At 49.7% G+C, this 140,451-nt stretch overlaps 4 protein-coding genes across 25 annotated transcripts; 1 reads left to right on the top strand and 3 right to left on the bottom strand.

Moving 5' to 3' along the window:
- Positions 1 to 44,742: 44,742 nt before the first annotated feature.
- SMUG1 (single-strand-selective monofunctional uracil-DNA glycosylase 1) lies at positions 44,743 to 57,782 on the bottom strand. Of its 9 annotated transcripts, XM_073881891.1 has the most exons (5): positions 50,970 to 51,526; positions 50,017 to 50,085; positions 49,269 to 49,526; positions 47,372 to 47,673; positions 44,743 to 46,325 (listed from the first exon to the last, which is right to left on the bottom strand). In XM_073881891.1, the coding sequence occupies exons 4-5, from the start codon at positions 47,603 to 47,605 to the stop codon at positions 45,798 to 45,800; spliced, it is 762 nt and encodes a 253-aa protein (XP_073737992.1). In that variant the 5' UTR covers positions 47,606 to 47,673; positions 49,269 to 49,526; positions 50,017 to 50,085; positions 50,970 to 51,526; the 3' UTR covers positions 44,743 to 45,797. The 9 variants fall into 9 exon arrangements, with proteins under 9 accessions (XP_073737992.1, XP_073737994.1, XP_073737993.1 ...); XM_073881893.1 differs by lacking the exons at positions 49,269 to 49,526; positions 50,017 to 50,085; positions 50,970 to 51,526 and adding exons at positions 55,141 to 55,324; positions 57,649 to 57,782; XM_073881892.1 differs by lacking the exons at positions 50,017 to 50,085; positions 50,970 to 51,526 and adding an exon at positions 57,649 to 57,734.
- Positions 57,783 to 86,252: 28,470 nt separating this feature from the next.
- Positions 86,253 to 123,206, bottom strand: CBX5 (chromobox 5). Of its 6 annotated transcripts, XM_073881885.1 has the most exons (6): positions 123,051 to 123,206; positions 118,224 to 118,326; positions 105,128 to 105,305; positions 100,043 to 100,229; positions 96,313 to 96,413; positions 86,253 to 94,676 (listed from the first exon to the last, which is right to left on the bottom strand). In XM_073881885.1, exons 3-6 carry the CDS (start codon positions 105,262 to 105,264, stop codon positions 94,526 to 94,528), a joined length of 576 nt encoding a protein of 191 aa, XP_073737986.1. In that variant the 5' UTR covers positions 105,265 to 105,305; positions 118,224 to 118,326; positions 123,051 to 123,206; the 3' UTR covers positions 86,253 to 94,525. The 6 variants fall into 6 exon arrangements, with proteins under 6 accessions (XP_073737986.1, XP_025738689.1, XP_025738691.1 ...); XM_025882904.2 differs by lacking the exon at positions 118,224 to 118,326 and having other exon boundaries at positions 123,051 to 123,205; XM_025882906.2 differs by lacking the exons at positions 118,224 to 118,326; positions 123,051 to 123,206 and adding an exon at positions 122,513 to 122,744.
- A 519-nt stretch (positions 123,207 to 123,725) lies between these two features.
- LOC112832296 (heterogeneous nuclear ribonucleoprotein A1) lies at positions 123,726 to 130,278 on the top strand. 7 transcript variants are annotated; one of them, XR_012375063.1, is made up of 12 exons: positions 123,726 to 123,868; positions 124,420 to 124,536; positions 124,815 to 124,961; positions 125,108 to 125,318; positions 125,410 to 125,502; positions 125,584 to 125,676; positions 125,953 to 126,027; positions 126,212 to 126,370; positions 126,963 to 127,118; positions 127,389 to 127,454; positions 129,833 to 129,935; positions 130,143 to 130,278. XR_012375063.1 is itself a non-coding variant. In XM_073881883.1 (11 exons), the coding sequence occupies exons 1-10, from the start codon at positions 123,854 to 123,856 to the stop codon at positions 127,442 to 127,444; spliced, it is 1,122 nt and encodes a 373-aa protein (XP_073737984.1). In that variant the 5' UTR covers positions 123,726 to 123,853; the 3' UTR covers positions 127,445 to 127,454; positions 130,143 to 130,278. The 7 variants fall into 7 exon arrangements, 3 of the variants coding, with proteins under 3 accessions (XP_073737984.1, XP_073737983.1, XP_073737982.1); XR_012375062.1 differs by having other exon boundaries at positions 127,685 to 129,935; XR_012375065.1 differs by lacking the exon at positions 126,212 to 126,370 and having other exon boundaries at positions 127,685 to 129,935.
- A 2,153-nt stretch (positions 130,279 to 132,431) lies between these two features.
- On the bottom strand, positions 132,432 to 139,447 carry NFE2 (nuclear factor, erythroid 2). Of its 3 annotated transcripts, none has more exons than XM_025882901.2 (3): positions 139,189 to 139,447; positions 134,903 to 135,071; positions 132,432 to 133,705 (listed from the first exon to the last, which is right to left on the bottom strand). In XM_025882901.2, the coding sequence occupies exons 2-3, from the start codon at positions 135,014 to 135,016 to the stop codon at positions 132,698 to 132,700; spliced, it is 1,122 nt and encodes a 373-aa protein (XP_025738686.1). In that variant the 5' UTR covers positions 135,017 to 135,071; positions 139,189 to 139,447; the 3' UTR covers positions 132,432 to 132,697. The 3 variants fall into 3 exon arrangements, with proteins under 3 accessions (XP_025738686.1, XP_025738687.1, XP_025738688.1); XM_025882902.2 differs by lacking the exon at positions 139,189 to 139,447 and adding an exon at positions 135,320 to 136,365; XM_025882903.2 differs by lacking the exon at positions 139,189 to 139,447 and adding an exon at positions 135,367 to 136,365.
- Positions 139,448 to 140,451: the final 1,004 nt, after the last annotated feature.

Below are 140,451 nucleotides of genomic sequence, written 5' to 3'. Positions count from 1 at the left end.
ATCCCAGAAAATCTTTTCCCACCTCATCCACCTGCTGGCCTGCCCCTGGCCGTGGGGGCAGTTGCTGGCGCCCCCAAGGTCATTCTCTCCCAGGTGAGCGAGGGCCTACAGGAGCCCCCCTTGCCTCAGTGGGGTGGGGGTGCTGGGGCAGGGGGAGGCCAGTGATGCCAGGTCAAAGCCTCCTTCTAGGAAAGAAGCAAAGCCTGTCTCCCTGTTCCTGATGCATTTCGGGGCCCTCTTTCCCTTGGAAGGAGAGGCTGGTCGGCTCTTGGCTCTCGGCTGCCTCTCCTAGGATTCCGCCTGACCAGCCGGGCCCACAGCCCTCCACATCTGCTCAGCAAAGAAGGGAGATGTCTCCTTCCAGGCCTCAGTGACAGGGATGCAGACTACGTGCCCAAAGCAGCTGCCTTGCCTCCACTGGCCCCTCAGGGAAGGAGGGAACCAACTTCACTTCACAGGATCCGGACTCTCAGCTGGCAGAGCTGACAGCTGCAGCCGCATCTGGAGCCTGACACCGAAAGAAAGAAGCCACTGGGTTCTCCTTGCTACCTCGGCCCCTGCTCATTCCTCTGTGTTGTGGTTTTCTACCTCATTCCCGGGGTGGGGGGGGGGGAGGGAAATAAAATTTCTGTCCCCTTCCCCCTAGTCCTTCCCCGTGCCCCCACCAAGCCTTAAAGCTGCCGATAGTAATCAACGGCAGCTCCCAGCCCGGCTCACAAGTGACTCACAGTGAATTCAGATTCTCTTCTGGGCGGGAGGGAGGACAGGTGCTCCTTCCTCAGTCCTCCCTTGCTCATTGATCCATTTTGAAGTCCACTGGGGGTCAAAGTTGAGACCAGATTGCTTCAGTTGGTATAAAATTAGCATTTTTAAAAATCATACCAAAGGCCCAGATTTCTCACATCAAGGAATAGGAGGTCTCGGGGCGCCGGGCTGGCTCAGTCGGTAGAGCATGTGACTCTTGATCTCAGGGTCATGAGTTCGAGCCCGCATTGGACATAGAACTTAATTAAAAAAAAAAAAAAAAGGAATAGGAAGTCTTTACCCAGACCCACACCTCTTCTCTGGCCTTTCAAGCCAGTGATGATATAAAGGCTTATTGAGGTGAAGGAATAGAAGGGAAATGAGCAGTTTCCTCCATCTACAAGTCAGCAGCCTCAGCGGTTCATTCCACTAATGTTTATTTAGAACCTACTATGTGTGAAGCATCATCTCTATCTCAGTTTGTCATGACTGTCAAGAGCAATTCCTGCCACTTTGAGGCTTCGGTGTGTGTGGATAGATATACAAATAAATCAATGGAAAAGAAAGTCTGGATTCAGCTGGTTTTGACTGCAGCCTTCCAGGTGCCTGGTCTCAGAGCCCCTGTCCGCCCGGCCCCAGCTACCCAGACCCAGTTGGTTGAAAAACAGGACTGCCCTGGGTCTCATTGGTTTCCCCCACTGGAAGAATATCAGAATGGGGGTGAGAAACGTGCCCTGGGATTGGCAGACCTGAAATAAAGAGTTTGGGATGGTCGGCAAAGGGGCCCTCCAAAAGAGATGTGCACTGTCACTGCGTGGGATGACGTGTTTCTCTGGGTTGCTGAGCAGGGTTTGCCTCGGTGTAATCCCGTGCCTGAAGGTGACAGCAAGGGTGTGCAGAGGCGAGTGAGCTGCGGGGGGTGTACAAGTGTTCCTGCACCAGGCTTGCGTGCACTGGAGCAGGTGCGCGTGCACGTGTGCGTGCGGGGCTGGCCGCACACAGATCTGAACGTATCTCTGCACACATGACCCTCTGCGTATGCAAGAGTGTGTGTACCCGCTGAATTATTATAAAATTACCCTGACCCTTACAGAAAATCCATACCATCCTTGGCCTTTCTCCCCCGACCTCTCGACCTCTGGGGTGCCTGAGGAAAGAGCTGACCCGGTCACTGCCTCCCCCAGTCAATGAGCCTCTCTCCATTAGCATAAAACATGAATCTGCTGGCAGCTTGACAAATTATAACTAGCAGCCAGAGTTTTGCCAACTGGCTGGCTTGGGCGCTGTCTATTTATCATTGAAAATGGTAAATCATAAGAATCCAGATGACTTAATTATTCAAATCCACCCAGGACCCAGAGAAGCTGCAGTCCCGTCAGTCTCTGCCCTGGGCTCGGGGAAAGGGCAAGAGGACGGACTGTGCTGGAAGCTCGGGGGCTGGGAGACACAGGGCCCATGGCCACCCCTCTCCTCTGCCTGGCAAGCCCGAGTTTCTCTGCAGCCCCTCCCCTCCCTGCCTGCCCGCCACTGTCCCCAGCAGAAGCCAAGCCGATTGCTTTGGCTCCTGACCCTCCCGAGGCACCCCCTTCCCGGCCTCTGGCTGCCTGCCACTGGTCCCCTAGCTCACACGGGCGGTTCTCGGCCTCTCTTTGTGTGGGTCTCTGTTAGCTTGCTCTCTCGTTCTCTTTCAGTGCCTTCATTTTCTTTCTCCTCTTTCTCATATTCTTTTCGCCCCAGCTCTCTTTCTCTCCTCGCTCCTACAGATGGATCCTGACCTCCCCCCATAACTTCTCGGATGGAGGTTTGCCTGCGCTCCTGACCCCTTTGCACGGTCCCAGAGGTGCCCACTCAGGAGCCCCATGCACCCACACTGCACCGCCCCTGCCCCAGCACCTGAGTCCCGGGAGGTTTGTATTCTCCCCTCCTTGGAGCCACATGGAAGCACAAGTGTCATGGATGACCTTGGCCTGCTCGGCCCTTCACCCCCACCCCCACACACCTAACCTTCCTTCTGTGGGTTTCTGAGCACCATTCTGCACAGCTTGGGAGCTAGGGACAGGCTAGCACAGATATGCCCCAGCAGGAGGCAGGACTGGGTCCCAAGAAGGCCCACCGCGGCGCTGTGCCCCGGCTCCCAACATGGAACCACCTCACACCTGAGCAGAGGGATGGCTCAACGTGAGTTTCCCCAGAAAAAGAAAATCTGTTTGCAGAACAAATTCTACATCCAGAGGTCTTTACGCTGAGCTTCTGGGGTCCCTTTGATTTCTGGGTCCTTTCATCTTTGTGTCCTCACAATCCAGTGCAAATATGCGCTATTATTTCTTCCAGTGCCGCACCCCGAGGGAGGTGGGTGTTCTTTCTCCCCAGCTCCGCCCCCCCCCCCGTGAGGGGTGGTGCTGGGCCCACACCTTCACCGATCACGCTGGAGGAGAATGTGGGCAGAGAGGGGGGATCCCTACAGCCCCTCTCCTTGCGTGGCATCCTGACTTATTCTTGGGGGGGGGGCTTGCTCCCTCTGTGAGGGCCCCAGAGCCCTGGCCCCAGACGCGCCCCAGAGCCCACTTCTGTGTCTGCAGAGGCTTGTCAGTTTGGTTCCGAGCGGCTGTGTTGGCCTCTTTGTGTTTGCGTACTTTCAGGAGTCCTTATGCTGGAACAGCAAGTGACAATGTCCCCACCCACAGGACACCTGAGGAAATAGTCCTCTCACTTCCCACAATTCCATTTTAAGGCCTCCAAGCAACGTTGCTCGCAAAATATCCGACGTTGCCGAATCATCAAACTCTAAAGAGGGAGCTATTCGTTTCTGCTACTGAAAGTGCGTAAGTTCTTCCTTGAGTCTAACCTTCTTTTCCTTTCAGGGTGGAGTATGGGGATGGTCAGGAATCCAGAGGGGACTCCCCCTTCCTCCTCCGAGAGAACATCTACGGCATATAGGGGACCTTTCCACCCCCAGGCTCGTTCACACCGCTAAAACCCACATCCCTTCCCTCTTTCCTCCCTCCCAACCCTTCTGAGCCAGTTTCCTATTTGACCACAAGGCCAGTGGCGAGGGGTAAAGCAGGAGTGGAGAGGATCAAGATTCAAAAGCAGGCCAGCAACTGGACGCCCGGGAGATCAATAAGGCAGATAGATTGGAGACAGGTTTCTCCCACTTCTTTTTTTTTCTGCTGGCTCAGCACCCCCGCCCCAGCTCCTACAAGCAGGTGGGGGACAGAGCCCAGCCCTGGCCTCTCTCTGCCCTTCTAACTCAAACAGGTTCCTAATCCCTGGGTAGAGGGTAAACAGCCTCCAGCACCACCCGGATTAACCACAGAAATGCTGCTAATGTATTTTGGGCACTGTTCCCCCACCACCCCGTGTTACTAATTAGCCCAACAGCTTGGGAGAAGCTTGGGAGGAGCAGCTAAGAATGCCTTTGTGCAGACCCTGCAAGCCCAGGTCTGAGCTCTGGATAGTGTCTGGAGCTAGACCTGCTGACGGTGGCAGAGATTCCGGCCCCCTCCCCACTCACTGACTCCTAAATCAGCTCAAAGGGAGACAGAGGCTTTTTTTCTCTGCACCCCTCCCCGAATCCCCCTGCCTCCCCTTGGCTGTTCACAGCTGGGAGGCAGGTGGGGGATAAGAGGGAGAGTGGAATCGGCTCCGGAAATCAAACGACCCAATAAAAAATTAATTGTCTAATTAAAACCATGAGGAAGCCCCTTGCCAGAGTTTGGCTCTGAGTCGTCAGGGCTATAAAGGGTGGGAAAATGAGTCTCAGCTCCTAATAAATTCCTGATTTGCAACTTGGTCTATCAGCCAAAGAGCGCTGAGCGTTCTGCCTGGCTAGAGCTCCTGGAGGTCATTCCATCCTCCCTCTGCCCCCAGCCCAGGTGATAACACCCACTGCCACCTTCGCTCACCCAACGCAAGCCCAGAGAAAGGGGTCTCTCCGAATGGACAGAAAAGCCTGCTCAGGGAGGGCAAGCATTCCTGAGACTGGTGCTCAGGCCCCCTGATCTGGTGCTCCCCCACTTCTTCCCGGACTTTCTCCAGCAATGGAAACTTCCGGAAACTTCTCCAGCTAGAGAGGTCTTCGTTTAAGTTAACTAATAACTGTTATAAACAGGCTTGTTGTGTAGACTTATTTTGACCTCACCCCCTCCATTTTTGTGAAAAATATATTTTTACCTAATTCACAACCCAGCAGGTTCCCTCCCTTAGACCTCAGTGTTGATTTTTGCAGGTGAGTGACAGGCAACCGAGCTAAGAAATTTTATCTTCCCCACACTAAAGGGATAAGCACACTCTGCTTAGTTGGCCAAATATTCTGGAAGAACGAACACAGAGCTAGTCCAGAGAGGGGTGTAGAGCTAGGCCACTTTCGGGTATAGATGGGGACCCAAACCTTCTCCCTGAATAATTGTACCAAATCCTCCCTTGGGTCTGCCCGATGCCTTTATTCCTGCCCTTCCTTGGCCAAAGCCAATGCATTATACATCGTCAGAGGCATTAATTTGCAATAGCAGGAGGAGGAAGTGGTTAGCATACAGCCTTTCAACATCATAACACGTTGTTTTATTATATAGACTACAATACGGGATATATATCTGTGATTCGCTTTTTAAACAAACCCAGGAGAACAAACAAGGGTTGTTCTCAGAAGGACATATACTTATCCCATATGTATCTCTATTAATTAAAACACTTCTGCAAAGTCTCCTTTTAAGATGGACTTTATAGCTATTCTACAAAATATTCAAGACAACCCTTGTTAACTGTGAATTATTTTTTGACTGATCCGCCAAAAGCAAAGGCTAAAGATCTGTCACCAATAAGGACATTCAAGAAACTGAGTCACACACCCTGAAGACAATTCCAAAGGAGGAGTTAGGAGCACTTGTGTCACTGGTCCTGTTGGCCAGGGCGGTGCAGCGGGGGGGGGGGGCAGCTCTCCCCCAAGGTGACTGTTCAGAGTCCCTGTGCTCCTTTGGAGACCCTTCTCTGTAGCCACATCTGCAGTGTATTATTTATCATTCCTGATGATCCTTCCTCCGTTCATCTGGTTGTTATTTTTCATCCTAAACAGTGAACTAAGCTTTCTTTACGAAGGAGAAAAACAAAAGGAAACAAATTCCGGAGCCCCATCTGGGTGAGGATCCCATTTCCAATTTCAGCAAGGTCCTGCGCACAAATGTCATGGTGGTGGCTAGATCTTCCGCTCCCGAGAGCCCCAAACCTAGAGACTGGAGACAGGCACTGATGCTGACCTGCCTCACACCCACTGGGGGCCAGGCCCCACTGGGTGCTTACATATGGGGGTCCTCTTCAGTATGGGGCTATCAGGCAGTTTCCTTCCCCTGATGGACGGAAGTGGTCATTTCTTGTCCCTGCTACCTGGTCTAAGACAGCACACTCCTCCGTGGTCTTGTTGTTCCGGGAGAACCTCCGGTTTCCTGGTGCCCACTTCTTGTGAGGACTTAACTTGTCCATCTCTGTGTCTCTGGGCCAAGCCTCCCTTGAGTATCTCCAGTCTGAGGACTGAGGGTGGACCAGCTTGAGCGGGTAAACAGAGCCCTGAGCCCAGAAGGGCAGGACAGTGGCCCGCCATCACACAATTTGGGGCGGGCAGGCGTGGGGGAGGGAGTGGCATGAGGGGGGTGCACCGCGCGCACTGAATTCTATGTGAATGGCACCACCTAGAGTTGTGCTCTAGGAGTGCAGGGAATGCTGATTCCCTGCAGCCCAGGGATGCCTGGTGACTTCGGCAGCCTCATGCAGCATTCAAGGGTGAAACACTTACCTTCTGACAACTAATATGTCAACACCTCGGCCCCCAAGAAAGGGCTCCAAGGGGAGAGCCTCCCTGCCTCACTGATGGCGGAGAGATCTAGGCTCAGCACACAGCTCACCAATCTTCTCTCTTCAACTTCAAAGGCAGCTCCAGCCCCAGGGAGGACCTCGAGGGTATGGAGCAAAGCTGGTCTGACCCAAACTTGGCATCGAGCAATGTTGCCTGAACACAGGTGAGGCTGGGCCTAGAAATCACAGGGAGACATAAGATCCCATCTGGCCTACAGTTTGGGGAGGGAGGGGAGTGCAATCCTCAAAGTGCAGAGGAATGTCTACAATTGCCCCAGCCCCTCCTAGACAGAAGAGCTGCCAGGCTCACACATGGGCCCCCGCCCGCAGGCAAAGGTGCTCTAGCCTCCTCACCTCCGTAAGCCTGTCCCGTATGGACACCCTCCCTCCCCCTTTGCCGAGCCCTCCCTCTGTCCTTCCAACCTCTTCCATTCTCTCCTCTCCCAGAGTCTTTCTGAATACAACCTACTGACCTCTATCATTTCCACGACTTCCCCCTCAAGCATTCTCTCCGCCTGCAGGCATCCAGGCCCCCGTGTCCTCCCCTCACTGGGACAGGGGCCCCTTCGTGTGTCCTATTCACCCCATTATGCCAGGACAGCCCCGACTCAGCAGCTCACAGATGCTCCGCTGTCAGAGCCCCAGATGAGCCACCACATCAAAGACTGAGCCAACAGCACTCAGAGGAGAGGGGCGGCCAATCAAGAGCCAACCTGCCTTGACTGAGCTCCGTCTTCATGCTGGCACCGTGGGCTACAAAAAGAGTGAGGGTAAAGAATCAGGTCCCAAAGAGCACTGGGTTGTGTGACCAAAAAAAAAAAAAAAAAAAAGACATGTCCATCCCAGATTTTAAAAAATGAAATAAACCTGACCACGAAGGTAAACTTTATAGACAATAAGTTTCAGAGGTGGGAGAAAAAGTTGTCAACAAGAATCCTCCCAAAAGACTCCCGGAGGAGGTCAGCTGGGAGCTAGGAAGCCTTCAGAGGCCTCCAGGAGGCTGAAGAATCATCACATGGGTTGCCTCTATTTCCCCCAGCACATTGGCCACTGGGGAAGGGGCTCCAGCCGGGAGCTGGAGCAGGGGAAGATCCCTGAGCACCCTGCTCTCTGCCAGGCACTGTGCCAGGCACCAGGAACACAAGAGTGATGGAGTCTGTGCCTTCAAGGCGCCGTCAGCCTAGATGGGGAAAAAAAATCATAAATAGATCTTTTTAAGCAGTGTGGGAAGGACCAGCCCTACAGGTACACCCAGGCATCATCAAAGCACCACAAACCCTCCTAAACCTCTCTGGGGAAAGGGGAGAAGAAAGGGGCTGGGAAGGCATCCTGAAATGAGGAGGCCGGTGTAAACTAAGCACATGGTACCCCTTCTGCTCCCTGCACCCCTCCCAATGGAAGGTCTTCATGAACCAAGGTCACCGTGGGGTGTCCGCATCCCAGCACACTCTCCCACACATCCTCTAGGCAGATTACTCCAATCCGAACTGGGATAGGGGCTCTGGTGTGCCTCCCTAACCCATCTGCCCCTAGGGCCACCCACCCTGCCAGTGCAAAGGCCGGGGGCTCGCTGATTCCCGGGCCTGGAAGAAGGCTGGGCAATAGAGAGGGAAGACCCTGCCGGCTCCTGGAACCACATGGTCTGCCACCTTCCTCCTTCGCGCCTTTGGGGAAGATGGCCCTGCTTCCCCCCTTCTTCTCCGTCTGTGATCCTATGCCCACCTCCCACCGCTGCAGCTGCTTCCTCCTCCCCCCCTTGGAAGAATGCACCTCTCCCTCCAGATCCCCCTCCACAGGGGCTGAGTGGGAGGGAGGCAGTCTCTGGCCCCATTTTCCTTGGCCTAGGCAGGCTTTTTTGGAAATGAGAAACCCCCTTTGCCCTTTCCTCCCCTCTGGGGAGCACCCTCCCTCCCCTCTCCACATTCCCCAAAAGTTCTCAGACTGAGATCCATCCTACGTGCAGTTATGTGGTGAAATCTGCGCTTTCCTGCCCTGCAGGCGCCGATGCTGGGAAGGGAGCCTACACAAACCTTTGATGTAGGCACGTTTTAAAAGGCCCACCTGTCCCCTGTCTCTCCCCAGCCCCCAGCCTGAACTGCTGGAGCCCCTCATCACAGCTTCAAATCCCAGGCTCCCCACCCCCCAACCCAGCCAGGATCGGGTCACACACACTCTCTCCTGCTGGGGGTAATCAAACCCAACCATGCTCACTCAGGGACATCTGTCTCCAGTGAATAAGGAGCAATCCCAAACTTGAGGGGTTCTGTGACACTTAAAAGCTTCAAGCAGGAAGATCTGCAATTTCTCTTGGAGCAGGGCCTGTGGGGAGGGTCGCTGGGAAATCCTCGTTTGATGTTGTGCTTTCATGGCTGTGGTTTAATCCAGATGTTCCCCACTTGTGGGATTTTTCTCCTTGGGAGGGAGGGGCCCTTGGCTGTGAAGACATTTCCATCATGTGCACATTTGGATCCGGGCCGGCTGGCTGGGGGTGCTCTTCTAGCTGATATCACTCTCTGCTCCCACCCACCCTGCCCTTTTCCCCAGGATCACATCCTTTCCCTTCATATTCAAAGAAGAGAAGATGGTATTCCCATCAAGGGGCATTCCTAGCCCCTTATAGGTTTGCTGTGTCACTGTCTAAAAATGGCTCTGCCTCTCTGTTCTTCTGGCTTCATAAGATGAAGCTGAATTTGGTGCCCAAAGATGGTTCATTCCCAGATCATGATAAGAATCGGAGAGCGAGTTCAAGAACCAGATTTCTGGCCGAGGAACAAACAATCATCTAAGACATTGTGAGCAGGATTGCCCTGAGTGTGGATGAGTCAGGGCTCTGGAAAGAGGAAGTGGTCATCCCTCTTTGGGGTCAGTCCTACAAGAGTCGAAGTAAACCTTTCCAGACACACAGACCCCTCTGCTCCCTCGGAGCTTGAACAGGTTAAGACCATCCCTCCCAAAAGCTTCACCAAAACCTGGAAATCTTTCCTTCAGCGTCAAGAGTCTTCAGACGTTCCTCCTGCTGGCCAGCCTGAGGGACTGCTCACTATCCCAGGAGGTGGCCTCCCCCGGGGAAAGCGCGTCAGTCTTAATCAGTGGTCCTCTAAAGCCCCTTGGCATCCTTCTAGACACTTCTGTCTTCTGGAATCAGAAGAAGGGCTGCCAACTCCATCAGAAATCAGGTTGCTCCTCGAGCTGTGCTGGTGGGCACATAAACACTTCCTGAATCCTTGCCCCCATTGTAGAGATCATGGCCTACACTGGACACGTGGATGATGAGTGATAGAGGCCCGGCAGGCAAATGAAACTCCAAGCCTTGCCCGATGAAGGCGCCAGCCTTCAAGTGGATCCTAAAGGACTCGCATCAGCCCCAAGGTTGGGTAAATGGACTATTTTAGGAGGAGGTACTGTGTGGGGAGAGACAAAGTGTGGGAAGCTTCTTGCAGGAAGAGATTTGGGGGAGATGAAAGAGGCAGAGAGCCACTGAGTGGATAAGGGCCCAGTGGTGGGGAGGCCCGAGAGAGACAGGCCAGTGGGAGAAGAGAGTGCTGCTTCCGCCAACAGCCCAGAGGGAAGGGAAGGGAGGGCACAGGGAAGGAAGGTGGAAGATGGCAAAAGCCCCACGGGCTGTCCGGCCTGGAGAGACTGAGCGCCATTCCCAGCTCCCCTTGCTCTGTGTAACATCAGAAAAATGCACATTTGGGGGATCAGCTTTTCCCCTGGAGGCCCTGAGGGTCAGTTCTCAGGCACCCGCTTCCCTCAGACTTTGATGCAGTCAAGCACAGATGGGTCAGGTCACGATGGTGAGGGGGGTGGGTGGCATTGGGTCTCCCTGGCTGGAATTGTTTCTTCTTCTCCTACATCCTCTCTCTCTTAGGCAATAATTTCTCATTTCACTTGGTCTTATGTACCCCATATGTCTCTAGCTCATAGAACTATGAAACACGCCATCATTCTTAAGCTGGGCCTTGCCACCTGCAAGCCCCTCCTCTCCCACACATATGTTCACACAACTGGGGCAAGTGGTAAGCTTCCCCATGGCCCCCTCCAGCCCCTCTCCCCCACTAGCCTTCTCAGCTTTCGGATTAGAATTAGAGCCTTCTCTCTGGCGGGGGGGCGGGGGGATGGTGGTGGCAGGGGCATGGTCAGAGATCCTCACAGCTGGATAGCAGCTGGAAGAGCCCCACCTGTTCTGTGCACTCACAGTGGCTCCCTGCAGGGGACCAGTGACAAGGGGAAGGTGCTGGGAAATTGTGGGCTAGGGGAACTCATGCAGTGGGATTCTGTACGTGGTCTGGTCTGGTCTGGGGCATGGGGGAGGTCGGGTGCTCAACAAGGTCTCCTGGGACTCTCCGAGTGGCTGACGGCATGGGGCGCCAGTCTGCTCCGGGCATCCGCAGACTCTTCTTCCCCACGCCCTCTCCTCTGCCTCTCCCGTTCCTCATTACTGCAGCATCGAAGCGAGGGCACACCTGTCCCAGGTGCTGCCCTCATCCCCCCCTTTGACTTCCACTGCCCTGAACCCTTTCACCCAAATCGTTGCCCTGCAGGCTTGCTAGAGTGTGAACCAAACTCTCTACTCCAGAGACACACCTGTCCCCAACTCCCACTGCTGCTGTGGATGGAGAAACTGACATAGGACCAGAAAAACCACATGCCATCTTTTCTCCTGAAGGGCTAGCAGACCCCAGGCCCTTGCCCAGAGTCACCACTCCCAGGATGACATGAAGAACCCAACAGGGGAGCGGCCCTCATGGGAAGGAATGTCTCCCATTCTCTCACTCACGCATGGAAACACGAGGGCTTCCCCCCAAATGTGAGGGCTCTGCTTCGGTGCTGTGGCAGGATCACCACACCTGCTGCTCATCCTCCTCATCAGCCCCATTACTGCCCAGACAGAGTTGTTTGGGCAAGTCTGATGCCCAGGACTGGGCTAAGAGGTTTGGGCAGGAGGGCAGAAGTGAGAGATACTTCCTCAGTGTTTTCTGCAAACCACTAGGCTAGAGGGCCATGAGCAGATCCCCTGGGTCATAGCGCTGGAAACCTCCCCGGGCTGTACGTGGGGCCATCAGACTCACTGGAGCTGATAAATAAGATCACGGCCAGCAAGCAATTGGCATGGAGCACCCACTATGTGCTTGGTTGGATTTTGCCAGGGGAAGTGAAGTGAGGGAAAGAAGGGCCATTTCCCTGGTCTTACACTCCATATCCCACACTCACCCCCAGAGGTACATATTACAAATCCTGGAGATTCTCATGCTTGTACAAAACCCCAGCATCTCACCGTCACCTCTGTTCAGACACATGATCATATGTGGATCTCAGACACCCAAGCTAGACAGAAGAAAGGACTTCCCTGAGTATGGGTTGGCAATGCTATATAGCAATATCATCGGGCATGGAGGCCTCTCTTCTTGGAAGGCGGTGAAGCAGGAGAGTGCCCATGCTGCGAGCCAAGGGTGAGGCAAGTCTCCTGTCTTCACGAATACAGGGGGGTGGCTGACATGACACCTTAAGACCCTACCCAGGACAAAGCAGATATGTGGAGGTTCTGGTAGAGGGACATGAGGACAAGGGGACACACAGAGGGACAGACAGACGGATGGAGGGATTGGAGGAGCAGGGAGGGGGAGCAGGGTGGGAGAGATGAACGGTCTACGCCGGACTGATGGATGGCAGCTGAGGTTTGTTTACTGGCAGCCCCCAGCCCGCCATCACGGGGGGGTGGGGAGAGAATGGCGGTTGGCACATCAGAGGGCTCTTAGGGAAGCTCGTGGAGATGATTTAGATGGGAATGAATCAGCTCCATATGGATTAAGTGTCCCCGCAAATCCCAGGATCTTACAGATGAGGGGACGGGCAAGGGCACCGAGGGGAGGGGAGGGGAGGGGAGGGGAGGGCAGTGTGGAGCTGATGCAGAGAAACGCAGGCCCGGAGCCAGGTGGAGAGCACCTGGGGAGGGCACTGGCCGGCCAGCCAGGCACAGACGCCATGCCCCCCCCCCGCCCCGGGGTCAGTCTGTACCGTGTCTCTCAGGCTCGGTACCAGACTTTAGGGAAAGAGCCTGTCTGTGGGAGTGCCCTGTCTGGGGAGTTTCTCCCCTTGCCTCTGTCTGTCTCTTTCTCTCTTTCCTGTGCTCTTCCGTCCCTCCTCCTCCCTTCTCTCCGCTCTGTTCTTGTCTCTCTCCTTTCACACTCCACTCCCCTCCCCTCATGCCCCTCTCTCTGCTACCCTGCCCCGTTCACTAGAGGTGTGAATGACAGAGAGCTGCCCGCAGGTCCTGTGCACTCCAGCCCTCTGGTGGGCCCTCCCTCTGGATTCAGGCTCCAGGAGCGCTCAGGCTTGTAGTTGTCTGAGAACCCCGAAGGTGTTCTGGAAGCGATGTCTTGACTACAGAAAGTTCTTTCCCTTCCTCTCTGCCCGCACTGCCCTCAGCCCTCCACTCTCCCAGTGCCAGAGGAAGCTGGGATCGGGGCGCCCACGCTCAGCAGACAAGGGCAGGCTGAGCAGACCAGGCGTTCCCCTGGCCACCGAAGGCAGTGGGTCATCTGCTGGCTGGGGGGCACCTGGAGGCACCGTCTCCCCACTGTTCCTCCCATGCCCCGTGCACAGGGCCCTGGAGCTGACTGCTGTTATGAAGCCGGCTGCCATGTGGACGACCTGGATCAGAGCACGGGGTAGTCATATATGACAGTCGTTTGAAATATCACAGCCGCTCTCCCCCCACCCCCACTGGTGATCTATGGGCTGCGTGCCCTGTAAAAATTATTTATCGGGGCCTCAGAGTGTCCTGATTTAGTGCCGCTGCCTCTGGGGCCGAGGGGCCTGCCTGTCCGCGGAGCCTAAGCGTTAAACGACGCTAAAAAGTTAAACGGCCAACGTTGGGGGCTCACTCGGGGAGGCGCCATAAAGCTGTCGGAGCCGCTTAAATCAGGAGTGAGGATTCCCCGGGACACCTTCTCACCATATGCCGCAAGCCAAGAAGGCTCTCCTCGCCCCTCTGGGCTCACCCAACCCGGCAGCCCACACAGGGCAGGGGGCATAGGGGCCAGGCTGGGGCCAGAGCAGTGAAGGAGGTCAAGGCTGACCCGTCCTACGGGCCTCCCCTCGGCCTCACCAGGCCCGGGGCCCATGAATGGAAGGGAACGCGCCATCCAGCCCTCTGCCCCGACCAGGGCTCTCTCCTCGTTCACACCCAGTTTAAACACTGCCGTCAAAAGGCACCGTTGCTCCCTCTTCCCACGGCCCTGGGAGCAGCACTTTCCTGGCCTCTCACTTCCAGCGCCCTGTCGGCGCAGGGAACCCCCTGTAGCTCGGTGCCTTCCTGCTTGCGTTTGGAGGGGGTGTTCTGTCCAAGCCCGGCTGTGGTGGGACCTTCAGTCTCCTCTGCACCACCACCTCCCCACCACACCCACTTGCAGGGCTCCCTGAAGAACAGGGCCCAGCCCTGGCTCACCCCCAGACACGCCCAGGGGCCCGCACAACACTCAGACGCGGCGGACGGGTTCCCAGGCCGAAGCCCTGTCCATGCGGCCCCCCGCCCGGCCACTGAGCAAGAGGGAGGTGGGTCTCCGCAGGCTGTCTATCACGCCTTCTTTCAGCAGCAGTAAAACTTGCCTCTTAAAACCTCCGCTTGGGTCCCTAATATTTGCCTGGCTATATATCTCCGGTGATATATGGACAGAAATTGCTCGTAAACGGCTATAAAACCTCTTAGTTGAGCTGAGGAGGAGGTGCATGAGTGTGGGCATGGCCCAGGCTGCAGGAGGCTCAGAAGCCAAGCCATTCCACTGAGCACCCCAAACTCAGCCCCAGACCCCAGGGAGGAGGGGCCGGGTGCGGGACCCTCAGGGGAAGAATGGAGGGAGGAGGCCCAGGGGGAGTTCTTAGGAAGTATTATGGGGGCTCTCTCACCTGGTTGCTCCAGCGAGCTGCTGTGTGGCTTTAGGCAAGTCACTCAGAGGCTCTGCACGCTGGTTGCCATCATCCCCGAGGACAAGGACACCCACCCCGCTCCCTCGTTAAGTTGTCATGAAGACCAAATGAGGAAAGGCCTAGAGAAGTCATCACTGCTTCGTAAACAAGAGAGGCTGCATAGATTTGGATGCTGCCCCTAGATGGGCCTGGTGTCCCATGATGGCCTATACATGCTGGATTCTTGACCTAATTGTTGCTAACCCTGACAACACCCTGCCATGTACGTGCTACTGTCACCATGTCACAGACGCAAAACCTGGGGGTCACAGACGTGCACACCGGTCATCAGTGCCAGCGACTGATGCCCGAGCTGGAGCCCTTTCCACACATGAGCATGAAGTCCTGGCCACGGGAGGGATCACAGGTAGGACGCCAGGGGGATTGCCATCAAGGAGGTGGGGGACACTGGGACAGATGGCTTCTCTCCCTTTCCCTCCCCTTCTCCAGAGCATGGGCGTCTCCCTCAGACATTTCTGTTGCAGTCCTGGCAGGGCCCCAAGAGCCAAGGGGTTCCCTCAGCATATTCCCAGCCACTATACCCCCTCGTCCAGAGAAATAGCTCCCCAAGTGGAAAGAGAGAGCTGGGGCTTTGTGGGAGGCCTGTGCCCTCCACCCAGGAGACCAGGAGACACCAGGCTTGGGTGGCCCAGGGGATGAATGGCCTTCAAGGGGGCAATAGACCCCTGACCGCCATAGTCCCGTAGCCCCTGGCCCAACCCCCCGCTATCCCTTCTGGTCACCCCCCCAGCCCTCCTCTTCCCCCACCCTGCGACCTCTCTGGCGACCCCATGCTCTCCCTCTCCCACAGCATTCCCCTGAAAGCTCCTGGCTGGCCCCATCCTCTCCCCCCACCTCCCCAGACAGCGTCCCTCCGGCACCCAGCTGCCTCTTTCCTCCACCAGGAGACCTGCCTCTCTTCCTCTCCAAGTCCCTTCAACCCCTGCTTGTCCCTTGTGGTTACCCACCCTTATCCTCCCTCGTGGTGTCCCCGCAGCTCCTGGGTGCCCCTTCCTTCCATGACCTGCCCACCCTTCCCCTAGTGTCCCCCTGGTCTCTTCCCACCTGCCCTCCAGAACCTTCAGCCACTGTCCCTGCCCTTTGTCCCCCTCCAGTGACAAACCAGGACAACAGTAGGAAGTCCACCCTTCTGCCCCACAACTCCCCTCCCCTGGTGACTCCCACCCCCAACCCCACTTTTCTTTAAGTTTCCAAATCAACCCTCCTCCAATAATAATGATAAAGCAGGAAGCCGGGCCGGAGGACAGTGCAAATTTTTCTTCTTGACACGGAGTTTCCGATTAAAGGCAAAGGGACATAAATCCTCCTGCGTAATTGCTGTGCTCCAGCTCAGAGCCACTTGGAAGGGAGGCTTCCACTCCCTCTGCCCCTGCCCCCGGGAGTCCCACCCCCATCTGGGGCTGGGTCCCCAGAGCCTGAGGCTGGGCTGGGAAGCAGGAAGGGAATGGTGTGGCCCAAACCTGAGCCCAGCTCCCCGCATTTCCCTTCCAGGGGTCCCACCTCAGACAGACTGTGGCCCATGGCCACCCCTGGCAGCCCCTCAACCCTTCACATTGAGAGGGTGCTTTATATTTTGGCAAACCTTCTCAGCATCCATGATCTCAACCGATTCTTAGGAGGACTTTGAAAATGACGAAACAAGTAAGTATCAGATAGAGGGAGGGGGCGTGAGAGGTCAGCCAGAGCAACACCCCTCCCTCCCCTCACAGGCAGGGCAACAGGGCCAGGGCGGGGCTGGGGGTAGAGCTGGGCTGGAGTACTGTCCTTGACCGGTCAGAGCTTGCCCTCTCACATACAAAGGAGGGCTGACACTGCCCAAAGCCGTGAAATCGGGGCCCAAACAGCCTCCTCCCCCCAGTCTTATGACCCAGCGGAGAAGCTTCTGTAAAACTCCAGAAAGCTCGATGTTCTTACGCCCCAAGATTAGGGAAAGAAGACACTAGAAGTGTGTGTGAACTGCTCACGGTAGAGGGCTCAGGGGCAGAGCCTGGAGTTGCCAAACCTCCCAAGTCCTCGTCTACACTCCTGCATTCTCCACACGCTCTGACTTACAGAGAGACCGGCCTCTGGCCGCTCCACGGCTTGACCTCAGCCTGGCCGGGACATCTGCCTCCTCGCCTTCAAAGTAACCCTCAGCCCCCGCGAGAGTCCCCCACTCTGCCCCTCCTTTCTTCTCCAACCCTGCTTCCCACTCTCCCCCTCCACGAGGCCCTCCCGATGTGAAGCCTTTGGTTCTGCTTTCCTCTGTCTCTCCCTACTCTGAACAACCTCCTCCAGCTAGTGCTACGACAGCTCCCGGGAGTCAGTCTCCTCTCTCATACACGAGGGGAACGGGCCTGTGTGCCCTCCCTCTGAGCCGCCGCTGCCCCACCCTCCGGCGCGCTTCCCCTCTCAGACCCAACCACATCTGCCCAGCAGCCGCACGGACGCATGTACAGTCTATGGCTCCCGTGCTTCCGGGAACCCAGCAGTCCCGCCGCCTCTTATTGGGCAGAAAATGCCGCAGAAGCCCTAGGATTTCCACATCAGGGACAAACTACCAGGGCTTCTGGGGTTCCCTGGTGCCCACCCCAGACTTCTTCCCCAGCATCCCAGGTGAGGGAGGCCTTCGGCTAGAACTGAGGGAAAGTCACATCCACAATCGGCTTCCCCATCTCTGTAAAACTGGATCCAAGTGATTCAGGCAGGGCCTCCCAAGGTCTAACCTCTAGCTCTCCTGCTTGAGCTCCTTGGAGACTGTGACAAGGTGGCAGACAACTGGGTCCGTCTAGCAGACCCTGACCGATATCCCCCAAACTCCCCCCAACCCACATCCAGCGCTGCGCACCTGCCCTCCCACAACAAAACTGAGTACGGAGCAAGGTCCATGAGGTCTTTGGAGTCTTCAGGAAGAATGTCCTGTCTGGGTCAGGAAAGAAACAAGGAAGGGGAGGGTGGCAGGGTGGGGACTAGTGAGGCCAGCTTGGGAGCCTCAGGTGCTCCTGCAGAGAGCCTGGGTTGAGGTTCCCGAGCCACGCTTGGGGTGGCTCTGTAGCCCAGCCTCGACCAGGCAGTTCTGGGTGTTACTAGGAGGCTTTCAGGGGTTGTAGATTCTGGATGCTGGTGTAGGGTTTTGGGGATTATTGCAGAGTTGTCCTAGGGATTATGGTGGGGTGTTCTGGGCATCATGGTAGAGTTTCTCTGGGATTTCTATAGGGTCAGTCTAAAAGGCCTGAAGCCTGTGCTTCTACCTGGGCCCAGGGAGGGGAGAGAGCTAAGTCCATAAAAGAAAGCCAAGGGCTGGAGAAGACAGAGGAGGGCCCGGCTCCCAGGGCATTGCCAGGCAGGGAGGTATGTTCCACCCCATGTGGGTATTCCCAAACCCTGACCACCCCATGTGGGTATTCCCAAACCCTGACCAACAGCCCCATTTTTGCAGAGAATGGTCCTTGCTCCCCTGGGAATAACTGCAGGCCAGAGACTATGTATGCCCTTGGCTTTCTGTAGGGAGGAAGGAGCAGAGAGAGGGGCCTAGACAGCAGGATGGTCCTCCTGGGTGTGTGCCCTCAAGAACAACCAGACTCTGACTCTGTGCTCCAACCTCAATCTTAGAGCCCTACCTCGGGGTCGCTTAGGCAGGGGAGAATCTGGAGGGAAAAGACATAGATCCTTCTCTCTGGAGACCCCAGTTTTCCAGGATGACAGACCCTCATCCTAGACCCAGACAAATAAATGGAGAAGTACTCTTGCAGCTTAATCATGGAAAATTTCCTCAGAGATGGCAGTATGGGGCAAGCACTGGGCAGACAGGTGGGACGGGAGGGGTCTCAAGCAGGAACAGGCTAAGGGCCGTTTCAGAGGTGAGCAGGAATGAGGGTGAGTTCCAGCCCCAGGGACTGGGGGCAGGGAAAGAAGGCTCACTCACTCTCACGTTCATCATTCACTCAGCAAATATTTGCAAGGGCAGCCACGTACCAGGCATGGCCCAAGGAGACACAGAGATGAATTAGAGAGGCGGGAACAGCAACTGGAGAGGCTCTCAGAAACTCAGTTCCTCCCCCAAAATATCAGCGTCAGCGTGCAGAGTTTGCCGGGCCCATGCTAACTAAGCTCCGACCTCCAGGCCTCTCTAATCCCCAAAACTCCATTAAACATAATTCTTGCTTCCTGCTTCCCCAGGGTCCCACACCCTGCCCCAGCCCTTGCCCTGGGGCGCCTGCCTCTCAAATATGCCACGCTCTTTCCCTCTGGGCAGACTTGGGAGCACCTTCAGGTCACAGCTACAGCAGGAGGGACTGGGGCTAGACATGCTGAGCGCCTTGCCAGCAGCACGGACAAGGGTACCGAGGGCTCCAGTGGGGGCCAAGGAAGAGAGGTGTGAGCATCCGAGGCCGGGCCTGAGATCCTCAGCCTGACTCTGCATCGTGCTGGCAGAGGCATCACTCATTCGCCCAGGGGTGGAGATGGGGCAGGGGGGAGGGAATGAAAAACACCCGCAGCCCATTAACCTACTTTTGCAACTTCATTAAAACAGAGTCTCCGACATGTCGCCATAAATTGTCTTCTGAGGAGGAAGCCAGATCCAACATCTAGTTGGAGCAGTAAAGCCTCTGAGAAGAGGCTGGAATAACCAGGCTGGAAGGGACATGGTGTGTGGGGGAAGGGGTGCCACTGCGTGGCTTTGCAGGCTGAGCCCGTGCAGCTGCCCACCGCAGGATCTCCTAACTGGGCACGCCACTGGGGGAGGGCAGGGAGGGCCTCTTCCACAATATTGCACAGTTGCTGCCCTGACCAAGAACGCTCGTACTTCCTGGAGTCCCTCATAACAAACCTAAAAGCTCTTCTCGGTCTTTCAAAGCCTCTCTCAAGAAGCCCCACTCTGGCCCAAAGCCCCCTTCTCCGTGTGCTGAGCTGCATGCTCACAGCCCTAAGGACAGGGAACCCCAGCAGCCTCCAGACGGCCTGAGACCCGCATCGCCCTGGCTGAGCAGGCAGCCTGGTCCAGTGGGATGGGCACCGACCCAGGGGTCAGTGGGGCTGGACTCCCACTCCCCAGCTGACCGATCTGGATCCAGTCCTCACACAAGTAGTGACTGAGTGCCCAGGCCCTGGAGAGGGGCTGCCAGGGTTCCAATTGTGCCTTTGTCACCAAAGGACCTCAGTCAACTTATTTAACCTCCCTTGCCTTAGTGTTCTCATGGGAATAATTATCCCTCATAAAGTGATTGAATATTAAATGAGGTGACCCATGGAAAACATGTAGCACTTAAGACCCAGGGGTCAATAACCACAGGCATTGTCATCATTACGTACTTCTTTGTCCAGGTGAGGAAACTCAGGCCCAGAGAGGGGAACTGATTTGGGTCAGAATCTGAGCCCAGATTTCCTTTGACCTAATTCAAAGATCTTCTCCAACACATCCCCTCTGGGCCTCAGGTTCTTCCTTTGTACAATGAAGGGATTAGAGTAGACTGTTAAGGTTTCCATCATCACCATCATCATCATCATCATCGCCTGGAACTTCTTTTCAAAGCAACCTAACTCAGAATCCCAATACACAAAGGTGGACCAGGTCCGGAGAAAAGAGTGCGAGGGCGGGCGGTGGTCTGGAGCCTGGGCAGCAGCCCTGAGGCCTACCACAGAGACTGGGGATGGCCAGAGCCCAGTTCAAGCCCTTGGCCAGGATGATCTCAGGGCTTCCGCCACTGGCACCCTAGGAAGCTGGTGCCCCAGAAAGAGCAAGAACTCTGCAAAGCAAACTGGGAGAGGAGGAAGGGCGTGAAGGAAGACTTTCTGTGGGCAGGATGGTCTTCATACCCTCACTGCACAGAAAAGGGGTGGAGGAGGGAGGCATGCAAGGAGTGAACCAGAAGGCTCCATGGAGAGTGGCTGGTCCGCAGCCCAGGCACAAACCACCCTGAGTGCCTCCACGTTCTGCAGACTTCCCAGCTCTGAGCGGCCCACGCTCCCGCCATAGCTGCAGCCCAAGAAAACATGGCCATAAAACAGACATTTGCTTTAATTTTGACTTGAAGGGGCAATTTAGCACAGGCTGTTTGCAAGCTGTCAGAGTTCTTTACGAGGCTCTATCATGTTTTCCCAAAATGCTCCCCCCAAGCGGATTCCCAGGGTCAAAGTTCACACATAACTATTTAGTGGGAAAAGGGCTTGGAGGGAGCATGGGAGATTGTGGAGAGTGTAGACCATACATACATACGTGTGTGTGTGTGTGTGTGTGTGTGTGTGTTTAATCAGATCAAGAGAGAGCCAGATCAGGACAGCCCCTGGTCAGAGGCAAGTACTGTGTGACTCTGCCCAACCTTCCTCCCCTTCTGGGCCTCCCACAGCAGAGGCCTATCCCAGGCAGAAAAATGAAACTTCGTGACTCAGCCCCAGTCTCAAGGGTGGCATTCACAACCAAACCAATCTTGCTGAGTCCTGACTGGCATTTTCCTTTTTCTTTTTTTAAAAGTTTATTTATCTATTTTTTAATAATCTCTACAGCTAACATAGGGCTCAAACTCATAACCCCAAAATCAAGAGTCCCATGCTCTTCTGACTGAGCCAGCCAGGTGCCCCCTGACTGACATTTTCTGTTATTGGCTCTCTATCTTGCACTTCTAAGTAACTTTAGCCCCCCCACAAACTGCTGACCCTTCTCCATTTCCCCTCTGATCCCCTTGCTTGTTTTCTAGGGTCCTTCTCTCCTAGGAGAAAGTGCTAGATCTTACTAGATCCTCCCAACTGTTCCAAGGAAGGGAAAAGGCACCAACCCACCTCCTTCCAAAGCTAGGCTTGGTTCCTCTCCCTCAGTTTTCCTACGGCCCACCCACCCCCCTTCCCTCAAGAGTCCTGGGCCGAGAGGCATCAGTAGGAGTAAACCCCACACACCATAAACAGAGCAATTGCTTCCAGGTCTGGAGGCACCCAAGCTCCCTGGAGATCACAGAGTGGCGAGGGCATGGGAAGCCAGACCAAGGGTCCCCTGAACATACCCAGGTCCCCTTCAGCTCCCTACAAAAAAGGTTTCCTGCCTTTAAGGTCCTTCAGAGGCTGGGGCATAGGGGTTTGGGGGGTGCATGCTGGGGCCTTCATCCAACCCTCCCCCAAGGTGACATGGGAAGCAAAGGAGAGACAGAGGCCAAAATATAGGACAGGGGTCTCCCCTCACTGAAGACCCCTCCCCCTTCCTCATACTTCTCAGGAATTTTTCTGGCCCCTGTGGACAATTCCAACCTCAGTATTCCCAGGGAAGGGTGATGAGGCAAGGGGGACATGTCTCAGGCTGGAAGAGATCCCAGAGGTCAGGGTCAGATGTGGGCAGGCTGTTCCGGAGGCAGGGGAGTTGGGACTACGGGAATCTGGGGTGAGGGGAAATCTCGTGATTCCTGCAGAGCAGCAAATACGCAGGAGACTCCACCAGAGTAGCTAACGGGAAGTGCACCAAGGTGTTTTGCAGCCCAGATCCTGCCAGCGGGATGCCAGTGGACCAGGGACACCACTAAGGCCTGATGCCAAGCCACTCAGGCTGATTGAAGGAGAGGTGAGTAGGGGTTCTCCCAGGCAATAATCAAGGAGAAAAGAAACAGAGCAGAGCCCACCCAAGGAGAAATGAGAAGGGAAGGGGACCCAGACACAACTCCCCAAATAACTGCATCCCTATCTGTACTGTGCATGAATTAAGCTCCCACCTACTTAATGTTCTCTAATGCCTCAAAGCAGCCTGCTACATTAATTCTATTTTCCATATAGATAAACTAAGGGTGCAAGAGGTAAAGGAAGTGGTCTAAGATCACACTCATCTGTCTAGACCTGACACCAATCTGCTTTCTCCCGGGGAGCGAGAGCTCTCCAGAACCGAGTCTAACTGCCATTGAGCTAGTTACCCCTCCCCACCCCGGCTTCCTACATCTGTGCTGAAAGGGGCCATCGGTGCATCTACCTGAGGATGTTTGTCGCCACACTCACCACCACAAAGCCACAGCATCTTAGACTACGGAGGTCTGAACTCCTCAAAGGACAAGTGGAAAACTGGTGACCAGAGAAGGTAAGCTGCTGGTTCGGGGTCGAACAGCCAGGAAGAGCCAGAGCAGGGATTTGATCCCGTTCAGAGGGATGCTGTTCCCCAGAGCCAGGTTCTCAGCTATTTATATACACAGATGCCAGGCACCGCGTTGGCACATGGGAACTAAAGATCAATACATACAGGCCCTGCCTGGAGAGGCTCAGAAGTCAGGATGGAGGGCCCTCTCATCCCAACCTATAGAAAGACTTCTTCGAACGTCTGAAACCAACCTAATAAGGAAGAAGTTGCTATAAGCTGAGGGAGTCAAAAAGGCCTCCTGGAGGAGGTGAGCCTGACCCAGTAGAGATGTGAATGGGAAGAGGGCACGGCCCCTGGGGAGTCAGGCAGGAGGAGAAATGTAAGTATATATGACCTGGATTTCTTTAGGAAAACACCCCTGGTGGAGGATTATGGGAGGCCAGGCTGAGAGGTCAGGTTAGGACCAGATCAGAGAAGGCTTCAAATGCTAGGCTAGAGAGTCTGAGCCTCACCCCACGGGCACCAGGGAGTCATGAAAAGTTCATCTGGGGTAAGAGGAGAACCCACGCAAAGGGGTTTATTTGGAAATTTACCCTAGAAGCAGCTTCCAGGGCAGACTGCCTGAAAGAAAGCCTGAGACACCAGGAGAGTCGGTGCGAGGATCAGTGTGCTGGCTCTAGGGGTGTGTGTACTGTACGTGGTGTGTGTGTGTGCGCACATGCACGCACATGCCCACATATACACGTAAGCGTGATGCTAAGATCAGGAAAGTCTGGTTTCACAAAACCACCCCGGTCTGCTTGAAGGGGGAGATGGAGAGATGATGGATCACCAGCTCCTGTCCCTTCTGTCTCCCTCTCGTAACCACCCTGAATGGGCAAGAGCGTTGTACCCCAGCGTGCACATGAGAAAAACCCTCCTAGAAGCAGAGACACACACCCAGGAACAGAGTGAGCATCTCCCCACCTGAACATTTCTCCCAAATCTCCTGCCAATAGTGAAGGACACCCAGGGCTGACCATCCAGCAGCCCACGAGCTCAGAAGGACAGTGAGAGTCAGGTGGGGGGCAGGTGTGGGGACACTGCTGATGAGGACAGTTCAACCAACTGAGACCCATGTAAACTCAGAGAGGAGGGGAAAACGCCCTGGAGAGACAGAAGAAGAGATGGGGGAACCATCCAGAAGAGGGATCCCTGGGGGGCATTAGGAGCCGGTGTGCCCCTTGCCTTCCTGCTCACTAACCTCCTCCTTACAGGCACTGACTGACCTAAGGAAGAGACCTGCCTTACTGGGACAGCTGTTTTATTTTGTTCTCCTGTGGGACCTGGGGTGCCAAGGAGCTCAGCCAAGAGGCCTCAAAAATGGGGGCACTGTGACTAATGAATCCTGATGGGGCTGTCCTTACTGTGACCCACAGAATAGTGATTATCAATGATCACAGCCACGCCATCATACCCACTGGAGCTATCACCAGCTCTCTGCTCACCTTCCCTGGTTTCCCTTCTTTTTATTTATTCTTTATTTTTTAAGGCATTGCTTTCTCCTTTTTTTAAAGTTTATTTATTTATTTTAAAGATATTAATTTGAGAGAGAGAGTGCGTGCATGAGTGGGGGGGAGGGGCCGAGGGGGAAGGAGACACAGAATCTCAAGCAGACTCTGCACTGAGCGTGGAGCCCCACGCAGGGCTCCGTCTCACCACCCAGAGATCATGACCTGAGCTGAAACCAAGAGTCGGATGCCTAACCGACTGAGCCACCCAGGCACCCCTATTTATTTATTTTTAAATAATCTCTACACCTAACGTGGGGCTCAAACTCATGACCCCATGATCAAAGGTTGCATGCTCTACCAACTGAGCCAGCCAGGCACCCCATTGGTTTCCCTTCTTAAAACCCATGGAGAGGGGTGCCTGGGTGGTTCAGTTGTTAAGCGTCTGCCTTCGGCTCAGGTCATGATCCCAGGGTCCTGGGATCCTGCCCCGCATCGGGTTCAATGCTTGGTGGGAAGCCTGCTTCTCCCTCTCCCACTCCCCCTGCTTGTGCTCTCTCTCTCGCTGTGTCTCTCTCTGTCAAATAAATAAATAAAATCTTAAAAAAAAAACAAACCACGGAGAATCCTAATTTGGGGGTTCCTAGGATCTCGGAGTCAGAACAAATCTTGTAGGGGTCCCACCATTTGTAACCATCCGTTTGCCCATCTCCAGCCTGGGCACTCAAACCCACCAGCCACCCACTGCCATGGCAAATTGTTGAAGACAAATACCTGCCCCTTAAGTCCTCGGTGTCCCTATGGAGAAAGCTGGAAGAGCTCTGCCATCTTCACTATCCCCAGGTCTTCTCCATTCTTCCCCAAGCAAGCCCAGACATATACAGCCTGCCATGCTGATCTGCCACCACCTCTTTGAACATCCAGTCCAGGGTCACCCACCCCACCCCACCCCCACCCCTGCAAGAAAGAATTCCACATTCTCCCTCAAGCCCTGCTACTGTAACTCCAGCCTACTTCTGCAGTTATTTGCTGAGAGCCTCCCACCAGGCAGGAAAAGGATGGTCTGATTTGCCTGCCTTCTAGGAAGTCCACCAAACCTCTACTTCCGTCTTTCTGTCTTTTGCTCAAGTGTATCTTATCCCAGACTGTCAGGAAGTTCTCCACATTTAACCCGAATCTCGCCCTCAGTGGGAAGGACTCGGAGAAAGGTCATTCATTCCAAGTCCTATCTCAGCTTCCTGGGTCACTGATAGTGTGCTTTCCTTCCCTCCATCAGCCTTCCAGAAGGACTCCCCCGACTCCAAACCCCAGGCTAGGGCCCCAGCACCACATTACCCCAGAGCAGTTCCGGGGAGGCCCGCCTCCAGGCCAGGCTCTAGCTCAGGATGTCAGCCTTGGCCCCAGTGGATCAAGGGGGGGAGCCGTAGTACAGCCCAGCCCCCAACCCCGGCTGGAGAAGGAGGTAATTAGGAGCTGTGCGGTCCCTGTCCCCCAACAGGTACAGCTGAGCAGCTGCATCCATCATCCGGGCAGCTGCAGGGGAGAGGGGGGGTCACGTGGCTGGGCAGGACCAACGGGAGGGCGGGGGGAGGCGGCGGGGCTGGGGATTGGCTGGTCGGCCGCGGAGAGTGGCGGGCTGTAGGGGATAACCTGAGAATGACCTTGTGGGGACTTTAGCCCCCAGTCTCTGCTCCTCCCTAGATGCCCCTAGTTCCTAACCGGCAGCCCACCAGTAGTCCTCATGTTGCCATTCCCTCTCGCCCTTCAATGCCACTTCCCTAGGGTGCAAAGTCCCCTCTGACTCATTTTGTTTAAAGGAAAATGGCCTCTTGTGTGCTTGATAGGTCTGAATGAGCCAGTGGGGGTAGGGAGTTGCGGTCTGGCCTGAATAAGGGCTGGTGACTCCAGGAGCAACACTGTGGGGAGCTTAGGGTTCGAGGAGAGAAAGGAAAGGAGGGAGGGAGGGAGGGAGGGGGCCATGTTTGGATGGAAGAAGTGCTGGTGCAGGTGCGTGTTCTCCTAATTGCCTGCTTTGGTGCCAGGGTGTGAATGTGAACGAGTGCGTGCTGGCAGTCCTCTGCCTGGCGCATCTCGTGGGCGCGCCGCCTGGGACGTGTTCTGCATACTTGCATTGACCTGGGTAAATTGCCACAAGCTGCGGTACACTTGGGCAGAGATGGGCAGGTTGACCTTGACCTTCTTTCTGTGTGTGTGCAGAGGCTCGCACGTGCACACATGCAGTTGGTACCAAGCACACTGACACAATGGGCTCTCACCTGGACTGTTTCTGACCACAGAGGGGAACCCCGCGACTTGCCCGTGCCTGGGGCCCCGCCGTTTGTCTGGCAGCTGAGGGGCAGGAACCCCCCTTCCCCCAACCCCCCCCCCCCAGAACCACAGGTCAGGGTGGCAGCTGGCAGGAGAGAAGAAAGGGAAAAGAGAGGAGGGGCAGCTTCTCCAACACCTGTGAAGGTTCTTCGTTATATATGCAAATGTCCTCATTAGAGATGCCGAGCACTTCCCAGAGCTAATCGGGGCTGCAGCCGAGTCTGTGTGGCAGTGCCGAGCAGAAGGAGACTGCAGGCTGGCGAGGACGGTGGCGGCAGGACCGCTGCCCTCTGGCTGAGTACAGCCAGGGCCCTAGCCACGGCCCTCATGCCCCCAGGGCGGTCCTGGGTTGTCCCGGAGGGGCTGTGGTGAGCCCACGGTCAGAGCGAAGGCCATGGGCAGGCAGGGTGGAATCAGCCGACCACAGCTCTGGCACCTGGCTCTGCCCCGGGGTAGGCGGGCCTGAGGGGGGGGGGGACCCCGGATCAGGCCTCGCCAGCAGGTCCCTGCGGGAGGGCTGCGGCCAAGAGCACACCATGCCCCCGCCCCCACCTCTCCAGGCAACCATGCCCAGGAGGCTGGCAACCTCTGGATCTTGGAGCAGGGACCCTGGCGGACACTACTGGCCCAGCCTGACTCGGACCTGCACACAGCCTGCTTCCCAGGCCTCCGTTCTTCCTCCGGCCGCCTCTCTGGGAAAAAGAGCCTCATTGTAGTCCTTTCTTGTCACCTCAACCATAGAGAGAGGGGCCTGAGTCTAGCCGCTGCTGCCGCTCAGCCCACCGGACATCCATTTATAGAGCAGCCATTCCTTGGGGCTGCCTTGTGCTTTTTCAACCTCGCTGCCACCAGCATGGCACCAGAGACAAACACAAACACGCACGCACAGTCAACTCACACACACCTTCAGAAACACACAAACAATCACTCTCCTCCTCACTGGGGCACACACTGCCCTGTTCATATTAACTTGCCCTTAGACACACACCCACACTTCAACAGTCCTGCCAGTCTCTGCTGTCCTTGAGCACAAACGTCACCGCATTTTGGGGACACAGTCCACAGAGACCTCCCCTGCCCTACCCCCCACCTCTCCTTTCTTCCCTTCTCCCTCCCCTTCCCGCCCTCCTCCCTGGGCACCCGTTTGCCAGGGTTATTTATAGAAGCAAGCGATAAATTCAGTGTGTTTCTCGGCGCGCAAAGCTATAAATAATGGCACAGATCATTAAACCCCGAGAGCAGGCCCAGCCGCCCCACAAACAAGATGAAGTACAAACCACCACGTGAGAGGGAGAGAGGGAGGCGCAAGGCAGAGCCCCAGACCCAGGGCCGGTGGGCTCCAGCCTGCACCCTGCAGCCTAGTCCCAGTGAACTTGGGCCTCCAAGAGACCCAACCTGGGTGGGCGCTCAGGGAGGGGAGAGAGCAGAGCTGGGTCCGGGCTTTTGCGGGCTGCTGGACGGGGCTCACCCCCACCGAACTGCCACACCTTCCACTCCTCCCCTTTCACCCTCTCGACCACCTCCCCGCCCCCTGCTTCTCTTTCCACTTCCCTCACTGGGTTTTCATCTTTCCTATATTTTCTCCTTCCAGGTTGCTCCTCTTTCCACCTCTCCCTTCATCTCTCTATTCTCCCTCTTTCCTTTACCTTCTGCCCTTCACCTCTCCCTCTCCACCTGCTGTTCTCCCCAGCCCTTCCTTCCCCTCACCCCAAGTCCCCAGGAGGGGCCCTGATCCCACCAAGGAGCCCTCAGAGGCAGAAAGTCCCCTGTCAGCAGAACGCTAGAGCTGGCTGCTGATTCAGTGTCTGTAATCTCCCAGGCGGAGGCAGCCGTGGCAGGGGGGCAGGGAGGGGGACAGCGAAGATGGATGAGGAGTAGAAGAACAAAATGGCACAGACACCAGGGACAGGCTCCAGGCTGAGAGGGGTTCCAGGGAGTGGAACCAGAGCCCCAAACCTTCAGCCCAACCCCACCACCGCTGGCTGGTCAGTCAAGTGAAAGAAGTACTTTCTGGGTACAGAGATGGCGCCATGCGAAAGATAAGGCAAATGGGAAAGAGCAGAGGGGACCGGGCAGGGGCAGCAGAGAGAAGATATTGGAGGAATCAGAGAAAGAGGGGTCAGAAGGAAGCCAGGAAAAAAGGGGGGCGTTGATAGAGGGATGACCCTATCCAGTCCCACCCACCCCAGGCCAGTGTGGACCCCTGAGCAGCCATATTGTGCTCCTGAGTCCAGGCCACGTGTGGAAGGTTTGGGGGTCCTGACCATGGCTACCACAACCCTCCCTCCTTCACTTTTAGGAAGTACCTCTACCCTATGGGGTTGACCCAACCCGACTCAAGCCTATTTTGTGGAGGTCTCCCTCAGCCACCACTCAGGTCACCTACAACCTGATGTCTTTCCCCCTTCCCACTGGGAGGTTCTTACCACTGCCTGTTTCAGTTTGAGCCGCTCTCTCGGGAGGGCAGAACCTATGTCCAATATGCACCAAACGGGGGTCCCAGAACACCATGCAATGTTCAACTCTTTGCAGCCTAGTCAACGGCAGGGACGGTAGTCAGTTCTCTCCCGCTTCCACAATGTCAGGCAAACAGACTTCAGATGGGGCAGCGGGGATCAGACTCAACATCAACCACAACCTGCTGGTGCTGAGGGTGGGGAGAGGGCAGGATGGGGCAGTTACATCCTCTGACAGTTAAGGGGGAGCCCCCCACGGGCCTGAGCCAAGGGCAGCCTGGCCTTGCGGCCATGCGTGGACAAGAAAGCCTTGGAGCCTTCCCTGCCGGTCCCTGCCCTCCATACCCCACGGCCAAAGCAGCCATCTGCTCCCACTCGCTCCCCTGTCGGCCGCTTTGATGCAGAGCTTGGTTATTTGCCGGGGAATTTATAGTAGGAGCCAGGACAGCAGCTAAATCCCCCAGCCACCGAGGTAAATCAGCCGCCGCGATGGGCCGGAACGAGGGAGCTGTCAGGCTGGGAGGCGGTACAGCAGGGCTGGAGAGGAAAACACTTGTCCCTGCTCCCTAGGGGCAGCGGCCGATAAATCCCCTCAGGCACCGATTAGGGCCGGCGGCCTGACCAGATCTTGAGGGCTGTCAGTGCTGCCGGCAGCGATTACACCACAGTGCGCAGCGCCGCAGCGCCGGCGGAAACAAGCAGCCGCCCAGGGGTGGGATGGGCAAGAGAGCCTCTCAGAACAGACGTGCTGGTAGCATCGGGTGGGAGGCCAGAGCCTGCCTTCCCAAGAGCTGGGGAAGCAGGGTCCCAGCCGAGGAGGGCCAGTTCTCTGGAGCCGAACGCCTGGGCTCCGATCCCCGCTCTGCCTCAGTTTCCTTGCATGTGAAATGCGGATGAAAGTAGGAGCTGCCTTGCAGTCATCATGGTGAGGCGGCCCTGAGGTGACATGGGCTGTTAGTGGTGCTGTCGCATACAGTACACTCTTGAGGCTAGCTTCGATCTGGTCTGTGCAGAGAAAGGAGAAGGGGCCAAATGACCTTTGGAGGAATCCGGGGGTGCCAAGATGCTGTTTAAAGAAAGAGGGCTCTCATGGGGCACCTGGGTGGCTCAGCCGGGTAAGCGTCAGGCTCTTGATTTTGGCTCAGGTCGTGATCTCAGGGTCCTGGCATGGAGCCCCACCCTGGGCTCCGTGCTCCGCAGGGAGTCTGCTCAAGATTCTCTTCCTCCCCCGCTGCCCTTCCCACCCCCCTCTCTTTTTCTCTAAAATAAATAAATAAATCTTTAAAGAAAGAGGGCTCTCTGAAGCTCACTGGGAGAGAAAGTGAACACAGTCTCCTAGGGCCAGTATTGATTCCTGTGGTTAAGAGCACAGCTCCCATCCCTGCCCCCCCCCCCGCCACCGCCCCGTCAGGTTTGCATTCAAGTTCCAACACTTACCACCTGTGAGACCTTCAGCAAGTTATTTAACTTCTCTGTGCCTGACTGTCCTCATCTGTAAAATGGGGATGATAATAATACCTCACAGGGCTATTGAGAGGATTGCACACAATACATAAATTCATACACAAATTGCCTTGTCCAGTAGTAAGTGCTCAGTACATTTTAGTCTTGTTATTACTATCATTTTAGCAAGTGAATGAGGGCCGCGCAGTGACACCTAAATCCAAGCAGTGAAGCTGACAGGGAGAGAAAGGAGGGGCGGCATGGGGTGAAGGCTGCGGGTGGGGCAGGGGGGTCAATACAGAGAAAGGGAGCCAGGGTATGGAAGAGGCAGATAGAAGCAGGCAGGTGAGATGGGAGACTTGGAGGCAGAAAGAGATAAAAGGGAATGGCACAGAGCTGAGGTTAACAGGAGAGCCGGGTGGGGGGGCGGGTGTTGCAGGGCGGGATTGGGAGGGACAATGAATGGAGCCTCAGAGCAGAAGTCAGGGAAGAGGGAGGAGGCAGAGGGGGCTGTAGGGAGTACTGAGGGGCAAGGGAAGTGAGAAGTGGCTAGGAGAGGCTGGAGAAGAAAGGAGACCAGAGTATTACAGTCGGGGGAGACAAAGGAGGAAGAGCCCCATGTGGAAAAGCAGGGAGCCAGAGCTGGTGCGTCTAGTCACGCAAACATGATTCCAGGTGGCTCCACAGCCCGCTCCCCGCTTTCATTTTCAGCTTGGCTTCCCCCTGGCCCCCCTCTGGCACCCCTCCTGCCAGCCTCTACCTTCTTGCCCCAGGGCAGATGAGGCAGCAGGGAGGGTGAGGGGCTTGGACTCTGCTCACTGGGGGGTGAGAAGGAGAGAGAGGAAACTGTCCCCAAAGCAGAACAGAACCCAGGGGTCCTTCTGGCGGCTCCCCCTCATCAGCGGTGGAAAGAATTGCAAGAGTAGAATCATAATAATCGTAGCTAAAGCATTGGCACGTTGCAGTTTACAGTGTTTTACAAGCCCTGAGTCTCACAACAACCCTTGTGATGTAGGCAATATTGCCCCATTCATTATTATCATTATCATCAAGCAATTATATAATGCTTACTACCTGCTAAGCTCTTCACCTGTGTTAACCCTCTGATTCCTGGCAACAGCCCTATTAGCCCCATTTTACAGATGACAAACTGAGGCCCAGATCCTATGTCCCTCTGCCTTTGCCTCACCTCTGATCTCTCCTCTTTGCTTGACCCTTTTTCTAGTTCTCTCTTCTTCTCTTGTCCTCCCTCGACTCCCCTCTTCCGATCATGCTTCCTCACCAAATTTCAAATTGGATTTCTGCACACTCTTTAGGCATCCCCCACCCCTGCCCTGTGACCAGCGGGACCTGATGTGACTGCATCTGATCAGCAGCCCCTTCACCTGGGGACCTGCCGTAGCAACCAAAAAGAAATCACACAGTGGCTGAAGTGAAATGTGACAATATCTTCAGAGATGCTGTTTCCCCACCCCCCATTCCTGCCCAAAAGATCTGAGATGATCTACCATCTCAGACACAGATATAACAGAACATCAAAACACCCATGAAAGAGTAAGAAAGGAGAAACAAGGGGGGTGGGGGTAAGAAAATGTTCCGGGAAAGGAAACCTAAGGATGGAGACTTACTTGCAGGGGAAACTAAATTTATTTTTTTTAAAGATTTTATTTATTAGAGAGAAAGAATGAGACAGAGAGAGAGAGAGCATGAGAGGGGGGAGGGTCAGAAGGAGAAGCAGACTCCCTGCCAAGCAGGGAGCCCGATGTGGGACTTGATCCCAAGACTCCAGGATCATGACCTGAGCGGAAGGCAGTTGCTAAACCAACGGAACCACCCAGGCGCCCCAGGGGAAACTAAATTTAGCCATCAGTGTCCTAACAGAAAATAAATGAAACCAGGTCATGGCCTAAAACCTCCTCGCCTCCACCAGAAGTTCTTTCACGTGTTCATCGATCGTGTATTGAGCACCTACTGGGTGCCGCGCACCAAAGACGTAATCGACACAAAGGACACAGACCTTTCTCGTCACCCTACAAGGTGGAGATTGGGCCTGCAATGTGCTGGGCACAGCTGCTCTGGGAGAGTTGGCGGGATTCAGCTGAAAGACCTCGAGGGCAGTGGGGAATGTAAAGGTCAGAGGCCATGGGACCCAGGGAGAGTCAGGGCCACACAACATTGTCCCGGAGCTGAGAAACAGCTGAGGTGTGTCCGTGACAGCCCTGGGACAGGTTTCCTGCCCCTTTCCAGCCCTCTCAGCCCTGAGTGGCCTGTTTGGGACGAAGTCCCTGCCTGCCTATCTATCTACCCACCTTCCACGTGATGCTGGCTGCTTCTGCTCGTTAGCACATCAGCATGGGGATCCAAAATAAATCAGATGAAAATAATATCCCATGCTCTCCCGTGGCAACAAAATCTGCCCTCTCTGTTGGCATAATTTCCAGCCTGCGGGAGGAACGAACACAAGTTAGAGAGTGACAGAGGACAGGGACATAACGGAGGAAAAATCTGGATCCCTGTTAAGGAAAACTCCAGATGTGCAGGGGTGGGTCTCCCTCCCACAATCACAAAAATGCTGCCCCTTCCCCAACTGCCAGCAAAAAAGGGCCTGTACCTATCTCTGCCTGTGGGAGAAAAACATACATGTGAAACCTACAAGGTGGTTCTTAGGAAGGCTGACACCTGGCCCGGCCAGTGCTGGAGGTTCCTAAGCAGGAACGCCCCCAAGCATATGGCACTGGGGACATGCCCAGGGGCACCCACTCCAGGCCTCGAAACACTCTGAGGACACTTGGAGTATTTGATGAGACAAGAGACTATAGCACATTCTTGGGCGAGTGGGTGGGTCCAAGCGTTCACCAGCTGGACTGGCCATGCTGTTACCTGCTCAGCTGCCATGAAAAACTGACCTTATCTTTCTCTCCTTCTCCCTTTCCTAAAACAGTTTGTCCTCATGGGGGGCTCCTGCTTAAAAGAACCTGGAGTTAAGGCAGAAGTTCGGAAAACTTCCCACATCACAAAATTAGCTCATCCCCACAGTGGGGGAGGTAAGGACCACCCTCAGCTCTTCCCAAACCCAGGCACCACCCTCTCACCTTCAAACCCTTACTGAGCCTCCAGTGAGTGCAGACAAACAAGACGACACACGGAGATGGGTCCCTCGGTAGGCCAGGGAAACCAATAGAAGGCAAAGCCTTTCGTGGAAGCATGTCTTCCAATACACACATTTCATGGAACTCCCTTCCATGGCTCCCTAATGCACACAGAATAAACCTGCATTCACATCAAAGTACTGATTCCTCAAATTGGCATTTAAAGCCCTCCTTGGTGCAGACCCAGAAGAGGCCCTACAACTACTCCTTCCTCCATCACTCACCCTCTCCCTGCTGCTGCTGGTCCCCCTATGGTTCACGGAACCTGCCCTGAACTGACGTGCTTCCAGCCCTTTGGGCCTGGAGCACCCTCTCCACCCTCTCCACCCTGGGGCTCCCAGTTGTTCATCAGAGTTCTCCCCCATCTTCCTCTAAGGCCAAATTCAAATCAGCTTCTGTTGCTCATGCAAGTTGTCTTCCTCCCCGCTATCTCGGCCTCCTGGCTCTTGTTCACTCGTGTGCCTGGTACTGAGAGGCGGTCTGGGTAAGGTTTGTGGAATCGAACAAAAACGCCAAGCCTGTTCTCTGCCCAGCTTTCTTTTCTGTGACTCATGGGTTCTCAGAAGTAGGGAGACAGTCAGGGACACGGAGGTGGCAGCTGTCCCCAGAACCCCATCCCCCCAAGTCAGGGGCGGGGCCTCCGGGAGACAGAGGCTGTGCAAGAGATGCTGCAGGTTCCTCTGGGCTTCTGGAAACTGTTGGGATGCAGGCTTCTCAGAGGCTGTGGGGGCCATTAAACCAGTGGTGGTGGCCTTCCTTTCTTCCTTTGGCTCCTCTTTCACTATCTCTCAGTCTTTCCCTATCTTTATCATTCTCTTTTTCAATTTTAGATGGGGTGTTCCTTCCATCTGAGAGATACCTCCCCTTAGAGCCTTGTTACTCAAAATGTGATCTGAGAACCAGCAGCATCAGCATCCCTGGAAACGTGCTAGAAATGCAAACTTTCAGGCCCCAGCCTAGATCTGGTCAATCCAATTCTCCAGCTTAACAAGATCCCCAGATGGTTCATGCACACATTAAAGTTTGAAAGCACTAGTTTAAAACACCAGAAAGGCCAGGCCAGGGGCCCAACAGGGAAGCTGAATGCTTAAGGCATCAATTCAATCATTCCTTTATCCTTTCAGTAAATATTTAATAAGCACCCACTGGGTGCAAGGTGCTGTGTTAGGCACTGGGGATAAAGTGGGGAGTGATTCACACCAGGTGCTCAGGCTGGAGAGGATGAGATCAGTGTTTCCCCATCCGGCTGCTCCAGCCCCATTCTCTTGAGTGAGAGGGAGGCCTGGGTCCGGAACAGGGGTGCATTCAACAGGAGAATCTCTCAAGAGCGTGAGGTTCCTGAGGGAGTCTTCTCATCCCCCAATCCAAAGAAAGAGAGTCAGTTGGTGAGACAGAAGGGAAGGAGCTATGAGAATGAGGGAGGATGGTGAACAGGACGAAACAGAGAAGATGGAAATGAGGAAAAGTGGGTCTAAGGCAAACTCCTTGAACGCCCCCGGCCACTTCAGAGACACACGCCATCTTACTTCTTGACCTCTCCATTGAGTGCCCCTCCAGGACAGTGCAACGCCCCTCATCCCAACAGCGGGCAGACGGCCTCCCACAACAGGGGTCCTCATGAATGGAGGACAGCCCCAGCCCCTCTACTGCTCCATCCCAGGAGCTGAGAGGGGAGAAGAGAGGTCACACCGGGCAGAGGGACTGGTTTGAAGGGCACAGGACTGGTAAGCAGCACACAGACTTAGAAGACGGGGTGGGGGCTTCAGGTGAGAGACGGCTGTGTGGAGAATGTGCAGGGGGACAGGCAGGGAGGCCTGTCAGGGAGCTGTTGTGGTCAGCAGTGCAGGTGGGATAAAGCGTGTCCGGCTAGGACTGTTCAAGTGGAGACTGGGAGACATGGTCAGATGTGGGATGTATTTGGTGATAAGGCTGACAGAACTTGCATATGGACAGAGTATGAGAGATGAGGGAAAGAGAGCTAAAGATGCCAGATCCTTAGGTGTGGGGCCTGAGCTACCTGGTGACAGGGTAATCCATGGTGATCTGGGGACACTTCTGGAAGAAAGTTTTGGAGCAGGGGTTGGAGGGAAGGAAAGACCTAAGGCATAAAGTGGGGAAGAAGAGAGTCCAATCTGGGAAGTCATAAGGAATGAAAGTGAAGAGATGGGAAAATTATTCAGGGACCTTAGTTCAAGCTTCTTGAGGACAAAACTTGCATCATCTGTTTCTTCTGGGGCCCTCAGAGTCCTCCGTTGCTATTCTGCACAGAGAGGGGATAATCAGGCACTCAGTAACCATTTGTTGCTTGTTGAGAAGTGGTCCAAAAGGCAGCGCGTGGGGTGATATAGAGAGCTTTCAACTATGTCTCGGGAGCCCTGGCTACCTACTGACACAGGGACCTTAGACGAGACACTGTCTCTCAGGGCCTCAGTTTCTCTACTGGCAAAGCAGTAAAGGCAAACCAAGATCGAGTCCTTTCTCACCCCAGTTCTCTTTCCCTGGCTCTGAGACCAGAATGCTGAGCTTCGGCAGCTCTCATCAGTCCTTGAGCAGGGGTGGCATGAGGTGGCCAGTCTGGTTGGTGTGTGGAGTTTGGAGGGGAATAAAGTCGAGGCCCAGGGAGTGAGTTGGGACTATCTAGATACAGGCCAGTGAGGGGCTGACCACCCCACCACACCCATCCCCAAATCTTTCTTGCTGTGATGTCTCAGCATTTCGGGGGTATTTTTGTTTTGTTTTGTTTGCAACTCCACAACTTCTAAATATTGAAATGCCTGGACTTAGTTACTGGATGTCCTCTATTTCCCACCTGCATTCACTCCTCAGGGCATCTCATTCAGTGTCACTGATGACTCCCAAATTTGTGTCTCCAGCCTGACCTTCCCTATTGAACTCCAGCCCTGGGTATCCACCTGCCCATCAGACACCCCTGCTCGGGATGCTTGCAGGCATCTCAAACCTAACATATCCCACACTGACCCCCTCCCAAAGCCAGCTTCTCCTGAGGTTGTCTCCACGTCAGTTCACGGTGGGGACTCCATGGTTTTAGTCACTCAGGCCAAATCCCTGGTCTCACCCTGACTCCATTCTCTCTCTCACACCCCCCATCTGGCGTATCAGCAAATTCCTTGGCTTTCTCTGCAAAGTATAACCAGGCTATGACTAGTCGTCACCACCTCCACTGCCATGTCGGTGGTCCAGGCCACCATCATCTCTGACCTGGGGTGGCAGGAGGCTCCTAACAGGTCTCCCTGCTCCTCACTTGTTTGCTCAATCTAGTCTCAGCAGAGCAGTAAGAATTTTCTATAGAAATACAAGGTAGATCATGCCACTCCCCCGCTCAGTCCCCTCCAGTGTCTCCCCAACTTACTCGGCGTAAAAGCTGAGTCACAGGCCTCCCTGTGACTCACTGGTCCCTACGCAGTCTGGCTCCCCTTAGCTCTCGGACCCATCACCTAGTTTCTTTTCTTACTCTCTCTGCTCCGGCCGCATCAGCCTCATTGCCGTTCCTCCAACGTGCCACACATGCTCTCGTCGGGGCCTTCGCCCTTGCTGCTCCCTTTGTCAGGAATCCTCTTCCCCCAGAAATCTGCATGGGCACATGGCACCTGGTAAATGGCAGGTTCCATATGCTGAGAGGCCCAAGCCGGGATAAGAAAGAGAGCGGAGAAGGCAGACCAGACGACGGAGTCTGGTTCTGCACAAGAAACAAAATGGCTCATCTTGCTTGCTCTGTCTTCCTCCTTAGAGGGGACTGGCCCTGCTCTGGTTCCTCAGGAAGGACCCCACTCTCCAGCTGACCCTCAGGAGAGCAGCAAGCCTTGATGACATCACCTCCCTCTGGTACTCTGGGGACCCCCTGATACCAAATGTGGCCATCCTCTCTGCCCTGCTCCTCAAGGGTGTAGGGAGGAATGGGTCTCTTCTGGTCATTCACTCATGACCACTTATTTCCACCAGCACCCAGTAGCGCCTGGGCCCATCAAACCCACCACACTCCCCACTTCTTACCCTAGGCTCCCTTTCCCTCCTCTGCCCCTTCTTGCTGCTCCCAGTCATCAACCCCCATTAGCACCCACGTGGAGGCAGGCTGAGGGGTGGAGGCTGGCCTGGCCACAGGCCTCTGAGTCGTGGGGAGGGCAAGTGAGCTGGAGGGGAAGGCTGTGGGAATGGGAGGGTGCAGAGGCCACGGGGGCAAGGAAACCGAAGCTGTGAGGAGCTGGTGATCCCGAGAGAAGCCGAGAGGGCACCGGCCAGGAAAAGAGGGTCACAGAGGCATAAATGGGGAGAGAAGCCAAAGGTGACAGATGGCAGGAGCCGGAGACAGGAGGTGCAACAGAGAGACACCCAGAGAGCGAGAGACAGACTGCGGGCGAGGCAGAGAGGGAGTCGAGTCAGCCCCGCCGAGAGAGCCGGGGAGACAGAGGCCGCCAGCCCAGCCCGGGCGCGCGGGCGGCAGAGACCAGCCAGACAAAGAGAGGCGCGCCGAGCCGAGGGCAGCCGCAGAGGGGAGCGGCGCGCACGGACGGAGCAGAAGGCCGCCGAGCCGGCGAGGGGGGCGCGGAGCCGAGGCGGCGGCGCGGGCGCGGGCGCGGGCGGGCGCAGCGGGGCGGGGCGGGCGCCGGGAGCCGGCTCGTAAAAGCCGCGCCGAGCGGGGAAATTGCCGCCAGAATCGCTGAGCTCCACAAAACGCCGCCCGCGCGGCCCGCCGCCGCGCCCGCTCCAATCTCCAGCCTCATCGCCGCGCGGGCTGGTTATGCATTTAAATGTTATTTAATTGGATTGCGGAGGAGCTGCGGGCCAGAGCGGCCCCCCGCCCCCGCCCCGCACGCTCCGCACGCCCGGGCTGCTCGCCTCCTCCGCAAATCTGTTTTCCGAGTCACAGATTGCAGCGCACCCCATCCCCCGCCGCTCCCCCCCCCCCCCCCCCCCCCCCCCCGACGGCGCCTCTTCGCGTCTGGGCTCCCTCTCCCGTCCCCCCCCCCCAAACGGAGCCAGAGGACACTCAGAAAGACACAAGTCCCCTGAAGAGGCACGGAAGCACAGACACACAAAGACACGACAGCAGCAAAAATGGGTCACACCAAATTACACAAGTGTCCCCTCTGGAAGATTAAAAAAATACGGAGACAAAAAAGACCCCATGGATCACAAAAGTATACAAATGCACGGAATACACCGGAGACCCACACTCCAGAGGGAACACATCACCCTACCCCTTGGAATGGTTCTTACCGAGTGACACTGCCACACAGGAACAAGATTGCGCTAACTCAGTGACCTCCCAGGGTGACACACAGACCCTCCTCAAGGTGAGGTAAGGAGTCAAACACACATTCACTCTCACACTCAGAGCAAAGCCATCACACCTCCATTCGCTTGACTGTGTGTCCTTCCAGGGGTGGAAGGCAAACCCTTCCTCCAGAAACATCTCCTTCTCTCAGGCCACAGCAGAAAGCATCACTAGACGGGGTCCTGAGAGCAACTGCATCAGTCATCAAATCTCTTAAAACTGAACCAAGAAACAAACAAACCTGAGCCAAAGTTATAACAAGTAGGCTTGAGGGTAGACACCAGGAAGGCCTTCCTAAAAACTCAAAAAAGTTTGAGATCCCAAGAGGTGAGGCCCAGCCTGTGTGTGAGGCTGGGCTTCTCTCCTATCCACAGGAGACCCATTTTTGCAGCCTGAACTAGGAGTTAGCACCATCAAGGTAGATGGAAGGACAGAATGACCTGCTGAGCATGTCCTCCACACACTCCCAACCAGCAGACAGGAAATTGCTGGCCTGAAATGATCAGGGTCAAGCTGCTTCAATTAATGAAAATGGAAATGGCAACCCGGCTTGGCACAGGCCACTGTGAAGGACTGTTCTGGGCTCTCAGCCACCCCCTCTGCAAGCTTGGCCTAGAGACTGACATAGGGTGGAGATCCTTGAGCGGGATCTAGGGGCAGAAGAAGGGGCAAGAAGATACACAGGAACATTCTATTGCAGTTGTTTTGTTTTGTATTGTTTTGGACAGAATAAGGGTCAAAAGAGGGAGGGAGAGAAAAAAGGGAGAGAAACTTCCCCCAAATACATTACAATTCAACCTTGACTGGTAAGCTTGGGCTGGGGCCAGGTTGGCATTAAGGCCTCTGAAGGAGAAAGCAATTCAGCTTCCCCTAAAGCAATTTATTTCTGTATCACCTGATGGTCATAGCTGGGAAGTTTATCCATGTGTCTAACCTCAGTGTCTCATACTTCACTTGAAATTGTTTCCTTTGGGGCATTAGGAAAAAATAGAAACCAAAACAGCTGCCTACATCCTCCTAAACAAGAATATTTGAAGAGTCAAGGGACGCCTGGGTGGCTCAGTCGGTTAAGCGTCTGCCTTCGGCTCAGGTCATGATCCCGGGGTCCTGGGATTGAGTCCTGCATCAGGGCTCCCTGCTCGGCAGGGAGTCTGCTTCTCCCTCTCCCTCTGCCTGCCGCTCCCCCTGCTTGTGCTCTCTCTCTCTGTCAAATAAATAAATAAAATCTTAAAAAAAAAAAAAAAAGAATATTTGAAGAGTCAAGACTTAGTCTGGCTGGGCCACAATCGCCATTCCCTTCATTCCACTCATGTTCTCTGCCCAGCTATGCCCAGGCTGGGGTTCTGGTCTTTTTTGCTCCAGCACCTGGACAGCCCCTGACACAACCTCCTGCAGTTTTCCAGCCCAAAGGTTCATGGAACAAGAGACCAAATTAGAGGCTCCCACAGAGACACGCCCAGCCCTGAGTTGTGCCACAGGGGTCCCCTCCGCGGAGGTGGCCAGACAGCAAGTGATGCGGGAACCCTGCAGGCATCACCCTCCCTTACAGGCACATGCACCTCCTGCCCACAGTCGGAGGGCTAATCACTTCCTCAGTCAGTGTGCTCAGAGCGCTGTGTTTAGAAGTTGTTCACAACACGTTTGCCTTTTGATTATAATTATATGCCTATATCTCCCAGCACCGGGCAATGAGCAACGTGAGGACAAAGAATTATCGCAATCACCTCTGTCACTCCCTACAGTGCCTAGCATGGGGACTGGCACACAGCTGACATTAATAGATGTTTGTTGAATTGAGAAAGGAAAGTGAAAGACCTGGTGGTCAAACCCAAGACTCCATCTTCTTTTACACCATCCTGTTTCAGTAAGAAAAAAAAAAAAGAGTAGGAGGAGTCTTTTTCTTCCTCAACACACTCCAACCTTCAGTCTCAGAAGCACCCTGACCCAAGCACAGCTTGGCCTCTACCACCAACTACGTACGTATATGTATGGGTGTGTGTGTGCGTGCGCATGTGTTAGAGTGGAAGCCCCCATCACTCCTCTGAACCAGAATTTCAATCACCATCACTGGACAAAAGCAACAAACTCTGGGGACACTTATGTTACTTGGATCGGCACCTTGGGGTAGATCTCTGAAACCACATTCATGCATTACTTGCGTATTCGTCCTGAACACTTACTTTGTGCCAGGTGTTGGGTTACATACTGGGGAAGAGAATAGAAGGGACCCTCTCCTTGCCCTCAAGGCACCCAGTGCAATCCTGCCTTAACCTTGGCTGCACATCTGTAGCACAAAGAGAAAAAGAGATACCAGGCTGCACTGCAGACTTCCCAAATCAAAATCTCTTAAAGTGGAACTCAGACACGTGCCTTTTTTAAAACCTCCACAGGTGAATTGATTCACAGGCAGGGTTGTAAGCTACTGATCTCTTGATCAGTGCTACCCAGTAGAATTTTCTGCAGTGATGAAATGTTCCATATCTGTGGTGTATGTCTGGCTATTGAGCACTTGAGATATGGCTAGTGACTGAGGAATTGAATTTTTAATCTTACTTCATTAACTTAAATTTTTTTTATTTTTTTTAAAGATTTTATTTTATTATTTATTTGACAGAGAGAGAGACAGCTAGAGAGGGAACACAAGCAGGGGGAGTGGGAGAGGGAGAAGCAGGCTTCCCACTGAGCAGAGAGCCCAATGCGGGGCTCGATTCCAGGACCTTGGGATCATGACCCGAGCCGAAGGCAGACGCCCAACGACTGAGCCATCCAGGCGCCCTAAATTAAATTTTTTTAAAGATTTTATTTATTTATTTGAGAGAGAGAGAAAGCGAAAGCAGAAGGGAGGGAGGGGCAGATGTAGAAGAAGACTCCCCACTAAGCAAGGAGTCCAACGTGGGGCTCGATCCCAGGGACCCTGAAATCATGACCTGAGCCGAAGTCAGAAGCTTAACCGAATGAGCCACCCAGGTGCCCCATTAACTTAAACAGTCACACATGGCTAGGGGCTACTATATCAGACCGCAAAACTCTAGACGATCCCAAATCACTTCAATTTGGCTTTAAAATACTTCTCACAATATGGTTTTGTAGCAGTTCAAGTTTCCATTCCCTTTAGCTCAATAGAAAACAATGAGCTTCCCCTCCCTACAGACACTCTCATTTGCACTGAAAAAAACTGCTCTAGAATGAATTGGGGGGTGTAGCGGCCAGTCAGGTGGATTAAGCTCTATCAGGTAGCTAAGCCACACCACCACTCTACCCGCCAGACTGGAGGAAAGGCACTCCGGAGTACCCTCTTTTGCTAGAGGTTGACATTGGTGGGGGACAGGAAAAACAGTGACATGACTTGAGATGCCTGTTATGAGCCAAATTGTGTCTCCCAACTCCCCAAATTCATATTAAAACCCTAAGCCCCACCGTGACTTTATTTGGAGACAGGGCCTTTAAAGAAGTAACTACAGGGCGCCCGGGGGGCTCAGTTGGTTAAGTGTCTGCCTTAGGCCTAGGTCATGATCCCAGGGTCCTGGGATTGAATCCTGCATCAGGCTCCCTGCTCAGCGGGAAGCCTGCTTCTCCCTCTCCCTCTGCAGCTCCCCCTGCTTGTGCTCTCTCTCTCACACACACACTCTCTCTCACATACACTCTCTCTCAAATAAATGAATAAAAAATCTTAAAAAAAATAAAATAAAGAGGTATCTGAGGTTAAATGAGGTCTTAAGGGTGGAACCCTAATCCAGTGACTGGTGTCCTTGTAAGAAAATAGCAGGGAGACACAGAGAAAAGGCCATGGCAGGACACAGTGAGAAGGCAGCTGTCTACAAGCCAAGGAGAGAGGTCTCAGGAGAAACCAAACCTGCCGACATCTACCTCTTGGACTCCTAGATTCGAGAATGCTGAGAAAATAAACGTGTTGTTTAAGCTACCCTGCGTGTGGTATTTTTGTTATGGCAGCCCTGGCAGACTACTAGAGTGCCCTTAGAAAAAGGCAGGCCCGGACCCTAATCAGCCTCTTGCAGGACAAGATGTACCCCAAGAATTGAGGATGACAGCTCTACTAGAAGCCAGATCCAGCAGTGACTCTGCTGGCACCTAAGTCTTCCAGCCACCATCCTGGTCACTACCATTCTAGTGCCCCTGTGCACTGCCCGACCCTCCCCAGCTCAAGAGTCTCGCCCCCAATTCTAGGCTTTCACCTAGACTGTGCTGTCCCACCAGGACACCTTCCCTATAATCACCTCCCCGTTCCCTTCTTGACCCCATTGCACCTACCCTGCCTCCTATAGGGCCTTCCCCTTCAGCCCCATCTGTTGGGTGTTTTAAGTGTGTGTGTTCTGTGCATCTCACTTTCCCCGCTGGACTTCAAATGCTCAAAGATTAGTCTGGCATTCAAGATCCTTCACAAGATGGCTCCAACTTACCTCTCTAGCTTTTCCTCCCAAGCGGGCAAAGTCAGTGCTCATCCACTTGCCACCCCTTGAACATAATGATGTTCTCCAGAACTCCCAGTCTCTAAGGCCGCCTGAAATGCCACCTCCCCGGAGAGCCTTCTCTACCTCGGCTAAATGCAGAGGGGCACAGTGACTTCCCTCTCTGTGCACTTATCCCAGTGTCTCATCTAGGGCCCCACAACATAGAGGAAAGGAGTCTAAGGTGTGTGTGTGGCGCGGCGGAGGCAGGGGGTGTGTGTGTGCAAAGTTGCAATGCCATTCCAGTGCTAACTCCCCAGTCAGCACACTCTCCATGGGTTTAAGGGCACCATCCCCAACAAGACCGCCCTCGCTTCAGATGCCAGCTCCAAGTTCAGGGGTCCCCAGGCCACCTATACTTCTAACTGGCTACAAATTCAGGGGTTCCCATGGCCCCCTCAGATTTGATAATTCACTAGAATGACTGACAGAACTCAGGAAAGCACTTCCTTAGAACCACAGTTTTATTATACAGGATACAAATCAGGCCCAGCCAAACAGAGATACAAGAGGCAAGGTCCAAGAGGGTTTCCAAACCCAGCGCTAGGTACTTTCCCCGCAGAAACGGGACACAGCGCCCGGCTGTTGCACCCATGCATTCACCACCCAGGAGGCCTGCCAAAGTCTGTGTCCAGAGTTCTCATTAGGGTTTCATTACATAGGTATTATCGATTGAAATCACTGACCACATGGCTGAATTCAATCTCCAGCCCCCACACCCACCCTCAGTTCAGGCTGGTATCACCTGGCTCATAGCCCCAACCCTCTCATCAAATGGTAGGCCTTTCTGGCGTAGCCCTGGTCCAGAGTCAATTTCAGCATAAACTCAGAGGTGTGTGGCCCTCCGTGAATAACAAAGACACTCCTATCACTTGGGAAATTCCAAGGATTTAGACACTTCCCTCCCAAGAACCAATGACAAAAGCCAGTCAAATTCATTATACAAATGGGGGACACTTACACTAAAAAAACTTTTTTTTTTAAATTTATCTTACATATGTTTTTTACTAATCTCTACACCCAACATGGGGCTCCAACTCGCAACCCCGATATCAAGTCTCACGCTCCTCTGAGCCAGCCAGGCTCCCCTATACTAAAAATCTTAATTGTGAAAGATGGAGATGACCTGTCCCAGGAGATAGAATCCAACCACGTGTTCCCCATTAAGATGGTCTCAAGACCCACTCTATTCCCAACTTGATTCACTTTCCCAGCCCTATTAAAGGGGCACACCAACCAGTCATCCAGCAGACACAAGAAATGAGCTAGGTGGAGATAGCGTGCTCCCATCCACCCATCCGCTGCTCCCCACAGGGCCCTGAGTAGCAGACACACCGCTGACTGAGACCCTTAAGCTATGGTAAGACAATTAGAGGTCTGTTTACATCATCTCCCCAGATACTCAGGAGAACCCTTTGCAACAGTGAAGAGGTAAGAGAAGGGAAAAATCTAAACTACCCCTTCCATCCCTGACATGCAGGAGGGAAAAAAGGACCCACACAAAAGGGTTTAGGAGGTTTTTTTCCTTTTAAAGATTTTATTTATTTATTTGACAGACAGGGCACGAGTGGGGGGAGGGGCAGAGGGAAACGGAGAGGGAGCAGCAGACTCCCCGCTGAGTGGGGAACCTGAGAGATCATGACCTGCGCCAAAGGCAGGCGCTTAAGCGACTGAGCCACCTATACACCCCAGTTTAGGAGTTTTTAATGCTTGGACTGAAAAATCACAGGGCTGCATTTTTCATAAAATTATTGGTCCACCTCTGGCAGGGCAAGGATCTGCCTCTCACCCAGCAAGGTCCTGGGAGTGGTGGCGCTCCCTCTGTAGTGTGGTACAGTGATGCCCCAATCAAGAGGCAAAAAAGCAAGAAGTATAAGGAGCACCCACCTGCCAGGCATGACACAAGGCACTTTCAAGCGTGATCTCACTTAATCCCCACACCAACCCCATGAGGTAGGGACCCCCGTTTTACAGATGAGGATCCTGAGGCTTGGAGAGGTTCATCAAATTTGTCCAAAGTCATAATGTTCACAAAGCCATGAAGTCTCAAGCGGAGATGAAGAAAGCCAGGTCTTTGGGTCTTCCCCACTCTGCCACACTGAATTCTTTCTCTGATCCAGCCTCAGTCTCCCATAAGAAGTTCACTCTTAACATCCACATGCCTCGCTTTGTCCTGGTCCCTGTGAGGAAAAGGCTCAGCTTGAAGGAAGCTGTTCTAGGAGGATGGCTGGGGAGCCTGGCAGGATCTTTCCTCTCACACAGCAAATACGGCCCCAGAAGTCACAGTTTGGGCCCCTCTCAACTGAGCAGAGGCTCCGGCGCCAACAGTGAGGTAGCGCAGTTTGCAGACGCCACGTCTCTGTGGAGTTAGCTACCACAGGAGCAGGGGCAGTGCTCAAAGGAAGGTGAAAAATGCAGCAAGCGGGAGTAGTGTCAGACCTGCCACGGCAGGTCCCAGCAACCAGGGAGCCCCGAAGGACCCTGTGGCTCCAGGCCAGGGGGCGTAGTCCTCTGCTTGCCCCGGAATGACTTGGGGGCCTTGAACATGTCCTGTGCCAGGCCACAGAGGGCCTCATTTTGTTAGCAGCGGCAGCAGCCCCAGCTCATTCAGTCTCTCCTTGGCCGCTGCCTCCCAGCCCCTGTTGGCCTGTGGGCTCCGAGGTGAGGGGTGCAGGAGCCCCTCCACCTGGACCTCAGGCGTCAGGCCTGCCAGAGCCCGCCGTGCCCGCTGCTCCGCCAGGCGCCCCACTCCCACCACCAGCCGCACTCCCAGCAGCTGCACCTGCCTGCAGAGGGCCGCGTCACAGGCCCTAAGAAGCTGTTCTCGCTGCCTGGCAGGTAGCTCGGTGGGAGTGAGGTTGCGCCCACTGGGAGCCAAGAAGAGCAAAGGACACAGATTGTGGACAAAACAGTGACGGAAGAAGTCCTCGGGCTGTCCACAGAGGTTCCGGAAAAAGCCCCAGAACCGGGCACCGCTCACCTCTGACTGAGGGCACTCCAGTCCCAGCACTGGTCGCTTCGGGTGCTCTTGGGGTGGGGTCAACACAGGTCCCCCAATGCCCAACCAGTCCCGGACTATGCTCACTTCCCCAAAGGGCACCTGCCGAGAGGGAGAGAGACAGGAGGGTTTCAGTCTGGAGATCTGACACCTGGGTTCTGCACCAGCTGCACCCTCTAATACCCTCCATGAGGATCCAGCCTGGACACCCCACCACTACCCCCACCCCCTTCGCCCAAAGGCCTGAGACGAGGAATCTGGCCCTATGGTTTGATCCTGCCCATCTTTCTCCAGTTTTTCACTGTGGACTGTGGTGCAGAAGAATCTGTTTGCTTCTATCCCCACTTGCCTTTGGAAGCACATAGAGAGAGCATATGGGAGTATCTGGCCCTCCACAGGATGTGATGGGTAGTAATGGGGGCAGACAGACGGTCTGAGACAGAAAGACAGCCAGGGTTAGAGGAAGCACAAAGACAGGACTGACCAGTGCTCCCTCGGTGCCCTCTCAGCCCGGAGCCTCAGGCTGTCATTTCCATTGATCATCATTGATCACCTTTCATCCCCCAGTCGGGGTCAATAAAAGCGATTGAGCCGCCTGCCCTGAAGCCTCTTCCCCTCCCCCAGCTGCCAAGCACCCCCACTGAGGGGCATTCACTCATCCCAACATCTGAAAGGAAAGCAGGCAGGCCCCCGAGCCAGCTCTGTTTTGAGCCTCTCCTCAGCTAAGACACAGAAGCAGGTCAGCTGAAAGCCCTGCATCTCTTCCATACCCACCCGTCAGCCAGTCTCCCCTGAGGAGCCGGTATTCCTGGTCCCTCTCCCGACCCCAACCACACTCTAGGGAAAGAGGAGATCCAGCAAGGTAAGGTAAGGATGGGGCGGGCGGAAGGAAGGGCTCGCAGAGGCAATTAGTGGACAAGCTCACAGGGGAAACGGAACTACCATTAATGTGCTTGGTTAACTCTGGGCTGTGAGGCCAGGAGAATGTCTGAGACCACAGGAGCCAGCATGGGTACTGGGAGGGGATGAGGGGGCCTGTACCCACACGGGTCCACAGCCAGGCACACGCTCCTCCCCCACTGCAACACAGCCAAACATCCACCTTGGAGCCTCCCACTCCACCCACCAGGGGAAGCCAAACCCTTTACCCCAGTCTGGGCCATGCCAAAGGGCCCGGGGTTCATGCCCAGGAAGAGCACTTCCTTGGGGCCTTGGCAGTAGCGGGTCACATAGCTGCGGTGGGGCTCCCACGCATACTCCACAGGATTGTAGATGATGCCCACAGGCTCTGAGAACTGCAGCTGGTTCAGTTCAGCATTGAGCCGCAGCTCCTCCTCCAGGAAGCCCTCAGCCACGCTTCGAGGGCAAGGCTGGGGCTCCATCAGGGCACTGGCAGGCTCATGGAGGGGCCCCAGTGGATGAGCCTGGGGTACAGCCACGTCGCTGCCACCTGGAAAAGAGAAGGACAGAGGCCCCATCAGCCTTCAGCCGTAGAGTGAGAGGGATCCAGGCTGGCCATGGCTAGCCTTTCCACGGCTCAGAAGAGACCATCAGCCATTCCCTACCCTCTAGGTTTGTCTGAGCTCATCTCAGTTCTTGGTGGTGAAGGGCCCTTCCACTGCCCGCTTCAAGTATCCCTCCTCTTCCTATGTCACCTGGTGAGAATAACCCTTCATCTCCCACTCCAAAACCTCCTTTCCACCAGGCTTAAGCCTTGAGTCACTAGTTCCTAGGCCATGCCAAGCACACGGGAGGTTTTCAATATATATTTACCGGTGGCAAACCTCCAGCACCTCTAATGTCATCCTTAATAAAACAAGCTCAGCCAGGACGGGCTGTGTCCTGGAAACCGATGTGCTGAAGAATGAGATGCAGGTGCACAGCCACGGCCCAGAGACTAATTACAGAAGGCTAATTACAATTGCTTCCAGGTGGTGAGCAATTGCTCTGTGCCAGGTACACCTCATTGATCCTCATAAGAACCCCATGAGGTGAGTGTTATTGCTCCCATGTTACAGGTGAGAAGACTGAGGCTTAGTAAGATCAAGCAACTTGCCCAGGGTCACGCAGTTAGCAAGTAATGAAGAAGCTGGGATTTGAACCCAAACTATGTGACTCAAGGCTATGCTCTCAACCACCGAACTCATCTTGCCTGGAACGATTCAGTCAGCCACCCTGCTAATCCAACAACCCCCCCAAGCCCAGGCCAGCTTCTTGCCCACATTCAAGAATCCTCAGTGGTCAGCAGGATGATTACTGGACTCAGAACAGACCCTTACACGCTATGTAACCATGGCCAGAGCCTCAGGTTTTCTCATCCAAATACTAGGAAAAATAATATCCACTCAATAATAGCAATATAAAGGATGGAATGAGATGTTGCAGGTAAGTGGGGGTTGGGAGGCAAGGAAGAAGTGGAAAAGTAGAAAAGAGGGAAGAAGCTGGGAGGAGGCGGAGGGAGCACTCCAGCAGGTTCTGTAGCCTACAAAGACCATTCCTTCTAATCTTCCTTCTCACAATTCGCATGCAAACCCAGTGTTCCAGTCTGACCATTCCACTCACTCTTTCAAAAATGCCTTTCCTACCCCAACTCCCAAAACTTTGCACATGCCATTTCTTCAAACCCAACCAAATACACTCCTTAAGTCAACCAAGACTGTGACTCCTCTGCCTCTCCACACACCCAAATCATACCCATCCTTCGAGATGCAGCTCCAACGAGCCCACTGGTAAAGCCTGCCCTCCTTAGGACACTGTAGCCATGCAGTAACTTCCCAGCCCCACCCCACACAGGAGTAGGTCTGGTGTGAGACCTGGGAATCTGTATTTTAAACAAGATTCCTCAGGTGATTCCAATGGTTGATGAAGGCTCAAACTGCTGCATGTCACCATGGTTAGTGGCTTCTTCCCCAATTCACACCTTGCCTCCCTACCTAGACTTGAGCAGATCAGAAGCCAGGTCCTGTTCAACTTCCCTCTGTATCTTTAAGGTCCTAGCTTTTATTAGGTAGTCAACAAACACCCACTCGACTCTGTCCATCCTACCTTTCTCAATCCTCTTTAAAACGACCTTCTACCAAGGAGTCTTTCCCGATGGACTCTTCTCCATTTCTACAGCCAGAGTTCACTCAAGGCTCAGCTGCCCACTTTGCACTCCAATTGTTTCTGAGGGTTTGCCAGGCTCTGGGTGTGTTTCCACCATGGCTGGGCCTCCCATGGGGCAGGGGCCAGGGTTCTTCTCCCTCATGGGACCTCAGGGTTGACAAAACAGCTTGATCCATCAACCTGTTCTCGGACCCTAGCCTGGGGCAAGTGGGAGAGAAAAAAAGTCAGGGCCAAACTTAGGAAACCCTTCTCCAGACTGATCTCAGAAGTCTTTTACTGCTTTGTCCAGATGGCTAACCAGGGCCAACTGGGCTGAAACAAAAGCCAAGAAGGGAGCTGTGGAGAACTCAAATTATCTCCGGGGCCCTTGCTTTGCACGTCCCCATGCAGTGCCAATGTTAGTAGACTGGCTGCTCCAGCTCTGGGATCTCTCTCAAGTCTTAGGCTGAGCCTACCTTTGATCTTTAGAGACCTGTGCTGAAGACAGCAAGGCTGCAGGGTACACAAAAAGAATGACAAGGCTTTATTCGCAGCGTTCCAGTTTCAAACCTAATCTGATAGCAAGAGACACAGTCTGGGTGTCAACTAAATCCACTTCTAATCCTGGTTTTATCTCTAAGTTTCTCTTAAGCAAATCATTTAACTCTCCTCTCTATGAAATGAAAACCACAAATTCCATCCACCCTACCATCAACTGTTAACTCATTTATTTTTTTCAGTATTTGAGTCTCTTCCATGATAGGCACTGTGGTCGTCTCTGGATGAGGAAGAAATCCAAAATGAATAAAATGCAGGCCTGGCTCATAAACTACTGAGAGAGGACAGATAAACAACTATAATACACCGTGGTTTGAGCTTTAACGTCCTAAACAATACACTTTGAGAACCCAAAGGAGGAACTTGAAAGTCCTATCTAAAGCCACCAAGAACCAAAGACTTAAGAAACGTAGATACAGGGGTGCCTGGGTGGCTCAGTTGGTTAAGCGTCTGCCTTCGGCTCAGGTCATGATCCTGGGGTCCTGGGATCGGGCCCCGCATGGGGCTCCCTGCTCAGTGGGGAGTCTGCTTCTCTCCCCCTCTGCCCCTCCCCCTGCTTGTGCTCTCTCTCAAATAAATTAATTTTTAAAAAAAGAAAGAAACGTAGATACATTGTAAATTACAGTGTCATACTAAGTGCAAAGGAAGCGGAGGGTGATCCAGCAATAAGTCTGGCTATCTAGGTTCTCTGACACGAAATCCTGGAAGTGAAGAAGGAATCAAAGACACCATCCATTCCCCTATCCCTTGGAGGCACTCCAGGAATCGACAGGGACAATCAACAAATCCTTAAACTAACAGTAGTAGTGGTAGAACATGGACTCAAAAGCACCACTTATCCCTTCTCCTGCTTCTGAGAGGGCCGCCCGCTAAGGGTCCGTAAGAAAACTCCGTGTCCGCCCTCGGGCTCCGCCCAACGGGAAAACCATGTCCCCGCAGGCTCCCCAGGCCGGCTCCGTGGGCTCGACTCTTCCTCTGCCGGCGCAAGCCCCAGACACAGCAAGGGTCCCCAAAGCATAAACATTCCTACTCCCCGCCCCACAACACTAACAGCCCCAACCCTGCCCCTCAAGACCCCAGGTTCCCAGGTTCCTACTTCTTCACCTGGTTCAGCTCTCCATCCGGTTTCCGGTTCCCCTCCCCGCCCCCGGGCGCGGAGGACAGTGGGAGTCGTAGTCTACTTTATTTAGGGAAAGAGATTGGCGTAGCCGCGGCAACTTCCGCCGGAAATACTCAAATCCCCGGAAGGCGTGTTAAATTAACCCTAAGTGACTCTGGGGATTGTAGTTTAACCCTTACATCCAGGCGAAAAGCAAGAAAGCTTTAAGAGGCCAGCCTTAGTAAGGACCACGGAAGTCCTGGCGTCTAGCTCTAAAGGGCAGCACCCTTCCAAAAATTCATCGACAAGGCTTTTCCGAACAGGATTGCGAATCAAGGCACTTCAACCATCCCCAATCTCAAAACTCACCTGAGAGTATTAACAATGGCTAAAAGACCATTTCTGGTTCTCCTGCTGCCCCAAGGATAAGAGACCCCTCCTTTGCAGCCCTCCAAGGACTGTATCTAGAACATCCACAGAGGCACTTCTAGAATCTCCTAACAACTCTTTAGTAATGGCTTTCAGACTTTTCCATCTCCCATTATTGCCCATGCCTTTGTCTCCATGGCTTTCACATTTGACTTCTCTCCCTCCTCTGCCATGCAGTCCACCCAGCCCTACAATCTCCCACCCTTCCCAATCCTTCCCCTCAAATACTTCCCTGAACATTCCTAATCCCATGGCTGCACCTAATGGTCCATTCCCTCCCAACTCCCCAACCCAAAACAATGTTCAGAGCTGTCCCACTCCTATTTTTGTTCTTTTTTTAAAAAAGATTTTATTTATTTATTTGAGAGAGAGAGAGCACAAGCAGGGGGAGCAGCAGAGGGAGAGGGAGAAGCAGGCTCCACGCTGAGCAGGGAGCCGGATGCGGGGCTCTGTCCCAGGGTCCTGGGACCATGACCTGAGCCGAAGGCAGATGCCCAACAACTGAGCCACCCAGGCACCCCCTCATTTTGTTCTTGTCCTCCATCTCGGTATATTTCTGTGTCCTAACTGTAAGGTTAGTTTATATGTATTTATAAACTGGAAACTCCATAAGGCTAATTGCCTTCTGGATTCCTCCCACCTCCTGCACACCTCAGCACAGCCATGCCTGAGATCAGGAAGAAGCAAGGTCTCCCTACAGTTGGTAAAGAAGGAGACCAGCAAACCCTAGAACAGGAAAAAGTGAGAGAACAAGGATGCTACCCCCTTCCCAACCTTCCCTGCTCTCCTACCAACAGACAAAAGCAGCATGAGCCTTAGGGAAATGTGAGCAGCAACTCTCTGACACCAAAGGTGAGAAACCACCCCTACCTTGCCAGACTTTGGAAACAGAGTTAATCATCCACCTCACAAAGTCTGTTACTTCCTGAGCTTGTGTTTGTGCCAGATTCTTTCCCTCTTTGTGTCTTTGCCTCTCCCTGCCTATGTAAATGTATCTCTATCCTTATTCTCTTATTTTGGGGGGGTTTGTTTTGTTTTTTAAGTAGGCTCCATGCCCAGTGTGAGCCCAACACGGGCCTTGAACTCACGACCCTGAAATCAAGGCCTGAGCTGAGATCAAGAGTCTGAGGCTTAACTGACTGAGCCACCCAGATGCCCCCATCCCTACTCTCTTGTATGGCTTTTTCTCTGTTTCTGTGTATCTGTCTCCCTCTGGGTACATCTATCCCCATGCCTCTGCTTCTTTCTCTGGAATGTCTGAAATAAGACTATCCCAGCCTTCTAGAACTGACTGCCCCCTCACGCTCCTCTGTCTTCATAGATCTATGCATTTGTATGTTGCCAAACAAAAATTTGGCAGCGGGGGGGGTGGGGGGACACACTGTTGTCATCTTATTACTTAAAAATTCTAGGAGCCTCACCATCCCTTGGACAACCCTCCTGCCCATCCTACCCCGCTGCCACTTGCTTGCCCACCACTTCCTGTTAATCATCATGGCAGCCCCTCACTTTCCAAGTCTGCTTCTGGTAAGAAAGTAATGAGTGAAATGAACGGCAGGCAAGCAGAGATCCACAGGACCCTAACTCCCAATGTCAACTTCCAGGAAGAACTGTTTCTGTCCCTATAAGCCCATTTGTCCCAGGAGCCCAGAGATAGGAGGTCCCAACACAGGGAGAAACTGAGTCTTGGGCAACCCCACAGTGAGTCCCTATAGCTGACCTCAGTGGGATCTGGGAGCCTTCTCTGTCTAGGCCATGCTACTCCTCCCCACCTGGTGGGTCCTTCTCAGGGAAGATGGAAGTGAGAAATCCTGAAGTGGGGGTTGTTAGAAACAGAGACCCATAGATTTTCAAGAGGTAGAGCCTGAGAGATGAAACTTGGGCTAGGTTGGGGCCCTCCCAACCTGTCTTGCCAGTGTCCCAGCCTCCTGGCCCTCTGGGAAGGCTCCAAAGGCCGGCTGACTGTCATTTATGGATAGAACTTATAGGGTAGGAGCAGAAGCCGACCTGTGGCCTGAACAGAGCCTAGAGAGTTGGGTCACTCCAAGCCTAGGTCAGGGCCCTCCGCTGCCCACCAGGCTGTTCCCGGGGCCAGAGCCCAGGCAGGAAGGGGTTAACCTGAGGGTTTGTTTTCCTTTGGTTTCTGTGAGCTGCCGAGGCTGTGTTGGGCCAGGAGCGCCATCTATCGGCCTCTGGTGATCCTAGCTCTGACTCCCAGCTCACCAGCTCTCAGTCAGATCTTTTAGCCTTTCCCCTGCCTCCACTCTCCCAGGGTAGAGAGGGGAGTTGTCTAGCTGCAGTAGATATTGGGCATTGGAAAAGGTGAGAGCCATGTTTCCCTCTCCCCAAGTACCAGACGTGACCCTTGGTAGCTCCTGCCACCTCTGCCCTAGGGAACCCCAAAGGGCTTCTGGTGTTTGCCTTTCAGGGTAGCCATATCCCCCAGCTCCACCACACTGGGCACTTTCTCCCTCTCAGCCCAGTAAACATTAAAAGAGCATTGGAGAGGAGAAGTGGTGTAGCGGAGGCCTTTAAAGTGTGGTCTTGGGACTCGGACCGCCTGGATTTGAATCCCAGCTTTGCCACTTACTACCAGTGACCTTGGGCACGTTACTTAACTTCTGTGTGCCTCAGTTAGCTCAGTTGTAAAATGGGATAATCACTGTAAACCATCTCTTCTTTTGTGATAATTAAATGACTTAGTTACATAGGTGCTCAGTACAGTGCCTCACACAGAATAGTGCTCCATAAAGGTTAGTTATTGTTATTATGAGCATGTGTCAGGGTCTCAGGCAGACGCTAGTCTGAGAACCCAAGATCCAGACCACAGAGCCATATCAGACACACAAACACAGAGGACAAGACTGGGCAACACATCCCCGGAGATTTCCACAAAGACAGTGACCCTTATGCGCAGGTCTAGGGGCCCGAAGTTTAGGATTGCAAGGGAAGTTTCAGGTCTCCAAGATCAGCAGGAAGTTGGATGAGAGGGTCAGAGAAAGAAAGAACTTGAGGTAAAGATGTAGGATGGAAAAGCACAAGAAAGAGGTATTAACAGGCCCTTAAAAGGACCCTGATTTAGGGAAGTGGAGAGAGGTCCCTGATATGTAGGGCGAGCAAGGGCCACTGTATCCCATAACATGTCCTCCTTGGTACAGGCACAAAAGTCTCAAGGTTTGATCAGGCTTCCCAGTCCTCCAAAGAATCGAAGCCCAATCCCAGCTCTGTGAGGGCCTTAACCCTCAATGTTTTTCCCCAGCCCGGTGGGGAGGTGACTCACAGAGGGAGAAAGCTATCTGCAGGTCCCACATGTCCGGCTCCCACCTCCCTCCCGGAACTGGAGAACCAAGGAAGCTGTGGGTACATCCATCGGTGTCTTAACAGGTTCAGCCATGTCCCTGTCCCTGTGTCTTCTGTATCTCTGCCTTCTTCTACCTCACTGGCAAATAGGTACAGAGGATACTTCTCCAAGAGGCAAGTTGAGGGGCAGCATGACAGCCTCTCAGATAAGAGAGAAAGGCAGAACCAGTGGGGTCTCTGTTCAGCCTCACCACCTCCCACCCCCCGCCCCGTCTCAGCCCCAAGGCAGCACAGACCAGCTTTATGGATTGATGGCCACTTAACTGAAGGCGGGTGACCGCTTCCACGTCTCTCCAACTCAGGTGTTCTCCCTGTCCTGGGGCCTGGACTCCTGGGTCCCCAGGAGAGGGGCAGGACAGGCTAGATGGGCGGATTTGCATCGCTTACTTGGGAAGCAATTATCGGCGGAGCTGTCAGCGCCGCGCGGCTCTCTCTTCACTAATCAGATTTCACCAGAGCCCCGGGCTGGGGGGCGCTGAGTAATTTGGCTTGATGCAGTGGTGGGAGATGTCGGGGCCAGGAGGCTGGACAATCCGTCTGAGTGGTGTTCGAGTTGTCCAGAGCAATTATCCTGAGGAGACCACACAGACATCAGGCGGACAGCCAGCCAAGGGGACTCGACTGATCCCCAAGTCCTGCAGCAGGACTTGTGGCCGAGTGGGAGGAGCCTCTCCCACAGGTGGAGCCAAATTAAACAACTGAGAAGAGGAGTCAAGAGGAATCTGGAAGAAGGGCCACATAGCCCAGTGGGAAGGGGACCCAAGATACCAGCTTCCAGCCTACCCACCATCCAGGCCCTGCCCTGCCCTGCACCCCCAGCGCACCAACAACAGAGCAGGGACCTGACCAAGGATGAGTCTTCCGTCCTCGCTTCTCCCGCTGCGGTGCTCCCAGACCACGCTTTCCCTGCCCTTGTCTCTGGCTCTGTCACTTGCCTTCTCTTGTCCCCACAGCCCTTTTGAGCCTGTCCCCTCCTTCCACCCATGCTGCCCAGCTCCCTCTCTCCCCAGGTTCGCAATGGATGGCTGACCGCTCTCTCTGCCTCTGTCTTCCATTTCACGCCTTTCAGAGTAGTGATAAGGATGATGACAACAGGGCGCCTGGGTGGCTCAGTTGGTTAAGCGACTGCCTTCGGCTCAGGTCATGATCCTGGAGTCCTGGGATCGAGTCCCACATCGGGCTCCCTGCTCAGCAGGGAGTCTGCTTCTCCCTCTGACCCAACCCCCTCTCATGTGCTCTCTCTCTCTCTGTCAAATAAATAAAATCTTTAAAAAAAAAAAAAGAAAAAAGGATGATGACAACAATGAACCTTGACTGAGTTCTCCTCCTCCACCAGACACCACTGAAGTATTTTCTGTGGGCTCTCCCGTCTGCTCCTCGGAGTAGCACTGTAAGGGCCAGACTCCATGTCCCCATGTACTGATGAGGACACAGCTGCTGACTGAACTTCCTGAAAGAGGTAGCACATCCTGGGCTTTGCCTCCTGAGCTACCAGGGCAGCCCTGGCCCGTGTCTGGTGTACAAGGAATGTCTGTTGACTGAATCAATGATGGAATGAGTGATTTACCCTACTCTCTACTCCTGGCTGGCCTCCAGGTGGTATTTACACGCCTGGTCTGGCCTCCCCGCCCTCTCATACCCTGATCCCCCATTGTCACCTCAGCCTGAGGAGTGTCACCTCTCCACACACTCCATCCTACGACGCACTGGAAAGCTCCACTGACTCATCCTCTCCTGCCTTTGTGCCCATCTTGTCCCCTTTGGCCGGAACATGCTGCCACTGAATACACCCTACTCACTCCCCGAGGCTCAAGTCGAACGCCAACTCCCCTTGGAAGCATTCTCTGATCTTCCCATTGTTTGCACCTCCCTGAGGACCCTTGTCACCAACTGATAAGCGGTTCACCTATTGCTAAAATGCCTTACGGCCCCTGCTAGATTGTTTTGAGAGGTGAGTATTCAGTCTCCTCTCTCCTGGGCTCAATTAATATCTGCTGAAAACATTAATATCTGCTCTTTTTTTGTTTATCTCATTCAGAGATGTTCCTACCATGGGTTGAAAGGAGCACTCAACTTTTGAGGTAATTTGGAATTGGGGGTTTGGCAGTTACCAGTGGTCCAACCTTAGGAAGATCATTAACCCCTTGGAATCTCGGGCTGATCATTTCATTCCTCACCTGGAAGAGAGGATGACAAAGCCTACCTGGAAGGACATGCGACGCATCCTCCTCTTATCTGCTCCGAGCCTGTCTCCAGAGCTCTGGAGACCTGTCTCTCTCCATCTTTCTGTATCATGACTGAGCCTCTACCTCTCTGACCCCCACCAGTTCAGGCACAGCGAAGGAGTCTAACCACTCAGCTCCCTCACAGTCACTAGGCCTTTCATTTTTCCTGATGTTACCTTTCCTGGGGGTGGCCCCACCCTTCCGCCAAGAGCCCAGAGGACCAGCCTCACCTTGGCTTCCTCACCCCCCCTTAACAAGTGAGACCTTGAGTTCTCCCTCTGAAAATATTAATAATAAAGAAACAAGGCACTGGGCATGCAACTGGATGCAAATTGGCCCCAATTCTCAGTCCAAGAAATAGAATGCCTGAGCTGTGGACCCAGAGAAATCCTGTGCTCATTTGCATGCTATTTGCATTATATTTACATGTGATCAGTTTCATGTTCAAATGCACAATCCTCCCTCCCCAGTTTTTCTCCCCCAGAGTACCCCTCAGCCTCTGACCCCCATCATTCCCCCCAGCCCCTACTCCACCTCCCCTAGCGCCTGCCACAACCCTCCTCGTCCCTTTCCTTCTTCCTGCCAAGGTCCCCCGTGCCCCCTCCCAGCTCCCTCCCGACCGGCAAGGACCCACTTGCCCCATACCCAGAATAGATTCCTGGGGTCTTACCCCTTAGTTCAGGAGGGGGCATCCCTGCCTGCCCCCTCCCGCCCTGAGCCAGGCGGGCGCAGCAGACAGCAAGCGCGTCTCTCAGCAAATCCCAGCCCCATTCAGCCTGGTGATTAATGGCGCTGCCCTCCCCATGAACCTGCCTTTAATACTGAGGAAGTTATGAAACCGCTATACATCAGCAGCTCCGGCCCGGCTGCCCCCACCCGCCTCCTCCTCGCCTCCACCCCCCACCCTCCAGCTCCCTCTTCAAAATCTCATTTGGGTTCCTGCCGCCCAGGCCCACCCCTCTGCTGGCCTTTGCTGGGGGGAGGGGGTGTCTGCCCCTGCTGCCATCCCCGGTGAGGACCCACATCTCATTTTCCCTTCCTCTCTCCCCCCTGCTCCGCCCTCTCTCCCTCCCCGCCCCCCCACGGCTGCATCTCCGGACCCATTTAGAATTGCTGACATTTTATCTGCATTACATACATCACTCCGTCCCCAGCAGCCATCTCTCATGGATTGGGGAGGGGGGTCCTGAACTTGGGAAGATGGTGGGAAATAGGGTGGAGGCGGGGAAATAGATAGTACTTTCCTCCACACCCCTTTCCCTTGGGGCCCTCTCCCCAGCCACCTGGGAGGTGATGCAGGTGGGGACCTCGGGTAAGTGGTGGGTAGGTGGTGGCAAAGACTGGTAGGAGACTCCTCATGCAAGCCTGTCCTACCTTACAACATTAAAAGACGTTTTCTTAGACCACACGGACCGGACCGGGAAGGTCATGTTGCCCATCTCCCCCACTTCCATGGGGCTCTTCCGTAGGAGATTATGAAGGTGATTGCTAAATCTTTTAGCCGACCTGTTCTAATGTTTCCCACACCTCCCTTTTGGGAAGTCCCTCTGAATATCTAACCATTGTGCCTCATGCTGTAGTCATCATTTTCTTCTTGCTTTGTCCTTAGAAGGTTGAAAAGCAGTATTGCCTCTCAAATGAATTAAACCCTTTGTTCCAATGCCTGAGCAATCATAAATATGGCCACACACCCACACTCCTGATTCTTATATATATGATAGGAGGCAGAAGATGGGGCCACCCCAGAAAGGAGGGAATTGAGACCCAAATTCTGCAGGAGGAAGAGTAAGAACCTGTCCAAGACCAGGAGGCCAGGACCCAGGGGCCCCATGATCCCAGTGAGCAGTTTTCTCTCCCTGGAGAGATGGACAAGGCAGAAGGCAATGACAGACAGAGAGGTCTGGACCAACAGACAGAGAGCAGAAGGGGCTGGGAAGGAGAAGCCGGGAGAGAGACAGGCAAACAAAGAGACAAACAAACAAAGAGCTAGACAGACAAAGGGACCGTCAGCCAGGGACAGGCAGACAGGCAAGAGGAAGCTGACAGAGGCGCTGGTGTCTCAGGCTGGACACATGAGAAGGGCTCTGTCTGTCTGTCTCTGTCAGTCAGGGTCTCTGCTGGAATGTGCCTCTCAGGATCTCCGGGGCTTTGTGTTCACTGGGTCCATGAGTATCCATTTCCTGGGAATTTGTATTCTCTTCAGGCCTCTCCTTGCCCTGTCCCCTACCCTTCAGTTGCCCCGTCGATGGTCCCACCCCAGCAGCCCCTTCCGTCTCCGGCCATCTTTCTGACCTGCCCTTCACACACCCTCTCAGGGAGATCAGACACTTCCTGGGGCTTTGGGGAGGCTCCCACAGGAACTGGGCCAATCCTCCGGGGATGGACAGGAGGGGCAAGGGCTCCAGTTCCAGGGATAGCCCCTGGGCCTGCAGAACCGAAAGAGCAGTATAGGACTATATCCCCACGTCTGGCCAGGCTTAGCCAATGCAGCAGGAGGAGCCCCAGCAGGAAGGTGAAGGCAGGGAAGGTGAAAGGACCCTCTGTTCCCCCCACACCCTCCCATTAGCTCAGCCCCAGACAAAACAGACCTCAGGCAGGGGTGTAGCGGGGGAGTGGCTGATTTGCATGCTGTCTGCATCTCATTTGCATGTCTTGATTCCCAGTCATCCCACAGGCCTTGCCCCTCTAAGTCCAGGCTCTCTCTAGCTCAGTCTGGCCCCTAGGAGGGTTGGGGGCAGAGAGAGGGTGGGTGGGAGTGCAGGTGGGGTTCCCACACTGGTGCCAGTGAGTCTTTGTCATGCACTTCCTGCCAGCCCAAGACACTTCCCTGCCCCAAGGGCCACATTCTCCCTCCTCCTCCCCTGCAACCAGTATCTCAACCCCATGCACCAGCCATGCACTGTCCTCCAGACATGACCATCACTGTCCTCCCTCTGACCTTGCCCCCACGTTGCCCCCAGCCTTCCCTACCCTTCTCTGTTTAGTTCAGCATTAGCCATTCTTTAAGGGCAGGCACCAAGCGCTCCTCCTCCATGAAGACTTCCTTAGTCATACAGTTCAGAGGGTCATAAAACTCCAGTTCTCAATACTGGAAGGCATCCTCAAGAATCCACACTGTTTTGGGCACCTGGGTGGCTCAGTCGTTAAGCGTCTGCCTTCGGCTCAGGTCATGATCCCGGGGTCCTGGGATTGAGCCCCACATCGGGCTCCCTGCTCAGCAGGGTGTCTCTGCTTCTCCCTCTGACCCTCTTCTCTCTCGTGCTCTCTATCTCTCATTCTCTCTCTCTCAAATAAATAAATAAAATCTTAAAAAAAAAAAAAACAGAATCCACACCGTTTTGTCTTACCTGTCTTCAGGTAAATGATGCATCACTAACCCCATTTTATAGATGAGGCAACTGAGGCCCCGGATCAGTTAAATAAGTTTCCCAGGGCCATATAGCAGCAAGTAGGGAGAAAATGAGAGCCCAGACCACTCTTCTCAATGTCCCCTGTCCTACCCTGTCCTTGTCATTCATTTGGTCCTGAGCAAGACCCTGTTCTGCGCCCCTCTTGCTGTCCAACAAGCTAACCCTGAGATATCGTTGCTTAACTTCTTCTGGATCAGGATTTTTGTCTCCCTCAAGCCCCCTGGAATCCAGCCACACAAAATCCCTGGCAGTTTCCTGAATTCCCCTTGCCCTTTCTTAGCAACATGGTTTTGCCCATGGGGTTCCTGCTAACAGATTACCTTTCTTCCCACCACCTCATGAACTGGGAAAATTCCAGCTCATCCCTCAAAACCCAGTTCAACTGGGGCCTCCTCTGTGAAGCCTTCCCTGCTGTTCTTCTAAGGCCCCCCCCCACATACCATATTTAAGCCCCGAAGGCAGTACTTGTCCCGCTGCTACTGACAGCCCAGCCTCTCTCCCTAACCCCAAGTCCTTCAAGGGCAGGAACCCCCATGTCCTATTCAGCTCTTTCCCCAGAGCGTACATTGTCTAATTGGACCAGATTTCATTACCGCCTTCTTTCTCCAATGCGGATCCATGGAACAGAGGCATCAGCCTATTGGGGAGGTCAAACAGAAAGACCAAGAAGCTGGGGCAATATGCAAGAGGAGAAGTCCCAGGGGATTGTCCAAGGGTGCAGGATATGCATTTCCTGGTTTTCTAAATAATCCCTTCCACCTAACTTAATGCTGAATGAATGAATGAATGAATGGAGAGAAGAAGGTAGAGGAACAGAGGAACTGAACTGAAGGGGAGTAGGGGAAGAAGGGAGAACAAACAAGGAATAAAAGAGGTGGGGTGAGGGGCAGAAGGGAGAAGAGTCAGAGAAGGCCAATGAGGAAAGGCGGGGGTGGAGAAGGGGGGAGCCCAAACTTCCGATTCTCAAGCGTGCCCACAGGGACCCTGGCCTTGGGCCTTAGTAGCACTCCTGCCCTGATTTTCCTGTCTGGAAATGGGCACATCTCTCCTTCTCCAAGAACAAGTGAGCCCGGAGAGGGGGCAGGGGACGGAAGCCCCTGCCACGCTGTGTGTCCTGAGGCCCTTTAACACATACTGCCTCACAAAACTCACCTGAGAGGTAGGAGTTATCCTCCCTCCAACAGATGTAGGCACCAGGACAGAGAGGTACTCCATTTGCCTCCTTGAGGTGGGGTTTGAGTCCAAAACCCTTCTCTTCCCACAGCCCCAGGGCGCTCTCAGCATTGAGGACAGACAAGACCGAGAGGCAGACATTTCACATCACACTTGGAAAGTCAAGGTGCAGAGGAGAGGGGGGACCAAGTCGTCTCCACACCCCACGGAGGAGTGCAAGGTTGTGGTGTCACTTTTTCACTCCAGGGAGAGCACCCCTGTGGCGACTCAGTCTTTGCCTAGTAGGTTGATGATGCTCAATCCAAGACTCTAAAGACTTCATTAGGGCTCTGAAGACACACTTAAGTGGATGCAGAAAATTGCTCTGTTATTTCATCCTTCCCTCTGCCAGAGACCACCAGCTAGGGGAGGGAATGATTCAGGTGTTTTGTTTTTAAAGATTTTATTTATTTATTTGAGGGGGAGAGAGAGAGCGCGCGCGCAAGCAGGGGGAGGGGCAGAGGGACAAGCAGACTCCATGCCGAGCAGGGAGCCCAATGTGGGGCTCGATCCCAGGACTTGGAGATCATGACCTGAGCCTAAGGCAGACGCTTAACCAACTGAGCCACCCAGGTGCCCCTAAATAAATCTTTTTTTTTTTTTGAAGATTTTGTTTATTCATTTGACAGAGAGAGACACAGTGAGAGAGGGAACACAAGCAGGGGGAGTAGGAGAGGGAGAAGCAGGCTTCCCGCTGAGCAGGGAGCCTGATGTGGGGCTCGATCCTGGGACCATGACCTGAGCTGAACGCAGACGCTTAACCGACTGAGCCATCCAGGTGCCCCTCAGGTATTTTCTTTTGAAAGATCGCACACAGATCTCTTCCTCATCCCCAACCCAAAGGCCCAGAAATATCAATGGTTCTCCATGGCTCGGAGATGCACTGTGGCACGTGAATGTACCCAGCCCCCCTCTCTCCTCTCTAACCCTGGCCAGGGGAGCGTGGGTAGGACCATGGATCGCAGAGAACTCTCCCAACCCCACAGAACCAGAGCTTCACCCCAAGTAAAGAGGCAACTGCCCTGCGTGCCTGTTCAGTGCCCTTCAGAAGCTCATGCCCCTCCTTTTGGTCGGAAAGTCCCTCCTAATGGCTAGCTTACATCTTTCCTGCCGCCATCTACCCAGTCCTTAGCTATGACGGCAGAGCAGAATCTGAGCTCTAATGGTCAGAGAATGGGGAAGAGAATAAATACTTCACTTTAAACCTGGGGGTAAGAAGGAGTGGTAACGCAAAAAAAAAAAGAAGAGTGACTCACTGAGCCCCATCTCCCCGCCCCCGCCCCCGCCCCAGGAGCAGTAGACGTGGAGGGTAGACAGCTGGGAAGACTTCCTGACAGAGACAAGAGGTACTTCTAGACTAGGACTATGAAGGCCAAAGGCCACATCCCCCTTGGTGGCCTCCCAGCCCGGCAGAGACCCTTCCGCAGCACTTGCAGACAAGCTCGGCGTTCCGGGGCTGCTGGGAAGCCTTGCGGCTCCGCCGGAAAACAGAAAAACCTGCTCCCGGAGCCCCCTTGTGGCCATGTGGAGGCAGGACAGGCAGCTGGGCCTCCTGCGGCCCCAGCCCTCAGAGCCGGGAGCGGGGAGCGGGAGAGGGGGGGGGCGGGGGGTGGGCACAGGCCCGGTGGAAGCAACCCCTGGCGCCCCAGCCTTCGGAGAGAGGCCCAATCTGTAGCCCTGAGCTCATCACACCCCCCAGCTAACCCCAGGGACAGGGTGGGGACAGAGACCAGAAGGGCCTCTGCAGGTCCCCAGCAAGGGCTGATGCAAAACCGCTCAGGGGGGCCCAGGCATGCCCACAGCCCCACGCACAGCCACTCACGGCCATGGCGCCACAGACGTAACAGCGCACACACAGATCTCTCCACGGAGAGTATGGCTCCCTGGACCCTCTGTGATGACGGATGGCTGGCGCGGGCGGACGGTGAGAGCACAGGGCCCAGAGCAGGGACAGTGGGCAAGGCCAGGGTAGGAGGGCACCCCGGCCTGTCCTTCAGTATCAGTGGGGCCCTGAGGAACCCATGGCCACTGGGCCTTCCCCCAGCGTGCATGAAGAGGTCAGAGAATGGGTCCCCTATAGGGACTTGGGGATGTGTGAAGAGGAAGAGCGGGGTAGAGGAAAAGGATCATAAACCTGGATAGAGACCAGGCTTCCCCCCCGCCCCCCAAACCCACAGCCTCCTTCCAGGACTGCTCCCTTTGGCTTTTTGGAAGTTCTTCCAGGCATCTAACCTCAGCCCTTCCTGCTGGGATTGGAGAGGATTTCTCTCTGGGGATTATTCTGGCTTTTTGCCTCTGCTATAAACCAAACAAATAATTCTGAAACCTGAATGGGGGATGGATGAGAGGGAGGTAGCAGGAGGCAAGGGGGAGTCAGGTAAGACAGGTGACTATCAGAAAGGTGACCTTTCCTCCCCACCTATGAGGAAGGATTGGACTCCCCTTGGAGGAGGCCCCTGGGGTGAATGACACGGAAGACTTCCCAGGAAAAGGCTGATGAGAACGTTCTGTGAAACTATTTTAGATGATCAGAGACTGGAAATGATAGCAAGAGAGGGAAGAGGAAGGGAAGACGGCGGGAGACGGAAAAGGGAAGTGTCTTACTCATAAAAAGAAGAGAAACCAACCCAGAGAGGTAAGAAAGCCACAGGCCTGAAGTGGGGACCTAAAAAGCTCAGGACTGTTTCACGTAACAACGCTGGGCTTCGGTTTTCCTCCCCACGATGTGGGAGCGCCCTGCCTGTCTGGGATCGAAGTGTCTGGCACTGTCAAAAGTCAAGCATAGTGGTTTCCTCCCGATTGCAGTCAGGCGAGTGAATCAGAGCAGGAGGCAGGAGGGGCCATAAGACGCCCTCTGGGCTTCCAGCTCCACGACCCATCGCTGGGTGCCCGTTGGAACCACGGCAGGCTTAGGGGGGGCGGGGCTGGGTCCTGACCCCATAACTCCTGGATCAGAGGGGCCTGCGAATCTGAATTCTAACCAGCACCACCGCCCCCAACCCCCCCCCCCAGTGATTCTGAGTCAGCACCTGAGAACGGCTGACTTAGTCTCAAACTCTCATTTTTCAGGGGGGCAGAAATGAGGCCCAGAGAAGCAGAGGCACCTGCCCAGGTCACCGTCTGCACACTGGAGCCCACACATGCAGGCAGGAAGGGCCTCTCACCTCTCTGTACCTCCTCAGTCCCCAGCTCCAGGAAATCTCTTCTTGGCCTTGCCTCTCGGTCCTGATGTGGCTGAGGACTCCTTTCCACTCTGGGGCACGGGTATAGCCTCCTCCTTTCTTCACCAGGACCTGAGTTGGACCGGAGTATGTGATGTCCATCCCAGCACCTAACACGGAAAGTGCTCAATAGGCATTTGTAAAATGAATGACTCCATCGGTCAATCCCCCCTGGCCTCTGTCCCCAGGGGGCAGAAACTTCTGTAGAGTCCCTGGGGAAAGGCCAGGAGAAGACCTACTTGCTCCTGTTCCCTCCAGTTTGAGTCCTGCTGGGAGGTGGGACCTGGGCGCCCTGGCTCCCAGTCCTTCCTCAGCCTTGCTCAGGGACCTAGAGCAGCAGGACCCAATTCTGCTAGGGGGCTTCCGTGGTGGGCGGCTGGGCCACTCGTCCTCCAGATAAACATGTGAGGTCAGCAAACCCCTCCAGAGACCAGGCAGTGTCAGTGGCATGAAAACACCAAGGGTCGGGGTGCCTGGGTGGCTCAGTCGTTGGGCGTCTGCCTTCGGCTCAGGTCATGATCCCAGGGTCCTGGGATCGGCCCCGCATCGGGCTCCCTGCTTTGCGGGAGGCCTGCTTCTCCCTCTCCCATTCCCCCTGCTTGTGTGCCCTCTCTCACTGTGTCTCTCTCTGTCAAATAAATAAGTAAAATCTTAAAAAAAAAAAAAAAAGACCAAGGGTTATGGGTGCTTCACTGCCCCTCCTGCCAAAGGCCAGGAGAGACATCGACCTGAGTATTGCCACTGAAGGCAGGGGTGAAGTTCTGGGGGCCCCCATCCAGCCCGGCTTCTGCAGAAGGCCCATCCCCAGCCTGGATGGGACTCACCGTCCTGCTCTAGACCCTCCCAGACAGGCAGGTCCCCCTCTGTCAGAGCATGGGAAGAGAGACTGAGCCAGAGAAAGGGCGAGTGGAGCTGTCCATGCAAATTGGTCAAGGACCATTCACACGTGTGACTCTGGGTACTGGCAGGCTGGGAACAGGTGGGATAGAGCAAGTAGAGAGGAAGAACAGCAAGAAACAGAGAGGGAGGAGAGAAGGAGAGAGAAACCAAGGCTGCTGGGATGGCGCCAATGGAAGGAGGGCAACCTGCTTCCAGGTGCCTCAGTTTCCCTCTTGAGGCTATTGCACTTTTTGAAGATTTATTTAAAGATTATTATTTATTTGAGAGAGAGTGCATGGCAGGGATGGGCAGAGAGGGAGGGAGTGAGAGAATCTTAAGCAGACTCTGGGCTGAGCGTGGAGCCTGACGTGGCACTGCATCTCACCACATTGAGATCATGACCCTGAGATCACGACCTGAGCTGAAACCAAGAGTTGGATGCTTAACCGACTATACCACCCAGGCACCCCAAAGCTACTGCCCTTAATAAGAATTCATGCAGACCTTCATGGGAGCCCCCAGCCCTTCCACTGCCCAGTGGTTGGGACTCCCTGTGGATTCCGAGAGCACCCAGGGCGCTTTCAGGGAGAGCACAGAGCACCTGACTGGGAATCAGGAATGTGAGTTCCAATTCCACATCTGCCACGAATGTGCTTTATGATTTGGGGAAAGGACCCACCCTCCCAGGGCCTTAGCGGTCCCAGCTGTTAGAAAACAGGGCACACCAGGAGGTCTTTAAGATGCCCTCCATGCCCTCCACCTGGGACACCACGCCACCAATGCTTAGAGATGGCATAAGGTAATGGGGGTGGGTGGGAATGGAGAGACCCTGAACTCAAAATCCGGACTCATGGATCTTCTTTTATGGATGGGGACACCGAGGCCCAGAGAAAGCCTGGAATGCCGAGACTGGGAGGAGCCATAGACCCTTAGTGCTCCAAGTCCGGCCCATGCACCAGTAGCCCCGGCGCCCCCCTCCGAGGGGCTTGCCCCAGACCTACTGAACCAGCATGTGCCCAGGTGATGGAAGGTTTGAGAGCACTGTGCCAGCAGATGGCTGAGTGTGTGGGCTTCACATGGAGCCAGACAGAGCTCAGACGGAGGCTGGGCTCCCCTGCTTACCCACTGAACTTCTGTTCCCTGCACCGTGGAGGCAACCAAACCCGTCTCACAGCGTCCTCCTGAGGATGAAGGCCTGTGCCCCGTGAGAAGCACTTGGACTGTGGTGAGCCCTCGGGCAGCAGTGGGAGGAAGGGGGCTAGGGCTCTCCCCACTGTAGGATACCCCATGCTTACTGCCTGCAGCTTCCCTGGGCCAGCCCCAGTACCTGCTCACCGTGTGATCTTGGGCAAGGCCTTTGCCCTTCCTGTGCCTGTGTCCTCAAGTACAAACCGAGAGCGGCCGAGAGTACCTCCCTTGTAAGGTTGTTGAAGGAGGATTAAGTAATTAAATGATCTGATGCATGTGGCAATAACCACTCTACAAATGTTTTAACTGTTATTATTATAAGAGCTCCGATCTCCAGAGACCCGGACTGTAGGGAAGATGGCCAATCTGCATCTAGCTGGGCCATGAAGAAGCAGCTGAGGCAGAGCCTCCTGGAAGGGGAGCCAGGGAAGGAGACGACAGGACCCCTTCCCAGAGGCAGCCACAGGCCCTGGGAACTGAGCAGGCACTTGTTCAGAAGCCCGAGCTTTTGAATGGAACTGCACACACACCTAGATCACGCCGACTTGCACATATGCACTAGGAAGAGCAACAGAGCTGGAGTCCGAAGGCTCTGCCACAAACTCACGAGGCAAGTAGCTTGCCCTCTCTGGGCCTCAACCTCCTCCTCTGAAGAAGGAGATCGGACCGTTAGACAATCTCTTGAGTCCCTTCTGGCTATAACATGCTGATTCGGTGGTTCTGGTACATTCTAAACCATACACCTCTCCCCATATATGTCACAACATGGGCAACAGACAAGATACCCTCCTCCCCACCTCCACCCTCACACACAGAGAGGCACAGGGGCAGGAGGGAAGCCCCCAGGAATCAACCTGGCCTTGCCACAGACACACAACCCCTGGGTTCTCCTCATGGCCCTCCTTGGCCCCTTCCCTCAGCAGGGCCAGGTAGCTGGGGGACACCCCGTCCCGGGCATCCCAGAGTCCAGGCATCTGCTGCCCCCTGCTGGCTAGAGAAGGGATGGCCGCCTGGCCTGCGGAGCCAGGGCTAGGGTCCGACTGGTGGGACATCCAGCACGCACCGGGTTCTTAGAGCCACTCCTCCTCTCAGCTGCTTCCCTTCCAAGATCCTGGTGAAGGTTGTGAGGAGAAAGTAGAAGAAAGCCCACTGGCGTGCCAGATCCCTGGGCAGGAAAGAAAACTGGAACAAACACACTGACCTTTATTATATTAACAGACAGGTAAGCACTTAATATGAGCCAGGCACTGTCCTAAGTGCTTTACAAATATTACATCATCTATCCTCTAAGACAGCTACTAGCACTAGTCCCCATTTTACAGACGGAGGGAGTGAGGCAAAAAAGTCTCAGAGTTACACAGACAACAGGCTCGGGGGGCAGGGCAGGGTGGGGGGTGCACCAATGTTCAGAAGGGCCAAGAGGGACCAAGTAGAGGTAGAGACACATGGACACGGCTACAGAAATATGGGAGAGGAGGGGGCAGGGAAGGGGTAAGAAGACAGCAGGATGGCCAGGAGAGGGAGGAGAGGGAGGCGGGCTCCCCTTTGACCCCAGGGCCCCAAAGATGCTATCAGGCCAGACCCGGGCCGGAAAATCCTTCCTGGATCCCTCCACATTCCGGCCTCTGCTGGGCTGGTTTTACAGCCTTGCGGTGTGGCCGGACACTGTTTATGGCAGCCCCATTCTCCAGCTCTTGTCTCCAGGCCCCAGAGGCATCTGGCCAGGCTGAGGGAGGCTTGTGGGGGCAGGAGTCCCCCGCCCAGCCTCCCAACCCCTCCTTTGAACCCTGCTGGGTGCCGGAAGGAGGGGGTTGGGTGGGCGCCACAGGGCCCCTTCCAGGCTCCTTACTGCATGTCTGGGGGAGGAGGCAGACCCCCAGGCAGGGGCCACCTCCCAAGGACCACTGAATCCCAGCCCAGCAGGTCCTTGCTTGTGACCTTGGGCCCATGCCTTAATATGATTTAACCTTCCCAAGCCTCAGTTTACCCCTCTGTAAAATGAAAATAATAGTACCTCATGCTTTTTTGGAGAATTTGACATATTATAAAGTGCCAGCCCCAAATTGTAGCCAATATTATTAGCTACTATAGAGTTTGTAAATAGGGCAAAAACTAAAGATTCCCACCCCATTTAGTGGTCCTAGAAATTTTCTTCTACTTCTAGTCCCCAGGATGCAAGCTTCCTCTGTCCCACCTCTCAGCTCCCCGGGCGCCACCTCAGACCCCTCAGCCTCCACACCCTTCTGCCAGGGTTTGTGTGTGTTGCCCTCTGCTGGCTATGGGGAGAACTGCATACTCCTCCCCCCTCTGCTACTGAGAAACCTGAAGCTTTGGAAGGAGAGGAAGCTCAGGGAGGCGGGAGGTTCTCTCCAGCTTTCCAAGTATCTGGGAGAAGACACCTCCTTTGCAGCAGTGTCCCAGCCTGACCAAGACTGGGAACAAGAGAGGACATGGAGAAGGAAGAATGTCTGTGATGCCCCCAAAGACATAAGGAAAGGGGGGCCTGCTAGGGGTAGGAGGAAGCTGCCCGCCCCCACACACACACATACACACCGGGGATGGGAAGGGTTTAACTGAGTCTGTCTGCAGGCAAGATAAAGACTCTGACAGAGCTGAAGCTGGTTCCCTGGAGTGTCTTCCAGATAACACTCAGAACCTGGCTGAGATGGACAACTGGGGATAATCAGCAGGGAAGAGCAAGGAACCTGCTTCCTCCACTCTCATTCCTGCCCTCCCCACTCCCCCAGTCCCGGACAGACAGCTGGAGGGGTGGAAGTCAGACAAGAGGAAGGACTGGTAACTATGTCTGAGTCTGGGCTGCACTCCCCTTCCTGACCCCGAGGTGCTGAGAAGCCCCAGATCTCTCCTCCCCTGCTCACACCCATCCATGCCCACCACTGAGTGGCTTCATGCGAAGGTTCATCAGTCCTTTCCTCAAAGTCACCAGCAACAAGTCCTCGAGCAATGTCAAGGGCTGCAGGGCTGTGGTGCCCTCTTTCTGTGCCCCCAGACCCTCTGGTGGGTCTGCCCTCCCCCCTCCAATTCCTTTCCCACCCATAGGCCCCTCCCCAACACCACCACCCCCAGCCACCAAGAATTCCAAACAAGAGGCTGGTTCCAGGCCCTGTGTTTGTGTTTATCTCAGGACAGGCTCTGTCTTGTCAGAAGCTGCCCCTGCGCCTGACCCCCTGCCCTGCCCCCAGAGCTCTGCAGAGAGCATACACTGAACAGGGATATGCCGCGGACAGGCCCTCCAGGGGCCAGGGCTGGAGGAGGACGGGGGTCCCTATTCTCACAGCAGTCTGCACCACAACCAAGTGGGCTGGGCACATAGGCCTCTTCTCCCGAAAGGCCTTCTCAGGAGCCAGGTCACCCCTCTAGCTTGTATCTCTTCCTCGGTAGGTATCCCTATATTCAGCCTCCCAGGTCAGGAGTCAGATCCACCACCAGCCCCGTCCAGAGCCCCCTCTCAGCCCCAACGTCCCCCCAGGCAGCAGGGTCCAGGCCCTCCCTTTCCCTGTGCCTTCTCAGAGTGGGGTCTTAGGGAAGGGCCTGCAATGAGGGGCCCCAAGCGGAGGAATAAACACACAGCACATGGGAAAGAGACTGGAGATACAAAAATGAAACTGACCCCAGGAAGGTCATAAACAAAGCAGGACCTTCCGTAAATAAAGAGTGAAATTCACCATAAACAGAAAGTGAAAGGGGCTATAATAGAGGGATGCCTAAAAACAGGATCACCGACCCCTTCCCAAGTGAGTGGTGAAGGGAAGCGGACTTGGAAGCACCTGACCCAGGGAGAACAAGGCCTTGGGAGAGAGACAACATGAGCAACAAGAGCTCACAGCTATCTGAAGGGGCCCCACACTAGGTTATGAGTTGACAGGATCTCTCAACAGCAAGCAGATAGAGAGGCTACTTACAGAACGACTGGCTGGTGTCAAGGGCAAGTGTAATCTGCCACCACTTTACCTTCCTTTTACCCTACCATCTCCCCTCCCTCCAACCCCCTGGGGCAGTAGACTGAGTCCCAGAAAAGAGACAAGGGGAAAGATTCAGAAGCTGGGGGGCCCACTCCAAACATCAGGAGAGAGAAGGTCCTGAGTAGGGTAGGTTGTGTGGGAAAGAGGGTATACAAGGATCATCAGATGCCCCAGCAAGAAAAAGGGAAGGAATACTGGAGCTGGCAGGGTTCCAAATCCAGAGGTAAAGAGCCATGTCCATTCTTCCCTTCTCCCTCTTATCTTCTGACTCTGTCCTACCTTGCCCTTCCTCCCTCCTCTGGTCTCTCTCCTCTGCCTCTCCTCCTCTCTGGTCGTGTCTACACCATCCCAAAGCATCAGGCTCAAAGGTGAAACTTGGAGTCAATCCCAGCACTGCTCTACTATATCACCTGACCAGTCAGACGGAGACTGTTGGACATCTGGCACAGTTAGGATTTGCCCCGACTCTCTGTCTCCCCACCATGTCCACCCTATTCTCACCCTGTACACACACACACACACACACACACACACACACGCGCGCGCGTGCGCGCACACTTGCAAGTGCAAGTTCTCATTTCCCTTACACCCCTGTGTGCATGTCCCCGCCTCCATGTCCTGCAGCCGTCTGAACCCTGGAAGTCAGGAGGAAAAAGATGAAGTTGGTGCCTCCCCTTGTGAAGGGATCCAGGTGGATCCTGTTCTGTTCCTGATCTCTAAGCATGCGTGTGAGGGCAGGGCGAAAGATGGGGCCTATAAACCTTCGCAAACCTTCCTGGGACCAGGAGAAGGTCCAGCTGCTGCCAGACCCTAGAGCCATAACCTGCTCCACCACTGCCCCCACCACTGCCATGCAATTACTATTCCGAGTGCACAGCTGGGTGATTAATGACCTGATTAATAATTACTCAGGCTAATAAAATAATTAATTAATTTGGCAAGCCATTATTTATCTGTTCATCCTCAGCCTGAAACTCTGCAACTAGGAGTTTGGGATTCTCCCCTCCAGGCTCTTTCAGAAATGTGATCATTAATATCGGCAGGGAAGGGTGGGGGATGGGTCTTCTCCATCCTGAGACCCTCCCAAGGTAGGCACTGAGAGGGCCTGAGGGCTTTCTGAGAATGTGGATGGAAGGGCTTGCAACAGACTGACCTGGCAAACTCAAGCCCGGGAAGAAGCTGACCAGGAAGGTCTGGGGGCTTGGGGTGGGTTATACTTTTTTGGGGGGGGACACAACAGGGAGATTGGGGGTTGGGTAGCTGAGCACCCAGGTTTGGGGAATTCATGGATGTGTTCTCTCCAGCAAATGATTGATGACACCATTTTCAACAAATGATCTTTATCTCGCCTCTTGTCTCCCAAATTTATGATTTTGCCCCCAAGCCCCAGGCTAGACAAGCAAGGACCCGGTGAGTTCTGCAGTGGGGGTGGACTGACTTGGGGTGGGGTCCAAGAATCAGTGGGTGTCTCAGGGTTTCTTCAGGGGGGAGAAGCCTCCCCCTTCCAGCTGTTTCTGGGCCCTTGAGAAATAGAGGTCTGCACAGAACTTAGATTTGGGTCTCCAGAACCAAGAGGGTCTGGAGCACCCCCCTCCCCTGGGAGCAAATAACAGGGAGAATGAAGGGACGGCTGCTCTCCTGGGGTTGGGAAAGGAAGCAGAAGTCCACCCCAGTGGTGAGGAAGGAAGATGACTGGCATGTCCAGTCAGTCTATAAACAGGCAGAGCTATCCCTGCCATGTTCCAGGCCCAGGGCAGAAACAAGACATGGATTCTCCACGTCCGGAGGAGCCCGAGCACCAGCGGCTCATTCACCAAGCATGTAAAAGGACAAATAAAAAACAGCCCTTTCCCTAGAGGAGCTCAAGTACTTGGGGGGGGGGGGGGGGGACAGACTTGTAAATGCCCCGGGATAAGTGCCATAAAAAAGAGGTGTGTATAAATCCATGGGAGCACAGAAACATTCCAGCTGGGGGTGTCAGAGAAAAAAGTCCCAGAGAGGAGGGGACATTTGAACTGGGCTTTGAGGAATGAGTAGCGATTTGCCAAGAGAAAATGGAAGGTATGTGCAGAGGTACAGAAGAGCAGGAAGTGTTTGGAGAACTGTGAGCAGAGAGGCAAGGGGGTAACCTGATGAGATGGGAAGCCAGATTGCAAAGGATGGGAGGGCCCAGAGCAGGAGTCTGGACCCTTTCCTGCAGGCAAGGAAGCTACTAGAGGTTTAAGTAGGAGAGTGACCTGCTCTGATTGATGTTTTAGAAAAACACTATGGAAGGTACAGAGGAGGCAGGTAGGCAGAGGGTCCAGTTAGAAGGCTGAAGCATGTCTAGGCTGGGAGATCCAGAAGGGCTGACAGGTTGGGACCAGGCAGTGGCCAGGGAGCTGGGAACGGGCAGGTTGGATTTTAAGCCTCTGTAAGTCATGTAAAGGCTGTAAACATGAGGCTGCTAAGATTTTCCTTACTACCGGGCGCCTGGGTGGTGGCTCAGTCGTTAATCGTCTGCCTTCGGCTCGGGTCCTGATCCCAGGGTCCTGGGATCGAGTCCCACATCGGGCTCCCTGCTCGGCGGGAAGCCTGCTTCTCCCTCTCCCTCTCCCTCTCCCCCTGCTTGTGTTCCTGCTCTCGCTGTGTCTCTCTCCGTCAAATAAATAAATAAAATCTTTAAAAAAAAAAAAAGATTTTCCTTACTACCCATTGCCTCCTGTCCAGAGTGTGTGGAGATGGGCAGGAAAACTGGGACTTTAATGAACCCCCACTTCCAGGGGGTGGGTTGGAACTGGACCCTCCTCCAGAGAGCTTAGGAATAGAGGGAGTTAGAGGTAGGCCTGGCTCTAGGGTCGGACGTCCGGCGTCCGTCCGGCTTCAGCAAGGGTCGTGACCAGGAGGACAGAGATATGCTGAAACCTGCCCAAGTGGTAGCCACAGGGAGGGAGCCGCGCGGCGGTGCCGCCAGTGGCCAGCAGAGGGCGCGCGGGAAGCGGGCCGGACTGAGCGAAGGCTGCATCCAGTGGCCGTGCGGGCCTGGGCGCCCTCTGCTGGGAGCCGGGTCTGGAAGCCGGGACTCCGGACTCCTGCAGTGGGGTCTCCCATCCCAGGCTTCTGGGGCCGCGCCTAGAATCCCGCAGGAAACTAGGGTCCTGCCCTGGAGAATCGGATCCCAGGTCTGGGACAGTCAGCTCTAGGGGCCACCCGTTTCATTCTTGGGGTCCCTGTCGAGCTAGTTGCTCTCCAGCTTTTTGCTTTGATCGCCACCGGGACCTAGCACCTCCAAGAGCCTCAGCAAGTGTGTGTGAACAGGTGTACCTATGCCTATGCACGCCGTGTCTGCGTGGCTTAAACTCCCACAATTTGCACAATTTGCACAAAACGAAATGCTATCACTTCCATTACCTCACAAGGTTCTCCTTTCAACCGCCTGGGAAGTGAACGAGACAGTACATCCCCATTTCACAGATGAGGAAATGGAGACTACAAAGCGAGGTCACACGGTTAGTAGTGCAAGACTTAAAACCAGGCCTCCAGCCACGCCCCCCTCCCCGCTATATTTGGTGTCCCTACTATGTACTACTCAAGGTGTGGTCCCCGTTCACAAACGAAGGGTCACCCAGGGAAAGAAATGCGAGGAGGGAGAGGACTCCCGGTCCGGCTGACGGGGGTAGTGCGAGCCTCCTGAAAGAGCCCTTTCCTAGGGGTACAGAGTGGACATTTCAGGAAGTTCCCCGAGCGCGCCAAAGGGGCGGGCGGGCGGGGGAGGTGCCGCGGGAGCCCCCATGCAAATCCTGGAGGAGGTCGGTGCCGCCAGCGAGCGGGCGGAGACTCTGGCTCATTCGGACACAGTTCGCCCCATCCGGCTGGGGATGGGCCCCCAGCAAGCCCCCGGCGGGGGCAGATCGCGAGGCCACCCAGGAGTCTGTCCCGGTGGGAGGGACGGAGTGAAAGCACCTGGTCGGAAGCTCGAGCCCCGCAGGCGCTTCCGTGGGGGCAGGGCAGCCGCCTCACCTAGGCTTCTGCTCCCGGCGTCTAACCTTTAGCTTTCTATGTTCTCTCTCCTGTCCCCACTACCCCTGATAGGGTTTTCAGGTCATTTGCTTCCAGGCCCCGAGAACGACGTAATCATTCCCATACACTACCACAATTCCCCGTAGGACTCCAATCGGGAAGTCTTTCTTGGTGTCTGACCACTATTCCTCCTGCTGCGGGTGCAGCTAAACCTAACAAATTCTGTCCTCACAGAAGAGAGTGAGTGCTTTAACTTTCCTTCCCTTAGCTAAAACTCCTGTCCCTTACCCACGCTGACATCTCGTTTCCCAATCCTAACAAGGCCTTCCTTTAGGGATTGAATTCTTTTCTCCTTCCTTTCATTGTCAAGGTAATCCAAGGTTGTTTCTGATTGGCGGCCCCGTCCCTTCCAATTTCCCCATCTCAGTACAGTACCTCCCCAGCTGTACCTAAATCCAAGTCCCACGCGCCAGGGCCCATAGATGGCCTCAGTTTCCCTGGTAGGGTGTTGCCCCGCCTCTGTGGAGCCTTCCTGTTTTGTGAGGGTCCAGCTCAACCGCATCTAGATCATCTCGTCCCAGCTACTAAACAGGACACGGCCACATTCATTCATCTCAAAAACATTTATTGAGCGCCTACTATGTGTCTGGCCCCAGTTCCTCGCCTCGACTCCCAGCCCTCTGGCCGCTCCCTTGGCTTAAAGGAAGAAGCAGGAGACCCAGGAGTGCCGATCTCCAGTCCGTGGCGCGGACCTCTTACCTGCTTAGCAGGTAAGAGAGCTGAAGGTCGTCCGCGATTGCGTTGAGCTACTGGGGTAGGGCGGGGTGGTCGCACGCCTGCGGGTCTGGTGCTCGGGGACCGCAGAGAGGACACTGCGCCAGGCGCCCCCGCCAATCCTCGAGCCTGGCGAAGGATTTCCCATTCTTGGCGCAAGGAAGACCCCTTGTGGCTGTTGTGGGAAAAGCCAGCAAGAAAAGGGGGCTAGAGCGGAGAGGTGACGGTCCCCAGCCCGGAGTCCCTTCTAGGTCTAGCCTGCGGTAGAGACTTGTTCCCTGGGAGGACTTGGTGGCTAGCTGTGCCCAGCAATCCTTCACCCCATTCCCACACCCTCAAAACCCAACTGGGATTTCGAAAATAGAGTCTTCTCTCCGAATCACGAGAAGAAAAACAGGTAACAGTAGCAAGTGTGACTGTGGTTAGACTTCTGGAAGGAGTTCTCTAGAAGCGGATGGGAAGCAGGAGGATAGATGAAGGGATGAGAGAAGACAGGCTTTCCGACCCTTCCTTTCCCTGGCGTTGGGGAGAGGGACATCTCTGAGGCCCGGGCGGGTGTGGGATTATCAGCCCCCGCCCAGAGGCTGCTTCCGGTTCACAGTGGCCGAAACCCCACCAGCAGGAGGGCTCAGGTGGTGTCGGCGGTGCCAGGGACCGGACCGCTCTCCCTGCACCTTAGGCTGGGTGAGGGGTGCACAAGGTCACCATGGGGACAGGGAGGGGACCCCATGTTCGTCACAAGCGACCGTCAGGGTCCTGAGATGGGACCTGGGCGGGGAAGATGCCCCCCCACCCTGTCTGAACTCCTTTAGGGAGCGGAAGAGCACTAACGATGCTGCGCCCCTTCCCCCCGGCTTTGACGCTCCCAGCGACTAGGCTCGGGCAGTGTAAATTTGCATATATTTGCATACCCAGCTGTGCACAGCTGCATCCGGTTTGGGGCCATAAATTCGTGGCGGGCGGCTGCGGGCTAGCGGGCCCCACGCGGGGCGGGCGCTCTCTTCGCGCCCCTGCGTCGCGCCTGTCACGCCCCGGGTGCTGGCGGGTTCTCACGGCTCCCGGAGCAGCGGCCGGGGCAACTCTGCCCTCCCCACCTCCCCCGGCTCGCGCCGCCTTCTGGGCATCTGTGTGTTTTGCATGGCCGCCGGCCAGGCCTGAAACGCCAGTTCCCGGTTCCTCCGGCTCTCTGGGACTCGACCCGGTCATTGTCTCCTGAATGTAGTCCCCTTTCTCTGATGCCTCGGACCAGGGGCTTCCGGTCAGATTTTCCTGCCGGGACTGGTGTGTAGCCTCCTAGGTGGTAGTCCTGCCTCCGGGGGTCCCTTGCTAAAAAACAGGTCTCATCATGGTCAACAGCTGAAAACTCTGTGGACTCCCTAGGCTTGCAGAAGAAAGCTTATATTGTTCACTCATGCCAAGGAAAACCCCTCACATTCTGCCGGCATCTCTTTAGCTTTAGCCTCATCACCTGCATTGTAGCCAGACCCCGGCACACAACCAGACTTTGGTTACACCAAACCGCAGATTCATTAAGCTCCCCGTGAGCTCTCTCCATCCACCTGGCTTTTATCTCTGCCTTGTTTCCACCTGGACTGCCGCTCCCTACTGAGGTTGACATCCTTCAGTCGGTACTAAAATGTTCCCTCCTCTGGGGAGATCTTAAGCTCTCTCACCTCTGGAAACTTTTAATGTCATCTACCATATACACGTTTGGGTAGTTGCACCCACCAGATTGCGGGGCCCCTTCAGTTAAGACAGGAACTGTGTCGGGGCGCCTGGGTGGCTCAGTCGTTGGGCGTCTGCCTTCCCCTAGGGTTGTGATCCCGGGGTCCTGAGATTGAGCCCCGCGTCGGGCTCCCTGCTCAGCAGGAAACCTGCTTCTCCCTCTCCTACTCCCCCTGCTTGTGTTCCCTCTCTCGCTGCCTCTCTGTCAAATACATAAATAAAATCTTAAAAAAAAAAAAAAAAAGACAGGAACTGTTTGCTCCTTGCTGTTTCCCATTTCCTAAGCACAGAGCCTGGCGCCTAGGAGATGCTCAGAAATACTGAAGGAGTGGAAGGAAGGAAGGAAGCTTGCGATTCTCCCAGGCACTCTGTATGTGTGGAGTACATACAGAGACACTCAGGGCTCTGCGGAGTGCCATCTCTTACATGATATCTGTGAGCCCACAGGTGAGTCCCTCCTCCCTCACCAGTTCCTTTTTGGTCCAACACCCCTAAGATTGTGAGAGGTGAGAAACCAGGAGGATGAGTGGAGAGCTGATGCAGTGAGAGAGCACTGGACTCACAAGTAAAGAGGTTTAGGGTTAAACTCTAGTGCTGCATGACCTTGGAAAAGCAACTTTCTCTCTCAGAGGCTTTTTCCTCAACTGGGAATAATGAAAATATTACCACTTAAGAGGGACTTCATAATGATTGAATGAAATAGTTCATGAAATGCTTACTATATGTCATTGCAGGCAGATGACATGAGGATCCCTCTTGCCCCTTTCCCTGGGGAGGACAGCACCTCCACTAAATGATCCACGCTAAGAAGAGTAAAGGATTGAGGTTTCCAGGGTTCGAATTTCACCAGTATTAATTCTGCAAGAACCTGTGGGACAGCAAGACATTTATCCCATGGGGTGGGGGTCAGACCTGCTTGTGGGCTTGATGGTCCTCACTGCTCTTCCCTCAATGGCTACCAGGGGGCAGCACAAACCCCCAAATCCCCGCAGGCTGCCTAACAGCTAGAGGCAGGCAACCCTTCTGGGCCATCTCCTGAAAACTGAGTCCTGATCCCCAGCTCCCTCCCCTGTTCTTCCCGTCCCCTCCCTGGCACATCTTGTTCTCCTCTCCCTCCCCCCATCCCCAGTGCCTCCAGCTTCTTCCTGTGGCTTTGTGCTCCCTTGGCCAATTTACAGCAGGCTCTCCCAGGCGCCTTAATTGCCCAGCCTGCCCTTGATTGTGAACAGTCTTGCCTTAAGCAGGCACCCCAACGCTGGGGGAGGGGCACAGGCAAAACCTCTGGGAACAGAATACAGCGGGGAATTCTGGGTAAGGCAGATCTGGATTCCAGGCCTGGCTCTTCCATTAATCAACTGACACCTGGGCAGATCACAAAGGGCCAAACTCTTGAGTTTTGAAGTGTAAATGCATTCAGTGCAGGAAAGCTCGTTTGCTGGATGCTTGTCTTACTAAACATTGGTCCCTCTGACTCTGATGACAAGACCCTTCATTCCTTTTTTTTTTTTAATGTTTTATTTATTTATTTTAGAGAGAGAGTGAGCAGGGGAGAAGCAGAGGGAGAGGAACAAGCAGACTCCACTCTGAGCACAGAGCCCAACACAGGGCTTGATCCCATGAACCCGAGATCATGACCTGAGCCAAAACCAAGAATCGAATGCTTAACCAACTGAGCTACCCAGGCGCTCCCCAAGACCCTTCATTCTTAACATTGACTTTATCCCCCCAAGAGATGCAGTCTGGATCCAGCTTCACACCAGAGAGGAGTGTGCCCAATATGGAGGGAATTCATATAGGGTTCCAGCCCACTCCCGCCTATAGAGCTTCAACCGGGCATTTTCTGGGTGAGACAACCAGCAACTCCGTTAGCACAGGAGGCCATAGGTGTGCATGTGTGTCAGGGATTGTGACATTCCTCGAGGCTGGGCACCACTGGAATGCCCCAACTTCTCCTCCCACTCTCCCAGACAGAAGGACTTCCTGAAACTGTCCCTGCTAAGATTCTCAACACCTTTTTTTGGTGGTGGTGTCCAGGTCTCTGGACACAACCAAGATACCCCTCCCTCATGTAGTGCCTTTCCCCCCCACTCCCTATCCATCCTTTCTTCCAAGCTTAGTTTCTTCCTTCTTACCCCCCAGAAATCCTATCCTTTCTCCATCTCAATTGCTTTCCCCTGCTTTCCTCAGGGAGCTCTCCATCACCTTCCTCCAATTCCCCCATTCTGCCCTCTGTGCTTCTCCCACCAAGGCCCGAATGATTTATGAGCCACTTTTTTGGAGATCCCAAACTCAGAAACAGCCTTCTAGTATTTCAAGGGACATAATGTGCAAACACCACTGCGGGGAGAGCCTCAGGGATAAGGGTATTGAGACCAGGGTATTGAGAGCATATGATATTAAGACCTGCAGGAAGTAGAAAGGCAGGAGGAAGGCCTGTGGGGCTGAGGCTAGAGGTGGCTGGACAGTCTGGCAGTGAAAGTCTTGCCAACTATTGTTGGTGTTCTTGGTGAGTTTCACCCCTGTTGGTGATGACGAAGACATCCCTTGATGTCATATCATGTCATTTTTTTTTTAAGATTTTATTTATTTGACAGAGAGAGACACAGCGAGAGAGGGAACACAAGCAGGGGGAGTGGGAGAGGGAGAAGCAGGCTCCTGTGGATCAGGGAGCCTGATGAGAGGCTCGATCCCAGAACCCTGGGATCATGACCTGAGACAAAGGCAGACACTCAACCGACTGAGACACCCAGGCGCCCCATCATGTCATTCTTTAAATTACGTTCCCATCCTTATTCACTGTTCCTCCTATAGAAAGTCTGTAATGACCACCCCCCAAGCCCCAACTCTGTCTTAGACCATGAGCTCCAGAAGGCAGGGGTGACATGGAACTCCCATCAGTAAAGCTCTTGGCTTTGAGAACTCTCCAGGATCCTCACGAGGAAGCAACAGAAGGCAAGTGGATACAGGGGAGACAAAGACACAGTTGGGGTGCAGAGATAAAGATCTGGGGGTCATAAGCCTTATCAAGAAGCAGTAGCTGAAATTATGTGAATGGATGAGCTATCTCAGGAGGAGAGAACAGTGCAATGAGAACAAGAGCTGAGAAAGGTAACCTTGGAACCACCACTATTTCAGAGGGAGAAGGCTGAGGTAAAGCTGCTAGAGAGGTAGGAGGGGGCCTTGAGGACCCGGGATCCTGCCAGAATCCATACCTCATACCTTCATGATCATTTTAAACAGTGATTGTTAAGGGGCACCTGGGTGGCTCAGTCGGTTAATCATCTGCCTTCTGCTAGGCTCAGGTCATGATCCCAGGGTCCTGGGCTCCCTGCCGGGGTGGGGAGGAGAGTCAGCCTGTTTCTCCCTCTCCCTCTGCCTTCCCCCCCTGCTCATGCCTGAACACCCTTGCACGCTCTCTCTCAAATAAATAAAATCTTTAAAAAAAAAATAAAAAAGGGATTGTTACGAATATATAGTGCTATGGAACTATTTTATGATCTTAAGTGAAAAAAATACAAAATGGCATACACACTACATAAAAGCAAGAATTTGTCTCATATGGACAAAATCCGGTCAAGCACAAAAACATAAAAATACATTAATTATATTAACATGATAGAATTACACTTTTTCCAATTTTTCCTTATGTTGTTTTTGATTTCAAATTTTATTATTTTGTTCATGTTATTTTTTTAAATTTTTTATTGTTATGTTAATCACCATATATTACATCATTTGTTTTGGTCCTTATGTTTTATTACAGTAAAAGACAAAACATTTTGTGAAAAATGAAATTATTATTCAGTATTTGATGTGAGTCCTCCACCCCCCCCCCACCAGGAAACTGATACCCAGAGGGGGGAATTAATTTACCCAATATCACACAGCCTGACTGACAGGCTGTGAATGACAAAGCCTGACTTGAACTTTCATGGAATGATTTTTTTCCCCCAGTATCAGGGCTGTTCTGGGCTGGTGCTTTTGCTATATATAGAGTGAGGTCATTTGTGAGCTTCTATTGCTTCCTAACCTCTCTCAATACACACTTCATCCTGCCATTCTTTGTGCCTTTGGCCTTCCAACATGCTGACTGGCCTTCCAATAGCATGCTGCCCCTGAGGCCCTCTCTGGCCTCCCTGCCTTTCCACCTGAACAGACACATTGCCTGCAATTTTCTGCTTCTGATCTGTATGGCTGTCCTGGTGCAGAGCTAAGAACAGCTTTTGTTTGCCTCTATTAACGACTTCTTCCTCTTGGCCCAAAGAAGCCCACAAAGCACCTTCCAAAACCTGTGTGCAATCCAAGGCAACTTTCAATCATATTCATAAATGATTTGAGGGTTATCTGCTACCTTGAATTACCTAGACCATTCCTTCCCCTATTAAACTCAACTTGGACTCAGTGGGTTTAATAGATTCATATCAGCACAAACGTATATTGAGAGTTATTTCCGAATTCTCATATACACACAAACCTGCCTTTTCTTTGGGAGGAAGGGGGAGCTGTTTGCCTCCCCGTCCTGTTGGCAACAGCAACAGCTAGTCAGTTGTGAGGAATCTCTAATGCACATGAGGGCATCCCCTCTGCAGCCACTGAGACACCTGTACTGCCAACCCCCAAGCCCCCCTCCCCCTACACTTCCTGAGACCACCTGAAGCAGGATTGGGGATTGAGGGTGGAAAACATGAGGATTCCAGGCCCTCCCCCACCACGCCAGGGTAGAAATTGAAGCCATTCAGGATGCTGTGGAGGGCCTCCTTAAGTAATCAAAAATATATTTTAGATTTTCAGGGCGCTCATCCACTTCAGAGCAAAGACTATTCTAACTCAGAACACATGAGGGTAAATGCTAAGTTGATTCACTGCCCAGAGCTCTTCAGAAGTGAAGCGCCAGCTGTCTGTGTCTGGGTGAAGACATTGTGCCTGCAGCCGAGGCATCTTGGAGGGCCTCACAGGCCCTTCTGTGAGCTTCCACAGTGCTCACATCTGGGCTTGGGCACACACACATCCCCTGCACAGCATCTGATTTTTCCAAGCCTCTCATCTCCCAACCTTCCTCATTTCATTCCATTCTCCCAGTTTCTCACAGGGATAACCTTGTACCTCCCTCTCTCTCTCTCTTCCACGTCCTCTATCCAAGCAACGTCGTCCCTAGCCACACCAGACCCAGCTCCTTAATCCAAAGTGGAAACCCTCTTCTCCACTTTGAGTGAAAAAAGCAAGGTGGGGACAATACACCCAACCACTGTTCCTCACCTCCCTCTATCAGCAGGCTGAGCCTGCCTTCTAGGGGTGGAGGAGGGAATCAGGGAAATGGTTTCTACCTGCCCCAGGATCCCTTAGGTTGATGAATGGAGCAAGAAGACACCCCTCCGCCCAGAGAAGGAAGTTTTTATTCCTATGCTGGAAGGGAGCAACAGATTCAGACAGAAATAAGGATGCAATTGGTTTAGCTAAAGAGCAACACCCCAGACTCCAATCACCTCAAGGAGGGTTATAAAATTATCAAAAGTGATAATCTTAAAATTTTTACCAGAAAAATACCAGATAACTGACTCTGCGTTTGTGGGGATGACAAGGGTCTCCCTCATATACAAAATCATGAAGTACTCAATTAAAAATAGAAGCTGTTTTTCAAGGTTAAGAGTCCCTGTCGTAGACATCATTGCTGAGAGAATCAGGAGGGCTGAGGATGGAGAGATGCTCCAATTCCCCAAGAGGAGAAAGGGGAGGGGGGAAAACACTGTACTTTTCTTTCCCTCTCAATTCCTTCCCGTGAGCCCTTATTGGTAGTCTGTTCCTAGAAACATGGAAATAAAACAGAGAGGAAAAAAGGGGGAAAAGGAAATGAGAATGAACAGGAGAAAAAGGGAGAGGCAGGAAGGGCAGAGAAAAGACGGAAAGAGGGAGCATCCTCTGTGTCCTGGTCTCAGAGCAGGATTTTCCCCATCCTCGGCAGCACTTGTGAGAAAGAGGTAGGCCAGGCTTGTCCCGGACTGGGAGCATCCTGGTGGCTCTGAGCCCTCTACCTCCCAGCTCCTTGTGCAAATAAGCCTGGAACGGGGAGGCAGGAACTAGAGGAAGGGGGTACTAGATGAGGGGGGTGCGTGACAGGACAAAGGGGCAGAGTCATGCCCCCGGTCTCTGGGAGTTGAAACATAAGGCAGCAGAGGGTTCCAGCGGGGGCAGGGGAGTCGGGGAACAGGCAGCAGGGAGGTGCCGCATGGTGTTGGAAATAGCAGGAAGGTATGGTCCCTCCTGTGCATACGCAGCGCAGGCAAGGGCTTCCGTTCACCTGCCCTCCTCCCCCGCACCGCAGATCTCACCTGCTCCCACCCCCACCCTTGCTGCAGACATAGAAGCAGAATTTCCTCACTGCAGCCTGCAGCAGCTGGGGCCCATCCCTCAGCTCACCGCCAGCTTCATTCCCAGAAGACAGCAGTAGCAGGAAGGGGGAGGAAAGGAAGGGGTACAATGATAACCCCAAACCTTTTCATCTCAGCAGCCCCCAGATTTATCAGCCAGCGCAATTCTCAGCCTCTCTTCCTCTCTCCCTGGCTCACAACCAAATGATCACACAAGGCTTTGCTGAGAAAAGGCATGAGGCATCGCCTTTCCCCATCTGGGAGGGAGCATCACATTATACACAGAAAGAGATGCACCTGTTTCCAGAGGTGGCATGGGGTAGAAAGAGCTCGTAAAGAGTCCCAGATTGTTGCAAGAAAGATAATAATTTGATGGGGTTGAAATTAAATGTCCAAATTGAGGCTGCTTATGAAATTTAAAGAGGGTGGAGAAAACACGGGGTGGAGAGACCAGAAATGAGAAGAAAAAAGACAAAGAAAGAGAAAAACACATACGATACAGTAGACAAAGGGGAGAAACCATAAAAAATACAAATAAAAACAGAAGCTGAGAGAGGAGGGAGACGGCACCTGGAAAGCAAGATGTTACAGCTGCAGAGGGGGTAGGGGAAGCAGGAGAGCAGAGGCCGGGGAGGAAACAAAGGCGACGAGCCAGAGCCCAGGACCAGACCCTTTCCCCTCACGTGCCTTCAGCCTGTCCCTGACTTCAAGCAGGAGGGTTTTGAGAGAAAGGGTTCGTGAGATTTCTCAGTCGTTACCTCCCCCATCCCTGCTGGAGTTAAAGCCCCCCAGGACCCGTGTGGCAGGCTCCCGGCTTTTGCCTTGCTTGCCCCCACGCCCCTCCGCAGGTCACCCTCAAGGCTCGGGGAGCAGCTTGGCGTGTCCGCAGGCTGTTAACGGGCTTCTCTCTGCACGCACTCACGGGCAGTAGCCCTCAACACCAGGGCTTCCGCTTCCTTCCAAGGGTGGAGGCTGCCTGGGGGGCCACTTCCTCTAGCAGAGCGCATGCACCCGGCAGCCCACCTAAGCACAGAGCCCTGCACTCGGTCCTCCATCTTCCCCAGGCTGTCAGTGCTGCATCGATCTCACCAGCTCTGCAGCCCTTTAGTGGAGACAAAAGGGGAGACAAAACAGCCCAGCTCCCGACTTGTCCAGCACACTGAGAGGCAACATTCCTGGGAGAAGAGTTATGAGCGATGATGAGCTCATCTGAATGAGTGCCATGCAGGCGTACCCCCTGACACACTGGAGGGAAACAAAAACCAAGACACAGTTGTTTAGGAGTGGGAGTGCGGTGTCAAAACCCCAGAGCTGCGCCTTGCGCAGGCCCTAAGGCAGGAACAAAGTGGCGTGAGGAACTAGGAAAGGGAAGGGAAGGGGACAAGCAGTCCCAGGCTTCAGAGATGGGAAATAAATAATGTCCAGAAGGGGCTGGCTCTGAAGTGGACCAAATGGCTCTCTTGTCCCATGTTTATGGGGTCACGGACCATTAAACCAGCCAACCTACAGATGTCTTCATAAGACTTTACGAGATTAGGCTGGGGAGACCCTATAACTCAGCAGCAAGAAGGGAAAACAAGAGGGGAGAATTGCAGATGAGAGTGGGAAAGAGTGCTCAGCCTTCAGCGGTGTTCTCAGTGGGAGGAGGTCTGGGTTCTGGGACCCCTCTGCCTTCCTCATTGCTCTTCTGTGAGTTTCTGTCTGTGTCCATTAGATTCAAAACTGCACCAGGCTTTTATTAATTAATAAATTATTTACATATTTTCTTAATCCAACTTCCAATTGCTCCCCCTGCCCAGCTCACACAGACACACCATGTTCCTGACCCACAATCAACAGGTCATCAGAGAAATAGTTTCTTTGGTATTTGAGAAGCAAATCAGAAAAGATAATAAAATAGCTGTATTTGCAAGCTCACATATACTGGGATTTTCAAGCCTTAGATTGTCAATGCAGTTTTCCACAAATTCTAATAACCAGGAGCTGACTCTTCTGAGGTCCCTGGGTTGCTGAAGGCTAATATTTATTCTCTGAGCCACTGGCAGCAGAGATGAGTGCAGAGACCAGGAAGGCACAGTCTGAACAGGTTAAGGGAATAGAGTAGGAATGGGATACACGGTCTCTTACTCTCAGGCTTGCGCCACCCTGCGGCAAGTCAGAGACCAGCAACTGTTAGAAGAAAGCCCTTGTTGGGGCGCCGGGGTGGCTTAGTCGTTCAGCATCTGCCTTCAGCTCAGGTCATGATCCCAGGGTCCTGGGATCGAGCCCTGCATCAGGCTCCCTGCTTGGCGGGAGGCCTGCTTCTCCCTCTCCCACTCCCCATGCTTGTGTTCCCTCTCTCACTTTGTCTCTGTCAAATAAATAAAATCTTCACACACACAAAAAAAAGACAGCCCTTGCTCTGGAAGTCTCGCTGCTCTTCCAGAAAGGCATGTGTTGACAACTGGCTGACATTCCAGGGACCAAATTAAGGACGGGTGTCAGACCCAGATCTTCAAACCACCACTCAGGATCCGTATTTGAAAAGCAACCATTTATTAGAACCAATACAAGAGTATGAAAAGAGGGAAAAGAGGAGGGTGGAAGAGGGGGAGAGAATGAGGTCTGCATCAATGTCAGTTGTGGAAACACATAAATTGCCTACTTTTAAACATTTACATTTAAAAGGCGAACATATATATATATCACTTATCCTAAAAAAAATAAAAAAATGAAAAGCCGACATGTTTGGCTGAACTAAAACCAAGGAACACAACCAAAACTCCCCCACAAACCAAAAAGGTCCATAGAGAATTCAATTTCCCATTTTTCCACTTAGAAATCTGGCTACCAAGCGTGATGTGTTTTGCTACTCAGGATGGAACAGAGTGCGGAAAGAAGCCCAGCCTCTCAGAGTCTCTCACATCCCATCCTGTGGGAAAGGGTGGCAAGGCTGCTGGGCCATGGGTAAATCAACTCCTGGCTACTTGGCAGGAGGTCAGACTGTGCTCTCTCCATCCTCCAGAACTCCACAGAACTACCAGGTGCCGCCAGAGCTGGGGGAACAGAGCAAGTCCACAAAGCACGGAGAACCGGTAATGTGACCGCAGCAAGGGGCCAGGACCTTGTGCTTTTCCATGGGTTACACGTCTAGGGCCAAGGAGAGGGAAAGGAAAAAGAGCCCTGTTGGGAAGAGGAGCTGGCTGAGCCCACATCTGGGCAAATAGAAATAGTGTCCAAACTTTTCCCAAACCAGAGGAAAAACAGGTCAAAGTCCAGTTCAGACTATGGACACTGAGAAGATGACAAATGAGTACAGTTAAGTTGGATGAAGCTTTAAGAGTGTTAAACCTATCTCTAGAAAAAAATTTCCCAAAGTGGCTCTTTTCTGGTAGGGGATGGAGAAAGTGGTTATGTTTATTGAACCAGCTGATTCCTATGGGGAGGCAAGGGGTGCAGTGACTCAGTTCGGGGTGGTGGGGGGAACTCGATAAAACCAACGATATAAATTAAGCCCACTGTGTTCCTTTGCTCCTGAGACAGCTGAAGTCTGTTCCAATCCCATGGGGAATGGGGCCTTAATTCCCAACCCGCAGAGAGAAACAAGCAGTAGCATCCCTGCCTCATAGTTCCCTAATCCAATGCTCTTGGGTCTGAAACAGCCTCTCTTTGTGGATGCAAGACATAGAAAATACTAAGTGCCTTCCCCCAGAACATCCTATGTCTGGACTATTAAGACTCCAACATTCACAAAAACACTGTCAACACCTGAACTAGCAGCTTTGATGAGGGGTGGGGGGCAGAGAACTTGCCGAGGTCACTAGTAGTTCCAAACCTTGGGACAGCTCAGTGAGGACTAAAGCCTAGGTCAGGTCTAGACTTTAGACTTCGGCTCAAGGCATCCTCCATTGAGGACCCTAAAGTATTCTACCAACTTTGATTTACAATGCCTCACAACACCCCTGTGAGGTAGGTCAGTATCATTAACCCCATTTGACAGATGGGGAACTGAGGCATTGAAAGGAGTGACTTGCCCAAGGTCAGCCATTATGAATCAGTTGAGGAGGTTGGCACACATAGTCAGCATCCACTCAATTCTTGTTTCACTCCCTAGGGCATCTTACTTCTTAGACTGCATGTGCAAGCAAAAGGAAGTCAGCAGGTACACTTCACTCTGCAAACTAGATGAACTCAACCAACCCACAAGTATTAACAGAGGGCCTATTACTTATCTGGCATAACGTGAGGAACCTTGGAGACACAGACTGCTTCTGAAAATCATGTGTTAACTGATGTTTTGCAAATAAAATTACATTTTAAGCATTCAGGGCATGAATTCTTTTGTAAAGAAATACTCACTTCACCATTAAGAGGTGAGGGAGTAAGTCACACTGATTTTCCAAAGTTCTATACTGAGTAACCCCTATTCCTAAATCCTAAAATCCAAGAACAAGACCTCATTCGAGCAAGAACCTTGTCCCCAGCGGTGGTCTTGGTAGTGCTCTGAGCTGCACGGTCGGGGGAGGCGCGCAAGGCTAGCAACAGCAGTGGTTACAGCACTCTCTCCAGGCTAAGCCAGGCAGCAGGATCTGGCCACCAGACACCCTCCTGCTGCTGCCTGTCCCTCCCCTCAATGCCCACAAGGCAGCATCTTTCCAAACTTTCTGCACCAGCCCAACTCCAGGAGTTGGCAAGATCTTCATAAATGGCTCTCGAGATTAAGGATATAAATGGTGACCCCTAGTCTTCCATTCAGAGAGAGGGGATGAAGTGTTCCCTAGAACTAGTTGTAAGACTCTTGTAATATTCTTTAATATCCCAACAGGGGCATAACTCTTGGATGAAAGCGTAAAAGAAAAAACACCTTCTCCCCCCCCCACCCCCCAAAGTTACAACTGGATTCTGGTAGTAATCATTATGATCCTTATCCTAAAACTAGGGGAAAAAATACTAAATCCACAGTTAGCCCTAGCTTAGAATTAAATCCTAAAGCTACTGGAAACTGCAAAACACTGACTTGAGCTTTAAAAGCTCTGTGACACAATTAAATTCTTATCTTCTCGGGTCTCCTTGAAGAATCTCCAGGCAGGAAGCCCCTCTTTTCCTCTGTACCCCCTCAAAAGAGCCAGAGCAGCAGGACTCTACATACATCTGAAGCTCAAAGAATGATTTGCCAACACACACAATATAATGTCCACCAGGGATACGCTCATTCCAGGCAGGACCAACCATCCCAAGACCTAAATATTAACCTTTTTTCATTGATTGCTGGTCACACTGGAAAAGTCCAGGTGATGATAATGTTCAAGACATTAAAATGACAATGACAGTTCAGGTTCAATCTGTTGGAATTCCTCAGAAAGTGTGATGAACTGGCTACTGGCACCTAGATCAACTGTGAGGGTCACACCTGCCAATGCCAGGGGACATCTCTCTCTCTCACACACACACACACACACACACACACACAAACAGAACGGCAAGATAAAAAGTTCATTGCATTCAATTTAGCCTAATTTCTTGATAATAGTTTCCTATTAGATTTTCCGATTAATACTGATGGCCCTTACCTAGGCTGTGATAATTAGGTTTTGATCTATTGTGACATTAATGATCACAATCAGTTGACTTTGAAATTGTCTTAATTAATGGCTCTTCCCTCCTCAGCTGCCTCCAGTGCAGGTTCTGTCCCCTCCTCCCACCACCTTGTTTTAACTCTTACTGATCCCAGAGACAAACAGCATTGAAGGATCACTTTCTTCCCATAAGCCAAGATTTTAAACTATTTTAAAAGATTTCTCTGACAGAAGAACAATATGAGATGATGAAATGAGGATCAGGATGAAAAGGCAAAAGAACATGCTGTCAAGGCATAGAAAAAATTCCATGTCAGAAAACAACCAAAGTCAAGCATGATGTTAGAGTGGCAAGGACAAGCTGAAGTAACTCTAAAAAGACAAGATGAGGTAGTTTAAAATTCAAGAAATCCAGCGCAAGCACAAAGAAATTAGAATTGTTTTTATGAAGCTATCCAAAGAACCTTCACATTTTAATCTTCCAGAACAGTTACTCTTCATTCCTGGGAATTCTCACTTCCAAAGTTAGTAAACTCTCAATGATCCAGAGAGAGAAAAGTATCTTTTTCTTATGGTTACACAGTTCAGAATTAAGAAACTTCTTCAAGTCAGACTGTTTCTTAGCAGGGCTAGGCCTCACTCTAGACTTCCCTAGATTGATCAAATCTGAAATGCCAGGGTATGTGCACTTCCCGGAGAGGTTTCCACATAATTGACACACATCTGCTTAGAAATCACCACCTTGCAGTGTTGAATAAAACTACACTGCACAGAATAGATGCTCATGAGTTAAGAGCTATGCCCCTAAGCCTTTAGCAAATCCCTTGTCATTGAAAAGTATGTCCTTGTTTTAGGCTTAAAGCCAACCTCACGTTAATTCTTCCAAAAGGATGAGAAACAAAAACGTGTGAGCAACTCTGATACAATGTCCATGAGGAATAAATGTTACAGAACCCACAATAATGTAACACCACAGAACTGGATCTGCAACATAGATAATACTTTCCACAGGCAAGGATTAACTAGATCATTAAATACTTTGGCAAAGAGCCCATAAAAGGGATCAAAATGAGGGGCTCTCAATCCCCACTCACCTGTTATTTTCTCTCAGCAACAGCACTGCTAACCAACCTTCAGTTATCCTTATTTTCTGGAATAAAACAAGCCCTTGTTATAGTCCATCTATAGCCAGTTAGCTCAGTTCATCCAAGGTCCAGGTCTATCCCCCTATGAACTGTCACCCTCCTACTGTCCCCAAATAAAAAATGTGTACCCATTTGTAGCATTTATTTCACTGAACTATTAACAGTCAGTTCATCCCACATCAGAATGAAAGTTCTTTGTGGTGAGGGACTGTATCTTCTTGAACTTTGTACCCCCAAGGCCAAAAAAGTGCTTGTGGAATAAAATGAATGTTGATGAACACTAAGGTGGCCAGAATATGGACAGCTCAATACAAATCCACACACTATTAATTGGATGGGGACATTGAATTCTGAGCATATCATATACTCCTGGGTGCAAGGCTGGTAACATCTCCGTTTTTGAGAATGTAACTTTTATGATTAGCCATAAAGCCAGCATGAAACTAGAATATACTGGATTCAAACCATTCCTCTTCTCCACCTTGCCACAGGTATGCTTGCTTGGCAGTCTAATTACAAAGGTACAGACCTCCACACTATAATTTTTAATCTAAAAACCTTAAACCAAAAGGATGGAATCATGGATGCAAAATGAGCTTTCCCTTTGATCTCATTTGTGAGCAATAACCTCCACATTTCAAATCTGATGACCTAACCCTGCCTGGTGTTCTCATGTCATTGGAAAGCAATATTTTAGGCCCTTGCATTTAAACCCTAAGGGCAAAGACAATTGCTCTCCAGCCCAGACACAAGCTAGGTCCCTCTGACCCCTCACTGTACCTGAGGTGACCTGGACTAAACACAGATCCAACAAAAATCGCATGAAAATCCCAAGTACCTTCCAAAAAGCCCTAGGATCTGACCTGGAGAGAAGGAAAATGGACTGCAGGGTAGCTACAGAACAGGAATGAAGAGAGTTAAGAATAACATAACTGCCCAAGCTATGGAACAGGACTAACCTTTCATCACCAACAAAGAGCAGTACACAGATATGGCTGGGGGACAGTCAAGGACCACCTAGACTTGATTAAGGAACACCACAGGCTCAAATGCTCCCTTGGGCAGACAAAAACTGGACTGCGGGAGGAAAAATGACATGGTTCTCTTCTCTCCAGGTTAAAAATGGGTGCTTCCATCAGGGCTGATGTTCCTAACAGCTAATCCTAACATGAGGGCACTGGCCCAGTGCAGGGCCCAGAAGAGCAGCTACACTGACCTACTAGTAAACTCTGCTGGGCAAGACTCTGCTACCTCCTATGGAAAGGGAGATCCTTGAATGCTGATAACTAGAAGAAATTCAGCATTAGAAAGAGGTTTTGAAAGAAGACTAAGTAAATACAGGAAAAATATGCTTTGAGCACCAGAGACCTAGATGTTTAGGAGTGTGTAGCCCATGGCTACTAACTCTTCTGAGAAGAAAGCCCCATGAAGACAGGTCTCCATTTGAGGTCACAATTCTGCAAGGGCCAGAATAGCTGTTCAGAACTAACAAAGCCAGAAACACAAGGCAGGCATCTGGTTTCCTTTCTGCTGAGGGCTGAAGCCAGAACCGGGCTCTGGCTCCCTACATTCCGACTGAAGCAGCTGTAGGTAGGCAGGGAGAAAACGACTGTTCTGGCAGCAGCATTCAGTACAAGACCATGATTCAATAAACTGTGAACAGAAAAGATGGAGTGAAGAGTAAGGTATTACAGAGCTGATGAGTAGATGGTACTTCCTTTGCTAAAAGAGAATCAGATTTTGATGAATGTCTTAAATATCACCTATAACCACACCAAACGCGTGCCCCAGCTTTCTCAGGACCAATCTCAGCAGCAACTAATTGCTGTGTTCTTTGTCCACATGTTGATCTTGGTCTGGAAAATAGTCACTATAGTTTACATGCCCACTGCTCCTGGGAGACACACACGGGCTCCATGGATAAGCTGTCATTTTCTCCACCTGCAGATCAACAGGCCCAGCTCACCACCTCAGGGGCTCTGGCCTACTTTTGTCTTATTCTTGTCTACCCTAATTATATCCTTGGCTACTTTTATGACATCCATTCTTTCTTTCAGATGCCCATCAGATTAAGTACTAACCATCAATTATCTACCACTTGATCTAGGCCTTGAATTCTTTCAGAGTAAAGAAAGATGGAGATTAAAAACTCCTACCCACTTGAGGTATGGGTTAGGAGTTCTCACCCAATCACATTACCATTCAGAAGGATTTTCCTGGATGACTTAAACCAAGAGCTTCATTGTTCCAGTCTGTCATGTCACTGCAGCAACAGCTGTCTTCTCAACTGTGCAGTATAATTTTTGACATAATTTATACAAGCACACAGAATTCAATCAGCAGCTGAGCAGGAAAGCAATGGTAACAAATGCTATGAATGGGTATATGATTTGCATATTATTCAGCTCATCTGTGGACTGCAGCAATCTATCCATTCCCCTGATTACTCTGAATAATCTAGAAATGGCTGACTGCTCCTGGCCAGAAAGCTGTATGTCTTAAAAATCAAAAGCAACTATAAAAACCACCTCAATGGCTGGTGAACTCTAGAGTTAAGGCTATTTCAAGCATTTATTCTTAATTCCTCAGCTTTGGACTGGGACACGGATGCTCATAACCCTGCTATTGCCTTACTTTTAGTCTTGATTCTCTAGTCACCCCCCCCCCAACTAAAAGGAAATGGCTAAAGAGAAGTAGGGCATTTCTTGGGGGGACAAGGATGGAAGGATAAGATCAGACAATCATCTCTCAATATAATGGCAAAGCCGGAGGAAGCCAAAAGGGAAATATTCTGAATAGGGACAGAAGGTTGTGTCAACATGCTGATGCCAAGGCCTGTCACTCTGAGGTGATAAGTCTTCCACAGAATCCTATTTTTAAAAATGAAATACAACGAAGAGTTTGAGGGTAGGAAAGGGGAAGAGTAGTAATACCTTGGGGACTCTTGGTGGCAAATCCAGGAGTCAACAAAGCAGGAAATTTATGACTATAAACGCTATGAATATTTAAAATTGATACTGTGGCCGATGGCTCCCCTCCAAGAATTCCCCACAGAAAATAATGGCATGGAGGGGAAACTTGGGTCCACTGAGAAGTGAGGGTCAGGTCTGAAGCCTCTTTGGTACCAGGAATGCTTTGGGAGGCCACAAAAGCTGGCAGGGCTGGAGGGTGCCTAGCACCTTGGCACAAGCAAGCACCAGGCAGTCACTCACACCTACATAAATATATAGTCCAAATGTGAGGGATGGAAGGAAAAAATACATATATACCATAGGTGATCATAAAGACAACTGTATCCTACCCCATCATCCTCATGTACGAATAGCTAAAAATCTCCACAGTTCATAATCCTGTCATTTTATGACAGACTACACCACCTTGCAGAAGCAGAATCAGGGATTGCTAAGAAACAAGGCCAAAAGTCCTGGGGCTAAGAGTGCCTTGACAAATCTGAGTGTAACATTTCAAGTCCTCCAAGGAATGGAGCTATTCTGGGAGGATGAGTGGGGGTGAACAACAGAGGGTGGCCCAGCAGGACCACACCAGGAACCCTGTATTCTACTGGGTAGAGCTGAATGAGGTTGGGAAAGCCCCAACAGGTAGGCAGTTGCTATTGGCTTTTTAAAAAGACGGGAACATCTTTTCTATCCCAACATCTCAAAACAAAAGCTAGCTGGTCATCAACATGTTCTAAGAACCAAAGCAAGAAACCAAAATTCATCATCATTATAACAAAATCCCCCAATCTAAAAGCAACCAACCCTGAAAAGATCAAGACCCTAAGGTGATTAAAAAGTTAAAACACATCTTGAGGTCGCAGGGGAGCAGAAGGAAGAGATCAGGGCAAAGGAAAAAACTGTGGGAATTACACAGTATGTAAATGCCTGGTCTTCACAGAGAGACACTTATCATGAATCAGACCATCAGTTATGTTACAAGAGAACCAATACCAACATTTCTCCTGTGGAGCACAGTGATAAGCACATTTTTTATGGATGTGTTTAGGATAGAAGGGGGTGGGCAGAAGGGAGAGGAGGCAGGGAGGTGAATGTATTATATACAAAGAGAAATGACAGAGACCACCCCCTCCTTTAGCTCTTTGCTGTTTCTTTCTCTTTGTTTTCCGCATCTTCAGGATATGCGTGCCACGTCAGTCTCTCTTCATAAAATGCTATCACAATCTGTGGACATTTTACATTAGCTTCTTTTGCAAGAACCAGGTCTGCTTCATCTGTGTCTTTCCTGGAGAGAAAGAATATGAGACTTAGAAGGAGAGGAAGTAAGAGTGAGAGAGAATCTATCTAAACCAAGGTTTATATTGTTATATGGATTTAACTGACTTGATTTCTTCTCCATCTTGATTTGAAGGTGAGAAGGACCCTAACACCTCAATATTTTCAAGGAGAAATTCAAGTAAATAAATTATCAGTGAGTATCATTTAACTACTACATCAGACAGAAGCAGAAGTCTTCAGCTAGAACTTAGATGGAAAACACAGCAGGCTTAATCAAAAGGCTGAAAATGAAGTTATATAAATTTTGCTCCTATAATTTTGATTTCTATGTATTGAGTGAACACAATCAAACCTATAATCAGTTCTATTGATTATGCACAGAATGATCAATCCAGCTTCTGGATCATCTGAGTGGAAGGGTCTTAACCTTCCTCATCTTGTGGCCTTTTAAACACTTATTATCCTTTTGGTGAAAACAATGCTTTGGAATAATAAGTCAACAGAAACTTAAGTCCACAACAGTACTCACATACAGGAGAATAAGAGAGAATGTAAAATCTAGTCACTAAAACGAAATGTAGGAACTAGCTGCAAATTTCAATTACCCAAGTTACAAACGCTCTACTACCATATATAACAAAAAAATCTATCAAGTCCCTTAACCAGTATTCCAAATCGAGAAAAAAAAATATTTTAAATTAAAATTCCACTGAGATGTGAGCAAAGACAACTACCTCCTTTTCTAGAAAACTGAGATGTTTAATTCATAGAGGTATAATGGGTGAGGAGAGGAGGGGAAAACACACAGCTCAGATCAGACACTCAAATTTGGACTGTGGTGGGAAAAAAAAGCTAGTTAATATATGAATGTAAATTATAAGTAACACATATGGCTGAGTGGGAAAAGCAGTCAATACAGCTCCTTACTTCTGACACAGTATAATGATTCTTCAAATCCAGGCTTCTGGGTAATTTACCAGCAAAATTTCAATCAGATAAAATATTAAACCTTTTGATTCTACAACTTTAAGGTAAATTAGCTTCCTCAGTGGCAATGCAGCACGAAGCCTCTATTTAGAGACCAAACTTAAATCACAAGCCCAGAACACTTGGAAACAGAGAGGTAGTGAGGGCCACATCATAAATCACCCTGTCTTTAAGAAACCAAACTGAGGGAAGTAACTACACTTTCCTCTAAGAAACACCCCCTCCACCGAATGAAGTAACTTACACTTGGCTAGTATTAGTCTTAATGCTTTTTGTTGAGATTATTCAGTTGTTTTGATCCTCAGTGATGGAAGAAAGCCTCACTCAAGTCCTTTCTCATGGCCACAGGCTCGTGGCCTGATGGTAAATGATTCAGAACTGTGTAAATAAATGGTTAGGTCATGTCTATATGTATCCTACCTCAAAGCTACCTTAGGTATTGGTGCTAAAATAATTTGGCTTAATACCAAAGCTTGAGAATGTCTTAAATCCACTCCCAACCCTAATTTCCATTAATACTAACAGGTGATATCAGCCAAAGATCCTTGCCAATCAAAATTCTTAGTTGGGGAATACTCCATCTTCCCTATCTTCCATACAAATTCAAGCCACTGGCAAAGAAACACAACTGTACAGTGAGGCCCAATCTCTCTCACCATTTCATTAGGAACATTAAATCGCCACAGGAATCTGTCGCCCCAATGATCTTTTCTGGTTCCAGTCCTCTCTCAAAGCCCCGAGCGATATCATTGCTCTGCTATAAATAGAAGATAAAGAAAGGTTACAGCTTAGAGAAGAGTAAAAAAAACCCAGTTTCTCAGTTCAACAAAGCACCATCTAAGTCCATATTTGTCACCAATTCAGAGATTCTTAGAACTTAAGAAATACAATACTGGGCCAGCCAGTGACAGTGACGCCAAGAAATATTTTTGTAAGAAGATGCAGTTGTTCTTCCAGTACTCCTTCAAGGATGAGGAGCGGCCCCTAAAATTCTTCCATAGCCCTTAAGATATTCTGGAGGCATCATCTAAACACTCATCTAACCCTCTAATCTAATCTCCTTGATATTATGAATTGACTACCCCTAAACTGTTTCTTCCAAGATGATAAACAAGTCCATGCTTACCCAAACTAAACCCTTTTTCATTTTATAAACTTCAAATATACCAATCTTAACTTTTTTTAGACATTTAATTTACCTTAACCTTGACCAATATTTTTAATACTTCTTTCACACAGTCGTCTATATTGATGAAAGAACAGAGGTAAGAATGATTCAAGGCAGTACCATAAAACAGCAAATTTCTTTCAGAGCTCATGTACTGCAATACCCACACACTTGGGAGAAGAGGCCCTGGTCTGTGCCTAACCCCTCCTGATGTGGATGAGTTGTTAGCAAATTAGAGAACAGAACTGGACAGTGACTTAAAACAAACTGGTACTTTTCTTGGAGATTATTCAAACTTGGTCAAATGCAATCATGCCATTGAGACAGGACCACAAAGTCCGATTCGGGTGTGATGGCACTGATGAGAGCAAAACAGTGACATTTTAGACAAACCAGGTAATTTTAAAGACCTTATTATGGAACATAATGCAAACTTATCTAGTGGCAACATAAAAAAGATTTAGTAAGACTGCCCAAATGAACTAAATCTCTGATGTCTGATTTTCATAATAAAATCTCTTTGATCTGACATTCACCCTGCTTTTTTCTGAGAGATACAAAGTATTCAGGATCCAGGTGGTCCCCAAAGATACCAGAACCCACACTGGGAAGGAAATTCCATGCACGGATCAGGGGAGATACTGACTCAAAAACACAGCCTCTTTTGGGGGCGCTTAAAGAGAGGAGGTTCCCAGATGTGCACACAGCTGCTCACAGCTGGAACGCTGGCACAAGAACTGAGTCGTAAATCATAGCTGGCGGCTGAAAACAGTTTGCCACATAGAGAGGGAAAGGAAGAAAAATGTTCAAGCTGCTGAAAAGGAGCCGAGGCGAGGAAAATGCTAAAATCATCACACAGGCAGTAATCTTAAATCAGGCATAATGCCAACTAACAAATTTCTTCTGCAGTGGTCTAAAGAAAGAAACGCAATCCCCTCCTGTACCTTTAAAACATACAATCACCTATCTTCCCGGCTACCTACCTGACAGCCGCCAGCATGGCTGAGAATGCTGCCAGGGGCCCCAGATGAACATTACAAGGGACGTGTGGGGGTTGTTTTCAAGGTCAGCAGCATCAGAACCTGGCGTAGGAACGAAACTCTCTATGTTGGCCAGCAGGTCTAAAGCCAGACTACTCCTTTTCGAAAGGACAGAAACCTTAGGTTGGGGAAATACACACTGTATGTCACAAATGGCTAGTCACAAGTCTTCTGCTGTGTTGTTTTTGGTCTCTTAAGTTAGAAAATCAATCAAATGACAAAAGCCAGAATACAAAGGACTAAAAAAAAAGAAAGAACCAAGTCTTAGCTCCTTAGAGAAGGGAAGGCATTCTCAAATTCCTTATCAGTAAACTATATCATAATGATAAACACACCTCACCAGAATAGAGTGGTTTTAAAAATAAGGTTGTTAAAAATTAAAATTAAGGGCGCCTGGGTGGCTCAGTTGGTTAAGCGACTGCCTTCGGCTCAGGTCATGATCCTGGAGTCCCGGGATCGAGTCCCGCATCGGGCTCCCTGCTCAGCAGGGGGTCTGCTTCTCCCTCGGACCCTCTTCCCTCTCGTGCTCTCTCTATCTCATTCTCTCTCTCAAATAAATAAATAAAATCTTTAAAAAAAAATTAAAATTAATCAGGGAAACAAATAAGGAGACAGACACAAACCTAGAGTCCACTTTCACTTGTAGCCTCCAATCTCTCACTCTTATTTCAATTCTTTTTGGAACGCTGATCTCCCATATTCTCTATCACTTGTCTCAGTCTTTTATTTTTTATTTATTTTTTTTTAAAGATTTTATTTATTTATTCATGAGTGACAGAGAGAGAGAGAGAAGCAGGCTCCCAAAGAGCAGGGAGCCTGATGTGGGACTCGATCCCAGGACCCTGGGATCATGACCTGAGCTGAAGGTAGACGCTTAACCATCTGAGCCACCCAGGCGCCCTGTCTCAGTCTTTTAAAATACTGACGCCTAGGGTCTAACCCACAGAAATCTGAATTTAACTAGTCTGGGGTGTATCTTGGGAAAAGGGTCTTTTTTTTTAAAGCCCCCACCCCACCCTGATGACTCTAATGTGCAGCCAGGACTGAGAACTAATGTTCCAGAAAGGTGGATATCAAGTAGAATGAAAATAAATAGAGATGCTTATGGCTGTGATGCTAGAAGATTCAGAAGTGGACTTATGCTTTTATTTTATTAAACGTTAAGGGTATGATACATCCTTCACCACAAAAGGCTTCATAACCTTGAAATAAATGAAAGGAATGGAAGCTGGGCGGGGGGGGGGGGGGGGAGTAGCGTGTGTCTGTGTGAGTACACAGATGGAAAAGATACAGATGAAAAAAGAGAGGCAAGAGCAGTGTTTATGCTAGTTACTTGAGAACTAAAGATCAGTAGAATTAAAGCAACTACATCAAACCAAAATTTCATAAGCATACTTTTCAAACTGAACAATAAAAAGATTCAAAAAGAAGATGAAAATTTATTTGGAATATGTAGAAATAATAAAATCAAAGAATACACATGCCACTGAACATACACTTTAAAATGGTTAATTGTGGGGCGCCTCGGTGGCACAGTCAGTTGAGCGTCCCACTCTTGGTTTCCACTTGGGTCGTGATCTCAGCGTCCTGAGATCAAGCCCCACGTTGGGCTCTGTTTTCAGGGGAACAAAGAGCTGTGACTCTCTTTCCCCTCTCCCTCTGCCCCTCCCCAACAACACGCAGGCTCGCGCTCTCTCAAATAAATCTATCTTTAAAAAAATAAAAAGTAAAAAATAAAATGGTTAATTTTATGTTATGTGAATTTCACATCAATTTAAAAAAGAATATAAGTTTGAAAATAAGTGCTCTTTGAAACAAAAGGAAAAAAGTAGTAAACATTTTAAAGCCCTTTTCTATCCTTAAAAAACGTCACCAAGTCCCTCCCTTGCTAAGATAACTTAGCTGCCTATTTATGGAGAAAACAGGGAGCTGCCTGTTTTACAGGGACTTAATTTCCCACTTCAATACAATTCAGTGTAATATATAGTACATTTCCCACGCAGCCAGGAGGGGGCGCTGTAGTTAATCAACATACCTCTTTGGAAGCTCTTTTGTTCAACAATTTACCTTGCAGGCCATCCTTAGAACTGAAACCACCAAAATACCGCTTGCAGGGTAGGAGGGGTACGGCAAGAGGCAAAACAATTGTTTGTGGGAAAAGGGGGTAAAGAAGCTTACCTCTCTCTTTTTTTTGGATTTGATATCATCAGCATTGTTCGAGAAATTCGATTTCCTCTTGTTACTTTCTGACTTCTCCCTGGGTTTGTTATTTTCACCCTCCTTCATCTTCTTATACTTTTTCATAAACTCAGAAATTAGCTCAGGGCAATCCAAATTTTTCTCGGGTTCCCAAGTATTGTGCTCCCTGGGCACAAAGAATGGAAAAAAAAAAAAAAAAAAGGAAAAGAATGAGGGGGAAAAAAAATCCAGCGCTTTCTTTTAAAGAAAACAAGTAGGCAAAAGAAAAACCCTACACTTAAAAGAGATAACAAATTTGATCCTAGGAATCTAGCCAAGAGAAATGAAAAAATATATCCACAAAGAAACTTGCATACAATTACTTACAGCAGCATTTTAACAACCAAGGACAGAAAACAATTCAAATGTCCATCAACTTGTGAATGGATGAATAAATGTGATATATCTATACAGAATACTATTCAGCAACAAAAGGAACACAATACTAATTAATACATGCCACAACATGGAAGAACCTCAAAAATAATATGCTAAGAAACCAGATGCAAAAGACTATATATTGTCTGATTCCATTTAAATGAAACGTAGGAAAGACACACTTTAGAGACAAAAACGTAGGATTGGGATTAACTACAAATGAGCTCCAGGGAATCTGGGGAAATTATGGAAATATTCTAAAACTGGAGTGTGGTAATAGCTGACAACTCTACGAATTTACTAAAATTCATTAAACTGTATACTTTCAATGAATGAATTTTATGGTATGTAAATTATACCTCAATAAAGTTTTTCAAAATTCAAAATAGGGCGCCTGGGTGGCTCAGTTGGTTAAGCGACTGCCTTCGGCTCAGGTCATGATCCTGGAGTCCCGGGATCAAGTCCGCATCGGGCTCCCTGCTCAGCAGGGAGTCTGCTTCTCCCTCTGACCTTCCCCCCCTCATGTGCTTTCTCTCTCTCTCATACTCTCTCTCTCAAATAAATAAATAAAATCTTAAAAAAAACCCCAAAAACTCAAAATATGAATTCTGCTTTATAAAATAATGTGATTCCATATATATAATCATCTAATCAAATCCTGAGAGAATAATGTAACAAAGCATGCATCCCCAGTTATCTTAAACATGTTACTTATATTCTGAAGAAATGTCAATAAATTATGGGAAGATTGGAAGTAATTGTTATGAAAAAAGGTCTAAGGGCTTAAATCATCAGAATACTGGCAAACAGTAAGGAGAAGACTCAGAAGTGGGATTTGGAGTACATTAATTCAATGCTGTAGATTCAAGTCTACTGTTACTAGGTAGTCAAAATACATTTTTATATTAATAAAAAAACCCAAACTGAATAATTGAGCCTAATTAAACTTGAATCAAGGGAGTCCTATTATGAGGAAAACAAACAGTTATTATTCACAAAGTTGTTCTCTACTCCTGGCATGGGTTTTGGAAAAACAAACTACCAACTACATCATAAGCTTATGGAATCAAAGCATGAAATATACCTCCATGGAAAAACCAAACCAGGCATCCTCTTCACTCCTAGCCAGGGGCAAAGGTTGTGTTGGTTAAATAGTAAGGACTAGTTTATATTAAAGTACATCTGAAAATATATCATAGAAACAGTTTCTACAATCCTTTCACTGACTTGAGAAAAAATTATTTAATGTATGTACTATCCATTTTAAATATTTTATTTTGGTTTTTAAATAAGGTATCTTTAAGATGGGCATGGTTTGAACACATGCCATAATACCTAGACTCAAATAAGCAGAATAATGGGAAAAACTGGTATTTACTCTAGATTTAAAACTTTCTGCAAAAAGAGCTTGAGAATGAAACAAGATTTATTTCAAAATCATTTGAGCTAAAACTAGAAAACCTCTCCTTCATAGCTCTTCTTTCGGCAAAAGACAAAAAAACAAAAAACCTCATACAGTAACTTTCCCCCAAATCCACAAACCATACGGTTTTCTATCCCAGAAGATATTAAGACACAAAAAGTGAGAGGTGTGCCAATACTGTAACACAAGCAAGCAGACATGGAGGGAGAGGAGCGAATCTCTACTGGTAGCAAGGAAAGCCAGTCCTATAATGGGATTATCTCTTTTCCTACCATATTGGTATTGCTGCTTCTACAACAACCAATTTTCACCCAAAAGATAGCATGGTCTAATTTAAAAAGAGTCTGGGCATTAGGGCCAAAGAAATCTGATACTAGGGGCACCTGGGTGGCTCAGTCATTAAGCGTCTGCCTTCGGCTCGGGTCATGATCCCAGGGTGCTGGGATCGAGCCCCACATCAGGCTCCCTGCTCAGCGGGAAGCCTGCTTCTTCCTCTCCCACTCCCCCTGCTTGTGTTCCCTCTCTCGCTGTCTCTCTGTCAAATAAATAAATAAAATCTTAAAAAAAAAAAAGAAATCTTAATGATGTAATATATGGTGATTAACATAACAATAAAAAAGCTGTAATAAATAAATAAGAAATCTGATCCTAGGTCCTTGTGCCAGCACTTACCAGTTACGCTATCTTTGGCAAATAGCTTCGCTAACTTCCTCATCTGTAAACTGAAAATACCTCTAAAGGCTGTTATGAGAATGAAAGAAAACACACGAGGTAGAAGAATCTGACCATTGCCGAACAAGCAGTAGGTACTTAGTTCCAGACAATCATAATAGGGCAAAATTTGTCTCTGTCTTTAATGAAATCCTGGGCATTTCCGAGAAAGTAAGGACAAGTGCTTTAATTTACCTACCTCAAACTTTCTTTCCCTCTTTAATCTATGTAAGTTACCAGTAACTCAAATACAGATACAGTCTCAAGTACCTTCAAAACGACCAACAATTTCCAATGGTGATTCAAAAGGGCCCAACAAACACCCTTAAAATCTTTCAATGTTATTTTAATTCCTATTTCTAGGTCTCTCAAACTCGTAATTTCTTATCTCTAAAGCATGCAGTGATACCATTCCTCTTTGGAAATATGGAGGGCATATTCTGACTGCTGTGCTACCCACATTTAGTGCTCTCTGTGCTAGGGACGCTAAGCATCCTGTAGTGCGTGCACTGACCCACCTAAAATGCCAAAAGTGCTCCCAATGAGAAACGATAATTTCTGTAATGAAATAACCTTAAGTATGTTCCAAAGGCTCCTGATTCACTTTTGTCCAAAGGTACTGTCAAAATTTGAACCTTTCAGTACATTTAAGTCCTACACTTTAAAACTGGCATGTTCAATGTGCTAACTACTAGCCACATGTGGCTAACTGAACACTTGAAATGTGACTAGTATGAACTGAAATGTGCTATAAAATGTAAAATACACGAGATTTTTAAGACTTAGCATGAAAGAAAAAAATAATGTAAAATATCTTAATTTTCATATTAATGTTGAAATAACACTTTGATATACTGTATTAGATAAATTATTAAAATTCACTTTTCTTTAACATGGCCACCAGAAATGTGAAATTACCCATGTGCCTTGCATTATATTTCTATTCCACAGCCACTCCAAGAAGCCTACACCCGTTCCTACCAGTGCATTGGGGTTCTGGAAAATCCATTCTTTGTTATCAGGCATCCTGAGAAGAGAATTAATCAAAAACTGAGGCAAGCGGCGCCTGGGTGGCTCAGTCGTTAAGCGTCTGCCTTCGGCTTGGGTCATGGTCCCAGGGTCCTGGGATCGAGCTCCACATCGGGCTCCCTGCTCTGCGGGAGGCCTGCTTCTCCCTCTCCCCCTGCTTGTGTTCCTGCTCCCGCTAACTCTAATAAAATCTTAAAAAAAAAAAAAAAAAAAACTGAGGCAAAATGTCTAACGATTACACATACTTCACCTTTCAAGCTACCTCGTCTGTGCTTCCATGTGTCTAGTTCTATCTATTCCAAGGAAAAAGAATAATCACCTTTAGCACTTCAGCCTAAAGCCAATGACTTCCTAACATTCTAGTCAATACTTCAGTATCATTCTTAAAGCTCACTGATTTTTAAAAAAGGGTTTTAAAGGTCTTCAAAACAAAAACAAAAACAAAAAGCCAGACAGATTATGGTGTATATCCGAGTGTTCACTCAATTTCTTTTGCCTCGGCTGTAGATTTGAAATTAAAAAAATAAATATCAAGAGGGAAAAAATGTGGCCTCAGATTTAAGTTTCTCATTAAGATGAGTCCTTCACTCTAGGTCACTTTTGAGATCCAAGGATCATTTTGGAAAGCTATGGGCTATGGAATGGATGATTTCTGCTTAAATGTATATATTTTAGCTTAGTTATATCCAAAAAAATATTAACAGTAACAGTTTATACTTTTTTAAAAGAAGATTTTATTTTTATTTTTTTAAAGATTTTTATTTATTTGACAGAGAGACACAGTGAGAGAGGGAACACAAGCAGGAGGAGTGGGAGAGGGAGAAGCAGGCTCCCCGCTGAGCAGGGAGCCCGATGCGGGGCTCGATCCCAGGACCCTGGGATCATGACCTGAGCCAAAGGCAGAAGCTTAATGACTGAGCCACCCAGGCGCCCCAAGATTTTATTTTTAAGTAATCTCTACACCCAACATGGGGCTCTAACTTACAACCCGAGATTTCAAGAGTCACATGCTGTACCAACTGGGCCAGCCAGGTGCCCCAGTAACAGTTTATACTTACACTGAGCTTACCTGTCAGACTCTACATATACCCAACATCTCTATGACAAGTACTATTTCCACTTGATCTTAGCCAAAAGGCTGAGAAGCGATGACAAGTACTATTTCCTATTCCTATTTTATTGAGGAGAAAAAAGATTAAGGAACTAAACCAAGGTCACCCAGCTCATAAGAACAAGAATCTGGACCTAAGCAATCCGGATCCACGTCTATGCACCTAACCAATTCGTTACACTGTCTCCAAAAGCATTATCATTAGAAGACCAGCTCCAAGAGAGAGACTCTGTTTAGTTTATTGCTGCACCTTCTGACTCTTAGGAGGAGTGCAGGTGAGGAGAGAAAAAGACAAAGATGGCAGTGGCTCATGAGGAAGGAAACCAAAAGTGTGCACCTCTGTAGAGGCCTAAGGCCTAAAGAAGGCACTTACTCAGAAAAGCCTTTCCACTTCAGTAGATATTCCACTTGCCCCTTAACTACACGCCTGTCTAGCACCTTCTCGACGACATATTCCTCCTCATCCTCTGAAGAAGAACTGTCAGCTGTCCGCTTGGTTTTCTTTCCCATGTCGCACGCTGTTCCACCTGAAGGACTAAGGCCACCGGTTCCTGCAAAGAGGAAGATCAAAATGATCAGAATCCATGCAAGGAGTTAAAACTTATGTCTCTTCTTGATGGAATGCAGGGGGTATAACACAGAGTTGCCATGTACTCTTCTCTTGGGTCTTGAAGCATTCTACAGATGGTTCCTAAGAATATAAGAAAAAAATGGTCAATCCCTACTTTCCCAAATACATCTTTTGCTTCAGCTCACAAGATCAAAATCATTATTATATACACAACTGTCTAACTCCTCTAATCTCAGATTCCAAAAGACAAGTGGTGTGGTATGTTACTCCTGGGTACTTCTGAGAACGTTAAAAAGCCAGGATCTCAAAGAAATGCAGAAAACTACCAGTTAAAAGAACACTGACAGAATTAAAACCTTACCTATAAGGTGAATAAGGTTCTTCATAAAAATGAAAAAAGCCCCAAGGGCGCCTGGGTGGCTCAGTTGGTTGGGCGACTGCCTTCGGCTCAGGTCATGATCCTGAACTCCTGGGATCGAGTCCCCCACTGGGCTCCCTGCTCGGCGGGGAGTCTGTTTCTCCCTCTGACCCTCCCCCCTCTCATGTGCTCTCTCTCTCTCATTCTCACTCTCTCAAATAAATAAAAATCTTTATTAAAAAAAAAGATTAAAAAAAATGAAAAAAGCCCCAAAATGTAACCTTCCTCTGCTCTGAGGATCTTGACTAGTCTCTTAGCAGCACAAAAAGGCCTGCTCAGGCATCTTTCACCACTGTCTTCAGTGACTTGGTATATCTTTCCCTTAAACAAACTGAGCTTGTCCCTACAGAGCGTCCATCAGTTCACAAAAGCAAGGCTAGCATCTCAGATACACTAGGCCTCCTTTTTCATTTTGGGATGGGAGAGAGGCAGGGAGAAAAAAAATTTTTTTTAGTCCAAAAAATAAAAATTAGTTACTGGATTGTTCAGTAATTCTCATGGCTCAACTAATCCAAATGGTTAAGGAGGTACCTCTCTTAACTGGAGTTGACTTTGGGCCAAAGGAAGAAGAGAAGGAAAAAGAAGTCTGGCCCCAAACTCACATCAACACGAAGCCTCAAAACACAGAGGAACCATTCATAGGCCCAAGGAAAGCTGAAGGCAACACAAATGGAAATTGAGTTAACCTCAGAAATATGCACAACCAGGGGGTACTCAACTCAGAATCTAGTTTTTAAAATTCCCACATTGTTGTTTCCATAATCACTTTTAAAGAATTCTTCTTTAACCATGTTAAATGGTGCCTACAGTCTCGATTACAGAGTAGCAGGAACTGTTTTCTTAGCTGAACTCCATTTTTATTTTTCTGTAATCTTAAAAGATTTTTTTCAGCACTCTCTTAAAAATATTTCCATCCTGACTAGAAGACAACTCCCAGAAATAGGGAAGGCCACTACTAATCTCAGAATTGTGTTCAAGTCAAGTAGCATAAAAAGTTGCATTTATCAATTTACTTCAAGTTAGCAAAATTTAAGGAATTATTCCAAGAACATCTAGTTGGAAACCGTATCTCCAGAACCTATTAGCAATAGGTCTGCCCACCCAAACAACTGTCTGTACCCATTACTGCCCTGTAAAAAAAACTTAAGTTTTTATTGAAGTACTTTATTCGGAAGAGGAGGTAGCAGGGGAAAATGTAGACAAGAGTTTCAAAATAATTTTTCCATGAATTTAGAAGAGAGTCCTAAGCTTCAAGAAAAAAAATCTTATTTATTTAAAATAAAAACAGCCTCCGACCTCACCAGAGACAGGAAATGTCATATTCCAGGGAGAGTACCCCACCCCCACCCCCACTCACCTTGGAATTTCCGGTAGCTGAGCAGTTTAGGTCAGAGCGCTGGGGTTAAAACCAGCCCCGGGTTAGATGCATGCAGTTAAGCATTGTGGCTATGGCCTCCCCTGCCTCACGAGCAAAAACAAGGATTTACATATGTGTTCTTCAGTTTGAGGGTGGAAAGAGAAAAATCTCCCTTTATACCTTCATGCAGAAGAGGAGCCCCAAAGGTAGAAGATGAATGGGGGTTCCCTCCTTTACCTACCGGATCGCCCCAGTTCTTTCTTTCCCTCTGGGCTAACAGGAGGGGCCTCCCCTCCCAGGTCTGGGGCTTGGCGGGCTGGCAGCTCCCCCGCCCCCACCCAGCTGCCTGGGAGCCACTGCGCAGCTGTCCCAGCCCGTTGCCATGGCAACTGGCAGCCGTACTAGACTGGGGGGGGGGGCGGAGAGGCAAACGGAAAAGTTAAAAGGCTTAACTTTCCTTTTCAGTGAAGACTGGGTGGAGAAGTTGGAAGGTACTCCCTTGGCCTCAAAGCTGAAGGCATTCAGAGCTCAAGGGAATTGGTTCTTGGGTTTTAAACCCAACACTGTATTCCTCTAAGAGCACTGGGAATTAATCAGTAGCATTTTAAGATCTAACAGGATTATAGCTCAACTGGAAGGGGGAAGGGAAAAGCCAGGTCCTTCTACAACAGGATCTGCACAAACCACTCACCCCTAACCCAGCCCACCAGAAGCACTTTAAACAAGGCCTTTTCTACCATCTGTCACTGAACAGTTAATTAAAATTGCTTGGGGGATGGGAGGATAGCAGGAAAGGGGGTAAGGGAAGTCTTTCAAGATACTATACAACTTTCCTTCTTTGGGGGATTACTAGATACTGAAACAGAATCCAGACACTTGAAGCACCACCAAAGAACCTGTCCACTGAAATTGCAGGTAGAAAAAAATGTAATACTTCAGTAGTTTTTTAAAAAGAGAGGGGAGAGCAGTCCAGTCACAACCATTATTTTTGAATTAAAACCACTTTTCGGGGTGCCTGGGTGGCTCACTCAGTCAGTTAAGGGTCTATCTTCCACTCAGGTCATTATCTCAGGGTCCTGGGATCAGGTTCCCTGCTCAGCGGGAGGTCTGCTGCTCCCTCTCCCTCTGCCCCTCTCCCCCTCCTCCCCACTTGTGCTCTCTGCTCTCTCAAAATCTTAAAAAAAAAAAACACACACTTTTATTAGTTGTTATTGTAATGCTATGAAACAAATTTTTAAGTAATTACTGCCTACCCGAAGCATTTATAATAATTTAAAACTCCATATATCAATAATCCCTAATACTTGAAAAAAGGAGGATTGAGATAAAGAAAAGAGCTACTTAGAGACTTGCACTCCCATAAAGTTTCTTTTCTCCTGGCCCTAAAGAACATTTTGGAGAGCTCTAAAGCCTTCCTCTGCTTTACAATTCAGGTCTTTAGAGCCAGAGGTTGCTGCCATAGGAGAGTAAGAAAAAGGGACAATCAACAGCAAAGACCCCAACTGAAGAAAATGTGGAGAATAGTGATTATTTCGGTTATCAAACAGAAGTAATCACAGGGGTATGAGAGTAGACAGTTTTTAACCACAGATTTCCTCAAATTTGAATGTACCTGTCAGAAAATCTCTGGGTAAAACCGCCTTTTTGGACTCTTCCTAACTTTTTAATACTTTGTGTAGTTAAGGGATATAAAAACAATGCTAAAGGAATTAGATCAGGGTTCTCACTGTGTGATTAACTTGCCATGTGTGACCTTGAGTAAATAATTTGAGATCTAACCCCAGAATCACTAAAATGGGCCAAATCCCCACTGCCTACCTCCTAGGGAAACAGTGAGTTTAAATAGAGACCAAAGAGCTGGTAAGTCCCCCCAAAGAGAAGCTTTTGTGAAAATATAGGGCCAAATACAACAGCAACAGGAAATATGTGACCTTCCAAATTCCTAAGCTGTTAAACCCTATCACAAGAAGTTAACTCCTGCAGCTCAAAATGTTAGGAGATAGCAACAAAGAAGGAAAAGTATCTTTGTTAACTAGGTACCGGTAAACTAATAAAGCTTCAGAGAATAAGCAGGTACATTCTCTCTTAAGGGTAAAATACTTATTCTTACGCCTTAAAACTCAGAAAAGCATTGGAGATGGCAGTATGAAAAGACTAACAGTAATTCTGTGAAGAGATAAAGAATGACAGCAACATTAGTATTTTAGTAAAACCTTTCAGGAAAAAAAAAGTGAAATCAACAAGGAGAAGGACAAAAATATTCTGGTGTCTACCCCCTCCCTAAAACATCCGGAAAAAATGTCAGATCAATTTCCTCCTTCCCACTCTTTTAAGAACTGCCTAAAAGGGCACACAGCTAAGGTCCCTTTCTCTTTGGGAAATGGGTTTTGTAACAGCTGACAAATCAAATTGGGCCTGATGCCAGGAGTCAGAGTCCAACCATAATATTCTGTAAAGAATGGCACGCAACTGTCTTATAAATCTCCTGGACAGTCACAGATCAGAAGCTGGCAAGGATGACGACATAGTTCTGATGGAATGTGTCTTATCTTAACCTTGAAGTTACAGATCTGCTCAGGAGCAGCAGTAAGAAATGAGAAATGCACTCAGACATCGGAGGGAACATAATTCTCTTTTAGACAGTGCGACCCAGTGTATTAGGGTCAAATGAAACACAAAGCCAGACGGACAATTTAAGGGCTAGAGCCTGTACCAGATAAAGCATCAAGACTGGTGGTTCACGCTGAGCTTGAGAGGAAGGAGCGTTCAAGTATGAGAAATGAGACATGGCTGGCAGGATGATGGAGTGATTAAGGTAGAATCCCGATACCATGAATAAGGAAGAGAGGATGAGCCTCTGAGTGCAACCCTATCCTTGTAGAAATCTCCATAGGAAGGGGTGAGCAGCTTCTCAAGTTTCTAGAGTCTCAGGCATTAACAGCTGTCAGCCCTTTCTTGACTATACACAGTAACTCTCTGGTAAAGGCATCAACAACTACACATAGATTCCAGCAATTTAATTGCCGCCCCACCAACCATTCATATCAACGACACAAGGCAAATTCACCTTACAAGCCTCCGAGTGCTGGGCAAAAAAAACCCTAAACCAGGGATCTGGTGAGAAGTCAGCCTTGGAAAAACATCAAAGAGCTTTGTGGTCAGGCCCAGGCAGAACCCACATTCCAAGTCGATGACAGAAGACTTCTTTAACAGATAAATCTTCCAGGGGAAAAAAAAAAAGGAAGAGGTGAGGAAGTGAAGCAGAAAGAGAAGGAGGACCAAAAAATCCCACTCATTATAAGGGTTTAAAAAAAAATGTGTAAGAAACTGTCAGTCCCCAGAAGTTAGAGAAGCCATTAGAGAAAACTGGGGCAATCCAGAACAACAGAGGTGATGGTTAGCTATTTGCATTTATCAATCCTGGATTCACAGAATCGCCCACATAGGGTTTCTGGGATCTGTTTGTCCAGTTCAGGCTTTGCTCTAGTCCCTCCACTCACTACTTGGCAATGCCAGCTGTCTTGGTGGCTTTTCTTAGATCTTGGTGTAGCACATTTTATTTTCATCACTACTTACGAGCAAAAGTATATATACAACATAATTCTAAATCTTTCTCTGAGCTTGCTTTGTATTTTTAAAAAAGTAATGAAAACCAACTGGTAAATTGCCTCACTGAACCACCCACTGAACTATTTGGAGGTGGTAGTCAGACCAAATGTCAAAACACATAATCAGTGAGCTCTCTGTTCATTTTAGAGTTTCTTCCCCCCCCCCAAAGATTTTATATTCAAGTAATCTCTACACCCAATGTGGGGCTCAAACTTGCAACCCCAAGATAAAGAGTCACATGCTCTACTGAGCCAGCCAGGCACCCCTATCTTAGAGTTTCAATATAAAATCTATAAGCCCAGGGGCGCCTGGGTGGCTCAGTCGTTAAGCGTCTGCCTTCGGCTCAGGTCATGATCCCAGGGTCCTGGGATCGAGCCCCACATCGGGCTCCCTGCTCGGCGGGAAGCCTGCTTCTCCCTCTCCCACTCCCCCTGCTTGTGTTCCTGCTCTCGCTGTGTCTCTCTCTGTCAAATAAATAAATAAATAAATAAAATTAAAATCTGTAAGCCCAGTAAGAAGGCAAAATCCTCCAGAAAGCAAGCCTCCAGAAAGAGGGGAAAGGGGTGAGGGCATATGCAAAGCTCCCTATCACATGTATTAATTAAATATGCTGCGGTTGGGTGACTTCAGTTGGCCCAGGCTTGAGAAATTCCCATTTCTCCCCAAAGGGCTTTGGGAAAGTTAGTGGCTTAAGTGAAGATTAGATAGTCAGCTGCAGCATTGTCTTCAAGGCGTCCTCTATATAGCCTTATTGTAATAAATAAAATAGATGAAAAGAAACCAAATTTACAGAACCGTTTTAATCTAGTCTATATTCTTTGTTCTTTATGGATCTAGAAGCACCACCAATGATTTTAAGTTTGTAACACATACAGCATAAAACTAAAATACCCTCTATAAAGATGTTTTCTCTATTAGATTTATGATTTCCAAAGTATTAGCCATGTGGCATTTTAACAAAAACACAGCATAGAGATACACATTACAGCTGTCCTGGCTGTCTCAGGTTTTGTTAAATGGGCTGATAACTATCACTCCACCTCCACCAAAAGCCCATGAGCACCCAATTCAAGAGGAGTTAAAAGCTTTTTAAATGTCTATTTAAGAGACTGGATTAGGGAAGAGTTGAGGAGGAAGATTAACTATGGTCGTTAACACCCCTATCATTAACAAGCCACATATAGACAACACAAACTTTATTAATAGAAAGGAGTGTGGAGAGAGGAAATGTTCTCCGTTTGGCTAGTGCAACTCCAGTTTGTGATTCTTTAAAAATCAGGCCAAGGCACTGCCTCATCCAGTCACAGAATTATTCTGGGGCAAAGTATCCTGTTTGTCGATTATCTAAGCCTCCTGCTCCAGTGAGCAAAGGAGTAAAGGGCCTTTTGTTCTTTTAGATTAAAACATATACATTATAAACAGAGATAAAGGCTGCCTTATGAATTTTATACAGCTGTACTCTCCTCCAAGCTCTGACCACCATTAAAAAATATAAAGGAATGTGTACTACAGCAATTCTCAGAACTGCTTAAAAGTTATCAGTCTGGTTCACTGGCATATTTAGCAGTAACGCACAAATTCTTGACGTCTCATTACAAGATCACAATCCCACAAAATAATTTTATATGGGATTTTTTCCTTTATTAAAATCCACTGAATTTCTTCTCTCAAGTGTCAGTCTTCTTTAAATTTGGTTAGGCCACACCTAAACCCATCACTGGGCAAAGTTAGATATCCAATTGTTCCAAGATTTATGAGAAAGTAGAATTTGGCACCACTATGGGCAAATGTCTTCCAGATGGTGCTTTCCGACAACTTTGTCCTTGCAATGTATTGAACTCCTCTTAAGGCACCACAGTCTCAGGTGGGTGTTATTCTCATACCCACTCCTCTCTTAATTAAATGTGATGATGCATGAACGAGTAGACCCAGTCACCTTTCATGAAGAACCTGGCAATTTTACCATACATAAATCTTAAGAAATATGGGTTATAGCAATGTTGGAGTAGTTACTATGAATCTTGGGTTTTTAGATACCACTTTGGCAGAGCATGTTCACAAAATATGGAAGGGTTAAAAGAGAAATGAAGTATCCACCCCCAAGTAAAAGAACAGTCATATTTTTCAAACAGCCATAAAATTAAGACATGGTGCTTATTTGCCAGCATCCAGCTTGTACAGATTTTGGACATCAGCAGCTTAAGGGTTACAAAGACCCCTCCAGGTTACTCTAACAAATCCTTTAAGGAAAAGCCTCTGCTATACCAGACAATTTATGCTCTCTCACAGCCTTAGAGAAGACATTCAAGAGACATAAAAATTAATTTGCATAACCATAAACTAAAATCTCTAAAATATCTCTAATTTAACTGTTGAGATATTATAATTTAAGTCAATATGCTAAAATCTGATTAATAAATGCTGACAAAAAAAGGAGTTTTTATATAATTGGAGTTAGATATCTCAGACTGTAAAACTTCATGGAGTAAAAGAGAGCATTCCTTCAACATATGGCATAATTCTGTGCTTTGCCGTTACCTTGGTATATTAGCAACATGAATTATATTGAAGTCATAGCCTACAATTTAGATAAATAAAATCAAGGCAGTATTGAACTTTTTCCCATCCATGCAACGGTATCCTTGGCAGCTCCTTGGCCATCTATTATGATCCTGACCAATTTCTCTCTGTGGCAATTTAAAAGCTGTAAAAAAATACATAATGGGTGATGACAGGAGAAACAAACCCACACCAGAAATTATTGAACCTTGTAGGTCTTTGCAAGCGTCTCTATTGACATTTAAGTGTGAGTTACTATGCCACAATATCATAAAAGTGTGTTTTACACTTCAGATATATTGATAGTTAAATGCAAAGAAAGGCCACCACCAGATTAACGGCTAAAGGGATAGCCAATCTCAGACCACCCAGCTCTTCCACATCTTCTGATGTGTTCCTTAAACCAAATAAGATGTTTCTATCTTTTTATCCGGGTTCCAACTGCAATCCTAATTTAAATCCTATGCTGAAGGGATGATTAACATTGCTATTCTGATCCTCGTTCTGGGATATTTACTGAGGGCTTGGTACGTAAGTGTCAAACATTGCAGGGGCACTAAGTCTAACCCGGTCTTCAACTTAAGGGCTGAGGATTTTAACAGTTTCTCCTTGGCGAAGTCAGCACTGGTTAGTCCTGTCCCCAAAGGCTGTTACAAAAAAGCTTCTAAAGAGGCAGCTTGTTAACAGTGGCAAAATCAGGACTAGGACTAAGGAGATGTGGTCCTCTCCCAATTAGGTAACTGAAAGTTCAAACTAGCCAGTTCAGTTAATCTTAACAGTGTTATTTGCCCTACTTATCTCTACTGTGAAGGGAAGAAAAAAACCTGGAGAACACTTTTAAAAAGAATATAAAGGGGGGGTGCCTGGCTGGCTCAGTTGGTGGAGCATGTGACTCTTGATCTCAGGGTTGATCTCAGAGTTTGAGCTCCACCTTGGCTGTAGAGATTACTTAAGAATAAAATCTTGGGGTGCCTCAGTGGCTCAGTCAGTCGAGGGTCCGACTCTTGATTTTTGGCTCAGGTCATCATCTCAGGGTCAAGGGATAGAGCCCCATGTCAGGCTCCACGCTCAGAAGGGGGTCTGCTTGAGATTCTTTCTCTCCCTCTCCCTCTGTGCCCCCCCACCCCCGCCCCACGGGCTCACCCTCTCTCTAGAATAACATCCTCAGGAAAAAAAATCTTAAAAAAAAAAAAAATACACACACACACACACATAAAGGAAATAGAAGTTTGCCTGACAATAGGTGATGTTAAAAATAATGAATGCTTTAATTGTTCCTTCCTCACCTATTTTCTGGAAGAGTTTGTAGAATTGCTCTATCTCTTCCTTAAAGAATTGGTAAGGGGTGGGGGAAGGGTTGGTGAAACTTACCAGTGAAGCCATTCAGGCCTGGAGTTTTCATTGGGGGAACATTTTCAACTACAAATTTCATTTCTTTAATAAATATGGAGCTAGTGAGGTTCTGTATTTCTTCTGAAGTGAACTTTGGCAGTTTGTCTTTCAAGGAGGTGATTCAATTCATCTAAGACATTGAATGCACTGGTATAGTTGATCGTAATAGTCCCTTACTACTTTTTCAATGTCTCTAGGAGACAGTACTGATATCCCTTCTCTTATTCCTGATTATTAGTCATTCGTGTCTTTTTCCCCCCCGATCAGACTTGCTTGGTTTATTAATTTTATTGATCTTTTCAAAAACCAACTTTCACTTTCATTGATTTTCTCTATTTTTGTTTTAGACTTCACCAACTACCTTCTGCTTTTATCTTTAGCATTTTCTGTTTTTTTTTTTTTAAGATTTTATTTATTTATTCATGAGAGACAGAGAGAGAGAGAGGCAGAGGGAGAAGCAGGCTCCCAAGGAGCAGGGAGCCCAATGTGGGACTCGATCCCAGGATCCTGGGATCATGACCCGAGCCGAAGGCAGACGCTCAACCATCTGAGCCACCCAGGCGCCCTTTCTTTCTGCTTAATTTGAATTTAACTTGCTCTTCTTTTCCTAGGTTAAGATAGAAATGTAGGTCACGGACTCTAGACCTTTCTGCTTTTTTAAAAACTGAAGCATTTAATATTATAAAATCCCGTTTAAGCACTGTCTTAGTTATATCCCACAAATTTTAAGGTCATGTTATCGTTTTTATTCAGTTCAAAATATTTTCTAATTTTGTGATGTCTTTGATCCATGGGTTACTTATAAGCATGTTAATATAATTATAGATGTATATATTTCAGTTCCATTGTTTTTTCTTTCACGTATTTTGAAGTTTTATTATTAGTTGTGTAAAATTTAGGTTCTTGTGTCTTCTTGATGAATTGATCCCTTTATCATCTAATCTGGTGTTAGCTATCTGCCCTACCTACCTCATGTCTGTTATGGAAAAAGAACAAAAAAATTCTTTGGAAAGTATGCAGCAAACAGAAGGTAAGATGTCTGATGATAGAGGAAGTTAAAATAACTTTAATAAATTTTCTGAACTATCTGTAAGTTATATCTATGCCTGTCTCCAACTACTCATATAAATGGGGTTTGTCGATGTTTTATCAGATCCTTACATATAATTTATTGTTGTGAAATACTGAACAAATTAGCAGTATATTACCCTCCACAACTCCCTGTGAGGTAAGTGAGTCTTACTGATTTAGGGATGAGAAAGAAGGTACATGGAGTTCAAGGATCTGCCTCAGAAACCAAACTTAAGATAGATTTCCCAGGCTGTTGGTTGACCTCTTTAGCAGGGCATTTTATTCCGACATAATTATGCCTGCTGACTCAGATATGAACTTGCTTTATTCCAAGAAATGGAGATTATAATCAGAGAAATACTTGAATTCAATTTGGTTCCTCCTCCTCCTCTCCATGTAAGAAATGAGACTGTACTAAAAATGTGACCTTTGAATAGTCCTTTCAACAATACCATCTCAACCCCGTGTTTCGTAGTGTCGTTTCTAGCAATGAAGTATTGTGGAACAGGCACTCAGTTAAGTCTGAAGAGTAAGACTGCATGTGAAAACTAGCTCCACAACCTAGTTTCAGGTAGGAAAATCTGTCACAGTTTAATTTTGACAAACTGTTCTTACTGGAAAGGAAATCCAGACTACACAGTCCACAGCCTCATTAGGATGAGAGTGAAAAATGGCCCAACCTGTCCATTATACTTTTTTTTTAAGAAAACCACACACAATTAACAAATTTGTTACCCTATGTTAATACCCGAAGGATCTGACAACCAGTCAACAAGTCAGTCATCTATCCCTCAAATCCTAGGCAAAGGCCTCCACTGGCCCAAAATATTAGAATGAGTTCTTCACTCACATTTAAAATCACTGACTTCAAAAAACGAACTCCCGGACAATTCAGGCATCATTTCATGAAAGTCTTTGGTCTAGAAGGCTATCAGCAATCACCTATCCAATTCTTTCCATATAAGATGAAGAAACTAGGGACCAAAGAGGGCAAATGGCTCACCCAAAGTTATATCAGTAGTTAATGACAGAAGAGGGAAGAGAATCTAAGTTTTCTGAGCTTTTTTTCCCATTTGCCTCTCATTTTAAAAATAACTTTTCTCGGGACACCTGGGTGGCTCAGTTGGTTAAGGGTCCAACTCTTGATTTCAGCTCAGGTCAAGACCTCAGGGTAGCAAGATAGAGCCCAGTGTCAGGCTCCACGATGGGTGTGGAACCTGCTTAAGATTCTTTCTCTCCCTCTGCCCCTCCCTCTCTCAAAAATAAATAAATAACTTTTTCTTGGGGTGCCTGTGTGGCTCAGTTCGTTAAGTGTCTGCCTTTGGCTCAGGTCATGATCCAGGGGTCTTGGGATCAAGCCCCGCATCTGGCTCCCTGCTCCGTGGAGAGCCTGCTTCTCCATCTCCCTCTGCCACTACCCCCTGCTTATACACCCACTCTCTGTCAAATAAATAAAATCTTTAAAAGTAAATTTTTCTTGAAACCAAAGATAATTTAATTAACTTTTTCCATTAAAAAAATTTTTTATTTGAGAGAGCACGCATGCGCGCAAGCGAACATGAGCTAGAGGGAGAGAATCTGAAACAGATTCCCACTCGAGACTCCATCTCACAACCCGAGATCATGACCTGAGGTGAAACCAAGAGTCAGCCATCTAACCGACTGAGCCAGCCAAGTGCCCCATAACTTTTTCTTTTTTGAATTAGGTTAAATTTATTGGATAAGGGTTAGAGAACTAGGTTATAGGGGTCTGAATATGGCCCCCATAAAGATACCCAAGTCCTAATCCCTTGAACTTATGAACATTACTTTATATGGCAAAAGATGTGAAAGGAAAAATTTATCCTGGAGTATCTGGTTGGATCTTAAAAGCAGTGACATCTATTCTTATGACAGGCAGTTCTGAGACTGAGACAGAGACACAGAGAAGACAATGTGAAGAAAAAGCAGGGAGAGATGAGGCTGACCGTCACCAGAAGCTGGAAGAGGCAAGGAAGGGACCAGAGGGGGCTCAACACCTTGACTGTAGACTTCTGGTCTCCAGAATTGTAAGAATAAATTCCTGTTGTTTGAAGCCACTAAGTTTGTGGTAATTTGTGCCAGCAGCCCCAGGAGACTAACACACAGGGGAAATAAAATTTTAAAAATCATAAACTGGATATATATAAAACCAGTTACTGATCCAAAAAGAACTGTACTTCAAGTAACCTAAAGAATGCCTAAAACCTTTAAATCCCTCATTTCAAAGGGTAAATTAAGGCAATCAGAGAATGTAACTTACCCCCAAAATACTGGCAGATCCAGGAAGACAAACTCAGCAAGGTCTAATATTTACATAGCTAACAAGAACAGTGTAGGTTTTTCCCCAAACATGTTAGCTGGTAGAGCTCCTGGACAGACTAAACATAGGCACCAGTTGTCACTGTGGGTGTTCTGCCAACACAAGTGTAAAGTTGTCATCAGAAATGAATATGTGGCTTCGAGTAGCTTACAGAAATCCAACAAAGCTGTATCTTGGACTCTGCACAAGCCAACTCTTCTCAGGATGACCTGGACTCTTTCCCATTAGTACAATGATCAGCTAAAAGGCATCCTCTATAAGGAGGAAAGGAAAATAAAAGTTTATGTCAGGGAAAAAAGATAACTGCCCAGAGTTCAAGTTCATGAATAACAATGTAAATAGCAGCGATGCTGAGTCAGTTACAAGTGATATCTCACATTGTAATTTACTACTTTTAAAATCAATATCCAGGGACGCCTGGGTGGCTCAGTTGGTTAAGCGACTGCCTTCGGCTCAGGTCATGATCCTGGAGTCCCGGGATTGAGTCCCGCATGGGGATCCCTGCTCGGCGGGGAGTCTGCTTCTCCCTCTGACCCTCTTCCCTCTCATGCTCTCTATCTCCCATTCTCTCTCTCTCAAATAAATAAAAAAATCTTTAAAAAAATAAAATAAAATCAATATCCACAGCACACAGCTTTAAGTCCAATTTCATATAAGGTAAATGGAAATAAAAATAGACCAAGCAAAAGAACAAGAAAAGCTTGAATTTGTTAAATGTGCTATTCCAATAAGATATATAAATCAGTATATGTGGTTAAATAAAATACCTAAATAAAAATTACTATTCTTTCTCAGAAACCTCTGTACCCTGGATATCTTTCTCTTTTCTAGAGGTACAAACAAGGGCTCTGAAAACTACCAAAACTTTCCTAGAAAAATAAAAATCCAGCCACTGCAGAGCAATGTTCTTTTTTCTATTTTGCCTCAACCATCACCCTGCTCACCTACTATCCAGATAGCTTTCTACTTACTGGGTTTTCAGACAGACCAGTGAAGATGTGTTATGTTCCCTTTTAGTGAACACTATCCTTTTAGGTTTGGCAACAATAATACATCCTTAAGTTGTAAACACAAGTACTTGAAATTTAATTTTGTAACACAGGCTAAACATCTTGTTAACAGATCAGTACAAATGAAAACCAAACCAGGTTCTCCAAAGGCAAGAAATAAGTCTAAACCTAAGATTTTCAATGTGGGGGTACCTGGGTAGCTCAGTCAGTTGAGCATCCAACTCTTGATTTCAGCTCAGGTCATGATCTCAGGGTCCTGGGATTGAGCCCCGCACCTGGCTCCGCATCTCGCTCCGCACCTGGCTCTGAGGGGAATCCACCTGAGGATTCTCTCCCTCTCCCTGCCCCCGCCAGCCCCTGGCTCCTGCACACAAGCGTGCACAGGCTTCCTCTCTCTCTCTCTCAAATAAATAAAATAAATCTTAAGGAAAAAAAAAGTTTTAAATGTGATAGTCTCAGAATATCAATGAAAAGTTATCCACTAAAATTTCCCTACTGGAGAGAAATATTCATCAGACCTATTAACTCTAACATCATAAGAGAATTCACAAAAAATCAATGTGTACTTGCACATCACAGTAAACCAAGAAGCCTATGTTCAAATCTTGAAATCTTTCAAATTAAAACCATCAAATAAAGGGTCATGGTTAATTTGTTTATAAATCCAAGCAGCTGGGGCTGGAGATGGGTGGAACCCATTCGGAGTACTCTAAGATGACAAGATTTACCTAGTCTTCAGATCAGTTTTCTTTTTTCCCCAATCTGTGGGTCTATACACAGCCATGAAACCAGCAAAAACTGACCTGCATTTTTAAGAAAATGAAAGTGTACTGTAGATGAGAAAGTACCAGAGTGCTATGCACATATATTCATATAGTGAAGCTTGTTTCGATATGTGTACAGTGTCAGTGTAAATGTATTTCTTTGTAAGGGTCAAGATCAAAAGTTTGAGACACACTGATCCAAAAGAATCCCAGGAGCAAGTGAAAATCTAGTAAGCATCTAACCCAGAGTCCACCTTTGTCCAAAACATATTTGCCATTATTTAGGCAGCCAAACAAATACAGGATGCAAGGATGAAATCAATCATGTTTAAAGTGCAAGAAATGGTAAAAACTTAATGAATTTTCCTTTTATCCAATGGAATGATGATCTCTCTACATCTGAAGAGATAACCATTAGGATTTAGTGATCCATTTACCAGAGGCCACTTCCTAAACACTTCACCCATCTTCTCCCTCTACCTTCCAATTATTAAAATAAAAGATTTTGACAAGATAATCAATTCCAGCATCTGACATGTTACTTATTTATTCTTATAAGTTTATTTAAATAATTTCTACACCCAATGTGGGGCTCAAACCCATGACCCGGAGATCAAGAGTCGTATGCATGCTCTTCCACTGAGCCCAGCCAGGCACCCCCAGCACATCTGTCACTTTAAATCAATGGTTTTCTTTTCTTTTTTTTTTTTTAGTAATCTCTACACCCAACGTGGGGCTTGAAGTCACCATCCCGAGATCAAGAGTCACGTGCTCCTCCGACCAAGCCAGCCAGGTGCCCCTAAATCAAGTTTTCAACTGAGGAAGATTTTACACCACCACCACCACCAATGACACCCCCAGGACATCTGGCAATGTCTGGAGACATTTTGATAGTCACAAATGGGGGTGAGGGAGGAGGTGAGATGCATTTATTAGCTCAAAATGTCAACAGTGCTGCAAGAAACCCTGTAGATCAAGACTGTATTCCTTTTGAACCTAAATAAATTAGGGACAGATAACCTTAATCTAGATCCCTTTAGTTCTTATAAACTCAGCAGAAGCAGCTGCATTATTAGCATACCAACAAATAGTTTTTAACAATTTGCAACAAATTTGTCCTCTTGCAAGCATCAGAGAACACAAATCTCTGTTCATTATAAGGGCAACTAAAATTAACTTTTGTACAATGTCACAAAGGTCTCTAATCAGAAGTGTACTTCGTATATAGTTGAACTTATTACAGTATTTAAACATTTTTCTATTAACCTTAAGTCAATGAACAAGAGAGCAATTTAGATTCTGATATGACCATTATGTAATGAAAATTTCTTTTACAAAACATCTTCAAATCAGCTGAATGGGTGTTACCAACAGGTGATTACGATGCCTGTAAAATAAACACTTTGAAGGAAATATAATCAAGGCAATGGAATAATCCAGGTGATGGCTGACTCCTCCTGTCCCTAAAACCCTAAATATCACCCTTGTTAAGCAACTTATCAAAATTCAGATATCCTCAAAGGAAGAGCAGAAAGAGGACTTAGAAACTCTTTAATGGTGTAAAGAAAGACATACACAGAGGAAAAGTTCCTCAAAGAAGAAACTAAGATAAAAGCATTGAGACAAAGATAATGCTTGTGAAGTCCTTAGCGTGATGTCTCCCTAGCAGGTACTAAATACACAAAAATTATCTTTTGGGGGCGCCTGGGTGGCTCAGTCGTTAAGCGACTGCCTTCGGCTCAGGTCATGATCCCGGGGTCCTGGGATAGAGCCACGCATCGGGCTCCCTGCTCAGTGGGGAGGCCTGCTTCTCCCTCTCCCACTCCCCCTGCTTGTGTTCCCTTTCTGCTGTCAAATAAAATCTTTAAAAAAACAAACAAATTTTAAAAAGATAACCTTTTTTTTTTTAAGATTTTTTTATTTATTTGACAGAGAGACACAGCGAGTGGGAGTGGGAAGCAGGGGGAGTGGGAGAGGGAGAAGCAGGCTTCCCGCGGAGCAGGGAGCCCGATGTGGGGCTCGATCCCAGGACCCCGGGATCATGACCTGAGCCGAAGGCAGACGCTTAACGACGGAGCCACCCAGGCGCCCCTTATAATTTGTATTCTTATCCTGAGGATCACCTTAGTTCTTAAGGAAAACACAGCACTCTCTCGAGGTCTAAGGATAAAAGAAGAGGTGAGAAGTGATTATGACTGGAAACACAAAAACTGACTTTTTCATCTTTATTTAACCATAAATTATGATCCCTGAAAAAACTTAAAGAGATCCAACCTGCCTAGATCTCAATCTCTCTCTAGAGACAACACATTTTATAGTATGTAGCCTTCCAAAACTTTGTAAATAGATTTACAAGTATCCATTTATCCGCAGAAAGATGCATCATTATGTAGATTTTTCTCGGGCGCCTTTCCACGACAGTAGAGATTTATCCTATTGGTTCTAACATTTCAAGTCAGTCGTCCTAAAGAAGTCAGTTCCCAAAGACCTACCCTACTCCTCTCAAAACCTAAAAAGTACTGAGTGGTGATAACTAATGATGTGGGGGTGAAAATGCCAAATTCGAAGCAATACAGGAGCAAACTTATAGTTTCCCTACCAGAATGGTATGTGGGATGGAGGCCTAAAGGCTTCGTTAGAAAAGTCATTGTGGATAAAATATGTACCCGCCACGCCATCACAGGCACTGAATCCTTTTCACTACCCGAAATTTAAGACCTTCCTCTTCTGGACTGCTGACTGGACGACCTGCCCGAACGCTTTCCCTAGGCGATGCGCCTACTGGCTCCAAATTTGGTCCATCCATTTAACCGCCCGACTCCTGCATTCCCCATTGGAAGTCAACCCGCTGCCTGTTGGGGAAGCCCAACCTACCGCGCGCTCCGTGCTCATTGGCTCAGGGAGACGCTGCTCAGGAGCAGAAAACCCGCCTCCCACATTCCGATGGCCCAAGGACCGATCAGTCGGCAGCTAAAGGCAAACCCAATTGGCCCATATACAAGCCAGTCAAACTCTCCGGCAGCAAAGCTCCACAGAACTTACAGGACTAAAACATCCCGCCCCTGTTCTTCCATTGGTTGGCCGTACGCACCGCTCCCCCTTCACTAGCCCCCACCCCGCGGTCCATTCATTTCACACAATAACGGGCCCAATTGGAGTCAGTTCAAGACCTCGTATGGGTAGGCAATTCTATCCGCCACTTACCCGCAATCGAGACCGATCACTCACGCTAATGTCTTCCCTGTTCCTCTGTGGTGAGGCCGGACCACAAGACACCACCGCCACCGCCTTCTGCGCAACGCCAACCGCCCGCCAAAACGGATCCTTCCCTGCGCCTGCGCGACCAATCCTGGGACTGGACCCTTTCTCCGCCCATTACGCCTGCGCAAAACGGGGCACAACTCCCGCCATTACGCAGGCGCTGTAGATTCGCCGCCGTCTCCCGCCCGCCATTTCACGTGCTCCAAGCGCCAAGCGGAACTTCTTAATGCGCCTGCGTAAACTCGCCATTTTACTACACATGCGCTCAGCAGGCGGTCATTGAAAAAAAAAAAAAAAGTCACCTGATAACATCTTTCCTAATACATAGTATTAACCGTACTTTGCCAAGTGAGTTGAACGTAATTTCGAGACATGAAGGATTAAAAATTTATTTAAATACCTTAGGTACGTTCAAATATGAATGATTGGTTGGCGAGCCAATCACACTAGATAAGGGTAATATTACCCGGGAACCAATGGCCCCTAAGGGGCGGAGACTACGTAGAACGCCCAAACGGATGACGTTATACAGCAATGCGGGACCACAGACCAATAGCAGGGAAAAGCTATTGCAAATATCCAATCAGAGATACTCAGGGGCGGAGTCTACCAATGCCTAAAGCGAGGAGGCGGGATAAAAAAGCGAGGCCGAAGGTAGGCTGGCAGATACGTTCGTTAGATTACTCCTTTCTGCCCGTGGACGCCGCAGAGTAAGCATCGTTTAAGTCTCCCCTCCCACCGCCGTCATGTCTAAGTCAGAGGTGAGTAACACGCTGTCTCCAATCTAATTTTTTTCCTCGTTCCTTCCTGAGTTCGGTAGGATGCGGCCTGGTTCGGTTCCTTGGGCCACCTCATTCGGCAGTTCTTCGGTTGCTGCCGGGGCCTACCCCTCCCAAAGTTGAGGTCGCCATTTTGTCCTCGTCGTCGCCATGAGCCCGCCGTCCTGCAACACTTGGTTATCACGCCGGGCTTTCCCCTCCTGGCGAATCACTTAGGCACATTCGATTGGTTTTGTTTTACTTTGTCTCAGGGGGCGAATTCTTAAAAGAACAGTACCGGTTCCCTGCTGGTTATGTATTCTTCCAGCCCAGTCCTTTTGTTGCGCGTGCGTCGGAGGGAGAGTAGGGACGCATGCGCTCGTGGCTTCCCAGCCCCCAACGTACCATCTTCCCTAATGGGGAGAAGCACGTGGCTTGCTGTGACCCGAAGGAACAATAAGGGCTATGTAACATAGTTGTCTGGTTTTGGTTTTTCTAACAAAGGTGTTTGGCATTATAGCCCCCACGTAACGAGTTTTTCCCCCTGCTCCTAGTCTCCCAAAGAGCCTGAACAGCTGCGGAAGCTCTTCATCGGAGGTTTGAGCTTTGAAACCACCGATGAGAGTCTGAGGAGCCATTTTGAGCAATGGGGAACGCTTACGGACTGTGTGGTAAGACTTGGAAGAGACAAAAGGCCAGTAGAACTAGTTCATTTACTTGGATTGTTTTGTTGTAATTAGTGTGCTTATGAAGATTAACGGGCTTATAGGTGAAGATAATTTGATAAGGGAAAGTGGCTTTACCTAATTAGAAGGTCCTAGTTAATTTATATTAGATGGGTAGTGGGAAATTGAAGGGTTGATACGAAGACTTTTATTAACCTTACTTAGGGTAGAAATGACAAGAACTTCTGGGGTTTTACTATGTATTAAATGAGTTAACATTCCAGGTAATGAGAGATCCAAACACCAAGCGCTCCAGAGGCTTTGGGTTTGTCACGTATGCCACTGTGGAGGAGGTGGATGCAGCCATGAATGCAAGGCCACACAAGGTGGATGGAAGAGTTGTGGAACCAAAGAGGGCTGTCTCAAGAGAAGTGAGTGATAATTTTTTCTTTTCTCTGGCGATTTAGAACTGTGCCACTGGGTGGACTTCAGTGCTGTGGTCTTAACACATTTTAGTGATCTTTATCAGGGATACCTTTGCTGATGTAAGTAACTTAATTGGGTTTTTTCATATTAGGATTCTCAAAGACCTGGTGCCCACTTAACTGTGAAAAAGATTTTTGTTGGTGGCATTAAAGAAGACACTGAAGAACATCACCTAAGAGATTATTTTGAACAGTATGGGAAAATTGAAGTGATCGAGATCATGACTGACCGAGGCAGTGGCAAAAAGAGAGGTTTTGCTTTTGTAACATTTGATGACCATGACTCTGTAGACAAGATTGTCAGTAAGTATCAGGGGCATGCTCTTTGCTAAGGGCTCTGAAGTCCGTGTTATATTCTGAACTCTGAGGTGATGTTCTCTTTATAATTTTCTAGTTCAAAAATACCATACTGTGAATGGCCACAACTGTGAAGTAAGGAAAGCCCTATCTAAGCAAGAGATGGCTAGTGCTTCATCCAGCCAAAGAGGTGGGTTTATTTGATTAATGAGTATAGATAGCTAAGTAATTCTAATCAGTATGATTTAACATTTAAAACTTAACTTTTAAGGTCGAAGTGGTTCTGGAAACTTTGGTGGTGGTCGTGGAGGTGGTTTTGGTGGGAATGACAACTTTGGTCGTGGAGGGAACTTCAGTGGTCGAGGTATGTGTGGTTATAGTTTACCACTAAGAATAGTAGGCTTGTAGTTTGATTATCCGCAGATGAGTTGTCCTCTTTGCAACCTGTAGTAGATGCAGCTACTGGCCAACCTTTCCAAAGTTAAATTTTATCCAAATGTAGTTCTGGCTTTCTCACTAACCAGGTTAAATCTTGAGTATAAAAACAATTTTTGTAACGCGGCAATTTTTAAAAGATTTAGAAGGGTAAAAATTATGTATAATCTATATATTTCAAAAAGTATAAAATTCTCTCTTCCAGGTGGCTTTGGTGGCAGTCGAGGTGGTGGTGGATATGGTGGCAGTGGGGATGGCTATAACGGATTTGGTAATGATGGTAAGTTTAAGGAGTTGAGAGGTGAAATTTCTTTTGGCAACTTTTAGACGAGGTTAGTAAACTAGTGCATGACAAGCTCAGATCTGATAACAGCATGCTGTGTGCAGGCTTTTAGGCCTTACGCTTGCAGAGGTTTTGATTGTTGAATACTTTTGTCTTATTGAGAAGAATTGTATTCTTGTAGGTGGTTATGGAGGAGGCGGCCCTGGTTACTCTGGAGGAAGCAGAGGCTATGGAAGTGGTGGACAGGGTTATGGAAACCAGGGCAGTGGCTATGGCGGGAGTGGCAGCTATGACAGCTATAACAACGGAGGAGGCGGAGGCGGCTATGGCGGTGGTAGTGGTAGGTATCCAGTGATCCAAGTACTTGGTGCAACAGCTAGATTAGCCCTTTAGAGTTTATGCCCACAAGGGGATTTGATGCTCTTAAAAGCATTATGTGGTACAATGCATGGTATTCTTTTTTAATGGGCTTGCTAATGCTACCTCCTCCTAGCTTTAAGCTGGGGCCGCCTCACTCCCAAATTAGATAGATGGATAAGTGGATAGCGGTGTCTTTAATCAGAATTAGATTAGTTTCCAGCAGGATTTAGTATCTTAACTTCTTTGGATCTTAGGCACTTGGTGGATATATCCAGCATGTGTTTGCAGTGCCCTGGATGGGTAGAGGCCTTCAAGGCTAGACAATATGTTATGCCATGGTACATTGGATAAGTCTCTTAAAGTACTGGATTATTCATCTCAGTGCCTTGCCCAGAAAAGGATGAAATAGTTCATCAAACTTTAGAGCTACCAGAGTTTGGGAGGAAGGCAAGCAGAACATGCAGTTTTGTGTTTTGTGTTGTGTTGTTGTTTGTTTTTTTGGTCTGAGCACTAAATAGAATTCAGAACTACCATCTTTGAGTAACAGATAAAGGTTCTCTTTCCATTCTTAGGAAGCAACTTTGGAGGTGGCGGAAGCTATAATGATTTTGGCAATTACAACAATCAATCCTCAAATTTTGGACCCATGAAAGGAGGAAATTTTGGAGGCAGGAGCTCTGGCCCCTATGGTGGTGGAGGCCAATACTTTGCCAAACCACGAAACCAAGGTATTGTATATATGCACTGTTGAAATGTTGGGTAGTTATAGCTAGTCCCAGTAAAAAATACATTAATTTTTAGGTAATGTTTGTATAGATAGTGAAATGCTGACGATTTAAAGCTTTTAGGAAACTTAAGTGACCGGGTAATTTGCAGTCAAATTGGGAAAGTCATGTGAGCTCAAACTCTAGAAAATTTGAACTTAACATTGCCCCTCCGTATAGAAAGTCTTACTGTTGGCATTTCCAAAGCTTCAAAGGAACAAATTCTATTCTTAGGTGGCTATGGTGGTTCCAGCAGCAGCAGTAGCTATGGCAGTGGCAGAAGGTTTTAATTACTGCCAGGTAAGTAAACACCTTTTTATGTTTTAAGTTAATTTTTGTAAATGATAACCCAGTAACCCTAATGTAGCTGAGCAGTGCAACATAGTTAACATTATAATTGCAGTAAAATTTTGGATATTAAGTTAATATTCAGATCAGCAAAATTTGTGGGAAACAAAACTTGCTATTGGATTGTAGCTTTGAGTCTTAATATGTTTAGATTAACAACTTTATTCCATATTGTTCAACAGGAAACAAAGCTTAGCAGGAGAGGAGAGCCAGAGAAGTGACAGGGAAGCTACAGGTTACAACAGATTTGTGAACTCAGCCAAGCACAGTGGTGGCAGGGCCTAGCTGCTACAAAGAAGACATGTTTTAGACAATACTCATGTGTATGGGCAAAAAACTCGAGGACTGTATTTGTGACTAATTGTATAACAGGTTATTTTAGTTTCTGTTCTGTGGAAAGTGTAAAGCATTCCAACAAAGGGTTTTAATGTAGATTTTTTTTTTTTGCACCCATGCTGTTGATTGCTAAATGTAATAGTCTGATCATGACGCTGAATAAATGTGTCTTTTTTTAAATGTGCTGTGTAAAGTTAGTCTACTCTGAAGCCATCTTGGTATACTACCCCAACAGTGTGAAGTTAGAATTCCTTCAGGGTGATGCCAGGTTCCATTCGAAATTGATTTGCAACCTGCTTGGGCACAGAAGCCATTGTCTCCACAAACCTTGGTGTAGTTGAACTGACAGTTAATGTGTTGTGACCTGGAGTTCACCATTAAAAGGGTCACCCAAGCAAAGTCCTGGAGTTTATTTGGTTATTAATATGATTGTTGGCACATCCTATGCAATATATCTAAATTGAACTATGGTATCAGATAAAATTATAGATGGGATTAAAGCTTGTGTATCATCCATTATCATGTGTAATCAATAAACGATTTAATATTCTCTTGAATGGAATGACAACTGTATGGATTTGGGACTGGCAGAGCTTTGGACTTCCCTACCCACTACCCCTCATAATGTTGAATGCTTCTATCACGATTCAAGTTCAAAACTCTGCCAGAGAATAGAAACCAGCTGCTGGCTAATGCCACCCCATAAGTGCACAGATTAGAAGTGTTTGGGAGACCTTTTTAAACTGACCAGCACCAGTAAGAATATCTTATTTCTAATACAAAAACAGGCTTACATTAAAGGAAAACGGCAGTTTTACTTTGTTCTGGGGGGTGGGTCCCAGTAGAGGTTTATAGATTAACCATACTATTGAATCTGTTTGGACATTAAAATTATGGAGATGGTGAGGAACCTTATTAAATTCATGTTAACTGCAGTTTTCCTTTAAATATGGTACATCACACAACCATCTTAAATTTGTTAATTGTATAGAAAATGATTTCTTTAAAGCCTTTTTTATAGTTACTTAATATCCAATCATTGTTATTTGTTACATAGGTTCTTGAGCCCTCCCTTTGGTACCCTCAATTTCAGTGCCATTGTACCTGGTAGCATAGAAAATTGTTTATCACTAGGACTGTGTATTCCATCCCATGGGTGTGTTACTTGGAAGTTTGGGGAGGAGGGTGGGCGGGGAGTGGGGGGGAGGTGGGTGGGAAAGCATGGTTGATAGTTCCATGAGTTTGATATTGGCTGAGTTTGCAATGGCAGGTGGAACCTTAACTATTGAGGGAGTTTGCAGATACCTCAGGATTCGTGACAATGCCTTTAAAGATCCAGGAGAGATGTTCAGCTACTAGGAACTGCTAGCAAGTATAGCGCGAATGGCTCCGAGCTCAGACACTCTACAGCTGAGAGTAGACACTTGTGGTATGTGGAGTACAGATAAGCCAGGGGCAGGCCACGGCACGCTCCATGAAAGCTAGGAGGGAGTGAAGTTTCAGTGACCATCGCAAGAAAGGAGGCAGACAAGAGTAAGGCACACCTGACTCTTAGGACTAGCAGTCAGAACCAGGAGGAAAGGTTTTATTGCTATGCTGGTAGGTAAGAACAGATTTTACTTACATCCATATAGTGTTCTCTAAAATCCAGTTTTGTTATATTTTCCTTAATTATATTGAGCCAAAACTAGTCCAGTTAAGCTGAACTTTGTTATTTTGGAGATCAATTGTTTTAAATTGACACCCTAGACTTGGCTCCCAAATGAAGTGAACACTAATTCTACTGTGGCAATATATTTTTGCCCTTTAATTTTATTTGCTACCTTCCTTTAACCCATTTCCTTAAAACAATGGCTCAAAGTAATGCATTAGAATCTTCCCCAAAACATGGCGGGAGGGAAGGGTGGATCATTAATTTTGGGGGGTGGGGGATTTACCCTGAGCTGGGACTTGGTCTCAGAAAAGCTAGTTCTAAAGGTTGTTTACTTTTCTAGGGAGGAGTCTGCTACTCCAGGCTAATCAACTCTCTTTAAAAAAAAAAACAAAAACAAAAACAAAAAAATCAGAAACTCATCTGTCCAAATTTATGGCTAAAAGGTAAGCTTTTTATGAACTTTATGATCGGCAAGAGTGCTTTAGAGAATGGCAAGCTGTGCCTGAGAACCAAAAAAAATGAGATAGTCTATCTTAGCCAGCAAAATGTTTTAAAGCAACTGGGTTCCCAGTAAACAAAACGAGTATAATTGTAGAATCTTTGAAGTGCTTATGTAAAACACTTGATAACTTTTTTTTTCTTTCTTGCAGCAACATCCTTAATGAGGACAACCTTTATCTGAGCCACTGCACCTCATTTTCACTGCCATGCAGTTGTTAGCTGCTTTGCAGCTTGAATTATTCAGTTTTATGAATGGACTTTTTTTAATAAAATGCTTTTAACTTCGTTTTGGTTTTTTTTTTTTCCCCTTTCATGATAATGGTAAATCAGAACTTTTTAGCAGAGTTGAAAGTCTTTCCCTTTTCATTCCTTACTCATGCTTCCTTGGATCCTTCTAAAGGAACAAGTTAGACCTTCGGTATGTTAAAGGTGGGACAACATTTAACATCTTAAAATCAGGTTGTTGGGAGTGGTTCTTTCCACCCCACCCTTCCACAAACTAAAAAACGATATTTAGCTTTTTGGAATACAAGTGGTTCTAATACCATGTATTAATATGTAAAAGTTAGCCCATCAGCAACATGGTTTAGTGAAATCAAACTGGCCCTTGCTGCCGGAATAAATCTTGGCCCACCACTTAGAAATAAGCTGTTTACAATTGTTCCGCAAGTATTTATTGCCAGCTATTTCTGGCTTCCAAAAAATCTGGAACCAGGTTAAGATGAATATGGAGGGGAAGATCAAGTTTTTCAAAAGTGACCCAAAAATTTGGGGGCAATAATTAACCCCCTAGCAAATGCTTAAACTTCCCATCTTTAAGAAAAGATTCAGCCTCAATTTTCAACCTAGTAAAAGGGGTAGAGAAGTGTAAATGTATAGGCAGTCTTAATTGCCAAGAATCATTTGTGGCTTGGAGTTACTAGAACAGGTTTCTCTCACAATCCTGGCTTAGGACAGGACAACAGGCCATAGGATGTTAAATACTGCTATTGAAGAAAATGACATGCTTCTATCACATTCTATATACTTCACAGCATGCTTTACAAATACAAGGTTGCTAGTTAAGCTACATAACTTTGTAGATGAAGATCTACATAACTTTAGATGATTACCTGTTTTTGAATCGAACAGAATCGAAATCATGCTCCAAAGCTGTTCCACCTTTTGCTTTAGTTAGGTACACACCAAGTAATGTATTACAATAGATTTTCAGGAGGGGGGCATTTCTCCCCATTTTTACCTCCAGTGCCTAGAACAATACTAGAACCTGGGTGCTCAAGTGTTGGATAAATGTCTAAATTTGCATTACCACTTTTGGGAGCTTGGCTAAAAGTGAAAAACTGCCTGATGTCCTTTAGGTGAACTAATCAAGTTGCTGAACAGCTAATCCCAGGCACTGCCCTTTGCAACTTGATCCTGCATTTTCTTTTTTGAGAAAGTTCCCAAGATGAACTGTTCACAGATTAGGAATCAGAAGCCTTAAATTGCTTTCGTTCCCTAACCTAGCCTAGAGACCACGTTTCTGAGAATCTGTAAGCATGAAGACTACCTTTGATCATTGCTTTTCATGTCTCACAACTGAGTGTCTATCAGAACTTGAAAGTAAGAGTATGTTTTCCTTGTTGGAATGGAGCTACTAAAGTTGAATAGAAGTATAAATAGAAGTAAAATACCCCAAAGAGGTAATTGGTGTAATCCAGTGACTGAAGATAGGAACCACCCAACTCTATCCAAGGAGATGTGTGAGAGAAGTTTGAGACTTCGATGTGATAAAGGATTCTAGAACTTCGTGTTCTGCTTAAGGAAGAAAATAAGAGACCCTAGGTCTTTGAGAATCTAGAAAAGGGAGGCCCCAAAATGAGGATTGGATAGTGTGTCTAACGTAACCAAGGAGACAGAAAAGTTCACCAAAAGGCATAACCTCGGGAGCAGGTTTTGCCCAGACTTCTGTATGAAGTCCCTTGAAACTATGATGTCCAATCAAATTCTCTCCAATCAAGAGCATCTCAGACTTCTGAGAGCTCAGGCATATCAGGATGAGGAAGTACAATAGAAGTAGGCAGGAGGGAGAGAACAGAAAAAAGGCTATGGGCATTCTAGACTTCTCTGTGCTCCAAAGAGAAAGGAGAGGTCTGAACCTCAGGGACCTTGCACAGAGGGTGTAGCCAGCGGTGGCAGCAATGCCCACTCTATAAATAGTGGGCCCCCAGGGAGGGTGGGATTCCTCAGATCATCCATGACCTCTGACTCTGAAAAAGGAGATGAAGGTGATAGATCACACAGCTCAAGCCCAAATTTTTTGCATACCTCTCTCATACAGAGCTGCCGGAGAAAGAAATGAGCTTGGCAGGATTCCCTCCCCACCACTAACAAGCACTGAACTCTAAGTACTCGGCTTCAACACCCTCTCTTGAGAAGGAAGACACAGTGGAAGGGTATTTGTGTAGAGTGCTTTATATACCAAAGCTCAAACAAGAGGTGGAGGTTGGAGACCTAGGAAGCTGAATCACGGAAAAGAGATTCCAGCCCTCCCCTCATACACTTGTCTTAAGGCAAGCCTTACTGAATATACCTTGGACCCTCCAAATGCCAGGTTTCCCATTGTCCCCTTCTGGTCTAGAGTACCCAGCTGCTTCTGGGGAGTACCTTTATCAGAAGGGAATAAAGGAAATCTCCATCACCAGTCCCACCCCTCTGGTCCAGCTTAGTCTGTGGCCTCCATCTTGGTCCCCCGGGGCACCAGGAAGATGGCTCCATCAGCAGCCTGTTGCAGAGCATACTCTTCAGGGGAATAGCTGTTGCCTGCTTCATCCCGCAGGTGCTGGAAAATGTCACAGTACAGCTCTGTCAACTGTTGGCGCATGACCTCCAGGGTCCGGTCAGCCTCCCCTCTGGCCCGGAGAAGCCGTTCCCGCTCGCTGCCCAGCCGCTCCAGTTCCCGCTCCAACTGCACAATGGTCTCCAACTTTCTCTTTCGACAGTTCTGGGCGGCCACCTTGTTCTTGCCCCGCCGTCGGATGTCCCGGACTAATGCCAGCTGGCTCTCCGTCAGTGGGTACCGCGCCAACAGCTCATTAAAGTCATCTACCGGCAAGTTGACAATCTTGTCCGTTGGGAAGGGAATCTTCATGGCCAGGGCCCGACGCTCATCCCGACTTCCCGCCTCCCCCCGTGCAGTGGACTTGGCCCGCACAGGGCCTGAAGAGGGTTCTAAGACTAAGGGGGTCTCTGCAGGCGGCAAGGCATAGTTGGGGTGGGCCAAGGAGTTGGGCATAAGTGAATAGGGGTACTCCACTGGGTACATCTCTACATACTCGCTGCGCCGCCGACCAACCTCTGTCCCCTCCAGCTCAAGAGATTCAGCGTCACTATAGTTGAGGGATAATCCTGAGTCAGATTCTGGGTCTTCTTGGGGCTTGGGGGGCCCCGCTGGCAGCCCAATGTCCAGGAGAGCCAAGGGATCTGGGAGGGGCTCACTGAGCAGGCCCGAGAGGGTCAGTGCCTTGGAGACTGGTATGGCCATGTTGCCATAGGAGTATGAAGGGTCTGGGACATGAGATGTAGGTGCTGGAAGCTCATAAGATGGTGGAGGAAGGGGGAAGCCAGCATCTGGGTGGATTGAGCAGGGGCAGTAAGTTGGGGGTGGCGGGGGCCCAGGGTATGGGGCTGGGGCTGGGGGCTCAAACGATGGCTCACTTGGAGCATTTAGGCCCTGCAAGAAAAGACACAGAGGTTTTGGAGACAGGCTGAAGAAGAGAAACCAGTTCTCTCTCAGGACCAAGCTGGGTCCTTCTGAAAGACACAGTAAGATAACAGAGGAACAGAAAAGTGCTAAAAATCATTCGAAGCTCCTTGTAAGGTTGCAGTGCAGCTATTTCAAGCAGAAAGCAGCTTAAACAGGAATGGAAGTCACTGAGGTCAGACTTCGGAAAGGACTATCTAACGCTGCAACAATATGGAATCTCCTCCTCTTAGGAGAAGTTCTTACTGGGTTGAAATGGCACTTCTTCCTTTATTTCCTTCAAGAAGACAAGAAGTTGTTATCTATGATGACCCCACCCCCACCCCCAGAACCCTTTCCTGCTGTGGTTATCTAGGGTCAAAAGGGTCAAGTTCAGGCCCTGGCCATGCCCTGGGTGCCCAGCAGAGGGAGCTGCTGAGCGGGAGGAGGGCTTAGGGCAGATCCTGATGGCCTCAGGCATTGTGGCAGGGAAGAGTCGGGTGGGGGGGGCGGCGCAGAGCCAGGTCTGGGGGCTGAGGCACCTTGGGCAGCCGGCATAAACTCTACCCTCTCCTCTTCAGTCCCTCTGTCCCTGCCCAGGTGCGGAGAGGAGGAGAGAACATGCTGGAAACAGGGCCCCCAACTCACATGGAGCAGCCACCGTGCTCCAGCCCAGATGGGGACAAAGGCATCATTGTTAGGCCAACAGACACCCCTTTGTCCAACTAGCAGGAGGCGAGGACCCCGTCATAGTCTGACCCCCCCCCCTTCTCCAGGCCCCTGAACTACTGCTCTGCTACCTGAGGGAAAGGGGCCCAGAATCTGAGGACAGGGGAGGAAATGAGGGAAGAAGATGGGCAGAATTGGAAGAGAGGGAGTTCCGAAGGAAAGAAGGTGAGAAAAGGAAGGCGGGGCAGGAGGTGGGATAGAGACATGTGAGCAGAGTGGCTGCTGAGAGAGCTTACACCCCCAATCAGATCCTTCCTTCCCCACCACTATTTTCCCCTGCTCTTCCACACCCTTTTCCCCTTAATATTCTGGTCTTCCATCCAGATCTCCCTCCTACTCCAGCCCTTCCTTTTCCAGTGCCTGGAACATTCCCTGCTTGCTCCAGCCCCTGCCTCAGTCCCAGCCAGACTCCCTGCTTTTCTGCTCTTTCCTTCCCCAGGTCCCCCCAAATCTGCTCACCTGCAGCTCAGTGATGGACATAATCTCTTGCCAAGTCAGCTCCATCTCGCCCAGCTCCGGAGTGGGCAACTGTGTCACCCTGTTCCTGCTCTGCTGGGGAGGACACGGGGGCATCCTACTGGGCCAGGGCCTGGTCCAGGGTCCCCAGAGCACAAAAGGCCCCAGAAGCCTATGTCAAAGGAGAAACAGATTAAAAATAATAATAATAATGATTAATAATAATAATAATAATAAAACCAGGAGATATAGGTTAAGGCTTCTCCTGCTCGGGGCCAGCAACTTTGTCCTGCCTCCATGGAGAGTTCCCTGCAGCCTCACCTGAGAGAAGGAGAGGCCTCATCCCCTGAATTATGTTGTCCTCATCAACCGACTCCTTAAGCTACAAAAGCTTTCTCTGCAATGTGATATCCACCTCACCTGCTATGGCTGTGGTCAGGTCCTTTGGGAGCACAGTGGGTCTTTACCTTCTTTTTCAGATGAGATGCCTTCCCCTTCCCCTTCTTCTTACTCCCCAAAACTGTATCACTGGCCAGGGCAGAAGTCACATCTTCTGGGGTTTTTTTTCCCCATTTTCTGGGGCAACATCAGGGATCACTCCTGCTTTCCTCCTCTGTCCTCAGTTTTCCTCCTCTGTCTCATCTTCCAAGGTTGAGAATGAGTGCTTGGGGATCCCCAAGGAGCATGTTGTGGGAAGAGCCAAGCAGACAGCCCCTCCCCTTCTCTGAGATATGGCCCAGGCCTGGTGGCTGATAGCAGCCCTGCCTTCTCCTCCTATCCTGACTCTGGGCTCCCCTGCTTGGGCCTGATAAGAGGTTTATCAGCTGGAGGCAGCAGAGGAGGAATGGTCTCTGGAGACACTGGACCTCTGTCCTACGTCCCTGCAGGGTCATCTTGGCCATACCCCAACCCACACAGCCAGGCTTCCAGGGTTCCTAAGGTAATATAACAATCATAGCAAAGACTTATTAAGCACTGTCAAGAACTGTGCTGATGTTTTACAAGCATTAGTTTGAGACTGATTTTCACAAAGATCCTATAAGGTCCATTCAGAAATTGAGACCCAAGTTGATAGATAGCAGGCGCAGGTCTGGAACCTATGCTAGCTGACTCTGCTAGCCTGTACTGGCCTCTCAGACGCCTTTCCAACCCACTCTTGTGTCTCCATACTCTAAGCATCTATTGGTGGTTTACCTCAGTCAATTCTGTCTGTGGTATCTGTCTCTTTTCTTCTGGGGGAATGTCTCTTTAGAGCCTTAAAAACAGTCTCCTTTAGCGCCCGCCCCCCACCTTTTTTTGATCTGGGCTCTAGCTGCCAGTCAGCCACAAAGCAGCAGTGTGAGGTTGGGCAAGCCATCGCGCTGCTCTGAGCTTCTGTTTCCTCATTTATAAAACCAAGGAGTTGGATAAGTCGAACTCAGAGGTCCCTTTCTGCTTGGGCAGCTTACTGTTCTCAGCAAACCCTCCCCCCACCCCCCGCCTTCATCTTCTCTCTATCTGCCCTTCTCCTCATCCTGCCTCCCTATCCCCTGACACCCATCTCCCTGCACCTGTTCGCCCAGCCTTCAACAAGAGATGCCAAGCAGATTTCACAGGGGCTTCCCAATGTCTTAGGGCCAGACACAGTACCCCACCCCTACCATATAAGTAAAGGCAGGCAGGCTGGGGGTGGGAGAAACTTATAAAAGGACAGAGGATAGGACGGGATGACCTCAAATTGCATGACCTTAGATCACCACAAGGATGGCCTGTCACAGTTATCCAATATGAAATCTACTCTTTGACTTAACCCCAAATTAGTAAGAACTCCAAATTATCCTTTGGAAGGAGGATCTCCCTTAGCCCTTGCCCCCACCCTTTTGTTATACTGCCATCCCCAGGGCTGGGAGCTGGTGTAGGCACAGGAGCTTGGCCAGTGGGCAAAGTGGGTGGGGTGTTTATGTCTGTCCAGGATGCCATTTCAACACCGGAACCCCACCCTCCCCCACCCAGGTTCTGGAGGAAATTGCCCAAAGGCAAAGTGAATGGAGAAGGGGGTTGGGGGCAGGGACAATGACTCTTGCCTCATAGTCCTTCACACCACACTGCACCCCCCCCAACTTTGTCCCTCCTTGCATCTTCCTGGATCTGACTCTTAGGTGCAGTACAAAGATCCTGCCTTAGGAGGCAGGAGACCAGGTTCTCTGGCTTTCCAAATGCGAGACTTTGGGCAAATCACTTCCCCATTCAGTCTCTTCCATTAAATGGAGACAGGACTGCGAGAGGCAGTCACCAACTTGATTGTGCACTGCAGTCACCTGTTGTACTTGTAAAAACACGGGCTCCTGCGAGTCGTCCCAGACCTACTGAATTAAATTCATAGGTGCAGGAACCCAGCAAGCAGCATTTTAACAAGCGCCCTTGTGTTTCTGATGCCAGAGACCCACTCCACCTTGAAAAACGCTGAACTAGCCCAACCATATGTATTTACAGGAAAGAACACAAAGCCAGAAAAGAGCCTGGCAAACGACCTCCAGACTTCTCCTAGCTTCAGACCCAGGCAAGGCTGGGTTCTAAGCTGCCCTGGCAGATATCAGCCCCTTCTCATGCACCTTTGGGACAGGGAAATGAGAATCCAGAAGGGTCCCTGCGGGGGAGGCAAGAGGCTGGAGAAGAGGGAGTTGATGAGACTCTCTGGATCAGCTCCAACCACCTCTCTGGAGCAGTGGCAAGTTTGCATCGGGCCAAAGGGGAGTAGTATGTTTTTCCCTAGATACTCAGTGGTTGTTGGTGGTCTATACACCAGGCATAGGCCCCTCTGGGTCTTAGGAGCCTACCTTTCTAGGATGGGCCTGGGGGCCTGGGGCTGGCCACTAGTGGTATAGAGCAGGGAGGAGGGTGTAGTCAGAATTGAGTCAAACAGAACATCACAGAAGATGCAGAAACAACAGATCCTGGGAAAGTAGAGTGGGCCTCCCTGTGTCCCTTTTGCTTTACAACATACAGTTCCCACTTTCCAGTTTAACCTGCACTTTGGGGTCACACAGCCATCTTCCTCCCTACCAAAAAGTACCAGGTAGGACTGGAGCCATCTCCAGGGACTATAATCCATCCTCCTGACTCTGATCCTGATGGTCCTACCCAGAAAGCTCTTATTACAGTCTCTGAGTACTCACAGAATGATATAGAGCTTTATATTTAAAGATTCAAAATGAGGACCATTTGTGGAGGGATGCCTTGACAGGGAGAAAGATAGAGGGTGCTTGCCTCTGGGATCCTGTTCAGAGATTGATTAGACCACCCCACCTCTCCAGCTATCAACAATAGCAGGGAAAGGATGGGCAGGGATCCACGAAGCCTGGGGTGTGGAGTGGCAGGTAAGCAGGTTATTCAGAAATATTAGGACCAACCCCAAAGAGGGAGAGACACATAGAAGTGAAATAGAGAAAGAGAATGGAGGAAAAGGGAAGCGAGAGAGAGAGTTAATCAGAGTGAGATTTAGTCTCCTGAGGGTATACATGACTCAAACAGGTGTATGGGAACAAGGGAGAAAGGAACACGTTTGTGTTATCCTCATTCGGTCCCTAGAAACCAAACTCCAGTCATCTGGGGGCCAATGACTAGAGAATCCCAGCCCCAGCAGATCTGTTACCTCTCCTCTTCTCTTCCACTGCTACCCAGCCTCCTACTTCCCAAGCTGCTAAGATTTCTGGTCCGTGGAACTGCACTGGGGTAGGACGCCCTCCTCTCCCAGCCAGTTCTAGCTGAGCTCGACTGCCCAGGCCCGGAGATGACAAGGGGGCAAAGGAGGCGAGAGCACAACAGCCCTGCGCCCACCACCCTATCCTTCTGCCGTGCTCCCCACCCATCCAGGCATCCAGTGTCTCCAGTTCCTCACCTTCCCCCAAAACCTCCCAGCTGGCCAGACAGAGCAGCATGATGGAATAGAGTAGGGGAAAGGCTGGTACCATACACCTAAGAGTCTATCGGCTCCCCGGGAGCAGTCCCCTGCTGAAGGGTTACTCAGGGTCACCCCCGGCTGCTCAAAGGTGCCTCCGAGGACCACTGTCTGGTCCGCATCTACAGCCTCTCACCCCAAGAATCTCAGAGTGCTCAATGAGCCATCTAGGTCTTCTCCCAGATGAATTCCCAAAGATGTCAGATTCCTAAACCAGGGGCAGCCCGGGAGGGCCCGAGATCTCCTAGGGATGTGCAGAAAGTTGGTGATTTTCTCTGTCTGCCACCTCCACCTCCCCAGCTTGCCCCTTGGATCCCACTGGAATCGCCCACCCACCCCGCCCCTCAGGCACCTGTGGCAGGGTCCGAGCTGGGTGAGGAGAGAGATGTGGCTCCCGGTGCTGTCTCTGGGGAGGCTGGGCCTGCGCTGACACCTCCTGGGTGAGGATCCCTGCTACCTCTGAAAACGGGGGAGGGCTGCGCCCCGCCCCCGGGCCATTACTGAGCGCTGAGAGTGGAGGCTCGGCCTGAGCACGGGGAGCGCCGGGTGGCGCACCAGCCTCCTCTCTGAAGACCTCGGCCTGAGTTCTCCGTCCTTCCTCCAACCCTCCCCTTTCCCCGTGGCCCTCCTCTCCTCCTGCCCCTTCTGGCCAAGAGAGGAAACTTGAGCCTGGTGTGGTTTCTGCCCACACCCCGCCCCCACCTTGTTCCCAGCCAGCGGGGGCACACATGGCTTCCAGCGCCTCCCAGCCCTCCTTTTGAGCCCAGGAGTCTGGCCAGGTCTGCGTTTCTCCTATGCATATAAATTCCAACCTGGTGGCCCACTCCAAGGTGACCTCTAAACTTTATACAAGTCTAACCTCCTTCCTTCTGTCCCCTTGACTCTCTTAGGGACAGGGAAACCAAGTCATAGCAAGGTGGATGGCAGTTGAAGATAAGGACCAAATGTCTAGTGTCCCAATTGTTTAGGTAGGTGGGCATTTAGGGCATTGCTTCTACTAAAGGAAAGCCTGGGTTCTGGGAGAGCGGTAGGGGAGCTATTTTGGGGAGGAGGGGCAGTTGCTGCTTTGATGTGTCCTCCCACCTGTAGCCTTCTCCCCTCCCCCAGCAGCCTCAGATGTTCTAGGACAAAGGCCTCTTTCTTGGCCAGGTTTGTTGTCAGTGTGTGAGGGGAGTTAGGTGTACATGGGGGTGCCCAGCAGGGACAGTATTCATCTCTCTTAAAGGGGGCCCTGGGTGCCCTTTGTCCTCCTTTCTTTCATGCAGGGCACCCCAAACACATGGCAGCTGTGTTTCTCTGGACAGGCCAGCACATGTGTGTAGGATATCAGGTTTATCCCCCAGCACCCACAGCAGCTCTTTCTCAGGCCAGTAAGTACCCCCAGAAGTCACTCCCTCATCCCTTGATCTCCAACACACAACCCAAGACCCAGGCCAAACAGATCTCTCTCCGGAGACCAGAGGAGTCTTGCTTCCTCCTAGCTTCCTTTCAGTGACTCTCAGCTGTAAGGAAAGTCCTTCCTATGTCTAGCTTCAGTCCTTACAGCTGCAGCTTAGACTTTTCTCTTTTTTTTCTTATAATAGTTCAAGTTCTATTGGAAACAATTAAAGATGGG

This window comes from Callorhinus ursinus, unplaced genomic scaffold (assembly GCF_003265705.2).
Source record: "Callorhinus ursinus isolate GAN/ISIS: 27379988/994484 unplaced genomic scaffold, GSC_fseal_2.0 scaffold44, whole genome shotgun sequence".
NCBI classification, from domain to species: Eukaryota; Metazoa; Chordata; class Mammalia; order Carnivora; family Otariidae; genus Callorhinus; species Callorhinus ursinus.
The sequence above is the reverse complement of the archived record's forward strand: the minus strand, read 5'-3'. Positions and strand labels throughout refer to the sequence as shown.

Excerpts from the sequence above, each read along its gene's own strand:
- CBX5 (XM_073881885.1), bottom strand. The coding sequence starts at position 105,264 with ATGGGAAAGAAAACCAAGCGGACAGCTGACAGTTCTTCTTCAGAGGAT. Across the intron at positions 100,230-105,127 it reads AAGTGGAAAGGCTTTTCTGA|GGAGCACAATACTTGGGAAC; the intron begins GTAAGTGCCTTC and ends CTTTGTGCCCAG. Across the intron at positions 96,414-100,042 it reads AATCCAAAAAAAAGAGAGAG|CAGAGCAATGATATCGCTCG; the intron begins GTAAGCTTCTTT and ends TTCTATTTATAG.
- SMUG1 (XM_073881888.1), bottom strand. The coding sequence starts at position 50,065 with ATGGAAGAGACTCAAATACTGAAAAAAATAAATGAGTTAACAGTTGAT. Across the intron at positions 47,674-50,016 it reads AAATGAGTTAACAGTTGATG|GTGGCAGCGACGTGGCTGTA; the intron begins GTAGGGTGGATG and ends TCTCTTTTCCAG. Across the intron at positions 46,326-47,371 it reads TTGGCATGGCCCAGACTGGG|GTGCCCTTTGGGGAAGTGAG; the intron begins GTAAAGGGTTTG and ends CCCTCTCGGCAG.
- NFE2 (XM_025882901.2), bottom strand. The coding sequence starts at position 135,016 with ATGCCCCCGTGTCCTCCCCAGCAGAGCAGGAACAGGGTGACACAGTTG. Across the intron at positions 133,706-134,902 it reads TGTCCATCACTGAGCTGCAG|GGCCTAAATGCTCCAAGTGA; the intron begins GTGAGCAGATTT and ends CTTTTCTTGCAG.
- LOC112832296 (XM_073881883.1), top strand. Across the intron at positions 124,962-125,107 it reads AGAGGGCTGTCTCAAGAGAA|GATTCTCAAAGACCTGGTGC; the intron begins GTGAGTGATAAT and ends TTTTCATATTAG. Across the intron at positions 127,119-127,388 it reads TGCCAAACCACGAAACCAAG|GTGGCTATGGTGGTTCCAGC; the intron begins GTATTGTATATA and ends TTCTATTCTTAG.